The sequence below is a fragment of the Notamacropus eugenii genome, chromosome 7 (assembly GCF_028372415.1).
Source record: "Notamacropus eugenii isolate mMacEug1 chromosome 7, mMacEug1.pri_v2, whole genome shotgun sequence".
NCBI classification, from domain to species: Eukaryota; Metazoa; Chordata; class Mammalia; order Diprotodontia; family Macropodidae; genus Notamacropus; species Notamacropus eugenii.
The window spans coordinates 93,990,097-94,134,275 of NC_092878.1; the positions used below are offsets into that span (position 1 = coordinate 93,990,097).

The following is a 144,179-nucleotide window of genomic DNA, read 5'->3' on the forward strand; positions in this document are numbered from 1 at the left end:
CTTGAGAATCTCCAAGATCCTTTCAGGGGGTCCACAAAGTGAAAAAGATTTTCATAATAATATTTAAATTATTTGCCTATTAAAAATACTTCCCTCTTTTCCCAACTACATTATCTGTGAGGCTAGATTTTCTTCAACCAAAAAAATATATTACAACAGACTGGATGCAGAAACAGATATTAGAATTCAGCTATCTTAAACTAAACATTAAAGAGATGGGGGAAGGGAAAACAATGTCATTGTTTTTATTTTTTGAGGTTGTTTTTCATAAAATACTATGTTAAAATGGGCTTATTAAAATAAATTAATAAATGGCTTACAAAATAATCCATTTTAATTTCTAATGACAATAATATCCCATATAAATCAAAGTTCTTCAAGACCTTCAATGAGAAAATAAAGTAATCTTGAGACCAAAAGGTTTGAGAACTACTGATCTAGATTTTTTTAAAGAACTAATTAGTATCTCAGGAACCATCCTGGCTCTCAACCATGTCCTTCTTTTAGCTTTCCTGGAATTAGATTGGCCCTAGGAATCTAGAGTTAAGGAGGTGGAGATGGAACACCTACTTGGCTCTCTTCTGGTCCTGTTCTACCTTTTCAGTATATGTAAGCCAGCTAAAACCTTCCTGGGGCACTGCCTAAAACATTCTCCATCAATAGACACAAGAATTTTGGTTTGAAGTCACCTTACTTAATCTGGGAGACAGCAAAAGGTTAGCAACTCTTAGAAGGAAAAAGCCACCTGATCACCTATTTGGTAGGCTCCTATTATGTGCCATCAAAATCTGTCTAAGTGAGGCACCCAATTAGTTGCCCCATTTAGAAGACTACAGCAAGGTGAATCAGATCTGGGTTAGGGAGTGGGTGACATCAGATTTTTTTGCATCTCATTTTAGCTGCTGGAAACATCCAACTACTGAATCAAACTTTCTTTAAAGAGGTTTTTAGAAAGGCAAAATTGGGTTCATTATCTTCAAGGATTTCATTTTCTGTGTGAATGATAGCTCTTGGGCAGTAGTCTTCTATTAGATGGGTACCCAACAACCCTGTGAATTTTTCCTAGGTGACTGAAGGCACCAGAACCATGAATGCAATTTATTCTTCAAAGAAAATGAAAAACTCCCTACTTTGAAGGAGTATTGAGTATTGAATATGCAAAGGTGGTTAAAGAACATAGAAAACCAGGGTCAAGATGCCTGCCTATGACATAAGTACTATAGTACTCTGTGGATAGAAGAGACTTAAAGTGACTGATGCAATCTGGGTTAGAACTTGAAAGCCTAAGGTTTTCTGAGTGCTACAGATGAAGAAAAGGAGCAGGATATGCAAAGCTGTCAGGAATCATAACACATTTTGAGTGGAACAACTGACCCATTCCCATCTAGGATGACCACATTCACATCTATATTAAGCATCCCTCCTTTGAACTGGAGAGACAGACACTGGAGGAGGAAGAGAAAAAGGAGTTGAGTAGTTGAAGAGATGATATTTAGAAACAAGTTAGTCATGAGGGAGGGAGAGAAAGAGACAGACAGACAAAGAGAGATAGACAGAAAGAGAATGTAAAAACCATCTTTACTACCAGAGGTGTAATGGAAGCAGATCTGATAAGGGATTTGTGGCCACTGGATAGGGCAAATTGTGGAGAAAAGCTACCACATTCAGCAGAAGACAGCAAAATGTGCATCGGCATTGAATTCCAAGCCTGTTACTTAGTAACCAGTGGGAACTTTTCAAAGTTGCTTAAGAAGCTCATAGATACAGATACCAGATGGTCCAAATCATCATTTTACAGATGAGGAAACAGCTGGAGGGCAGGGGGTTAAGTCACTTGCCCAGTTTCACAAAGGTAGTAAGCACCAAAGGTTATAGTTGAACCCAGGTGCTCTTTGACTTCAGAGTCAAAGCACCTTTCACAACACACTGCTTCAGGACTAGTCTCCCTATCTGTGAAATTAAAGGTGGTAAATGGTTTCTAGAGGCTCTCATAGCTCTAAAACTATAAGCAAAAGAGAGTACAACTCAGATAACTTGATAATAGTTCAGGGTGTGCTTATATTGGCTTTGCTTTCTTATAGGAAATTTTAAAAGTTGTGTTAGGATGAGAGTATATACCATAGCACAAATATTTATTTATTGGCTTATTGGAATCAAATTGAGTTACATCTTGCATTTTCTCCAACAATCCTTCAATTCTGAATTTTTATTTTAGGTTTAATTTATTTTAATTAGAACATACTAAATAAGAAAAACAGGCCCAAACATATTAAAAAGTCTCTTTGGTCTTATTTAGGGATAGAAAGGGAGTATTTTGACATTTATGGTGCTAAAAGGCAACAAAGAAGAAAAAATATAACAATTTGAAGTGGATTTATTATTTCTAGATCTGATTTCCCTATATGCAGTCTCTGCCTGTTATTCATATCACAGGAAATGAATTTTAATTACAGAAATAAGCCAGGAACAACAGCCAATGCATAGTATAGAGAGGTCACAAGTTCAGACCATCTGACCAATTTTTTTTGTGCAGAGTTCATGCATTAGAACTACAAACTACTTCCTTTTCCTTTATTACAGAAGCAAATAGTTGATCACAGCAGCTTTAACTTCCATTATACCCACTTTGAATGTGGCAATTATTTTCCCCTTCAAATGAGCATGCATTTTCTAAACACTGAATTATAGCATTCCTCTCCTTGCTGACCCTGAGTTGTATAAGGAAGCATTTATCAACCGGCACTGTAGAAAAATGGTTTTCTAAATCTGTCTAGACTCTGCTTGGTGGAAGAGAGCATATTAACCACAAATCAACCAGGCACACTTTTTTTTTTTGGTAGCCTTCACTAGCTTTTTTTTTTTTAAGTTTCTATCACAAAGCTAGAAAAGTATGCTCAATAGTGCTTGAGTAACAAACAGTTGATAATACAGGCAAGAGTAAAAAAAAAAAAAAAAAGAAAAATTAAACCTTTCCTTTATAGCTTTTAAAAAAGTTTCTAAGAAGCTTCATTATTTTTTGACATAGGTAAAGGCAGCGTACCACATGAAGGATAAAAAATATATCTTAATCTACTTTCACAATTAGTTTCTGATTAAGATATATTTATGTCACCCAATAGTTGTTTTATTCAAGTAAATAGTTAATTAAAATATCAGTTACTAGATGAATCTAATTAAGTTCTCAGCTCTTAATCTAATTGATTGATATCAGACCCTAAAGCATATTAAAAAGAAAATCAAAGATTAAAAAAAACCTCAAATATTAAAAGTCTAAGACATATTTAGCATTTTCTGAAACCCAGAGAAAAATTACTATATTTAATGTTAATTTCTCAAAAACTGTTTCTTTAACAGAAAAAATAAGATCATTCTCTCGCTTTCTCCCTCTCCTCCCTTCCTCCTTTAACATACGTACACACATAACTACACATATGTCAGCTCCAATATTTTAACTTCCATGGATGACAACAGAAATAAGCCACAAGATTCTTAACCTGGAGTCCATGAAGGCTTAATTTTTTTTCCAAAATAACTGGTTTCCTTTTTAATTCTATATATTTTATTTTGGGCACTTTAAAGCATTATTCCAAGGAGTCCAAAGGCTTCACTAGACTGCCAAAAGGATCAATGGCCCCCAAAACGTTAAGAAACCTTGTTATAGACAAAAGAAAGAAACTGAGAGCTAAGGAGGATGAAAGAATCAGCCTGGATTGGTTTCTTCTCACATCTCGTCTTGATTATCAACCTCCCACATAGTTGCTGAACTATATATTTGGAAAGCACAGGTCTGACCACATCCCTATTTAAGAAACAGCAGTCACTCAGTATTAGTCCCAGCGTAGGATACAAATTCCTTTGTTTGGTATTTAACGCCTGTCACAATCTGGTTTTGGCCCACTTTTCCAGGATGATTACATATTACTCCTCATCATATGATCGACGCTGCAGCCAAAATGACCTATTTGCTGATCCCAGTACATGACATTCCATCTCTCACTCATGCCTGGAATGCTTTCCCTCTTCATCAGCCATCCTTTCAGAACTCAAGAATCTGCTAATCATGTACAACCTCTTTCAAGGAAACTCTCCTGACTCCCTCAGTCTTTAGTGGCAATCCCCATATATGTATGTACATACAAACATACATACGTATATATATATATCTGTAAATATGTATCCCCATCCCCCCTTTCCTCTTTTGGTCCATTTTTAGATTGCTATCCTCTTTGTTTGGGTTTGAAATATTTTCTTTGGTTTTCATGTAACTCTTATAGGTTTAATGGGACAGATATTCTGATTCTGTCAATGTTATCAATGGTATTTCATTACCATCTTTCTCCCTCCCCTTCCACATTCTTTAGTGTTTTTTTTTCTTTTTTTGTATATGATTTATTATTATTGGAATATAAAATTCTTTAAATATTGACAAATTAACACAGATTTCAAATGAATGTGGTCATTGATTTGGGAGGTCACTCCAATGCTGCATTTCATAGTGCGTGGCTGCATGTCCCTCTTTTAGGCAGGGAGGTGGTACAGTGGGCGGTGCTGGGCCAGGAATGAGGAATATCTGAGTTCATATCCTGACACAGACATTTACTAGCCCTGCGAAGGTCATTTAACTTCTGTTCGCCTCGGTTTTCTCATCTTCAAAAGCACCTACCTGTCTCATTACCTTCCAGAGTTGCTGAGCATACAATAATATTTGAAAATGCTTTGCAAACCTTAAAGTATACATGCTAGCTATCAATATTACAGTGACTCACCTGCAACCTTTCCCCAAATTTCAATGAAAAGAGTCCACTCAAGGTGCTTCCTTTAATACTATACCTTAAAAAAAAAAAAAAACAAAAAAAAACTACTCTCCAAATCTTTTGTTACCCCACTTTTAATACAGCAATTAAAATCTGAAAACAATTACACCAAGTAATTACTGAAGCAAAGAAAGGAAGGGCATTCAGGAATGATAATGATATAGAACTGAGATTATTTAGTTTAGCAAGAGAGTCACAGATTGCTGCTTGCCATTTGTGATTAAAAAAAACAACACACCAAACACAAGAAAACTGGTTCTGAGTGAGTCTTAGGTATCATAGTGAGAACTAGGATGCTCACATTGGGAGCAGAAACCACGCCCTGTCCACCTAAGAGCTGAAGTCTTTAAACTGATTTAGGACAAGTAAGCATCAAGGATATTCCCTACATTTTGAATGCTAATGAATTTGCAAATAAGTGTTAAGGTTTACAAAGTCAGAAAGATGTTCTGGTTAGACTAGATTAAGATTCACAAACATCTAATTTGTGGTCTAAACACTGTCAAGAGTCCTTCTGGGAATATTCAGATACTTTGTATCCTATCTTCAGAAGGACATTTAACTATGAAGTGTTTTTCAGTGGCCCAGGTGTAAGGTGTAATTAATCCTATATGGCAAGCAATGCTAAGAATTATTTTAACAAGAAATGAGCCACTAGTGTGTCCCTATGATCTACTCATCAAATTTATAGCCTGCTGAGCGTCTTCTAGGCTATATTATGTTAGCAGTAAAATCAGACAGAAGGGAGAAAAACCACACACCCAGCACATCATCACACACACACACACGTGAGCGCATGCACGTGTGCACTCACACATACACACCTGCGCACTTAAAAATAGCTAGTATTTGTACAAATCTTTAAGGTTTGTAAAGGACTTTGCATGTATTATTTCATATGACTGGCAAAACTGATTTAAGTGGAAATGTTATTAGAACCCAGTCCAAATCCCCCAGTCTTATAAATGGGTTAGGTTTAAGCAGCATAGACACTGAAACTATCAACCCTAGACGTGGATCTGTGGTTTCATTAGCATAGGGAATTCCTAGGTAATGTGAATCCCTTTACCCATGCAGAATCTCACATAGTCTACAACTTAGTCTTAGAGAACTGCCAAGAACACAGAGAGATTGAGGGATTTGCCCAAGCTCACAGAGCCTTAATGTAGCAGAGATAGGAAGGACTCAGACCAAAGCCTTGCTGGTTTCAAGGTTAACACTCTATCTACCAGGCTTTGTGGCCTCCCTGCTATGAGGAAAGCATGTTGTAAAATGGAAAGTGGCATATAAACATGAACTGTTATTATTTTTATAGAAAAGAGGGAAACTTAACATTGCTTTGAAAGATGTTCTTTAAGGCACCTTTTGCACAAACTCAAATGTGTTGCACATCACAGGAGCCATTCAGGGTTGGTTACAATATATGACTCCTGGTAAGTGTGAAGTTGTGGCATTTTTCTATGGCTGGCCTCCATACCCAAATTTTCAGTTGTCTACACAAACCTGGAAACCATAAACTTCTCACTCTAAATCTACAAAACAGTAAAAGTTAATACACTATAAGAAAACTGAGCCACTTCATAACTGGTAATTTGGATTAATAACTTCTAAATTACCACTGAGTATGAACTTGAAGGATTCCAGAATATTGCTCAGGAGAGTACACATATAACAGGCAAGACAAAGGATCTCTACAGTCAGTGTCCTATGCCTTCTGGTGGTGGTACTGGGCATGGGGAGGTGGGGGTGGAAGAAGCGAACCCACAAGGAATGGGGAGATTCAATCACAGATCATGTATCCCAAATTAAAACACTTTCAACATGGAATACTGCTATTAGAAATGCAGCAAGTTGGTAAAAGATAATGAAACATGGTCTGAGAACCCTGCCTATCTACCACAAGGGCTCCTTCAGATGGACACAGAGCAAGTTAATCAATAAAGCTGCTCATCAGCACACTGCCCACATTTTCCATTACACACACAAAAGCATCTCGAGTATTAGGAGAAAAGCAGAAATGGAAGGGAAATGAGATGCTGTGCTGAAATCTTCACTTTCCAAGTTGCCAGAAGGCAGATGCTAAAGCTAGATATGAGAGAGCAATAATCAGTGATAAAGGATAAATCACTGTAACATGCAAAATTCAATCATGACTAATCATGCTTTGCCTCATTTTGTCTCAACTAAAATACTTGGAGGTTTCAAAGGGAATGACACATACAGAGACATTTGTGGGATTTTTTTTTAAGGGGGTGGCAAGAAGCTTCCTTAAAAAAACAATTTGATGGTAATAGTATGAACACTCATAGAATTAAAGATTTAGAACTGAGAGACATTAGAGCAGGGGTTCCTAATGCTTTTTTCAAATGGATGCTCTCAGCAGTCTAGTCAAGTCTATAACTCCCTTCACAGAATAATGTTTTTAAATGCATAAGATAAAAATATTTAGGATTACAGTAGAAGCCAATTAATTACAATAGTTACCTATCATTTTCTTTTTCTCTGTTCATGGATTTCAGGCTAATAACTCCTTCGCTAGAGGCCATCTAATCCTTATTTTATAAAGGGGGGAGAAACTGAGACTCGGATAAGTTAAGGGATTTGTTCAAAGTCACAGCAGAACTGAGATCTGAACCCAAGTCTTCTGACTCCAAAGACAATGATCATCTCTCAACTGTATCACATTGCCTCTCAATGTATTAACTTCACTAAATTCAGGAAGAAAAAAATTCCAATATCATATAAGCCATATGTATCTTCTCACATTCTGAGAAAGCAAGAGAGTTTAAAGCAGCATTTTGATATGGTAAACAAAATTCAAATGGAGAACGTGGAGAGTGCCATGTCAGCACAAATTTACTCTGACGCTCATACTGACACAAAGGAATGTATGTGGTACAGAGCAGGAACATGTTCAAAAGTGGCAACTAGTGAACCTTTACAGCCTTTGTTTCTTCCTCCATCTTTTAAATATAGATGTTGACAGAAGAGAAGAATTAAATACAGTCTACTTTTTCTTCAATTGGCTGACTTTGCAGAGGATGATAAATCATGAAATGAAACTGAGAAAATCCTGGAAGTTTGTTGCAGGCGGCACCTGGAACAAGAGAAAGAGAGAGAGACAAAGACGTGTCGGTGGATATTAATTATGTTTATTTTAAAATAATGAATATAGAAGCCTAGATCTAGAGCTAGAAGAGACCTTACATATCATCTAATTTAACCCCTTCATCTTACAGATGAGTTAATTGAGGACCAAGGAGGTTGTGACTCACCCAAGGTCATATGGGCAGTAAAAACACAGGAATCAGAATCTGAATGTAGGTCCTGTCATCTAATTTAACCCCTTCATCTTACAGATGAGTTAATTGAGGACCAAGGAGGTTGTGACTCACCCAAGGTCATATGGGCAGTAAAAACACAGGAATCAGAATCTGAATGTAGGTCCTGTAACTTCAGAACCAATACTCTTTCTCTAATACTATAATGCATTAACCAATATGCTGTTTATTCATCTGGGGCTTTTCAATCTCAAGATTCAATTTTTTATACTCTGACTCTGTCCAAGACTTACCAAAGCACTGAAGTTATCTGCTTAGTCCTAATCCTAAAGACTGAGGACCAAAGTGACAACTGAGCTCTCCCTATTAGCTTTAGGATACTCACTGGATACTTACTGTATACATCTGCTTTTATTATCTTACCTAATACCTTTAACCAAAAAAGAGATGGAAACAAGGTCATTAATTCTAGTGAAACAGGTAATGTTATTCTTATAGGACAGAGGATCATTTTCCATCCTCCATCGTTTCCTCAGAGCATGGGCATCTGGTCCTTTGTTAACTGACTACTTTCATTTCACTAGCTTAGCTCCCCCCTTGGCTCTCTTTCCTTCCAATCACTCCTCCTTCTTCTGTTCTACTACCTGGACTCAGATTCCCTGTCATTATCACTGCTTGAATAAAAGCCCTTAAAATGAGAGAAACTGTTCCTAGCTTTATCCAACAAATCAATTTTAAATTAATCTATAATTACTTAATTATCATTGTTATATCCTATTAAATTCATCTTTGGGACTTCTAAGAAGCTTTTGACTTAATGAAGAAATTCAATGAGACTGATATTTTCTACTTCAAGTCCCTCTTTTCTGATTTATATTTAATATTTATCTTAATGCTTGGAAAGGAAAAACAAATTCCTCAAATTCAAGTTTTTCAAATAAGAGAACTGTGGGAAGGAAAAGATCAAAGAAGTACAATAAGCAGTCTAAGTTAATATGACACATTGATTAGTAAGTTGTATTTTTTAGTGATCTAAAAATTCACTAATGAGCATCAGCACAGTGGTTGATCTCAAAGTGCTTTGAAGTGGTGATAGGTTTATAAAGAAGGCAGATGAAGCAAAAGACATTTATATAGTAAAATGCAAAAATAATTCTATCTGTTCTTAAGCTTTTTATTCTTATTAGAAATAATAAAAGGACAGCCTCATGCACCCTCAAGACCTAAGTAAGACCCCTTAGGAAGCTGTGACATTTAGAGGAATGGTGGAAAATGAAGAAGGAAAGAAACTCTATCTAAATCAGCCTACTTTTTAATAGAATAGACAAAAGTAAGAAGTAAAAATATGGGACATAAGTAAGAGGATGGAGCTTGTGGCCAAAACCAGGCAGAATAACAATGTAGTCTTCTAAGGTCTAGCTTACTAGTATACTTGTAAGGCTGATATGTAGGTATCCTTTGGATACTTAAGGTAATCTATTACATCACTAACAAATATTTACTGAACATAAAAGGTGCTATGTATATTTTATATCCTGTACAAAGCTAACAAAATTAATGCAACTTAATGTTAAGTGTATCATCACAAAATTCTGTAAACACATTTAACCAACATAACTCACCATAATTTCCAGTTGTATTGGCACATATAACAGCCCCAAAGAACTCAGGATAATATTTCTGTATTCTGGAAATAACTTTCTGGCATGCTAGAGTTGGATCATCTCCTTTTCTCATATATTCTACTGCTTGGTAGCTGATAAAAAAAAAAAAGTTGACAAGGTCTAGAACAAGAATTCTTAACTTTCTTATCAGGAAGTCTTTCGACAGGCTGATGAAACTTGAAACTCTTCTTGGAATAATGTATTTAAATACACAAAATAAAATGCATAGGATTACAAAGGAAACAAAGGTTAGTGAAAATAGAGATCCAATTGTTTTGCCCATTCCAGTTCACAGACCCCTCTGATACTGGTCCAAAGATCTCTAGGTTAAGAATCCCTGGCTTTCAATCTGGATAAATTTTAATACATCAGGACCACAGATAGAGTTAGCTAACACCATGAGTTAGGATCATTTAGGGCTGGAATGAACACAAGAGGACATCTAATACAACATTCTCTGTCTTACATCTGAGGAAACTGCCCAATATCACACAGTTAATATTAGAAGTAGAATTCAAACCCAAGTCCTTTGACTCTAGATCCAACAATCTTTCCAGTATACCACTGTTTCAATAAATCATGCACTTAAAATTGGTATATCTGAAATTATACAGGCTGCTTTAAAACTTATCATATCAGTAGAATGAACGCAATCATACAAGTAAATAAGTTGGTTCAGTTAAAAAATCAGCTTTGATGTAATAACCATCTTTCCAACTAATCTACCAATTAATTTTAAATAAAAGACAAATGAATTCTTTTTGTTATAGCTGAATAACTGTGTCAGCTAGGTCGCTACAGCAAGAAGTCATAAAGCGTGGAGATCCCATTTAAAAGAAAAATGCTGTTATAGTCTAAGTGCAAAATGCCTTTAGTGTGCACAATGTCCAGTCATAATGACCAGCTTTCAGCAATTACTCGTATACAATGACTGCATTTCCCCCTTCTGCGATCAATAATCACTGTCTTTTCACTGACTGGCTGAGTGACCTTGGGCAAATTACTTAAAGAGTACTTAAGTTTCCTCATCTGTAAATTAGGGAAAATGTTACCCTACCCCAGGAGGACAAGTCATAAATACTTATGATGACAATAATGGTCATTAATAGAAATACAAGCTAGTAAGTCTATGGAGCCAGGGGCAAAACAACCCTGCACAGACAGTTCAAAGGCAAGTTCACAAATGTCTGTGCAGGCATATTCAGTTCAGAAAACATCCCAATATGATGCATGTAAAAAAAAAAAAAAATCAGGTAACGATAGTGATGCTAACTAATGATAACTCTAACTTAAGCATGGTACGAAGAAGCAGCATACCTGGGTAAAAAGCGCATCATGATGTCACCATCTCCAGTGGCAGCAGCCCCTCCAGCTGTGCTATCAGCATAAGAGCCAGCTCCTGCTATTGGAGAATCCCCAACGCGACTTTTAAAAAGGAAGCAAGTAATTATTACAAGAGAAAAAGCTAGAATGTGCATTTTTATCAATTCAATAGAGTCTGTCCAATAAAAGAAGATATTCTATTGAGCAAGATATGGTAACCTATTAGGTCTTCTCCCTAAAGAAAATACAAACCCCACAATTATTGTTATAGGTACAACACTGGTTTTAAAGACTGTTCTTTAGACCAGATTTTTATACATACTAATTGGAGAGGAATTTGATACTAGATAGCTATAAGTACCTGCTTTGCACTTGTCATCTAGACCAGTGGTGTCAAATGTCTGCATACTGACTTAGAAAACCACAAATTAATATTATTGATATTGTACTGTATTTTTATTTATTTTGTTGAATATATCCCAATTTTATTTTAATCTGACTTCAGAACTTGGGGCTTGACACCTCTGATTTATACCACTGCCAAGACCCTAACTTAAGGCTTCATCATCTCACAGTGGAGGATTTCAATATCCTCCTATACTCTACTTTCTTCCTCTAGTCTCTTTCAGCTTCAATCAACCCTGCTAGATTATTCTGCTAAACCACTGGTTTCCATCATGCCACTGTTCAAAAACTTCAGTGCTGGCCCACTGCCTAAGATAAATTTCAAACTTCTGTGAAGAGCTTTCAAGACCTTCATAACCTCATGCTAACCTATTTTTCTAGCTTTACTTCTTATAGTTTCTTATGCACAACAGGTTCTCCCAGAACCCCTCTGCTCTACCAATAGGTCCTAAGAATAAACCTTATAAATTTCAGCCTGACTCTGCACATGCTGTTCTTGTGAAAATCCTTCCTTGTTCTTGCCACTAACTCTTAATCATCATTCAAAATCTATATCAAGGGTAACAAGTAAGGCCTGGCTACAAGTAAGGTCTATCTGCTATGAACTCCATCAGCAATTTAATGTCAATAATGCTTATCTGGCATTTATTACATGCTGTCAACCACAATTACACATCAACTCCTTCACTTGTACAAAGTTCACTGACAAGACAGGAAGTGGTATCTGGAGTCTGTCCCACAAGAGGAAAGATGTAGGAAGTAATGTGATGTACATAGCTGATAAATGAAGCCCTCTTGAGAAGGTCTTGCAGACAACAGCTGTGGGAAGTGTGTGTTTGTGCACTGGCAATGAGGAGGGCTCACCATGTGAGCATCACCAATATCCCCAAAGGCAGCAGGGTTAACTAGCGTAATACCACAAAAAGGCCAAAAGAGCCTACAACAAATAAAGTCGCACTCCAGTGTCCTTAGGATGGCAAACAGGAATTTTGCCCTAGCATCAGAGCCACCAATAAAAATGACAGGAGCTGAATAATTTTACTTCCAAGGGATAATGAGAATTTTGTATGGACCTATAAAGTGCTTGGAAAACACATACATGCACTTGGAAAAAATAAAGCTCTTGGAAAGAGAGGGAATGCATTTAAAGAGGGTTGGCTTAAAAAAAAACAAAAACATTTATCTGAAATCTTACAAATATGAACAAGAGGGCTTTAGCCTGAAAAAGGAGGGGAAAAGCAGGGGAGGATAGACAAAAACAAACCTGCCAATATAGCTCTTCCAAGCTATATGGCAAGGAGAATACTAAGTAGGAAGAAATTTGGATTCACAAGAAACAATACCTAAGAGCATAAAAACTGATGATCTCAGATGCTTATACACAAATGTATGAAAAAGGATAATAAACAAGATGAACTAGAACTCCTAATGTAAGGAAGTAAATTCACCTGAAGAGGTGCCACTGAGACATAGTAGAGGTGGTATGGTATATAGTGAAGGTGGTATGGAGTATAGCTATAGAGGAGTATACTCCCTTCCAAAGGCACAGAAATGGTGGAATAACATTGCATATGAAGAAAATCAGGCACTGGAGGGAGAAATGTAAAGTAGAGAGCTTTGGAGTGAGATTCAATGGAAGAAGAAACAGGAACAAATTATTATGAGTATACTGGACCTGGAAAAAAATAGGCCTGTAACCTAGGAAACAGACCACACACTTAGTACACAGACAGGCAAGAGATGGTACTGGAGGAGCTCAATTCTCTGAACATCTATCTGCTGGAGCCTTCTCCCTGCTGCAGGTAGAATCCCCCAAAGATTTTCAACTTCACCAGGTTAGGGAATTCCTAGTATGGGAGCCTCCTTCCCTACTGGGGCCTATATCTGGATAAACAGAACCAGACAGTTAAGAGATTTGCCCAGGATCACCCAGTTAGTATGTGTTAGAGGTAGGGTTCCAATCCAGCATGGCATTTGATCCACTACATCACACTGCCTCTATGTGAAAAGCAGAGCAGATGATAAATTATTCTGCACCCTGGGGTAAGTCACTTAACCACTCAGATCCATTTCCTCATCTATAAAATAAGGGAGCTGAACAGATGGCCCTCAAGATCTCTTCTGACCTCATGCTTCTTTTTCTTCCCCCCTTAAGACCCAGCACAGAGCCTTCACATAGCAGGTGCCCAATAAATATTTTCCATTGATCAAACACTGACCCAGGTATTTTGAACTTTGCGCCATTTGTAGATGTGCCAGCAGCAATATGTCCTGTCTTAGCAATTACAACCATGCCTAGGAATTTAAAAAAAAAAAACCACAACAGGATCAGTAGGTACCAAATCAAAAAGATTTCTGAAATACAATTAAATGAGGGTAATAAAATTAATCAAACTTCTAGAACACCAAGATGCTTTCAGACAAGATAAACGGACAGAAAAGCAAAATGGGGAATCATGAAAATACCATTCATAATATTTAATATAAAGTCAATGAACCAGAGGATTCTGACCTTTTGACTTTTAATGATTCATTTTCATAATTTACCTTTTGGCCAGAAGGGCACCAAACCATCCCTTATTTTCCTCCTAAAAATGGGCAATCACCCTTCAAAACCTGCCTACAAAGTAACATAAAGGAAAATCACTGAGGCAGACTGATGGTAATTTTCTAACCACAACCTCAGGAAAAAAATAATGTACACAAATTTGGCTTAGCAATGCAAAGAAACCAAGAATTGAACTGAAAATCAAAAATGGATTGTTAAGCTTGCACTTGAATATTCATTAGCTGTTAAGCGTGCTGGATGCCACTTAGTGTCCTGGAAAAGATAATTCACCAACTGGCAAGCAGATGCCAAGGGAAAGAGGTCCACTCTTCCTTGGGAGTTAACAGGAGAAGTTTATTCCTAGACTGTATTTTTCTTTTAAATTGTTACAAAAGTATCAGGATCCTGGAACATTAATAGTCATGGATAAATTAAGAGATAAACAAATGCAATTTAAAAAGTTCTAACTCCTTAAGTTTGAAAAATTCATAAAAGGAAAATTACCAATAGTATCATGACTGTGAATATTTATTTTCGCAGAGTTGTGAAGGTGCTGTTTTAGGACTCTTTTAGGTTTATACGGTCCACAGAACTTTGATGCATCTGGTATAACATTCTGTAAATAATATTACAAATATAATTTTTTTGTAAGTATGCTTTATCCAAAATCACCTACTTAAAACACCAACTCTAACCTAACAACAATCATAGCCAACTATAACAGAACAAGAGGAATCTGGTATAGTGCAAGGTGGTAATTGAAGCAGTCAGGAGGCAGGGTCACCAGGAAAACCTGAGTTCAAATCCAGCTTCAGATACTTATTAGCTGCATGACCCTGGGTAGTCACTTAACCTGTTTGCTTCAGTTTCTTCATGTGTAAAATGGGTATAACAGAACCTACAACACTTAGCTGTAAGAATTGAATGAGAAGGTATAAATAAAGGCATTTGAAAAACCTTCAATCACAATATAAATGCTGATTATGTTTAACTGGATAGTTTCATGATTATTCTGCTACCTGTAGAATTGGTTACACATATATTTTAACTTAACTTACTATAACTAGATTATATTCTTTAGAATAGCTATCAATCTCTCTCACCTACACTATGAGATTCTCAATAATGAAACATCAAGCATGTAGTTTGTGATTAAATTTGGGAATTTCATTATTTACTATAGTTGGAATAAGGTTCCTGGATTTTTTATAAAGGAAAACAAACTCATCATTTACTAAACTAAGCTTATCAGAATTTATTTTCAAAGGAATTTCTAAAACTTATACCTCACCTTGTCCCCGCCCCTTTCTCCAGTCTGGACGGGTGATTTTATCAGGAGAGGGAATTTCTGATGAGAAAACTCTCCTAATCAATGCAGAGTAAGACTATAAATTGCCCAACAGCTGTCTGAGGCACTGAGAAAGTAAGGCCTGGGGGTTATCAGAGTGGAATTTGAACCCAGGTCTTCCTGACTGATACAGGTTCTCTATTCAGATCAACTCTTAAATATTCTAGTAGGTAGGCCTACGTATGTACACACATATATGTACACATACATGTATGCATGTATGCACACATAAACATATAAACATGCAGATGCGCATATATGTATATATACAGGCATTCATATATATATATATATATATATATATATATACGCACACATATATATGGAGTGTGTTATATATGTATATCTGTGTATGTAAGGGGGGGGAGAGACAGCACCTGTGTATATCTTACAAAAATTCTAGAAAATGCTTAAAACCTAGAAATGAGGGTTACATCGATAAAATTTTCTCTCAAGGAAAGTTCCATTTAAAAGTCAATGTTGAAAGTACATATTTCTTCATTCAAGGCAGCAGAGAACCTGATGCTTACCTATATCTATGTCAAACATATACACTGACAGATATTTCTGATGCTTCATATATGGAATATGAACACATTTTCAGGTGCCAGGCTTACAATTCCACTCTAGCTATTCTAATGATGCTGATGGCGGGATAAGGGTAGAACAAAGAGCCAAAAGGAGAACTAAGCACTTCTTGGGATGGGGAGAAACTAATTCTTGGTGACAAAGTTAGACCAATGCAATGGTAAAGAGGGAACTAATATAATAAATGTGCAGTATGAGCTAGCAATCAAGTCACTAGCATCTGATGGTAGCAATCTCTAGCAAGATGCAGTTACGCTTCAAAGCACATAAAACTACCTATACTTTCAGGCACAAAAACCACCCTGATGGCAAACTATCAAATGATTCTCAGATGCAGATATAGAAAAATTTTTAAAGTTATTCAAATAATTCATATTTTAAACCCCAAGTCATCCAATAATGTAAGACAATTAGCATTCAATGACAAAACATACATACTTTCCAGAAATTTGGCTGACATTTATGATTCAGCCACTCCAAATACAGAAAACGAGAAGTGTTGGTAGATAATTCCTCGTTTGCAAATCCCATACTTTCGGCAAAATGGGTAGCTAAAGAGATGAAGATAAAAACAAAAGAATAGTAACCATAAAGGTGATGATAACTAGTACTTATATAGCATGCTAAAGTTTGCAAAACACTTTACATATTACACGTATATATGTATTATGTAAAATTGCTGTAACAATTAACAAATTATTTGACATTTGATAAAAGACAGCAAAAAAAATCATATTTCCCCAAAACAGCCAAACGTTTAACTTGTAAAACAACTGCATATTAAAAGTGGAATTACTAAAGGAAGACTTTGTAAGGAAATTATAGTGAATTATGAATTTATGTAGAAAAAAATTTCTGCTGCACCTGAAGATAATAAGGATGGGAAGGAGGTACATAAACCTTCCTGATTGCAAGCTGCTCCCACTCACCCCTACCAAACAAACTACAAAAGCATTTCTTTGTTCACCAATTAGACCTTTCATCTCTAGTTGTTAAAGGCATCTGTGTCAGTGGTAGGGAGTATAAAGATGGAAAAAATGACAGTCCCTACTCTTGGGTAACAACATGGAAAATATGATGCATGTACAAATAAAGTGAACACAAGGTACAGAGTGTGAGCGACAAAGGAAAACAGGAGAGGGTTATCATTTTTAACTGGGAGACAGAGGAGAATGGGATCAGGAAATTATAGAGAGGAGCTATCTATCCTGGGTTTTGAAGGAAAAGAATCATTTAAGTAATAATAACAACAGTTAACAATTACATAGTATCTAAGATTTACAAAGGGCTTCACTTCTATTATCTCATTACAAAAATCTAGTTTAGGAAGGCACTACTTTGATTCAACTTTTACAGAAGGGAAAATGAGGGTGAGACTAAATGACTTGCCTAGGGTGACACAGCTACTGAAGCAGAATTTGAATTCTGGTCCTCCTGAACAGCTAGGTGGTAAAGCCGATAGAGGGCCAGGCCTGGAGTCAGGAAGACTCATCTCTGTGAGTTCAAATCCAGGCTAAGATCCAGGCTAGCTGTGTGACCCTGGCCAAGTCACTTAACCCTGTTGCCTCAGTTTCCTCATCTGTAAAATGAGCTGGAGAAGGAAATGGTAAACCACTCCAGTATCTTTGCCAAGAAAACCCCAGATGGGGTCATGCAACTGAAAAAAATGACTGAACAACAATCTTCCTGACTCCTAGACCAGTACTCTTATTAAGTTATGCTACCTTACTATGGGGTAGAGACAGAAAAAGTTACCCAGTAGCAGTAGGGGCCCACAGGTTAGTAACATAAGAAAAATTGAAGGTGGGTGAAAACAGTGTACTTTGTCCAGTAACTGTCAGCTGTCTGGGGCAGGAACAGAGAAATCGAGTTGTAAGGGTTTACTTCAGTCTGGGAATTCACAGGTTGGAACCTGATGTCTACTAAATTTCTGGCTAGTGAAATCACACCCTTCTCTCTTCCCCCAACCCCCAATTCCTTTGCAAAGGTAGGAGGTTCACAAGCCTGGAACATAGCATGTATTGTTTTAACAAGTTTTTGTTTTGTTTTTGGTAGGGATGTATAGGAGAGTTTTGCTGATTTTTTTTTTCTTCTTGTTAGTGTGTTGTTGGAGCTTAAAGGATGTAGTTTTAGGCTCAAGGAAATTTTAGGTAGTTTGAAGAGGATAATTTTAGGCTCAAGGTAAAGGAGTACTTTACACAGCAGGGAGTCAACTATTGAGCTTGTGATCTAATTATGATGTTTAAGGTATTGACTACATTTTTCATTTAATGTTCTTGGACATAATGAATGCTACCTTTGGGAATTAAAAGAAACAAAGAGTAATCAACATAAAATCCTCATGCAATGAGGAAGAATAAATCTTAACTACTTTTACTGTGGTTTCCAAGCTAAGGAAAAGTACAGATACACCCACCAAGTATTCAAAGGCTTCTGCAGTTTTAATACCAGACAGTTTTTAAATGTTTATTAACTTAGAAAAAAGTATACTATCTTAATAGCATAAAAATATGTGATAAAGGTAATGATTCTCATTTACACATAAGTAAAGCTTTCTTTAAATGTCATTGCTTTTTTTAAAAAGACTAAATTATAAATCAAATCACATAAATGCAAATGACTAAGCTCTGATTCCTCAGCAGCACATTTTTTCAGAATATTTTAATAGAATTAGAAATACAGTACCTGATTCTCCCACCAAAAGTGTGTGTTTTGTATGTTCCATTACTTTTCTTGCCACACCGATAGCATTTTTAATTCGTCTGAGATCTGCTACTGCCCCTACTTTCATAGTGTTACTAAAGAAAAATTTGCAAGAAAGTCAGTCTTAAGGTTCACAAATACATGTGGTGAATGTATAGGCAAGCAACTGACAAGGTTTTTATTCTGAGATTTCCTAAACTTTTCTGACTGGTTTCCCTGGGAAAGGGCATATTTTTTGTGGATCATTTAAAGTTTTGTTTTTTGCAGAATTTAACTTGGACAATAATTTTCAGAATCTGTGCCCCTTTCCACTAAATCAGATCAACTACTTAGGAAAATATTTAAAAGTCCCAAACTTTTAAATAATTTATTTCCTTTAATAGTTATAGGAAATAATTCTTATTTTCTAATTCTGACCTACTCCCTTCCCTCTAGTATATGCCCCATCTCAAACCTAAAAGCCTTATTGAATAACTTATCTATTAAGCACTTACTGTGTATAAAGTACTGTGCTAATCATTGGGGATACAAAGAGAAAGAGGATAGTCCTTGTTTTCAAAGGGCTCACATTGTAATAATAATAAAAAATTCTATTCCTGCCTGGCCTCTTTTAAAATTGTTTACTATAATGACCACCACAACAGAAAGTAAACAGAGAAAGACTAGAAATCTGATTCACAGAGAGCTCAATGGTTACTTCAGAGGACCCTACCTGGGGTAGACAGACATGCAGAAGGAGAACTACATTTTTCAGATTTAGAAGCACACATCACATCTGGAGCTGAAAGTGATTTGAAAGGTCATTTAATCCACCTCTTCATTTCACATATGAAGATTGTGAAACCCAGGCAGGTTAAGGGATTTACCTGAGGTCACAAAGGTGGTAGCAGAGGTGAAACTGGAACCCAAGACCTTTGACTGAAGAACCAGTGGCCAGTATGTTGACTTGTTTGACTACATTTATTTGTTAGAAGGAATGGTTCCATGGGGGAGGAGGGAAGGGGATAGGGGACAAGCAACAAGGATGAAAAAAAGAAAAGTTTATCAATAAAATTTTAAAAGAAAGTTAGAAACTGTAAGTAAGAAGTTGCTAAGACCAGAGGGTTGAAAGATTTAAGAAAAGCAAGTGGAAGACAATTAGGAAGGGAAAGCCACTTTTAAGTAGTCTTGGATCCTTCCTGCTCCCAGATTCAAACAAAATGGCTTATTTCCATGGAATAATCATTATTAACAAGGCACAGTGATTGACTGATACTTGGAAAAGCTAAGGGTGGTCAACAACAAATTACTGGTTCACAGATTTCTAGAGGTGGAGGACACATGAGTGATCACTGTTCATCAGAAGATCCATTCTGGTCTTACATTTCTTCCCTAAAAATCCTTCTCTTTCTACCTGTTTTCAAAGCATAAGAGCCCTCAATATGATGTCAAGCTTTACCATAAAGGACCACTCTGACTCATATCCTTACCCGTCCATAATCATGGAATCCAATGTTGTTTCTCCACATTCATCAGGATTTCCACCAAAGCCTACACTGCCATCACACTGATTTGCCTCACACCAAGCACACCCCTTTTCAACTGCATCTAATGCAGAACCTCCAGCCTGTAGATTTTGCCATGCTGTGAAACAAAACACAATGATTTCAGTGTTGCTACGTGCATGAATCAAATGTCTGGAACTTCTGAGGAATTCATCAAAATGTTACTACAGAGTTTTTCAACAAAGTTGCCACCCTAGACTCCTCAATCTCTACAACCTTGTGCGAAATCTTATCTTTTCTATATCCACAATTTCTTTTACACTTCTACTCATAGAGCCACCACTATGGCTTACTGGGACAACTGAAATAGTCTCCTTGTTTGTTTGCCTCAAGTCTCTACCCACTCTAATCCATCCTTCACCCAGCTGCCAAAATGAATCTCCTAAATTGATTACATCTGGGATAAAATATTTGGCTTTTATATTTGGCACTAAAAATTCATTACAGCCTGGTCCCTCCCTATCTTTCCAGTCATTCCCCTCCCCATAGCCTTCCTCACACAGGATACTCTGTCTTCCATCCCTGGGCCTTTGTACTGTTTCTACTCTCATTCTTAGAATGCCCTCCAACTTCACCTCTATCTCCTAGGATCTCTGCCTTTGTCTTTGCCTTTTCTATGTATCCTCAGTGCCAAGCCTAGTCCCTGACACATAAGTAAGTCCTCAATAAATTCTTGCTGTTTGATGATGTTACATGGATACTTTTTAGAAGTCACTGAGGAAACCTATGGGCAGGGAACTGTTTCATACTTTGTATCTCCAGCACAATCTTGCACACAGTAGGCTCATCAAAGACTTGAGCTGTCAATCCAAAAATCTAACCAATTGTCTACTTCCTTCTCTGGTTGCTCCTTGTGATACACTCTGTCCTGAGACCTGGGATTACGGAAAAGGAAGAAACTGAGGAGAGCTATTCTCTATTCTCTTGTTTTTTAAAGAGAAAACTGAGACTAGCTATACAAAGGTAGTTTAGATGGAGAACCATTAAAATTATGGCCCAGTGGATTTCTATTATAATAGAAGTATAAAACAAGGCATAGAGAAAGAGAATTTACAATTGTGTATTTCCTAACTTAAGATGAAATGCATCTTTGAATAGAATATACTTCCTTTATTAAAGCAAAACCTACAGTAAGTCCCCTAAGGTTAAACAAAAAGGGCTACCCCATAGGCAAATATATACATGTATTAGATTCCTGGTTCAGAAATAAAGCTTGGAACAGAATAGTAACAGAATAGCTTGAAATGTCAAAGCCCATGAGTTGTATGATTCCAACCCTCCTCTAACTCTCTGTAACCTTTTCTTAAATCACAAATTCTCAGCTGACTCCATGCCTTTACTAGTAAAAGTGAAATATCTGGGAGGCTAGATAACACTCTTGGTGAATATTGGATTTCAAACACCACTACTGCACATAGCGAATAACAAGTAGTCTACCTATTTCAACAATCTTTGATTTCATGTGTGCAGGAACCTGCACAGATCATAACCTGGGTCCCATATTTTCTAGTATTTTTTTAAAAAAGTAGCTGGGGCTACAAACAAACCCAAATGAAACAAGAACACCCATCATTTACAATCCAGTGCAAATGGAATTTCAGATAGGTTGGTCCTTGAAGGATAGGACACTCATTGTCTGGCTTTGCTTCCCAGCTCGGGAATACTTTGCACAACTGGGGAGTGGCCAAAGTTGCCCTTAAGAATCCAGGGTCATAGCTGCCCACGACCATAAAGATCAAGGCTGTTGTTGTGTTTGTCCTGAGTTTTTGAAGGAACAGCAGGACATCAGAGAAATGATGACTGCCTTGCACTTGACTTTGTTTTGAGTTAGGGAGGGCTGTGCAAGGTCACTAGACTGACTTTCTCCTCCTGAACCATCTGGATCCAGTGACCAGATATTCATCAGGATGAGTGGAGATGGTCCATGATGCCGTGGAGCACCTTGGCTTTTTATGACTAAGGCCTATTCAGGTACCCACTTAGAGTGAGGTAATGCCAAGGAAAACTTTACTGGAGAGATGTTTGCTAAAAAGGCCTTTGCCCAAAGACAGTACCTCAGAGAGTCAGGAAAACTTCAAAGCACATTCATATCTCTATTTTATAATAGTGGTGCCGACATCAACCCAAAAGAACTCATTTCTACTTTGAGTCCAAAGATTTTTTCTTCTCTCTTGCCTAAACCAATGATTTATTTCTATGCCCCTCAAGTTACCTTGACTTCTCAGACACAAAGAATCTGAGATACAATACACGCAGAACAAGGTCTAGTGGAGAGAGACAAGCCAGCAACGCGAGGGCCTCATGCTGGCCTCTTGACTCAGGTGTTCAGGGATTAGCAAAAGCCAGAGAAGCCAGAGAGCACATGCCCCAGTGGGAAAAGAGCTGAATTTGGAGTCCAAGGATTTGCAACTTTTCCTATGTACTCTTGTTCTTCAACAAGTCATTGTCTCTGGACTTCTGGTTCCTATCTGTAAAATTATGGGGTTGGGCTGGCTGTGCTCTGGGCGTCCCTCCTGACTTCTAGGTCAATGCTGCTCCTATGTTCTTGCTTCTAATTGCACCAGCAGCTCCCATACAATTGAAAAACTGCTGAATTTGGGGGTGGGAGGGGGTGAAGCCAGAGGATGCGTAGGGCTAGTTTCTTACCTCTGGGACTTTCAGCAAGTCACTTAACACATCTCTCAGCCTCAGTTTCTTATCTGCAAAATGAGGGGGTTGGGCTGGATGATCTCTGGGGCCACTTTTAACCAGGTCCAAACTGCAGCAGCAGCAGCAGCAGCAGCTCCCATCCTGGCCAGATTAATTCATTCCCAAACTCCTGGGATTCCGTGTCCTATTGCACTTAACGCTGTGGCCTTCCATGACAACCCCCTAGCGGCCTGCCTCAGCTTCCTGACCGTAAAAGGAGGGGGTCGGGCTGAGGCCAACTGGGACCTTCGCCGGTAGCAGCGCTGCCCTCCATCCCGGACTCCATCCCCTTTCCTGGTCCTAGTCCTGGGGTGCAATAGGAAAGACGCCTCTGAAAGCGCGGCGCGCCGGGTGAGACTCTGCCTGCTCCCAGCTAGGAGGCCACAGGAACGAGGTCACGTGGGGAGTCAAGGTCAACGCCGCCCCCGCCCTCTCCACCCCACCCCCATCCCAGGCCCGCACCTGCTACGGTGGCACCCCTAAAAGGCCAAGTGTTGACGACGAGGGGCAGCAGGCCGGGGCTGCCCAAGCTGCGCCCTGCCAGCAGTAGCAGCAGCGAGAGCTGCCGGAAGCCGCGCAGGCGCACTGACCCCGACCCCATCGCGCTCCTTCTTCCCGCGGACCGGCGCGAGCGAACTCGGACCCGGACCCAAAAGGGCCACAGCACGATGGGGCGGTGAACCCTCTCCGCCAATAGAGGAGAGGGGGCGTGGCTTAGCCATCTCTTCCTCTTGGCCACTCCTCTCCCCTCCCCGCGGGAACTCCTGACTCCTCCCACTCCAGTTCTCTCGGACCAATGGACTTCCGGGAGAAGTTCCGCCTCCTGGGTGTAGGGAAATCCCGCGAGAAGTAGAACTCCCGCCTCACTGAGGGTTTAGGGAGGCGTGGGAGAATTTCAGTTGTGGAAGACTGGGTTCCGAGGCAGTTTCCTTTTTTATACGGTTAGAGTAAACTTTGGGCAACGTGAGCGTGGCATAGACTCGGTGGCGAATCAAGCGGGGTAGTTAACTAACCCCAAGGCCTGCAACTTGGCACAGTCCTTTCCCCTTACTTCGTGGTTAGGCCGCTGCTCAACCCCCCCCCAGCCCCACCCCACCCCCCCGGCCCCCCAGGGGGTATTTCTCTTCTGTGAAATTCAACAATTGCCCTGCTCTTCTCAGCGCGGTGGAGCTTGGGAGCCCCCAGTCTCAGCGCTAGGCACTGGGGCACAAAAAAAGGGAGAAAAACAGCTCCTGCTGTCCAGTAGCTTCCACCGTAATTTTTATCAACAGGTGAAATGCCTACAAGGATAAGGAAACAGCAGAAATTTAGGGATAATGACAAATAATACAGCTCCGTGGTGCCCCGAGGTGAGTGAAGCAGTTTGCCCAGGGTATACGCTGATGTTTCTGGCAAGACGACGCCTTTTACAGCTTGTATTTCTTCTGGCTAACATTTGTGTTCACAGAACAAGGCTTAGCGTTTGGTGTTGACTCCAAAGTCCAAAACTGTAGGGGGTCTTAAATGAGTTTTGTGTCGTGAACCCCTTGGACAGTTGGGCATCTTCTTAGAATTCTCAATAAGGTTTTAAACCAATTAGAGACATACCTCATTTTATCGGTCTTTGCTTCATTGCACTTCACAGACATTTCGTTTTTTTTTATAAATTGGAAGTTTGTGGCAACCCTGCCCCCAGCAAGTCTGTTGGAGACATTTTTTTCTGATAGCATGTGTTCACATCCTGTCTCTTGTTTCACATTCTGGGTTTTCTTGAAATATTTCAAACTTTTTCATTTTTATTTTAACTGTTATGATGAACTGTGATCAGTGACCTTTAATGTAATTGTTTTGGGGAACCAGGAACCATGCCTCTATAAGATAGTGAACTTACTTGATAAATGCTATATGTGTTCTGACTGCTCCACCAGCCTGGCTGTTCCCCCCTCTCTTCCTCAACTTGGATCTCCCCATTTTCTGAAACACAACAATACTGAAATTGGGACACTTAACAATGGTACGATGTCCTCTAAGAATTCAAGTGAAAGGAAGTGTCAATTGATGGGACAAACTTCATTTCTGTCTCATTTTAAGGAATTGCCACAGTCAACTCAACCTTCAGCAACTCTCACCCTGATCAGCTAGCCGTCATCAACCTGGAGGCCAGACTTTCCACCAGCAAAAAGATTATGATGGGTGTGTGTGTGTGTGTGTGTGTGTGTGTGTGTGTGTGTATGTGTGTAATGCCAGTCACAGCAGCACACCTGAGGACTGCTGCTGTGAATGATTTTCAAGGGTCTAATCACATAGTATAATAAATTCTCTGTTCAGTAACAAACTGAACATTGTTCAACAAAGCAAAGCTTGACGTTCATAGCAACATCCTTAAGTAAAACGTATCATTCAATCAATATGTATCACATGGCAATAGCAACATCCAAGTCCTTTTTCAAAATACCACATCATCCAGCCCTGGGTCACAGTAAAAACAATGTCCTTAGTATCAAGTGTCCAAGCAAAGTCCTCTTTCATCTTAACTCGAGGTTGACTTCTAAGTCCCATGGCTCTTCCTCTATGGGCTCACCTTAATCCTGGGTTTACATGCCGGCAGCTCCCTGCTCCTGGTCCATGTCTCAGCTCATGGGGACTGCTCCACTCTGCAGCTTCTGTCTCTGGGAAAACAAAGCTCAGCAGGGCAACAACAATCCTAATACACATCACCAGCAACATTATCTCAATTAACTTATAAAGATCAATAGACAGGACTTCTGTCTGAGAAATCAACACAGATCAACAGACGGCTTCCTCCTGGCTCTCAGAGGTCTTCCTCTCAGCTCTCTTCTTCCCAAAGCTGGCTCACCCCTTCAAGGCTAGCTTTCTTCACGTCTGCTTCTCTCTGCTCTGACTCTCTTTATATACAGTTTTGCCCAGCATCTGATTGGCAAGAACCCACATGTATCTGATTAGTTAGTGGCCACTTGCCTTGTCTGATTGGTTAAAACTTTCTCTATAATACGTACATACATACATATATGTATGTGTGTGTACACACACACACACACACACACACACACACACACTGTTTCTAGTTAAATCAATCAGAGGCACTTGATTGTCTAAAACAAAAACATCAAAAGATCCTACTTTGCTTGCCATTGTAAAGGCTCAGATGATGGTGTAAAGGCAGGCAAAATAGGATTTTTTTGCTGTTTTTCTGGATTGAGTTTTATTGAATCTTGCCTTTGATTGAGTCAATCAAGGATCTTTGATTGGAAGCAGTATATATATATTATGTTGTTTAGAGGGAGGAGAGAGTAGAGAGAGAAGCAGAACTGAGAGAGAAAATCAGGTGGGAAAAGGCTAGGGGAACCTGCTTGTGGGGAGGCCCAACAGAAAGAATGTTTGTGATGTCAAGAGCCCTGCCTGTTGGCCTGTGTTGATTTCTCAGACAGAAGCCCTTCCTGTTGATCTTTATGAGTGAATTGAGATGATGGCACTGGTAGTATGGATAAATATTGTTATAGCCCTATTAAGCTTTGTTTTCCCAGAAGCAGAAACTGTGAGCAGGAGGCCTTGGAGCCTGCTATCAGGCAGAAGCAGGAAGAGTTTGAAGTGGAACAGTCCCCATGAGCTGAGACAGGGAACAGGAGCAGAGAGCTGACTGCTGGTAAACCCAGGTAAGAGCTAGGAGTAGTTGACCCATGGAGGAGGAACCATAGGGTTTGGGAGTTAGCCTCAAGTCAACATGAGAGAGGACTTTACTTGGACACTGTGTATTGATTAAGGAGACTGTTCTCACTGTGACCTAGGGATGGATAGTGTGGTATTTTCTGCTGTCCCTTAGGGATACATTGCCCAAGGGAAGAACCTACCCTGACTTTGGGATGCAATGATACATGCTACGTGCCACATGACATTCTGAGTGTTATGAGACACAGATACATATTAGATGTTATGTTTTGCTTAAGGATGTTGCTATGAATGTCATGCTTTATTAAAGAATGTTTAGTTTATTGCTGAATAAATATAGAGTTCATTATACTATGCCATTAGATCCTTAAAATCATTCACAGCACCAATCCTCAAGTGTGCTGCTGTGATTTGGCATTACAGATGGTTAGCATTTTTTAGCCCAAAGTATTTTTAATTAAGTTATATACATTTTAAGATATAATACTATTGCACACTTAACAGATTATGGTGTAGTATAAGCATAACTTTTATGTGCACTGGGAAACTTTATGTGACTCACTTTTTTGTGGTATTAATTTTATTGTGGTGGCCTGGGACTGAACCTGTGATATCTCCGAGGTATGACTATTTATTGAAATATAGTTGTCCATCCTCTGTCTATATCCATCTCTATCTATCCTTCTATCTATTTACCTATCTATTCATCTGTCACCTACCTATCTATTCATCTCTCCTATCATCTTTCTATCCAATCAGCTATCCATCCATCCATCTGTCATCTATCTACTTATCTATCTAATTCACCTACCCAAGTTAAGAATCCTTACTTTTAAGCACTAGGTGAGTGAAGGAGGAGTGAAGGAATTGGAAATGACACTTAAGTCAACTTCAGATTCTGTAAGGTAGAGGTGAGGAAGGGGTAAATTCTAGAAAGAGAAGATAGCTAATATAAAATCACTAACACTGGAGGCAGAAGATGCAATATTTTATAAGGAGAAAGGAGGCTAGTTTTACCTGTAACTGAGAGTGCGTGTTGGCAAGTATTACGTGTGAAATGAGACTGAAAAAGCTGTTGGGAGTCAGATTGTGAATGACTTTAAGTACCAGGCTGAGGATTTTGTATTCTATCCTATCCACAAAAAGGACCTACTGAAGATTTTTGAGCAGGTAAATGGTGTGGTCAAATCTATGTTTTACTACTATGTATTCTTAGAGATGTGTCTCTGGTACTCTTTCACACAAGGTGTTGAGGCACAACCTTCCATATGGCAGGTACTTAATATTTGATCTTGATATAACTCACACCAGTGGAATCTTGGATCCAACTAAGTATTATTATTTCAAGATGTATTGCAACCCATGACTTACCATTGGTCAAAATGTTATTGCAGCCTTAGGTAAAATGGTAATTGTGCTTTACCCCTGTGGTTACTGGAATCAAAAACCTTCTATGGTTACTGAGCACAGGTGAAATGTGGTTTCGTACAACTAGTTTCACTTTGAATGAGATTTCCTGGGTGTCTCAGTAGTTCATCTCAGTTATTGTTTCTGTGATGAATTTGAGAATTTGGATGTTTAAGAATTGTACAGCTCTATGTGGAAAGTCATATTCTGTCAGAATAGCAAACTTGTGAATTGGGAGGGTGAATACACAGGGAGTTCTAAGTGAGAAAAGAAGACTGTCTAGCCAGGCAAATCAGTTTAATCAACCCTGGTGATCAATAGAGTGATAGATACCACAGCCAATTCTCTTTCACCTCCATTCTCAGCTTTGTGAAGAAAGGAAAGGCTTGAATGAATTGTTTAAAGTGATGTGTCTAAAATAACCCCTTGCAAGCTTCTATCTAGTTTTTCTAGGCACATGAAGAGAGCAACTTGACAATGGAAGATATTGCACTGACATAAAAGACTTGTGTATATGTTTTGCCCTGGGAGGAAGAAGAATCTAAACTATAGAAATATAGCTCTAGTTCCATTGGCAATTTTCTACTTCACCCTAACTTTCTCAAAAATCCTTTCTATATGTCCCAAGATAGTGCGTCAAGGGTACAAACTTAACTATTGTTGACTTTGACTTTTCTTGGGGTTATGTTTGAAGTTGAGCAATAATTTTGCTTTTGCAATCCCTGAAATGACCACAGGGCTGAAGGAAGGTTAGCTTCATATTAAAACAAAGCAGAAAAATATATCAAATTTTACTGAATACCTACTAATTAATTGTAATACCTCACATTTATATAGTACTTAATTTTCTGAGACTTGACTTCATTCTCTCTATTAAGGGATAATAATAGTCATACTACCTAGCTCAGGGAGTAATATGAGGAATGGACTTAGTAAATCTTTAAGTCATAGGAAGCTGGTGGCACTCAGGAGACAAGAAGACTTGGATTCAAATTTGGTCTCAGACACTAGCTGTGTAACCCTGGGCAAGTCACTTAAAATTCCTCTACCTCATTATCATCTTCTACAAAATGGGGATAATAATAGCACCTACCTTACTGAGTTATTGAAAGGCTCAAGTGGGAGAATATTTGTAAAAAGCACTTAGCAGTGACTGACACATGGTAGACTCTATATAAATGTCCTTCCTCTTTCTCACATATAGTAAGTGTCAGAACTGTTATAGACACCCAGACCTCCTAATCCAAATCTTTAACTGTGTGATTATTTGATAGTTACCATATTCCCACTGACAGATGGGTTTTTGGTGGGGTGGGGGCCCAGAAGCTTACTTGATGGAAAAAGGAAATCAATTTGGAATTTTAAATTTTCATGGAAAACAAGAAATGGCTATATTTTACCTTCAATGTTATCACTTAGAATGACCTTGACTATATATTAAATGGAAAAAATGGAAATGTCTCAGTAACTCTCTGTTCCTATCTTAGAGTATTTGTTGGATCTAGGATTTCATCAGTGTGGATATTCCCTGTGCCAATGTAGATCTTAACTTTTCCATACTTCATACTGTGTAGTTTTTATAATACCTTTTACAGATTCTATGCTGGAGACCTTTGTCCTATTCTTTCACTATATTGGGCTGACAGTGTACTGTCTCTTAGGCTGCCCACCTGTTGTTCCTTTTCTCACTATGTCAAGATGGGATGATAGATCATCAATCTAGAGCACTGGCAGGGGACTCAGAAGCTATCTAGTCTGATCCTCTCTTTTTATAGTTTAGTAAAATGAGGTCGAGTTCTCTTCCTTTGCTGGTCAAAAATATCTTTGAAAATTCATTTTTTACCGTTTTAGTGACTACTTAAAATTTAGTGCCTGGCTAAAATACATTTAAAAAGATGACTTGTCACTGACTTTTCATGCTTCTCAAAAGTTGTATTCTCAAGACTGACCAAGAAAGGACACTAGGACACATTATCTGAAACGGCTCCTAGTATGAGGTCCAAATTCAGTCCTCCTGTTTCGGGGCTAGCCGTGCAACTCCCTCCCTTTGCTTTAAACTTCATGTCTTTCAATTTATCAGTCTCAGAAGGATGAAGAGTTGAGTTGATCCTGATAGGATTGGAAACTGTGGTCCCACAGAGGATTTGAAGCTGTGGTTCCAGGGAGTCTAGGTATTTCAAATCTGAGGCTTAAAAAACAAAGCTATCCCCTCCGGCTTTTGCACTGATGCTGTGAAATCCATTTGAGAAACACGTCGGTGTTTTGCTCCTTGTTCAAAGCTGGAAGCGTGACTTGGCATTGAAATAATAATTTGCTTTAAAAAAATGTACCAGAAAACTATTTCCTGGGTTATCTAAATGCAGCTCATTATTTGTTTGATTGACATTTGATGCTTCAGGAATCATAAACTGTAAATGATGGTTTCTGCTGGTGTTGGAGAACCGTGTACACTAATGGTTTCAGATTTGAATAAGAGTTTATATTAATGGAGAAACATTTGATTTTACTGCTTTATTGTACTTTTTTTGAATATAATTAGAGTCATTTTACAGAAGGTGGTGTCATATTATATGCCATTAATAAAACTTAAATAGAAAAAAGAGGACATTCCCTTCCTTCCTCTAATAATTATTCAAGTTCATGCCCAGGAAAAAAAATGATCGTAGCAGATGGCAGATGATGAAAGCCCACTTTCTTGATTCCCTAACTCTTAAAAGTAATTATTGTGTCCTATAAAGAATGGAATCTTACAGTAATATGCTGGCCTATTGGGCTGTTTTGTCTCAAAACAAGTTATGTGTAATATATTTCCCATTTGTAATAGTAATACTGCCCCACTGCAGTAATAAAGTTGTCATACCAAGCATGCAATAAACCACTTTACATTGTTGGTTCTGCTTTTTTTTATTACAACTGTTTGTAACTTTCGGATGTCTTCATAGACGTGATCCATTGCAATAATAAAGTTGTGGGGGAACAGAAGGAACCTGCTGTTTTTTCTTATATATCATGTAGAGGGAGTGATGGAAAGAGTTTGGTTTTGCAACTAGAAGACTCACATATTTAATGCTGAAGAGCAGCATTCAAAACAAGTTTCATAATCATTATATGTGCTAATGGTCTATGAAGTACTCCTTTTAAATAAGACCAAGATGAGTAAGTATGTCAATATACCAAAAATTTGTGATTTTGTTACTGTGGGAACTCTTTCTACCAGGGCTGGGTCTCTCCGACTCTCCCACCCCAACCCCAAAATGGCATCTTAGAAAATTAATTCCCTGAGGCTAAATGAATTTATGATGCTCACACAATAATGTTAGTGATTGGAACCCAGCATCTAATAAATCAGAGGTCCTGTCTACTGTTAAGTTGCTTGCTGTCAATTGGGTATTATGATTTTAAATGCAAAAACATTTTCATTATGAACAAATTATGCTTGATATGTAATTGTTCAAATATGGTATCCTATAGGTTCATCAATTTAGAATTGGAAACAAACTTAGAGATCATTTAGTCCCATATCCTCATTTTATAAATGAGAAAACTGAAGTCCAAAGAGAATGACTTTACTAAGGTCATACAGGGAATATCTTGGCAGAACTAGGAACTAATCTTGGGTTCCTGGACTCCAAATTCATTACTCTGTTTCCCACTGCTTCATGTTGCCTCCACGTGCCAATACTTTGTTTAAAAATGGAATAGAAGAGTTTTCCCTGTTTGTCCCATGTGACTATTATTGTATCTCAAATACTTCATTTACTTTTTTTCAAAGTATTTCTATATATTATGCATAGTTTACACCCCTTCTGCTAACATTTATTCCTTTTTTTTTCCTTTTAGAAAAGAACTACCTCATATGCTTTGAAATATTTCATTTGATTTTTTTTCCCCAGGTGTTACAATAAAGCAAGTGGCGGAAATAGATTTTGGAGTATCCATCTGGTTGTTAACACCTTGGTTTCTATTAACACTGCTCCTTTAGAGTAAAAACTTTCACAATGTCAGTTTAAGGTGGGTTCTCATTGATAATCATTTTGAAAACCCAACGGAGAATTATTTTTCTAAGTTGATACTATTTTTCCTTACATTATAAAATACACAAAGCAACTATGTTTAAGGGTTTCTGTTTCCTTTTTAAAATTATTTTTTGGAGAGAAAAATCAGAAAATTCTTGACATAACTTGTGTAGTTCTGAGACATGGGTGGTGAGAGAAAACCAAAATCAGAAGTTCTGGGCCTTTAAAAAGTATAAAAAGAGTTGAGGGAGTCAGTAATTTGCAATGATATCAGTGAAAAAAAAAAACCCACTGAAAATAGCATGGATCTTTTTGCCCTTGTGTTTTTTAATAATTCCTGCCGAGCTTTAGTTGCCGTGGACCGGCAAGGCAAGTTTGTAATTAAACTCACAGAGAGAGTTAGGAGCTGTTTGGTACATCTTAGTTAAAAACAAAGACAGACATGTATCAGCCCAATAGAGGCCCAGTTCATAACTAGTCCTGCAAATCATTAGCTTCATCATCTTAAAGAAATCCCTTCATTTTTGTGGGCCTTGGTTTCCTTATCTCTAAAGTGAGGCATCAGATTAGGTGGTCTTTAAGATTTCTTTTGGCTTCAAATCCTGTGGTCCCATGGTTCCTCTCCTGTATGCAGCTATAGGATACAGGACTTGGCATCAGGAAGACGAGTTCAAATCCTACCTTAAGCACTTACTAGCTGGGAAACTCATTTCAGCCTCAGTTTCCTCTTCTATAAAATGAGGATGTTGGACTCACTGGTTTCCAGGGTTGGTTCTAAATCTAAATCTATGATTCCCCAAGAATACTCCAAGCCTAACTGAGGAAATAAGACATGAAAACATGAAAAGTTAATGAAATATGTAATTTACAAATAGCAATTCAGTAAATGTAGGAAATGTGTCGAAGCAACATACTAATTAGGTGGATGATAGAAATTTCTAGATCTGAGTAAAAGTATGTATGTGTCTATTACATATATACTCATGCACACACACACACACACACATAGACACACATGCAGATACACTTGTTCAGTCTTCTTTGACTGATCGATCACATTTGGGGTTTTATTGAGAAAGATACTGGAACACTTTGCCATTTCCTTTTCCAGATCATTTTACATATGAGAAAACTGAGTCAAACAGGGTTAAGTGACTTGTCTAGGGTCATACATCTAGTTTCTGAGACCATTTGTAAGGGACCCTGGAAGCCCCTGAGTCCAAACACCTCACTCATTATAGATAAGGAAACTGAGACTGAGAAAGGTAAGTGAATTTCTCAGCTACTAAGTGCCAGAGACAAGATTTGAATTCAGGTCTTCCTGACTCCAAATACCCATGCACACATCCATAATTATATTCATTTATCAGGTGGTCTCAGAAGCCCATATAAAGAAGGAAACATTAACAGAATCAAAGAATCTGAGTTAAAAGGGATTTAGGATCAGTCAGTAAGCATTTATTAAGTACTTATTTTGTGCCAGACACTGTGCTAAATGCTGGGGATATAAAGACAAAAGGCAGTTCCTGCCCTCCAAACTCTTACAGTCCAAGGCAGGAAATTATGCAAATAAAACAAGTTATATACAGGATAAATAGGAAATTATCAAGAGAGGGAAGGAGCTGGAATTAAGAAGGACTGGGAAAGATTTCCTATAGAAAGTGAGATTTTGGCTGAGATGTGAAGGAAGCTAGAGAAGCCAGGAGACAGAGATGAGGAGGGAGAACATTTTAGGCCTGGGGGTCAGCCAGAGAAAAAGCCCAGAGTCCAAAGATGGAGTGTCTCATTTGGTGAACAACAAGGAGGCCAATGTCACTGAATCAAAGAGAATATGGAGGGGTGTAAGGAATAAGACTAAAAGGAGGAGGGAAAGATGGCTAGGTTATAAAGGGCTTTGAATGCCAAATAGAATTGTGTATTTGATCTTCAAGGTGTTAGGGAAACAATGGAATTTTATTGAGTGTATGTGGGTGGGAGAGTCAGACCTGCCCTTTTGGAAAATCACTTTGGCAGCTTAATGAACACTGGACAGGAGTAGGGAGAGATTTATATCAGGCAGACCAACCAGAAGGTAGGAAGAAAATCAAGAGAGTAATATCCCTAAAAACCTAGGAAAAATTCAAAAGAAGAGGGTGAGTGATAGTGTCGGAGACTGTAGAAGAGTTTAGAAGAATGAGGATTGAGAACAGGCTGTTGGATGGGGCAGTTATGCTATCTTTGATGTTTTTGGAGATTGCAGTTTTGATTGAATGGTGAGGTGAGAAGTCAGACAGTATAGAGTGAAGAAAAGAAAGAGGACTGGGAGCGGAGGAGCCTATTTGAGATAGTCTTCTCAAGGAGTTTAGCCTCAAAGGACATAAAAGATATGGAACAGTAGCAGGAATGGAAGGGCCAAGTGACACAGAGAGGACAGAAGCAGCCTATAGACAGGGAGAGATTGAAGTTAAGCGGGGGAGTGGAAATGATAGAAGGGCTCACCTCTTCAGGTGAGATGGGTGAAGTAGGACAGTGCAGAAGACATCTGAGAAATGTGAGGAGAGGAGATGAGGAAGCACTTGGTGAATGGCCTCTATTGTTTTTAAATACAAAGCAGGGTATTCAGCACAGAGGGTTGGGGAGGGGATACCAAGTAAGGTTTGAAAAAGGATCTAAAAAAGGGTTAGAAGAACCACAGTATACTGTTGTGAGAGGGAGGTGTAGAAGGATTGCTTAGCAGCAATAAAGGTCCAGTTGAGGTTGTTGCAAAAAAATTTGTAGTGGATCCAATTAAAAATGGTTTTTCACCAGCATAAATAACTAAATCAGGCTGGGAGGGAAACAGCAACAGTTACTATTGAAAGTAACTCTTAAGCCAAGAGGATTCAGAAAACAACCTTTAAGTGGAGCTTGGGTAGGGGTCTAGTGTGGTACAATCTATGGGCTGCAGGGTGCAGTAGGTTTAAGGTTTTGGGAAATGAAAGGAAGGGAAAGGAAAGGAAGGGAAGGGAAGGGAAGGATGTAGCCAGTAAACCCCAAGTTAACTGGGCATCCTCTGAATATCCAAATTTACCTTCCTTTGGATAGGAGAAGAAAGGGGAGGGGGAGACACATATCATGCCATCAGAGAAATGATGACATCTTCAGCAGTATATGTGTAATAGCAAAAGTGGTGGATTGTGAGAGTCATCCAAGCATAAGACTTGGCAGGATGCAATTGAAAATATGCAGAAGGGGACAGGGCCTCAAGAGAAGTCCAGCTGGTATCTGAACATGAATCCCTTAGAGTGAGGTTTTTCACTTGGCTAAACATAGCAACAAAGTCAAGATGTTTTGCTGCTGATATATATATATATATATATATATATATATATGTGTGTGTGTGTGTGTATATATTTGTATATGTGTGTATATATTTGCATCTAAGGCCACATGGGCAGAAGAAAATGACCCTTACTCCTTCCCTTGATTTCTGTTTTACCTCAAATTCATCTGTTTATCAGACTAGTCACAAGATTGGGAATATATAATCCCAAGTCAGGTAGTTGTTTGGATCAAGGGACTAGGTACATTTCAGAGCTAAACACAGAACATATGAAAAAAAAGACTCAGCCCTAGCTTGGACAGCTAGGTGGCTGAGTGTATAGAGTGCTGGGTTTGGTATCAGGAAGACTCTTCGTGAGTTCAAACCAGGTCTTAAACACTTAGCTGTATAACCATGGATAAGTCCTTTTAACCCTGTTTGCCTTAGTTCCTCATCTACAAAATGAGCTGGAGAAGAAAATGGCAAACCACTCCAGTATCTTTGCCACGGAAACCCCAAGTGTGGTCATAAAGAATAGGACATGACTGAAAATTACTGAGCAACAACAGAAGTCCTATCATTGGGGCACTTCATTTGACTGGTGATTCTATGGATGTGGAGACCCATAGCCTATAACTGTAACTAAAAAGCTCTCAACCTATCATTAAAGAGAGGCTTGCTAGTCACTGGCAACTAGAGGCGTGAGGAAAGAATTCCTGTGGGAATATGAACTGAATTTTGAAGGAATCTAGGGGTTGTAAAAGGCAGAGTTGAAAAGGGCATACATTCCACTAAATTCCAGGAATGGGAATCAGCTTTTGCAAAGGCATGGAGGTGGAAGATGGAACAAAGAGATGAAGGAGAAGAATGTGGGTGGAATATAGTCTAAAAGGAACACTGAATTACAATGGAACTAGATTGTAAAGAGCTTTAAATGAAAAACTGAGGAAAGTTTACAAATTTTATTTTATCCTAGGAGCAGTAGGGAGATAGTGAAAACCCTTGAGCAGGAGAAAGAGTTGGACAGACCCGTGATTTAGAAAGACTGTGTTAGCAACTGAGTAGTAGATGGATTAGGAAAGGAAGAAACTTGAACCTGGGAGTTTAATTGAGTTTAAGTGAGAGGTGGCAAGGATTTCTCTTTGGTAGGGGAGTGAAAGAAAAAAAAAGTGACAGATTGGAGAGATGCTGAGAAAGCAGAATTAATAAGATTTGGCAACTGATTAGGTTTGGGAGGTGGAAGAAGATAGGGAAGGAAGCAAGGATGACTCAGAGGTTATTCACTTTAGTAATTGGGAAAATAATGGTGTCTTAGAAAAGGGGTATTTGGAGGAGAAGCAGATTTGAGGAGAGTTCTGTTTTGGGTATGTTGAGATTGAACTGGTGTTGCACAAGAACTGAGGAAAAAACAAGAATGGTAAATGTACTGATTAATCCCCCTCCTCTCTTCTTTTAAAAAATCCTTTCATGCCTTCAGAAAAAAACAAAACAAAACACATCAACCAAGATTAGCAAATTCATTAGCTATGGCAGTATTCAAGAGGAAAACACCTTAATAAAGAAAATAAGAGATGCATATTTTCAAATACTCTTTAACAGTTTTCATGAAACTTTCAAGTTGTTCTGACTACTTTTCCCATTTGTGAACCATAGTAAATAGTAACTAGCAACTAAAGACAATTCCTTCTGCACCTGCTTTTTATTCAGATCTCTCAGATTTTTGCCTCCAACACAAGTATCAATAGTTTCAAATCTCATCCCACTAGTCCATATCTCGCTACTGACACCATTATGGTTAGGTTACTGCTTAGGGTCATTTCTTTCAAGGGTCAATTGAAATGCCACATCCTCTAGGAAGCTTTTTTCCTGATGCCTTCTCAATCCCTCTGTCCCACCCCACCCTCTAGGTGACACTCCTCAAATTTTCCTAAAGCCTTTTTGGCTCTTTCCTTTAATTTTGTCACATTTTACCTGTCTTTTCTTCCCAGAAGAATTCTGAGGTAAGGATCTATGTCAAAGTTTTCCGTAGTTCTAGCATCTTATACTATTTATAGTAGATGCTTAGTAATTGTTCCATTTAATGAAGAATTACAAGCAGTTAGTGTAAGTCATTTATTCAAAAAGTTTGAGTATGAAATAGAGATAAATAGGCATAAAGAGAAAATAAGGGCAAAGAGAAAGGTTTTTACATGTAGGGGAAATATTTCCATCCTTTAAGGCAGAGGGTAAGAAATTGGTGAAGTTATTTACTAGGTCTTGGACATTGACAAAACACAAAACTAAATACATTTGTTTAGGAGATTTTTGATGTCTCTTAGAGTTCTAACATCTTTTGATTTTGTGATAAATAACTAGAGGGAATAATTTGGGGAGTTACATCTGAATTGTCCCATAAGATAGATTTAGAATGGAGGGAACATTTAGGTTATTTAGTCCCATCTCTTTATTTTACAAATGAAGAAACTGTGGTATAGATAAGTTAAAAGACTTGTTCAAGTCCATATAGGTATGAAACAATGGAACTCCCTGCTCTTTCCACAGAATTATTTATTTAGCTGTTATCCCCTACCTATAAGTTTTATGAGGGCAGGAATCCCATCTTAGCCTCAGTCTTATCACTATGGCATGCACTACAGTGTCTTGCTCATAATAAGAATGAAAAAGAAATGAATAATTTCATATCTTCTCAATCGTAATAGAGCACTGGATTTGGAGTCTGAAGACCTTTGTTTCTTTCTTAGCTTTGACCCTTTCCAAATCTGGGACTGTTGCCAAGTTACTTTACTCCTTGACTTCCTCATGTATAAAGTGATGAAATCTAAGTTTCCTTCTGGATGACATTCTATGATTTGACTTTTCCCACAATATGACACTGTCTCCAAAGAACAGATTTTCTGTGACGCATTGAGGTATCATGTAGTTTGTTCAGTGTTGGATGAACAGTTTTGAGAGAATCCATCAAATGGTGCAGTTAGGAAGTCACTATTATTTATTTTAGTTATTAAAGCATTGCACACCAGAAAAACCATCTGTCATTAGAATATGGAAAATGTTTCATGTCAGAAGAAATATTTGGGAACATTTTCTTTGAGAAATTGCCCTATGTGGTGTTGTGTAATAAATCCTGATTTTTTTTGGGCAAAGATTCATTTTGTTTTTGTTGATCATAATGTCAGTCAGAGTGTTTGGTAACTCAGCAGGAAAATGAGAAACAACATGCTAAAGCTATTGAAGAACTTCTCTAGCTGCTTTTTACCAAAAGCCTTTTAATTTCCTGCTGGTAGCCTGCAAAATCTATTAATTATCCTATTTTAAAAAATACCTCAACTTCAAAATAGAAACGATGTGCTTATTTTCATATAAAGGAAAACCTATCACTGTGATTGCCCTGAAGAACCATTATGGACTGATAGACATACAATATGAATGACACTGGAATGCTTCCATGCAGTAGTAAGCTGCTATTTCCAGCCAAGAATGATCAGCATAAATAGACGGAATGTGAATCCATAGTTGAAGCCATGCATTTACCAACTAGAGGAACTCAGCCATCTAGTTTTCAGAATCTGTGCTAACTGAGCACATTTTTTTATATTACATAATTTTATCATTTAAATATTGTCATTCAAATATGAAGACCAGCTGTGCATTTCAGGACACAGCTGTTGGGCTGAGGTGCTGATAAGCCATCTGGTGCTTGGTTCTTGGTGGTTAAAATCCAGCGAGGGATTTAACTCCATATCCAGCTGTGATAACATCAATTGAGGGGTGCATATTATTTTTCTAAAATAACTCCTTTGGGGAGTATTTTTTTGAAATAAATTTTAACAAGAGGAGACAGTGATTGGTTTAACATTTTCAATTATAGAATACGCCAAAACAAAAGAAAATTTCTCTGGCCATTTCATTTCCCATATATGAAATGAAGAGTTAAAAATAAATAAAGTTTTTTCAGGCTTCTTCAAACTTCAGGGATTTTCCAAACCTCTTATGCCACCACCCCATAAAAAAAAATTAGGTGATATTCAAAGGCCATCTCTACAGCAGGTGTGGTAATTGATGAGATTTCCAGAGTCACAACACATGTATTAATAGTTAGGAGATGGCAACAACACATTTCATTATAATCTGGATTTTTCTATTTCCTTTAAAAATTCTAAATACTTTTTAAAAGATAGTAGGTGCTCATGATACTCACATGAGTGTGAGATAGCTCATGTGTGAGTGACTTCATTCTTCCTCTTTTCATAGTCTTGGAATCTCAGTAGCCAAAGGGATCTTGAGAGGTCATCCTCCTGCTTCCTGGCCATCTTCTAGATGGATATAAATCCATCTGACTTTCAAAGAGCTACAAATAAGTAGATTTCTTCCTTTACTGATTCCAGTATTTAACAACCTTCACTGTCCAGAAATCCTCATAAAGAATCCATCAAACATTGGTCATGCACCTTCTATTTACAAGGTACTGTGGTGGGCTCTGGTAAGGATAGGCTGATGAAAAACAAACGTACAGAGTGTACACTTTTAAGTTTCATTTGCATTTTTAATATTTTGTCCATCACTTTCTCAGATCTAGACAATCAACAAAACAATCACTTAAGCCCTGATATATAGCATTTGCCACTTTCTGAGGTATAAAAAATGAAAATTTGACAGTAAGTAATTAGACAATCCAGTTCACTCCAGCATATCTCTCACTGTGGGGTCTAGAATACTTTAGAAAACAATTCAGTCTTTGTCCTCAAGGAGTTTACAGCCCAGTAGGCAGATGAGATATACAACCAACTATAAGACATATAATTCAGAAAATTCTCAAGTGTACTGATGAGGTCTGAGAGGTCTCAGAGATTCAAAGGAACTATTGCCAAAAGGGGCCATCTGGTCCAACTCTTTCATTTTGTAGATGAAAAAGTGGAGGCCCCAAGAGACTGAGTGACTTGCCCAAAGTCTCAGAGGTAATAAGAACCAGAGACATGATTTGAACCCACTTCTTCTGACTTTAGAGCCACTGAGCTTCCTACTATACCACACTGTTTCTCCTTTCAGTGAGTTATGTGACTCAGGGAAGGTTTTGTGAAAGAGCCACCTTCCATGAGGTCCTTGAGTTGAATCTTGAAGTATTATGTTAAGGAATGGAAAGCAGGGCTGGGGGGGGGGGGGGGCGGTGAGGAGGTGGGGAGACCCACCATTCTAGGAATTGGAGGTGGTGTATGCAAAGACACTGAAGTTGAAAGTTGAAGACGGCAGTATGAGATTGGTGAAGAGGTAGTCATGCAATTAGCTGAAGCACATGGTACATGAAGCAGATTGGTATGAAATAGGATAGAAAAGGTAGGAGGCAAATTGTAGAGGGCTTTGAATGCTGGACTGTGGAGCTCATATTTTAAAAGCAATGGTGAGTGCCTTAGAAATTTCTGATTCCTTTAGCATCGCTACAAAGAACTGATTATAGAGGGGGAGATAATGGAGGCAGAGAGATTAGTTAAAAGGCTATTATAATATTCCAGGTGATAGGTGAAAAGGTTGTTTCTAGAATAGCCAAGTGGCTGACATTTAACCAGATTGGTTGATCTTTTATCCCAGGACCCAGGGGCAGGGCCACTACTAAAAATGCAATGTACAATAGCTAGTTTCTTTTTTAAGCCTTGATTGTGGTAATAATAGTGCTAACAGCTATCATTTATAATCACTTTAAAGTTTATAAAGCTCTTTACACATATTATTTTATTTGATCCTATACAACAATCCTATAAAGGAAGGTACTATCATTATGCCATTTTACAGATCAGGAAACTAATAACCTTAGTGGCAGTGGAGAAAACACAATTTAAGATAACCTTAGGATAAATGAATGCTTTTTAAATCTGTAAATTGGTCAGTGTCAGCATAGAATGGTTTCTTAGTCACTCTTCATAAATGTATTATTAATAGCTAACATTTATATAGCACTTTAAGGTTTGCAAAGCATTTCACATATGTCATTTCGTGTGATCCTCACATCAACTCTGTGAGGAAAGTACTATTTTTGTCCCCATTTCATAGATGAGGAGCTGGAGACAGGGTGTGTGTGTGGGGGGAAGGTATTAAATGATTTGCCTAGGGTGATACAACTCATATATGTCTGAAGCAGGATTCACTCAATTTTCATGTACAGAACTCTATACACTGTACCACCCAGCTGTTTTTGTTTGAGTCTTAGTCTCTGTCAGGGAGAAAGGAAAAGAAGTGCTCTATTCATTTTCCTTTCCTTCTTCTAATTCAGAAGAAAATAAAAACATGAGCCTAAAATCTACACACACCTAAATTCTGCATAAAATATCTGTGTCTTCCAGGAGTGGTATCAAAGCAACCAAGTCACCATGGAGCATGGAAGACCAGGGCTAGCTGGGACAGAAATAAAGATGGAAGTACAGGAGAGAGGTTCATTTAAGGGGGAGAACACTATAGAGTAATAAGGGTAGAGTATAGAACTCATCTTTCAGGAGACTAGATTATGTGTGCTCAGGCCAAAATCCATGTGTTATTTAAAATCCACAATGATTCCAAATTCACATAACCTGTATTTTATTATTTTAATGTCTCTGCTTTATTAATACTATTCTTTTGGTTTATTTTTATTTCCTATTTTTTTTCCTATTCTGAATACTTTCCTAGATGAATTTCTAAGAAAAAAACAAAGAACATCTTTTTTTCCAATTTAGGATAATTGTTAGAAAATTTATGGACTAGGGAGTGGGGCTGTGATTTCATTGATGTAGTGAACTTCTGGAATACCAACTACTACTAATACCACTGAATAACTTCTAGTCTTAGAGAATTGTCAAGAGCACCAAGAGTTCATGTAGTCAGTACATGCCATTATCAGAATTTGAACCCAGAGCTACCTGCTTTGGAAGCCAGCACTCTATCTACTGAGCCACAGCTGCCAGCATATAGATTAAAGAATTTTAGAAAAGTAAAAACAAAAAAATCTTCCAGTGGTTCCTTTGTTTTCTTCTTCTTGTTATTAACATAAATGGCTAGTTCCTAAGTTTTATTTTATCATTATATAATTGCACACCCATTTATTTATAAAATTGTATATTTTATCCATATATCCATGCATTAATATATAATATTTAATTCATATGAATAATTTGCAAATTTAAATAATCACCCTAAAACATTTTTAAAAAAACAAAAAATATGAGCTATTTGACAAGACTGATGAATCTAGAATGAAATTCATATAAGTGATTTTCATCATTTGAAATATAAATTTGATGGGTAAGTCTTGACCTCCATGGACTTCTGTTTTCTCATCTGTAAAATGAGAGGGTTGCACTAGATGACCTCTAAGGTCCCTTGCAGCTTTAAATCTATGATTCTATGATTCTAAATCTCTAAATGACAGCATCTTGTCTAAGAACTTATGGAATAATGGTAAACACATCATTCTTTGCAACAAGAGCAGAAAATGATATAGTGTTTATCAGAGAAAGGAAAAAAATTCTTGGGAGATTGAGAGTCCAATTAACTTAAACACTAATTAACTCCAACTTTTTTTCTGAGATATTGTTCTTTACTGAAGAGAGGTAGGAATCTTGAAGATTAGTAACCTTTTCTAGTGCCTGGAATGGACATAGATATGTGCCTGTTATTATAGGGGGAAAATACCAGGTAAAAAGGGGGATGTGGGAATTTTGTGGTGCTGGTGCATGTGGCTTGAGATAATCTAAAACACAGCATAGAAATTCTATAAGGCTGCCTGTTCTCTGCAATGTGAAGAGGAATCCCAGCTCCCTCCTTGCCACGTTGTAGACATGAGACTTGAATTTCATTTCCGTAGTGTTGTGGGAAGCTTATCATGGAGGGACTGTGCTGTGTCAATTCTGCTCCTGTCCCTAACTTATATTTCAAAAAATAATGTAAATAAACTGGAAAGGCTCCAATGAAGAAAAGTTAAATGAGTAAATGGAAAAGTAAATAAATATATGAAGGAATGAATGAAAGAAGAAATACTGTGAAGTAGTAATTACATTGAAGTGAGGTAGCTAGAAGTAGGAAGCTGAAGTAACTGAAATTATTTAGCTTTAATGGATGACGTAATAGTTTAAAATATGTTAGTTTATTATACAGTTCATTAATGGTTTAAATAGTTTAAAATATGTGAACACAAATACACTGGATTGGGAGTATGGGTATCTATTTGGTCCTCAACCACTCTCAATATGCTAACTATGTTAGCAAGGTTTGTGATTTCAAGGAATGCCTTTGGAAGAGACACACCCAATTTAAGCTGCCTACAGGATTTTTCACGTTTTATGAATCACATGTATATACTTAGTGTACAGATTATGCTCATAAGTGTATATGATATCATTTAGGAGGATACAAGAAAGTATATACATTGTTTGGTCTACATCATTGTTACCTGATGAGTTCCCAACTTGATTTGTCCTTTCCCCAGGGGAAATAGTATCTGAAATTTGATTAGTTCCCTTTGAAGGCCATCTCCATCCAGATAATTTATAATAGCTAGACCATGGGATAGCCCAGAGATATTAGAGGCCATGTGATTTTGTGCTGAGGTAGGGAAAGGGAGCTGATGATGCCACTTAGGAATGCACTGGCCTAGGGTAAAGCAGATAAGGCTAAGCACATGAGTTGGTAGAATTCCTTTGAAGTCTAGGGCAATACTCATGGATATTCATCAGTCATTCCCAGTTGTCTTTATCTGCATGTCTTCCTTCCCTCTTGTGCTAAGGGGCTAATCTAATCAACCTCTATCGTTGCACATTTTGTCTAATGATTGACAGAGGCTGGGGTGTGCTGGTAAATGTTTAACAACCAGCTTGGGGGTGGGGGGGTATACATGATGGACTTTAAAGTTTAATCTGCATTTATTAACATTTTCTCCATCACTTTCTTAAATCTAGACAATCAGCAAAACAATAAATCCAGTCCTAATTGCTCATGCTGAAAATTGGCTTTTTCTAGCACATGCTCCTATTACAAATGCAGCCTCTGAGATTCCATCCAAGTACACAGCATAGTTTCTTACATGAAATGCTCCTACAAAAAAAATACCAAACCAAAACATAAAACCAAATTAACATAACACCTCTAGCTATCTCCACCTGCAGATTCCTCTCATCTACTGTGAATTAGCTAGTTTAAACATTAAAAAAAAAAACACCTTAAATTCAATTTCATAACCTAAGCATTTTGAACCATTACTAGATAATTTCTAAGATCTCCTCCAAAATCAGGTCTGATGATCTTTAAACATTTAAATTCATGAATAATGCTGGAGGAAGCTATCTCCTTTTCTCAAAATCAGAAGAGAAAGAAATGAATTTGCATCATGGGATAAGAGATTTAGTTTAGACATAAAGAGCTTTATATTTAGGATTTTAGGATGTCAGGGTACCTTGAAGTATACCTAGCCAGACTTTCTATTATTCTTATTTTTTTTTAACAGATAAGGAAACTTAGACCTAGAGTTGAGAAATAATTTGCCCAAGGAAACTTAAGTCGCTTTTTAGTGCTGCTGACCAAAATCCAGTTCTTATACTTCCGCCATGATACTGTAATACAACTGGGAGTGTGCTGGAGTTAGCCCAAAAGGGCTCAAGAAAGCTGATTGTTAAATTTTAAGTATAAGCATTTATACCTCAGAGAATGGCAAATGCTGCATATCAAACTTGATGGATGACTTTGTTGATTGTCTAGAAGACTTAAGAAAATGATGGAGAAAGTATCTGTTAATAGTGTAGTGTATCATTCAAACATTTTTTCCCCCGGAGATTTTTGTTTGTTAATACCATCATATCCCTGGATGCTACCCTAGTTCAAAGGACAGAAATGCCTTAAAATACCTAGGTAGATTTCCTCATGGTCACTCTACTAAACGATGTAACTGTCCATATCAGAAGTGAATCTAAAGTCACTTCCTAATATGATTTTGTGGGCCACAGGGATCAGACTAGCTCTTAGGAACACACCATGTTTGACTGGTCATGAGCATGGCCTGAATGTAGCAGTAGTCACATAAATGAAGGATTGCTGAAGATGATTATATGAGAGACACATAGCAATAAAATTGAAAAGGTCTTCGCTCCATTCACTTATTCTCTCAGGGCCACAGGTTCTAAGAGAGTTATTTTCTTAGAATATAAAGTATTAAAGAGTTACTAATTTACACTGGTAGGAAAGGTTGACTAACCTGGAGTTCCTTACATAAATAAAATCACAAATGTCACCCAAACCCAAACAAAGTAGAACTGAGAGAAGCATAATTTAAAGGATAAAGAAGCAGACTTGTAGTCAAGTCCTACATTTTACACATACTTGCTGTGTGATCCTGGGCAAGTCACTTATCTTTTCAGTACTTTCCTCTTTCTTCTCTTCTCCCCATCTCCCCATTTTAATTTGCATCAGTGTGGGGAATTTCCATAGCTGGTATTCCCCAGACTGATGGAATTACAGGCCCAGACCAAAACCAAAAAAAAAAAAAAATAGAATTATTCAACTTTATCCTGTGGGAGATGAATCCTTGACTTTTATTCATAATAAAATTGCATTCTTCCTACAAGAGCTGATATAACCTCAGTTAAATTCTAATCAACCCCAATTTTGAAACAAAAGGATGCTTCTTAAAGGTTGAAAAACAGCAAAGTATTTAATTTAGTTTAAGGAATAAAATTCAGACAAAAGTCCTTTTAGGAAGGTTGTAGATATTAATGTTTTAAGTATAATCTTAGAAGAGGAATTTAAATTCCTCCCAGAACATTAGTTTTTTGAAGGACAAAAAGTTTGTTTAAGAAAAAACTAAAACAATCTTCCTATTTGGGCTAATTCAATAAGAATTTTTATAATTTATGCATTTTTTTGTTTTTATATCATCTTCCTTTTCCAAATATTTTTCTATACTTTTCCCCACAGAGAGCTGTTCCCTGTAGCAAAGAATTGAAAAGAAAGGAGAAAAAAATTGGTTCAGTAAAACTAATAAACACACTGATAACCAGTCTATTCATATTTCCCATATCCCATTATATCCTATATCCCACTTGTTGAAAGAAGGGAAGGAGATGAATTTTCTCCTCTTTGGGGGTTTAAGTTTGGTCATTTTTTTTCAATAAACATTTATTAAGCACCTACCATGTGCCCAGATACTGCATTTAGGTGCTGTGGTTTAGGAAAAGAAAGACGTCACTTCTTTCAAGGCAAACAGCAAAATTGAATACCCTGAGAATCTTGCCATATTTTTAGCCCAAAGAAAGCTTTTATGAAGCATTGAATCTCTTTAGACAGATTGATCCTTCTTATAACCACATCAAACCCACTAAGAACTCCTAATCCCCATCAAGAAGATCTCCTTCAGGCTGTGAAATTTGGAGTAGAGCCTCATGGTCTCGCCTGAAAATTTTATTGGCGATTGAGATTTCCTAATAAGCAGTGTGTAGCTAGAAGTGAATATTCTGAATTAGTGATCTGTAAGAGTTTTAGAGGAGGAAAGTCAGTATTATTTGAAGAACTATCTATTTTTGGAGGAACATGTTCATGCTGAAAAGGTTATCATGTAAGCATTCCTAATTTCTATTTAGAATTCCTCCTAACACACTGCACAGAACAGACAGCCTAGCAGTACTATACAAGTCTTAGCTGAGGGCCATGTTGAGGATTCTACCCCTGAAAAAGCTGAGAGAGTCAAGAAATCTGGATTTTATTCTTGACTGTGCTACCACCTCACCTTTGGGAAGTTCCTCATACACCTCTCTCCATTGCCTACCTCCTGACATTATTACTGGTGACCCCCATGCCTGGAACTCTCTCTCCCTATTTATCTCCTCTTCCAGGTTTCCTTCAAGTCTCACTTAAGTTCCATTTTGTAAGAAGACTTTTCCAGTCCTCCTTAAATTTTCGGCCTTCATTCTGAGATTATTTCCAGTTCTCTTCTCTGTGTGTCCCCCCCTCTCCGACTGTCATCTCTATCTCTCTCTTTTTCTCTCTGTGTTTCTCTATCTTTCTCTCATTCATACATGTTTTCATATTTTCTCCCCCATTAGACTGTGAACTCACTGAATGTATGGACCGTCTTTTGCCCCTTTTTTGTATCCCTAAGGTTTAGCACAATACCTGGCACACAGTAAGTGCTAATAAGTACTTGTTGATAATCTTTCTGGACTTCACTGTTCTCTGCTGTACAATAAGAGAGCCATGACAGATATCCCTTCTACCTTAAAGCTTTTTATGTAAGTGCCATTCTATCAATTCATCTTGAGTAAAGGGAGGACCCAGGAGCCTGAGCTTGTCAGACTTAGGGCCTTGCAGCTCGAGGAGCCTTGAATCTAGCGTGAGACCTCTGCATGCTGACATGCCACTGGCTAAGTCCTACCTCCTATTCAGTCTAACACGAAGAGAAAAAAAAGACACTGACAGTCTCAGAGAGAAAATGTTTTCTTTCACTGAGAGAAACTAGGAAAGACCAAGAAAGGAAAATAGAGTAAAGTAACTCAAGAACAGACTGAGAGGAAAGTTTTGCTTGTGGAAGTTCCTGGTTAGGCAAATCAGAATGGGGTGGGAATGAAAGAAGAGAGTACTGAAAAGATAAGTGACTTGCCCAGGGTCACACAGCAGGTATGTATAAAATGTAAGATGACTACAAGTCTGCTTCTTTATCCTTTAAACTATGCTTCTCTCAGTTCTACTTCATGTGGGTTTGGGGTCAGATTTGTGGTTTTATTTGTGTAAGGAGCTCCGGGTTAACCTTTCCTACCTGAACAAATTAGTAACTGTTCAATACTTTATATTCTACGAAAATAACTCTTTTAGAGAGTTTTTGCTCTGCTGAGGTAAGGAAATTTTGTTGCAAGAAATATGAATTTGTTCCCTTTGTGAGACATCGTGTAAAATCATGTCAAATCATGTAAAAGAAGTGTTAGCAGTGAGGGGAGGGGAAAAGCGAGAAGGTAGGAAAGCCACATGTTTTAACATGAGATCAGACATAATCAGTAGATTAACAAGCATCTCTTATTGAATCCTTTCCATCTTAGTAGCATCTGCTGGAGCTTTCTCTTCATAGGAATAGCCTTTGCAAGCCCAGCCAGCAATACATGTGCGCCATAGTGAGGTTTCAGATCCCCTGATTATAAGTGTAGGGCTTTCCACTTACATATAATTTTAGTTCATTTTTTCCCCCAAAAGATGTCAGGTAACAATAGTTACTAAATCATATTTTTCATTGAAAGATCAAAGTTCTGTTATATTATATATGTGCCTGGCCCAGAGGGAAAATTAAAATTAAACCCTGCCATTTTGGATTGATGTGATTCTGTTTAGATAATTAGCAATATTTAAAAATGTGGAAATCATGTGGAGCATCTTAGAAATAACATCTCTAGTGGGAAGATTTTTAAAGGGTTAATTGTAGTTATTAGAACCCTCTAGCAAACATTTTTGTAGTAAAGTATTTTGTTGCCTGCCAAATTTTCTCTTCTATATTAAATATTATTTGAATGTCTCTACAGTGACAGAAATATATCTAGAAGAAGAAAATAACCACAGACCAGTTGTCAACCATGATTGCATGACCTTAATTTTCATTACTTTGCATTTTTATCTTTTATTGAAGGAGCAGCCTATCAACAGTGCCATGCAAACAGCATGATGTAATTAGGAATTAATCTGTGTAAGAATTGGCAGTCAAGTAGCATATGCTGCTGTCTGACACATTGCAAACAAGTTCTAATGGTAGAAAATTAGGTTGAACACTTTGCCTATATAAGTAATAAATTTCTCATTCCAGAAAGCCAAATGGAATGTTTAGAATAAGATTTGACTACATCACATGTTAGAATATGCTTATGGACAGAATTTACTTAAATTTAGAAAGAGAACCTGGCATAGAAAAAGAAATATGGATCAAATTATCAGTTCAATTTTGAATTCAAATCCTTTAAATGCAAGGGTGATATTGCCTCCCCCCCCCCCCCAACACAGGGCCATAAAAAGTACTGGGAATACCATTGACCCTGAGTTAACAAGTTAACAGAATGATACGATCATAGAGTATCAGTGTTAAAAGGGGATTAGGAGGCAATCTAGTCCAACTTGTCCCTGAACAAGAATTATTTCTACAACAAAACTGCCCATGAGGGAGAACCCACTCCCTCCTGAAACAGCCTATTCAGTTATTTTGTCTTCCAGCCAGATATAGTATACTAGCTATTTATGATCAACTTATATTAGGACCCCAGGGAATCTAGTTGGAGATTAGTATTCCTTGGTATCATAGATGTGTATTATTTCATTTTGGGGAGTTAATTGCCACGGGAAAACTCCTAGATATTGAAATTCTGCCATAGGGGTAGATGAACAATTCCTTGGTAGACTGCACTCTGTTTTGTTTGTTGACAACTTCTCACAAGAGCCTTGTTCTGTAGGTTCTCAAAAAGTTGTTGAATGAATTAGTATAAAGGTTTATGAGTTTGGCAAAGGCTTATTAAGGAGAAAATGACAGAAGATTATGAATTATGTTTTATTTTAGAATTTTCATCTGGGATCTGGGATTGGGAGCCAAGATTTAGGAAGTGGGATTTGAGTTCTAAAGATCTTTTACACCTCTTACCTGTGATTTCTAATCTTGGAGAGTTGCTTGCAGTACTGAGAAGTTAAGTGACTTGACAATGGTCATATAGCCAGTATGTGTGAAAGGTAGAGTTTGGACCCAAAGTCTTCCTTTCTCCAAGTCCTTACATTCACTTCTCCATAGTTCCTTCCTCTTTCATTATTTCAGATCCCAGGCAAAAGTTGAACAAGGTTTCATCAGTTATTATTGACTGAATTTTAGAAAGTATTTGGGAATCAGGTTTTTAAAAAAAATTTTTGAATACATTGGAAAGGGATTTAGTAAAATTAGATAAATATTAAGTGCCTGCTATGGGCAAGATACTGGAGAGAAAAAGGTGAAAAATTATTTAATCCCTTCTCTACTTCAGAAGTGTTAAACATGCTCCCTGGGGGTTGCATGCTGCCCAGAGCAATCTGGAGAATGGCCTGAACCAGATTAAAATGTAGTTCCTATGTGATTTTAATATTTTGATGTATTAATGAAAAAGAAATATATTAGCATGTGTGGTTTTCTAACTCAGTATGTGGCCCACAGGGATCATTATATATGGTTTAGTGACCCCTATTTCTATTTGAGTTGGACATCACTGCTCTACTTCACTTTATACTTGTAGACCCAACCTTTCTGATACGTATTTCTTATTTCTAGAGATTGTTTTGCTTTTGTTTTTGGTAGTTTGGTTTAGGTCAGCATTATGGTTCTTTCGTAACTTCCTTTATGAATAAGATTGGCAGTCTGTTTTTGTGATGACTTTTCTAGTGGTTTACATTTCACTTGGAACACATTAGTTAATCTGTTGACCTTTTAAAATGTTCATCTAACAACTGAAGAGCAATCGATGCACTTATAAGTGAGGAGTCATTTCCTATAAGGACACTTTTTTCCATATTGCCCTCTAGCCTCTGTTCTGACAGAAGGCTGTTGAATTATTTCCATAATTCCCATCTTACTTCAGAAGACTGTGCCCTAGCTCCACTTATTGGATGAACTTGAGAATCCCTTGATGATTCTAAGTTATATAGCACACTTACATTTATACTTGTGCCATGGTCTATATTGTCCTCTTTACTATTTACTTTATTAGAAGCCCTTTACAACCTGGCCCCTTCCTACCTTTCCTGTGTTCTTACACTTTACTCCCCTCTACCTACTCTTCTCTCCTGAGACACTTGCCTTTTTCACCTGCCTCACATAGTCCCTTATACTCTATTTCCAGCTCTGTGCCTTTTTCACTGGCTTTCCTGCTATCTGGAATTCTTTCCCTTCTTATCTCCACCTCCTGGTATCCTTGTCTTCCTTTAAGATTCAGCTAAAATCATGCCTTTCCTGTTTCTTCTACTTCTCTCCTTACTTTCCTTCTAACATTATCTCTAATTTACACCGTACATATCTTGTATGCTCATGTTATTGTTCAGTTTTGTCTGATTCTGTGTGATCCCATTTGGGGTTTTCTTGGCAAAAATCCTAGCGTGGCTTGCCATTTCCTATTCCAGCTTATTTTACAGATGGGGGAACTGGGGCAAACAGGGTTAAATGACTTGCCCAGGGTCACGTAGCTAGTAAGTGTCTGAGGCCAGATTTGAACTCATGAAGATGAGTCTTACTGACCCTCGGCCTGGAACTCTATCCACTGTTAGACATCTAACTTAGATAACTGCTCAAGTCATTAATTAGACTGTAACTTGACTTTCTTTTTATCTCTGGTGCTTAGCACAATGCTTAGTACATAGTAAGTAAGCCAGTCAATGAACATTTATTAAGTACCTGCTATGTGTCAGGAACGGTGCTAGGGATACAAGCAAAAGACAGTCCCTGCTCTCAAGGAACTTGCTATCTAATCTGGGAAACAACAGGCAAACAATGTACACAAAGTCAATACAGATATTTACAAAATCTTTACAAAGTCTATAATTGCTTAATAAATGCTTGTTGAGTGGCAGTAAAAATGCTCTAGTGTGTGGCTGATACAAAGGAGCTTCATAAATCATTTCTTAATTGAGTGGTTGAATGTCTTGTATGGTTAATAACAATTATAAATGGCTTAAATACGTGTCTTTGGAACTGAGATGCCAGAAGAGAGTTTGGGCGAGAGAGAGGGATATTGTTTAATGCTCTACTTGTCTCCAGGGTTCTCTCCACTTGAAATGCTCCACTCCCATTCGTCCTTCATCTTTATTTGCTGATATTCTACTCCTCCCAAATCAAGTATCTTCAAACTTTCCCTCATTCTTCCAATCTCATACTGAGCTTTTCCTCTTTGGAAATGCCTCAGCACTTTGTATTCTATCGCTGGTGTTACTCATTGGAATCCATAGCTACTGTCTTGGCAGACTGAACTCTCTTGTATTTATTCTAGTTCAGACAATACTGATGGCTTGACCTCTGTGCTGCTTACTATGGGTAGCTAGGTGACAAAGAGGACAGAGCACTGGATCCACAGTTAGGAAGAACTAATTTAAAATCCTCCCTCAGATACTTGCTGCTGTGTTACCCTGGAAAAGTCACTTAATCTCTGACTTAGTTTCTTCATCAGTAAAATGGGATTCATAATAGCATTTACCTCCCAGGGTTATAAAGATAAAATGAGCGAACATTTGTAAAGCTTTATTTTTCCCCTCACATCTTAAAAGTCCTATATGATGCTCTTTGTTATTATTATGCCATCTGGGTAGCCTGGGGTAAGACATTTAACTTCCCTGAACTCAGTTTTGTCCTTTGTAACACTGGGGATTGGGCTAGATGGCTCTGAGGTCCCTTTCAACTCTAGACCCATGATCCTATTTACAACATGTGATATATAATACCTTTGCAATTGGTCCCTTTTCCTCCCTGGTCTCAGTTTCCTCATCTATAAAATTAGATAACTTCTGAGGTACCTTTCAGTTCTGTGATCTGTCTAGTTAATATTGAAGTGAATAATGTTTGATGTGTTTGGCTGATGTTCATCAAATAGATAATGCATAATACCAAAAGAATCACGAATTAGATATTATTAGAATGTTGATACTGGGTCTGGGTCTCAGGTCTAAGATTCAAGATATGGACTATGAAGTTTAAAGTGTTTGGATCTCATGCTGACTCCACATATGCAGATGAAGTTTAATGGAACCCATAATCATGGAGGATTAAAGACAAGGTCAATTTAGAGAATAAAATGTTATCTTTTTCAAAACAGTAAATTAAAGCTTTTCGAATGGCAAAGGAGAGGTAGACACAAGCTCAAGGATTAATCAGGATAATGATGTTTGACTATATAAATTATCCATTAGGCTTTCAAATGGATACAATCCTATATTACAGTGAAACCAGAAAGAAAGACTTCAGTCTTGTGTCAGAGTAATGTAATGGAAAAAGCATTGTACTTGGAGGAGTGATAGACTAAATTGCTAAATTACTTCTGACCAGTATGACTTTGGCCAACTCACTTGATGGTTCTGGGTCTCAGGTTCTTTATTCACAAAATGAGGGGGGTTGAATTCAATGACCATTAAGGTCCCTTCTCACATCAGTTCTGTGATTCTCTGTGTGTAATAACATAGTCAGCTATGTGCAAAAAGCTGATAGAGAGCAAAATCATTTATGAAACCCTTTATTGAGAAGAGAGGAGGATGGGAAGAACGTTCTTATCGACTTAGTCAACTCTTTCTCTTAGGAAGATAAAAAAGGGTAAAGTGCCAAAGCATATTAGTTTACCTCTCTACAGTTTTTTACCATGGTATTACTATGAATCAGAGCAAGACAAATCATGGAATCCTAGATCCAAATCTTGAAAGGATTTCAGAAACCATTATTGCATTCCCTTCATTTTAGAAGTTGTCTCTTAACTCTTTCCATGTTCTTTCTATACTCTTTCTGTGATACCAAACTGCTTCTATAGTGTCTTAAACTTGAAAAGAACCTTACAAAACATTTAGTTCAACACTGACCAACCTGTACTTCTTGGGGAGCTGTAGAGGCAAGAAGTCAGAGAACCCATGCTCTCAGCAAATATCAGTATTTTGATCTTTCTGTAGTTCCAACTAAATATTTTGACCCAGTTCATTGACAAGATCAAACATACCTTCCGTAGAATGAATAGATAACGTACCTCACACATATAAATGTGTTTGTGTTTAGAAAATACATATCATTTAAAAACACTACTAAGTTCATAGTAGTTTCTTGGTCCCATATTTTCTTGATCAAAAGTCATAAATAATGATTACTATCATGTGGTAGCCCTTGATACTTTTGGATATTTAAAAAGAAGTTATACACAACAAATTGAGGGGCAACTGAACTAATCCATTTTCATCACTTTGTAAATGAAAAACTGGGGTCCAGAGAGATATAATGGCTATCAACAATCTTACATAGTCAGACCAAAAATCCAATGAGGAACAGAAATTCTGTAGAGAATGAGTTTCTCTTCATTTACACCTGGGCTTCTTGGATAGCATTTTAGCTGTCATAGCAATGATTTCTTGACAGTATCTGTTAATAAGAAGTTTAAGGTAAAGTTTACAATTTGCATTTTGTAAAGCTTACAAAAAGATGGTTTGAGTGATAATTATACATACACACACACACACACACACACACACACACATAAGGATTTGAATAGTTCTGAATTGTAGGCATCTCATTCACTAAGCAAATATTTATGGAAGACCAGCTGCTAGACACATTTCCTATATCAATATAAATAAGACAGCCCTTGATCTCAAAGATTCAGTTGAATTTTGTGAATCCATTATTAAGTTATTATAGCAAATAAGGGCAACACTGTATTATATGCATTGGACCTTAAAAAAGACTTTATTGGTGCATTTAACACACATACACACATACAAATACATATGTGTGGACATACACACAAACACAGACAGACATGCCCATTGACTTCGTCACATACTTTCCTAACCATAGAGTGAGGTGGAGGACAAAGGAGAACAATTAACCAAAACAAATGATGCAATAGTCACGTCTAAAAGCATATGCCATATTCCACATCCAGAGTTCTCTATCTCTTCTCCCCAAGGAAGGAATTTATGCTTTGCCTCCCTTTGCAATTTTGTCAGAGAGGACACAAATACATACAATAAATGACAGGGTGTGCTAAATGCTGTAAAAGTGGTATAAAGTAACTGTTGTAGGAGAATTGGGATAATTTTCAACTTGGAGTGATCAGAGAGAGCTTCTTAGAGGAACTGGAACTTAAGATGAGCATTGAAGGATGAGTAGGATTTTCATAATAGGAATTGGTGTGGCGAGGGAAGTACTTTGGGTGGAGGAAGCAGTTCAAGCAGTGGTGGAATTGGAATATTGGAAGGCCTGTTCAGAGAATGGTCTTTATTATATTTTGGCTGTAGCATGAGACCACATGTAAGTTTAGGGTCATTAAAAACACTATACAATTTCCCACATGCAATCCAGCCCATTTCCCTCTTCCTGTCCACTTCTGGAGCTGGTTTATTGTCCATCTGTATTGTCTATCTAATTATAGGCAGGGGGAAAAGGGTATAGAGAGACCGCATTAAATGTAGAGTTTCTAAAAAGTAGCAATTTTACTGCTGAAAATTTTAACAGATTCAATATTAAGTGAACATAAAGCACCAAAATAGCATTTCAGTAATAATTCTGTGTTAAGTAAACTGCATTAGATATCAGTCTTATGGAAAAGTGGTGATTTGATACCATAGTGATATCTACATAGAATAAATGTATAGAACATATGCTTGACAGGGAAAATCATGCCAGTTGTAAAATATTGTGCAAGCTTGATCTCCAAGGTCATGAAACAAGTAATGAGGAATTTAAGCTCCAATTAAACAACTAAGGAGAAAATAAATTTTTCTTTTGAGGGAAAAGAGGATGACCTTTAAGAAATGAATTTGAACCTATCTTATATATAGTTGTTCTCTAAATAGGTCACTTCTCCTTTTAGCTATGTGGATATCCATGTTGATAAAGCTTCATATGTTTGTATATATATGTATGTATATAAGATATACATGTGTACACATGTGCTTACATATATGCATGTGTTTGTGTATGCTTATGTGTTTATGTACATGTATTCTTATATACCTAAATGTTACATATGTGATATATTTAATCTATAATATTAAAATGAAAATTTTGCTGATCTGATCATATATATTTTAAATTTAAAATTTCATAGTAGTTTAATAATAATAACTAGCATTTCTATTGCATTTAAGATTTACAAAATGCTTCACAAATATTATTTCATTGGATCTTCACAACAACCCTGGATGGTAGGTTCTATTATTATTCCATTTTACGGAGAAAGAAACTGAGACTGACAAAGATTGAGTGACTTACCCAGGGCAACATAGTAAGTATCTGAGGTTGAATTCAGGTCTTTCGCCCTCCAGGTTCAGTGCTGTACCCTGCATGCCATTATTAATTTATTTCATTACTTTAAGGACCTAGGATTTTGTGAGTGTAGATGCCTATTCCACCAATGAAAATGCAAACTACCACACTTTAGAAGAATATTACAGTTGTAGGGGGACAAAAAGTCACCTGGTGGCCAACCTTTTGGTAAACCTTCCCAAACTTAGCTAGGAGCATTCTTGGGAGGCAAACGTTATCATAAAGAAAATAATTTTTATTTAATGCCTTTATGCCCATGACTGTTTATTAGAAATGTACTTAAAACATTTTGGTACATCCCCAAATGATTAAAGAGCATCAGGTTTTTTGCAGAGCACCCAAATTAAAATTATCAATTTGATTATGATAATAAACAACATAATATTGCTTCAACATTAACTTTTTCACACAGTTTTAGGAAATATACGTTAAATTTAAGTAAGGAAAAATTATGTCATTAGTGCTATAAATGCTTTTAAGCTTATTTTTCTAGGGGAACATATTGATTCATTGGATAATTTTGTCAAAATTTCAAAATGTATGCTTCTTTAATAAAATCAATGAAAAGCACCTATTATATTCAAACCATGTGTTCAGGCTAAAAGGTAATGTGACACTGGATTTCATGAATCCATCCTAGGAACTCTAATATCCTTCTGTGCCATGCAAGGGCTTAGATGTCTCTGTACAATATTAAGCTGTCTATGGAGGATCAAATTGACTTTGCTGGTCTGGGTTACTGTCTAGAGCTTGTTATCCAATTTAGCTCCCTTACTTCTCTTGCAAAGCATCCTGGTAAAGAGAAATAAGATAGACACCCTTTTGATTTTATTTTATCACTTTTCAGTGATATGGCTATGGATGTGGTTGAGATTTACAGGAAGAAATAGATAATAAGATCCAAGAATAGAATGAGGACAGAATTGTAGAGTTGAGCTAGCTATTAAAGAGAACATATTTCTCTATTGGCTTAGAGAAGGACAATTGCTTCTTATGCCATGTGATGTCTAGCTTTGGAGGCCTTAAAACTTCCTGGAATATAACACAGATGACACAAGGAACAATGCTTAACAAAGCTCTTAAAGGAGCGAGACAGGAGATTTTCATCTCTTCCAGTAACCCAGAGCTAAATGGTATCATTTTTTTTTATCTGTGCATGATCTACCGTAGGTGTAAACTTTAATTGACATCTGTTCTTTGTAAATTGCATTCAGTGTGTGGTAGAAAACCCTCATATAATAATCAGTTTAGAAGCGGAGTGAATTTGAACGCAGGGTCACAGAACAGGAATAAAACTTTAATTCATGCTTTTATTAGAGCTGGCTTAGATTACTTTAATTCCCCACCTGTAGGTGTCATTCATCTCTTCTCATTGGAAAAAAGAAAAGGGTAGCATGTTCATATCCATGACCACTGTGGTTTTTTTTAAGTATGCATAGTCTCCTCAACAAATGTGTCTACTTGGAGATTTTGGTTCTGGCTGCCAGTTAGGAAGCGGATTGAAATCAGAGGTCCTGGTGATCTGTTTTGTGAAACACTGCATGAATCCAAATGAGTTTTAGGTTCCCTATTGTCCCAGCCCAATTTTGTTCTACTGTAAAAATGTTGGGCTTTTATTTGTTCAGAGCTACCATTATAAATCACCAAGCCCCACAGCATTTTTTCATGCAACTTTGAATTGTGTTTTGTCAGTGGAGAGTCAGAATATCAGTCCTGTCATTGACTTCAGGTCAAGGCTAAAGTGGCTTGTTTAATTTGCTTTCTTTCAATATCAGCTCTCTCTTTGTCAGGATGTAGCTTAAACAGCTTTTCTGGACTTCTTTTTAAACTACATAAGAGCCTCAATATTTTGTTATCTGGATTCTAAATTCTAAAACGCTAAATTTAGATACAGCCCCTAGTTTTAAGTAGCTGCTTCTTGTAAAAACAAGTTCTGTAGATGATATAGACTTTGAGGATACTATGTTTGTATGTATGTATATAGATACATTATCTGTTTATATATCCTCTCTGTATATGTGTGCTATATACATTGATAAATACATGCACACATGTGTATATATACATTCTTAAAGTTAAATTTATTGTTGTAAATATTTTAATAGGATTCATGCATTATTTTCTAAACCACTGTTTTTAGAATTAGTAAACTTTATTTATTTTATCTATATTGCCATTATGAGTGTAACTTTCACAGTAGAACCTAGGAATAATGATGATAACACCAATAGCAATAATTTATACTTAGAGAGTATTTTAAGGTTTACATAACATTCTCCCCACAACTCTGTATGTCATAGATAGTATATATTTTATTATCCTCACTTTAACAGATGAAGCTAAAGCAAGGGTAGGTTAAGTTATTTTTCAGTAATTGTAGGAAGTGAGATTTGAATCTAGGTCTTCTGACTCCAGGAACAGAATTAAACAAACAACAAAAAGAAGTTTTATAGATAATGCCTTTTTATTTTTCTACCAGTAATTTTTGGTATAGAATTATTTACATAATAAGATTGTACTTAATAGGATATCTTATATCTACTTGCGCAATATAGTTTTCAAAGTATTTTCTTTTTTGTGTGTGTGGCTTTTTTATTTTTTTTTCTTTTTCTTTCTTTCTTTATTTAACTTATAACATTCATTTTCACAAAATTTTGGGTTCTAAATTTTCTTCCCTTATGTCCCCTCCCCCCACCCCAAAACACCGAACGTTCTAATTGCCCCTCTCTGCCAATCTGTCCTCTCTTCTGTCATCCCTCTCTGCCTGTCTCCATCTTTTCTTTTGTCCTGTAGGGCCACATAACTTTCTATACCCCTTTACCTGTATTTCTTATTTCCTAGTGGCAACAACAGTATTTGACAGTTGTTCCTAAAACTTTGAGTTTCAACTTCTCTTCCTCCCTCCCTCCCCACCCCTTCCCTTTGGAAGGCAAGCAATTCAATATAGGCCAAGTCTGTGTAGTTTTGCAAATGACTTCCATAATAGTAGTGTTGTGTAAGAACTAATTATATTTCCCTCCATCCTATCCTGTCCCCCATTACTTCTGTTCTCTCTTTTGATCCTGTCCCTCCCCATGAGTGTTAACCTCAAATTGCTCCCTCCTCCCCATGCCCTCCCTTCCATCATCCCTCCCCCCCCCCCCCGCTTATCCCCTTGTCCCCCACCTTCCTGTATTGTAAGATAGGTTTTCATACCAAAATGAGTGTGCATTTTATTCCTTCCTTTAGTGGAATGTGATTAGAGTAAACTTCATGTTTTTCTCTCATCTCCCCTCTTTATCCCTCCACTAACGAGTCTTTTGCTTGCCTCTTTTATGAGAGATAATTTGCCCCATTCTGTTTCTCCCTTTCTCCTCCCAACGTATTTCTCTCTCACTGCTTGATTTCATTTTTTAAAGATATGATCCCATCCTCTTCAATTCACTCTGTGCACTCTGTCTCTATGTGTGTGTGAGTGTGCGTGTGCATGTGTGTGTGTGTGTGTAATCCCACCCAGTACCCAGATACTGAATAGTTTCAAGAGTTACAAATATTGTCTTTCCATGTAGGAATGTAAACAGTTCAACTTTAGTAAAGTCCCTTATGACTTCTCTTTGCTATTTACTTTTTCATGCTTCTCTTCATTCTTGTGTTTGAAAGTCAAATTTTCTTTTCAGCTCTGGTCTTTTCATCAAGAATGCTTGAAAGTCCTCTATTTCATTGAAAGACCAATTTTTCCCCTGAAGTATTATAGTCAGTTTTGCTGGGTAGGTGATTCTAGGTTTAGTCCTAGTTCCTTTGACTTCTGGAATATCCTGTTCCATGCCTTTCGATCCCTTAATGTGGAAGCTGCTAGATCTTGTGTTATCCTGATTGTATTTCCACAATACTTGAATTGTTTCTTTCTAGCTACTTGCAATATTTTCTCCTTGACCTGGGAACTCTGGAATTTGGCCACAATGTTCCTAGGAGTTTCTCTTTTTGGATCTCTTTCAGGCAGTGATCTGTGGATTCCTTGAATACTTATTTTGCCCTCTGGTTCTAGAATCTCAGGGCAGTTTTCCTTGACAATTTCATGAAAGATGATGTCTAGGCTCTTTTTCTCATCATGGCTTTCAGGTAGGCCCATAATTTTTAAATTGTCTCTTCTGGATCTATTTTCCAGGTCAGTTGTTTTTCCAATGAGATATTTCACATTATCTTCCATTTTTTCATTCTTTTGATTTTGTTTTGTGATTTCTTGGTTTTTCATAAAGTCATTAGCCTCCATCTGTTCCATTCTAATTTTGAAAAAAACTATTTTCTTCAGTGAGCTTTTGAACCTCCTTTTCCATTTGGCTAATTCTGCTTTTGAAAGCATTCTTCTCCTCATTGGCTTTTTGAACCTCTTTTGCCAATTGAGTTAGCCTATTTTTCAAGGTGTTATTTTCTTCAGCATTTTTTGGGGTCTCCTTTAGCAGGGTGTTTACTTGTTTTTCATGCTTTGCTTGCATGTCACTCATTTCTCTTCCCAGTTTTTCCTCCACCTCTCTAACTTGATTTTCAAAATCCTTTTTGAGCTCTTCCATGGCCTGAGCCCATTGGGTGGGCTGGGATACAGAAGCCTTGACTTCTGTGTCTTTGCCTGATGGTAAGAATTGTTCTTCCTCATCAGAAAGGAAGGGAGGAAATGCCTGTTCACCAAGAAAGTAACCTTCTATAGTCTTATTTTTTTTCCCTTTTCTAGGCATTTTCCCAGCCAGTGACTTGACTTCTGAGTGTCCTCTCCACCCCCACCTCGCCTTCAGATCTGCCCAGCCAGCACTTGGGGTCTGAGATTCAAATGCTGCTTCCCAGCCTCAGGGCTTTTGGTGGGGGCGGGGCTGCTATTCAGTGTGAGATCAAGTTCAGGTGCTCAGGTAGGGGCAGGGCTGCCTCACAGGGCTCAGTTCCCTCAGGAGGTTTATGCAGAGACCTTCAACAATGGATCACAGCTCCTGCCTTCTTGGGGAGCCCTGGTCTGCTCCTGCCTCCGCTGCTGACTCCCAAGGGGGCCTGAGTTATGGGGGTACTCCATACACCCCTCTCAACCCACTGAAGGGACCCTCTCACCAACCCTTGTCACCTGTGCATGGAGGGACCCATGCGGCTGCTGGAGATCCCGTCCCTGAAGCCTGCTCGGATCCGCTCCTTTTGGTACTGCTCCGCAGAGGCAGGGTTGGGCTCTGCTCCGGGTCTGGGGAGCGAGGGACCTTTTGCGAGAGGTTTTCAGGCTCTCTGGAGCAGAAATCTCCTCTGCTCCATTGTTCTGTGGCTTTTGCTGCTCCAGAATTCTCCGGTGGTTCTCTTTTTACAGATATTTTATGGGCAGTGGCTTCGGAGGTAGAGTATGTGTGTCTTTCTACTCCGCCATCTTGGCTCTGCCCCCCTCAAAGTATTTTCACATGCATTATCTCTTTGTATCCTCATGACAACCCTGTGAGATATGCAGGTAGATATTAATAACTCCATCTTTTTTTTTAACTAGTGAAGAAATTTAGGATTTCATCAGAATAGTAGAATGCCCTGCCCAATCATACAACCAGTAAGTGATATAACTGGGATTAGAATTTAGAACTTCTGACTCCTAGCTCCACTATATCATGTTATCTTTCAACTTCAGTCTCAATTCAAAAGCAAGTGCAGTGAGATGCAATAAATATGCAATATATATTTATAAATATATATATATATATACACACATATATGTATTTATCATCTCTAAGTGGAAATATTGGGTACAGTCTTTATTTGATTTTGGAGTTAAGTTGCATAATTCTGTTTCCTTTTGCATTTCCTTCTACCTATCCTCTTTCAGAATACTTCTTTCACCTTTTCATGTACTGAAATGGGAATTTATATTCCATCTAAATGCATATACTGGACTGATATTTTATCCTATGTGGTTATTCTCTCCCTTTTTATGTTGGTACTGCTGGCATTTGTTAGACTTCAAAGACCATTGAATATCAGGAATACCCTTTTCAAGGGACAGATTATGCTATTAGTGACTGACATTTAACCCACCCTTAGTCACACTGAACATTTAACATTCCTTGGTTATGCAGTTCCAGGGCATGAAAGTTATTATTCATAGCAAGCATGATATTTGGTGATTATATTCAATATTTCATTTGGGGCATAGCTTTCCTTCTTTGTAGGCATTTGGGTTAATGGTTGACATCTAACCTTTCTTTTACTTAGCTTAAAAATGTCCTTCTCAACTTTTTGTGCCTTATTAAGTAAATGGTTGCAGGAATAGACCCATAGTAGAGAAGTTAACACTGTCTGCATAAGGGGCAAGTAGTAAAGAAAGCTTGTAACTATATTCAATTCATTTCAATTCAATCAACATTTCTTAAATTTATTATGTGCTAGATTTGAGATAAGACAAAACACTGCCTCATTTAGCTTACAGTCTAATAGCAGGAGATGACCATGATTAGTTGTATCTGACTCTTCATCACCCCATTTGGGTTTTCTTGGCAAGGATACTGGAGTGGTTTTCCATTTCCTTCTCCAGCTAATTTTACAGATGAGGAAACTGAGGCAAACACAATTAAGTGACTTGCTCAGGGTCACATATCCTGTAAGTGTCTGAGGCTGGATTTGAAGTCTAGTATTCCTCACTCCAGGCCCAGCACTTTATCCATCATGCCACCTAGCTGCCCCAATGACATGTATAGTAGTAATGTACATTTTAATTGTGGTTATTGTAGTCCCTATTCAGGAAAGCAATGGAATATTAAATACTTTTAGGCATCCAGTTCACAATATTATAGAAGAAAGTTTTATTAAAAGAAGGAATTGGAAACAAAGCAGAAACCCATGAATGAAACACCTTCAGTCTCAAAGATATATGCTTAAATCTTTTAGGTTGAATAGTTCCAAATGTGGGAGAAGTTCCTTCTGACAGTTATTGGTGGCTCAAATAAGAAATGACTGAGGATAAAAAGGTTTGGGCTTTTTAGCATTTAGATTTATTAAGTAATGCATGCCAGTTGCCTAACAAATGGGGACCAAACCCCTTCCTCAGCTCAGAGAAGGGAGAGACAGATTTTTATACATTAAAAGCAACTAATCAAATAAGACCAGTCAGTTAAAAGGAAACAATACAACATTAAGTAATCTGATTTCCAACTGGATGAAAGATTAAGGAGTTTCCAAGTTGGGAGGGGTGTAATAAACAGATGAAATTCCCTGGAATCAGAAAGGGAGGTGTCGCACTCTCTCAGTGTGTCTGTAAACAATCAAAGGAACTTGGAAACAATAATTAATTGATCAGTGTGGAGCCACTTTTCACATAAGACATACGGGTTGCTTGAGTTGTATAACTGTGAGAAAGCTTGCATCAGTCTTTCGATCTGACTGGATTTCTGGTCAGCATAACTTACGCCCTTAGTTAAAAGTCTCTAAACAACAAGTGGGGTGGTCCATTTTCTCAGTCATGAAGGGCTAGGTTCAAACAATGTAATATGGTTTTCTTCCAATTTCCACAATTAAATGAAGTTTTCTCACAGGACAGAAGTTGGACTAGACCCATAATTGAATAGAAAGGGAACTGAGCTAGATCCAGAATTGAGTCACAAGATGGAGTCAGTGTAGTTTTACTCAGTTCTCACCATTAACCACTTGCAGCTCCCATCCCTTCATTTCCCTCAATCTACTCACAGTGTACTACTCCCTCAAAATATATTCTGTGCTGGTTCACTGGTTCTTGCTACTAAAAGGAGATAGGGTAGATACAGTTCTATTTTTGTCTCTCCGTCTTTTCAGCTTCTTAATATTCCTCATGGCTCCACAGGACATCCACATAATCTTCTAGTTTTTCATACTGGGTGAGAATGAGGCTCTATATTTGTCCCATTTTACTTTTATTTTTTTAAATTATTTAATATTTCATTTTCTTTCAATTACATGTAAAAACAATTTTAGCATTTTTTTTCAAAATTTGAGTCCTAAATTCTCTCTCTCCCTTTCCTACATGTATAGACGTGCAAAACGCAATTCCATTTAAGTCATTCTTTGAAAGAAACCAGACAAAAAGAACCCCAGAAAAATAAAGAAAAGGTATGTTTGATCTGCATTCAGACTGTACTAGTTCTTTCTCTGTAGATTGATAGTACCTTTTGTCAAAAGTACTACAAAATTGTCCTGGATCATTGTATTGCTGAGAATAGCCAAGTTCTTCATAGCATATCATCATACACTATTGTTGTTACTATGTACAATGGTGTCTTAGTTCTGCTCATTTCACTTTGCATCTGTTCATGTAAATCTTTCCATGTTTTTCTAAGATCATTCTGAGCATCATTTTTTAAAGCACAATAGTATTCCATCACAATCATATACAACAACTTGTTTAGCCATTCTCCACTTGATGGGCATCCCCTCAACTTCCAATTCTGCCACCACTAAAAAAGCTGCTATTTTTGTATACATAGGTCCTTTCTCTTTTTGTTTTATTATCTCTTTGAGATACAGACATAGTAGTGGTATTTCTTGGTCAAAGGGTATGCATGGTTTTATGACCCTTTGGACATAGTTCCAAATTGCTCTCCTGAACAGCTGAATCAGTGTACAACTTCACCAATAGTACATAAGTTTTAATTTTAATTAAAATTTGTTTTTAAATTTTGCTACATCCCCTCCAACATTTGTCATTTTTCCTTGTCTGTCATATTATCTGGGTCATATTGGGTGTGAGGTAATAGCTCAGAATTGTTTTAATTTGCATTTCTTTCATCAATAGTGATTTAGAGCATTTTTTCATGTGACTACAAATAGCTATTCTGGAAACTGTTCATATCCCTTGATTATTTGTCAGTTGATGAATGGCACTTATTTCTTATAAATTTGACTCAGTTTTGAGAAATGAACTCTTCAGAGAAAATCACTGTTAAGATTTTTTTCACAGTAATGATTACCATCTATGTATTTCCCTCCTGAAAAGACCTTAGCCTGAAAGGTCAAGAGTATTTCATTGCATCCTGGGTCATCTCCAGTCATCCTGATGAATATGTGGTCACTGGATCCAGATGGCTCAGGAGGAGAAAGTGAAGCTGGTGACCTTGCACAGCCCTCCCTCACTCAAGTCAAACTGAACTGCAAATCATGTCATCATTTCCCTGATGTCATGATTTCCCTGATGTCATGGTTCTCTTCGAAAACAAAGGACAAACACAATCTGTGAGTAGACCAAGCTGCCTGAATGGGGACCCAGCTAGTTGAGTAACTCAGCTCTCCCTCTCTCTCTATTTCTCCTTTTCCTCTCCAAAGGGAGATAAATTTCCAGTTGCCTTAGGGTTTATTGCCTAGCTTCCTTCCTTCCTTCCTTCCTTCCTTCCTTCCTTCCTTCCTTCCTTCCTTCCTTCCTTCCTTCCTTCCTTCCTTCTTTCCTTCCTTCTTTCCTTCCTTCCTTCCTTCCCTCCCTTCCCCCATTTCACTCTGAACCTTATACATTTGGCCACCATGGGTCCCTGGACTCCTCCCAGCTTGATTTTTTGGTTTGCCTCTTTTGTTTTCATTAAAGGGGTCAGCCCTTAACTCACTTCTTAAAGAGGTGAGGCCTATTCTCTGAATGGGCATCACCTCACTTTGTCAGTACCTGAAAAGGCCTTAGTCTAAAAGGGCAAGGGTTTCCTATTGCCTCCTGGGACATCTCCAGTCATACTGATAAATATCTGTTCCTTGGATGTAGATGACTCAGGAAGGGAAAGTGAGACTGGTGACCTTGCACAGCCCTCCCTCACTCAAACCAAAGTCAACTGCAAGTCACGTCATCATTTCCCTGATGTCATGGTCATCTTTGAATATGAAGGACATACACAACAATAGTAATTTTTCCCCCCTGTTTATCCTACTTTCTTCTTTTACCCTGTCCATTCTCAAAAACTGTTTTGCTTCTGATTTTTACCTCCCCCAAACTGCCCTTTCTTCTATCAACTCCCCCTGTCCTTTGCCCCCCATCTTCTTTTCCTACTTTCCTGTATAGTAAGATAGATTTCTACACCAACTAAGTATGTATATTATTCCCTCTTTGAGCCAATTCCAATGAGAGTAAGATTTATGTACTTCCCTTCTCACTTCCCTGATTTCTCCCTCCATTTTAAAATCTTTTTCAAGTCTCTTTTATGCCAGATAATTTTTCCCATTCTTCCTCTCCCTTTCCTCTTCTTCCATTGCATTCTTTTTTCTCATCCTTTAATTTAATTTATTTTAAAAGATAATCATACCATCACATTCAACTCATACCTCTGCTTTCTGTCTGTATATACTCCTAACTGCCCTAATGATAAGACAATTTTAGGAGTTATAAATATCATTTTCCAATGTAGGAATATAAACAGTTTAACCTTATCAAATCCCTTATAATTTCTCTTTCCTGTTTATCTTTTCATGCTTCTTTTGCATCTTCTATTTGAGAATCAAATTTTCTGTTCAGCGCTGGTCTTTTCATCAGAAATGCTTGAAAGTTCACTATTTCATTGAATGATCATTTTTCCCACTGAAGAATTATACTCAGTTTTGTTATGTAGGTAATTCTTGCTTCTAATCTTAGCTCTTTTACCTTCTAGAATATCATATTCTAAACTTTCTGATCTTTTAATGCAGAAGCTACTAAATCTTGTGTTATCCTGACCATGACTTCAAAATATGTGAATTGTTTCTTTTTGTCCACTTGCAGATCACTCCTTGATCTGGGAGGTCTGGAATTGGCTTTACCATTCCTGGGCATTTTCCTTTTGAGATCTCTTTCAGTAGGTGAATTCTTTCAATTTCTATCTTACCCTTTGCTCTTAGAATATCAGGGGCATTTTCCTTGATAATTTCTTGAAAGATGATACCTCTATGTTTGATGATGACTTTCAGGTAATCCAATAATTCTTAAATTTTCTCTCCTGGGTCTGTTTTCCAAGTTAGTTGTTTTTCTGATGAAATATTTAACATTTTCTTCTGGTTTTTTTTATTCTTTTGATTTTGTTTGATTGTTTCTTGATGTCTCATAAAGTCATTAGCTTTCACTTACCCAGTTCTAATTTTTAAGTAGTTATTTTCTTCAGCAAATTTTTATACCTCCTTTTCCATTTGGCCAATTCTACTTTTTAAGGAGTTCTTGTATATATTTTTCCATTAGACAAATTCTGCTTTTCAACGCATGCTTCTCTTCATTGGATTTATGTGCCTCTTTTACCATTTTGTCTATTCTATTTTTAAGGTGTTATTTTCTTCAGTAATTTTTTGTGCCTCCTTTACCAAACTGTTGACTCTTTTGATGATTTTCTTGCATCACTCTCATTTCTTTTCCCAGTTTTCCTCTATTGTTCTTATTTGATTATAAAAATCCTTTTTGAGCTCTCCCATGGCCTGAGTCCAATTCATAGTTTTCTTTAAGGCTTTGCATGCAGGAATTTTGACTTTGTTGTCTTCTGAATGTGTGCTTTGATATTCCTTGTAACCATAGTAACTTTCTGTGATCAGATTTTTTTTTTTTTATCATTTACTCATTTTCCAGCCTATTTCTTGACTTTTAATTCTACGCTAAAGTGAGACTCTGCTTCCCAAGTGTAGGGGGCACTGTCCCAAGCTTCAGTTGTTTTGTGCAGTTGTTTTCAGAGGTAATTCTGGGGACCTGTAAATTTTTGGCTTTTCCAAAGTGCTATGATTTAGGAAGAGGAGTGTTTGCTTCTCTTCTATGCTGTACACTGGTTTCTGAGTGAACAAAAGTACTCTTTCTAACCCTGGAACTGTAACCAGGGTCCTTGTTCCCCTTCAGCCACAAGTTCCACTGTTCTAATACTTTTCCTCATACTGGGACTAAGACCCAGAACTGCGATCCAGATCCAAGTATAGACAATGGAGCAGTCTTGCCCCTGCTGTCAGCAGAGGAGCCCCTGGAAATCTCCTTCTGATCCATTGTCTGATCCCCTTACTGTCTGTGGGCTGACAGAGCTGGAAACTGCCACTACCGCCACTGATTCAGTTGCTCCAGGCTTGTTCCTGGTTTCCTAGGGCCCAGTCTGCCCTGTTGTCCTGTGCTGTTGTGTCCTGTGCTGGACTGTACTTCTCTGTTACTCTGTTGCAATAGACTTTTCCTGTTAACCTTTTAAGTTGTGTTGGGATGGAAAATTGTTTCACTTCATCTTTTTGTGTGTTCTGCCACTCTAGAATTTGTTGAGAGTCATTATTTAAAAAAACAAACCAAACCAAACTAAACCAAAAACCTAGTATCAGTTTTTTGTACAAAATGAAAATTAATTGATATTACTAGAGCCTTGGTGAGCAACAAAGAGACACATGTATAGATCACTGTTTTCTGTATACAAAGATTATGCTTCAGATAGTGTTATCCTTGTGTGTAAGTTGCACTGAAAAGCTCAATGCATTTTCAGCACTACCTTCTTCCTTGTGCAGACATGAGGACTGCTCTTTGGTTTGTTTATGTGACTTCTATTTGCAGTCTGGTGACATATTCAGCTGCACCCTGTTCACTTCTCAGATTGACAGAGGCATTTCCTCAAATAGAACCATGCATGGCCTCTTTGATCAATGTACCACAGACTGTCAGTGTTGTTTTCTGAGCATTCTGCTTCTGAGCACTTTTTCTGAGTCTCTGTTTTGGTGCAAGTCTTCACATGATTGAAGGTAGGCACCCTCCCTAACTCCCTGATTGATTTCAGACCTGTTGGTTACATGCAGCCTTGTTTAGCACATCTGCTGAGAACATTTTAACCTAAGTGTGACCAGTGCATGTTACAGTTTCTTGGAGTCATAGGTGAGAGATGGATGGTGGATAGATACCAAAGGTGGATGACAGGCCCAGAAAAAAGGCTTTTAACCAGCCCTCACAATAGCAATGCTCCAGTGGCTATGAAGGTTGCTGAAACAGATGCTGTGGATTTCTCAGAGCTTGGTTAGATGCCAAAGATGTCAGGATCATTCATTGCATCCAGGGCCATCACCGAACATCTTGACTTTTTTCTTTTCTTTGGACTTTGATGACTCTGGAAGACAGAGTGAGACTGATGACTTTGTGCAACTATGCCTCACTTAAATCCAATTCATGTGCAAGTCAAGATGTCACCCCATGATATCACTGATTCTCTTAGAAATCTTAGGACTGTCAACAATGTTATGCTGTTACCACAGTTTTTAAACGGTATTACATTTATTTGTGTACATTTCAATTGTAACTTTCTTGGGAATTGAGATGGTGTCATTTTTTCTATCTTTATCTCTCTATCACCAAGCAGAGTACATTGTATGTAGTAGATGTTTAATACGCATTTATGGAATTGCTATGTTTCACATTACTCAGCCAGAATTACTAATTTGAGAGGTGAAAGGGAAACAGCAGCCATGTAGTCCAATCTGTACTGAAAAGGAATCATTACTGTAACATAACCCAATAAATGGTGGTTCAGTCTTTGTTTGAAGACTTTCAAGGAGGGGGAAACAAACTCCTTTCCATGTGACCCACTTCACTATTGGATAGCTCTGATCATTAGGAAGTGTTTCTTGATCATACTAAGTTAATTTCATTGTCGCTTTTACTTAGTATCACTGGTTATGCCCTCCTGGGCCAAACAGAGCCCATCTGATCCCTCCGCTATGTCAAAGAGTTCCAAATACTTGAAGACCTCTTAATTTTCCTGGCTTCTCTCAGTATTGAGCTCAGATCTCACTTTCTGCAGAATATCTTTCCTAGTCTCCTCAGCTGTCAGATGACCTTCACCTACCCTGTCTATATCTTGTGTACATCTAGTAGATTAAGAGTGTTTTTTGTTGTTAATTTGCCCTTCTTTGTATCCTCAGAAGTTACCTTTTACCTTTCAAGGTCTCATAAGTTCCTATACCAAAGGAAAGAGAACAGGAGGGGTCTGATCTTAGAACCAGACTTGCCTAAGAGCCACAGAGCTCACTGGCCAGTCTAGGGAATCCTTTAGAGCTCAGAGAGTTGTCAGAGAGGAGAAGCTTGTGGGGATTGCCTTTTTAGCATTTCCATGAAGCCAATTAAAAGTGTCCTCATGGCAGACAAGAAGCAGTCAAAGGATAACTGTGGCTATTCTAAAATGGAGGAGAAAGGTCTAAAAACAGAGTTCAAATCCTGCCTTAGATACTTACTGGCTGTGTGACCTCTGGATAAGTCATTTAATCTCTCTCAGTCTCAGAATTCAATGGTCTTCAAGATCTCTTCTAAGCCTAAAATGATGATCTTATGAATAGCTACTACCAGTTTGTATGCTTGTCATGTTTCAGGAACCACCACAGTGCCTGGGAATGAAAACATGATGCTATTCTAATGCATCAAAAAACCTAGAAAATCCAAAAGAATCAGCACACAGCTGGTGTCTAATAAATATTTGTAAAATGAGTTGGAATGGAACATCTCCTGGTTTTCCTCCCTTTTCGTTTTACGTTTTAATTCATTTTTAATTTTAATTTAAAATTTTTTTTGTGTTTTTTTCTGTTTACTATATTATACTTTGTATCAGATTTCTTTGATGAAGGTTTTGTATTCAAGATATATAAACAATTAATGTATAAAGGCATACTTGTGTGTATATATATGTACAAAAAAACCCCACAAAAAAACCATTCCTCAATAGATAAATGGTCAAAGGATATTAGCAAAGTTATCAGGTAGGAGCCTAGAAGTAGAATCTTTGGGTTTTTGACAACATTGCAAATTTCTTTCCAAAATGGTTCTACTAATTCACAGCCCTACCAACAATGCATTAGTATGCCTATCTTACCACAACCCCTCCAACATTTACTATTCTCATCTTTTGTAATTTTTGTCAATTTGGGGCATGTGAGGTGAAAACTCAAGGTTATTTGATTTGCTTTCTTTCATATAGTTATTTGTTTTATATTCTATAGTTGCGTTTATTTAAGTGTATCCTGTTAAATGTTTAAATCAGCTTCTCTCCTACCCCCAAAAAATGTAGGCAAGAAACACTTTTAAATTTAATTTACATTATTACCATTTTATTCTATCACTTTTTAAAGTCTAGATGATCAACAAAACAATAAATTAAGCCCTGTTTTGGAACATTTGCTGATTTCTGAGATATAAATCTTACCACTAAACATTTAACAATGACTCTCCAGGTTGGTTTCTAGTACAGCCTGCCTCTATCTGTTTTTTGATTAATAATACATCTTCTACCCATAGCTGTGAAAAGTACATAAATCTACTTCTCTTCTAATTTTTTTTATAGTATGATCTTTAATATTAAAGTCATACATCCATTGAAGATGTTGTTGGCTTTTTATTGATGTTCAAATTTATGTAGTTCAAATTTACTGCAAAAGGTTCCCTGGTTTTTCTCAACTATAGCTTTTTTGGGTGGGGGATAAGATTTGAGGACTTCAGTGTTTGGAACCCAAAAAGTTTTCAGTGAGAAATAGGTCAGAAAACACAAATGATAAACACTGTATTCTGATCATCGGAGAGTTCTCTAAAGCACAATCTTAATGCTTGTAAATAGAATCCACCTATGAGATGGAAGCTTGCCTCTTTGTAAAGGAATTTGACCTCAAGGTCCCTCCTAATGAGAACTTGATCTAGTGGAGGGCTTACTGAGGCACAGGGTAGAGGAAAGAGGGAAGGGATGGATTCTTAAGCATGTTTGGAGACATTTTTTTAAAAGATCCTGCAAAATTGAACCAAATTGAGTTGGTTGTATTTGAAGGACTCTCTGATCTGTTCCCTCACTGAGTTGCTCATCCAATGGTGAAAAAAGCTGTAGAAAATGCCCTAGATAATTTTGTCCAGAGAAAGACAGCATGGGGCAGTGGAAAGAGTCATGGACTTGGGTTTCAAGAGGCAGGAGGGTGGGAAGAGTCTTTCAGGCTTAGGGATGGGTTGTTATGAACAAGTGAACAGATATAAGGTTTGTGGGATCATAGCTCCAGGGCTGAGAGCTCTAAATTTATAATTCCATTATAATGGAATTTTTTCCATTTTCAGATAATTAAAATTCTCTAAGAAGAAGGAAGTAGGCACAAAGTATAGCTGGTGCAGGGGCCTCTTGACTGATGTCAGTAACAAAGAATCCAAAAAATTCCCAAATCATGCACCTTTAGACAAAGATATTCTGTTTGTTCACCCCTGCCTTTCAGCCCTGACATTGAACTGGACAAGAACTGTTTTGAAAATAAACGTGCAAGATAATGCTAGGATGAAATAGCTCATATTATCTGGTGTGAAGAAAATAGATGTATAAGGTCACACGTGTGCTTGTGATGCAGAAAGGAAGAAAAAAAAATCGACCACAATAATTTAAGTTCAGGGGGTCCTGGCAGATTCTTGAAACTGAAGCTTCTAGGTAACTTTTTCCTTTGTAGACCACTATGTCCTTGAAAAGTTAATTTTTTTTTTTTAATCTCTGGTTACAGGAGGCTTAGCATAACGATGGAAGTTGAAAGCTTCCCAGGTAAAGATCCTTCAAAGAAGAAATGACTGGTGATAGGGATGGATAAAAGTCAACAGTTTATACCAGTCAATTGCTTTTAAGATTTTCATCAAATGCATCCCTGCAGTTGAAACTTACCAGAGAAGCTTCCCAACTGAGTTAAAAAATCATAAAACATCGACAATGTTGTCTTTGTTTCTCTGTAGCTTTCAGATGTTGGAAGATAGCAACTGAACTGTATATCAACTTACTTTTTTTCCCCACCTTGTTTTTGAAAAAAAAAAAATTTACCCTAAGGTATAGCACAACAGCCATGCCTTAAGCAAAAAGTTTTTTAGGTTTTATCAGCTAGAAAAAAAATATTACTTTGTTGGTGATATGCTTACATCTTTTTCTATATTTTACAGACAAAGGACAATGCCATTTGCTTATAAAACATTATTTTAAAATGCAGATATAAATTTCATTGTGACTTTTATTTGTAATCAAAATTTTGGTTCCAAAGCTGCCTTTGGAAAATGCTTTGTGCATGTTAGCCATTGTGAGATTATTGAAGCTATCTTAATTGCTAAACCCAGTGTCCTTTTTTCATTCTCATTCTACTTACCCTTTCTATAGCTTTTGCTGACCAACCCTTTCTTCTGAGTAAATATTTTCTTTTCCCTTGACTTCTGAGATACTGTTCTCCTCTACTTTTCATCCTTGTTGGATCATCATCTATGTCCCACGACCTAATTTTTGGCATACCAGATCTCTGTCCTGTACTCCCTTCTGGTTATCTCAGCAATTTCCATTGAATCATCTCAGTAAAGATGATTTCCAAATCTTTACATCTGTCTTCTCCCCTCTCGAACTTCAATCCTATACTCCCAACCTTTGTTGGATATCTTACTTGGAAATTCCAAAGGCATCTTGAATTCAATAAGTCTAAAATGAAACTCATTGTATCTCTTCCAAATTCCATCACTTAGAATAATTTTTCTGTTTCTCTTGAGGACCCCATCATTCTTTCAGTCACCTAGGATCACAAACTTGAATTTATACTTGATCCTTCATCCTCAGTATCCAATCACTTGCCAAATCTTGTTGATTCTACCTCAGCAGCAGCTCTCAATCTCTCATATTCATCTTCTTCTTCCCTCTCAGATTTTCCCTATCCCCTCCACCCCTCAGTTTGGGCCCACACCACTTACCACATTTATGGACTATTGCAGTAGCCTCCTAATTCCTCTCCCTGCCTACAGTCTTTACACTTTCCAATCTATTCTCTACACATCTGCAAAATTCATGTTTTCACAGCACAGTTCTGACCACGTTGCTCCTCTTCTCAAGAAACTTCCTTGTTTCCCCATCGACAATATGATAACACAAACTCCTCTCTTAGTTAATGAAAGCCCTTCACAATCTGGCACCAGGTCTTCTTTTCATACTTGTTTTTTAAAATATTATTTGCCCTCATATTCTCTACAATCTAAAACGTTGGTTTAAGTGACTTGACCAAGTTCATGTCCCCTGCATATGTCAAAGGCAGGGTTTGAATTTAATTCTTAGTGGGGCAAGCTCTGTCCTCTATGTACTCATCCCAACTGCCTCATCTCTACTTCTGTATCTATATATACATTTACACACACACACACACACACACACACACACACACACACACACACAGACACACAGACTGGTAGTCACTCAAAACTGTTCTAAGAACTTTCTTGACAGTAATCTTGTGAGATTTATTTCTATTTTTTAAAGAAACTAAGATTTTAAAGTATTTTGCCTATGGACCCACAGCTAGGAGATTTCTAAGCTGAGATTTGAGTCTGATTTTCCTGACTTTTGACCCTAAAGGGTTAGAGTTCACTCTATCATTTTCTACATTTATACTATGTAGTCTCAGGGTTGGTTCACAGAAATAATTTTTTCAAAACCTCCAACTCTTGATCTATAATAAATATACTTTGAAAAGATCATACTTTTCATAATTTTTAAAAAGGAAGTATTGAATTTATTTTATGTAAAATAGATACTATTGAATCAGATTCATGTTGCTCCTCCACTGACTCTGCTTATGCAGGTAGGGGGAAGAGAATCACACAGTACCAGAGTTCAGACATTCCAGGTGCTTAGGAACCAGCAAGAACTGTGGGAATGGGAGTTGAGTAAAGTAAGGTTTATTCAGCACATACTTATTACCAGAATGTTAGGGCAGGGAAAAAGGATATTATCAGGATGGATCATCCTCGGGTGAAAAGTGGAGTCAGAGATTTGGGGATTTATGTAGTGTCTAAAAGGGGGTGTGATCCCTTCTTTCATAGACGTTTAGGCAAGGGTTTAAGGCATGGACAAACCTGTTACCAAGTCAGTCACACAGAGGCAGAAGTAGACAGGATATTGGTTGATGATCATAGGCACAGGGGTTTGATTCCTGATATGCTGATTAGGCAACCCTAAGGTGATGGAAAGGATGCCTGTAGTGAGGGGGCTGGGTTCTCCTGGTGACCATAAAGGGTACCCCAGAGTAAGTGGGCCACTTATATCTGTTCTAAAGAAAGAATAGCCCCTCTAAGGCTGTGAATGAACATAACATCATCACTTAGCTCCACATCACCTCTTTATCCCATCCACACAGACACCTAAAGGTGCAAAATGAAAGATTGGGCCATGTGAGGGGCAGGCTTGACATCATCACCCTATTAATTCAGCTCTGATGTTGGGATGAAATGAGGTAATTATAAATCATTGAACAGTTAACCAAAAGAAGTTTACTTAGTTCTAATATAGCAAGGATACAGCCACTTTTTACTTCTATAGACGCAATCCTCCTTGGTCTCCATGTGGAAGAGAGCAGAATATGGTGACTCAGGTGGTCTTCAGACACCCACTAAATTGGAGGGACCCCAACCTGACACAGGTGAAACCTGTAGATGACCAGGCAACCTCCTTAACAGAACCAGAGGCCACCAGGAAACTGTTTCAAGGGAGCTGTAGCTGGAGTTTTGTCCTACCCTAGGGCTAATAAAGTCTTACCTTAGACTGTGAGGTCCTTGAGAACAAGGACTGTGTTGTGTTTTGTTTTGTTTTTTTGTTTTTTTAATTTTATTAATATTCTCAATGCTTACATAGCAGTTGCTTAATAAATGTTCACTGGTTGAGTTTTTTTTTTTCCTAACATATTGGAGGGGAGAGGAAGAAACAATGGGCCTGTCACATAGGATATAGCTAGTGAATCCTACTTCTGAAGTAATACAGTATATAATTAATATGATGTGACAGGACATGACATGACATAATATAATATAACATAACATAATATGATGTAACATAATGTAATGTAATATAATATGTATAATATGTAGTTCTTATTTTTTAAGATGCAACATGGTGGTTAGGGTGATTCACTAGGAATTGCAAAGTACTAGGTTTAAATCCTGCTTTCAAGGATATTATGTATGTGTTGGCAAGCAAATCACCACTTATCTGAGCCTTAGTTTCCCCAGATGTAAAATGAAGATAATAATATCTGAAGTTCCTATCTCACAGGAATATTAGGAGACTCAAATGAGCATGTGAAGCCCTTAAGTTTTAAAGGGTCCCATTCATGTACTGGATTATTATCAGCCTCAGACATTCTCCAATTATGAACAAGTAAGAGGGAGAACCTCATGGGGTGCTATACCCTTAGGACTATGTAGAAAAAAATCTCCTTTCAGGAAGAAATAAATGAAGAGAGCTCATTGTTCCTTATGAAATATCTTCATAACACAAGCCATAATACTGAGCTGATGAGCATGAATAAATCTATATTCTAGATGTCTTGCTGATAAGTATGGGAAGCTGTACTAGTCTTGCTTAGGATTAGTTACTCTGTTAATAAATAAGTTCTGGCTTTAATGTACTTTGACCATCTTTCTGTTGAATCTTTTGCTATTGGCTACCTTTTTTTCTTTAAGAATTAACAGCATAATGTAGAGCAGGTACTCCTGGGTACACCCACCAGATTGAAATATAATTGGAAAATAGTTAACAAAATAATTAAAAACACAACAACACATGGATAACATTAATATATAGTTTTCTAAGTCAAAGGCACCTGCAGGGATCCTTCTGTATGCATTAATGGTACCTCATTTTGTTTGAGACTAACACCACTGGTGCAGTGAATAGAAAGCTGACCATGAGATCTACAAGACCAGGATTTCAGTCCTGTGTCTGACACATACAAACAGTGTGACTCTGGGCAAGTGATGTCATCTCTCTGTGCTCTGGACAGCTAAGAGAGAGATTTTAAAATTGATTCTGATCAGCTGCAGAACTGATAATTCCCTGATAACTCCCTGATAACAGATGATAACTCCCTAGATCATTGATATCATAACTCTAGGCCTAAAAATTAAAATGGACAGCTGTGAAAGAGTTACTGTTTTAAGACTTACTAAGGCTAACTGTCTGTACTGTTGTATTTGAATTCCAACTTGGTTAATTATATTTTACCTCTTTTAAATCCTTCTGGATAATATGCAGGGTGTCCCAAATGTCTTAGTACATCTTGGAAGCTATTAAGACTTAAAACTACCCCTCTAAAGTTGAGTCATCCCACCTTAGTTATAGGTTTTATTTTTGAAAATTTGATGTTATTTAAAAAATATTCTTAACAATAAACTTAAGCATAAAACACGAACATCTTAGTATACAAAGAAGAAAAACTAGTATTGTATTTGAAATTATCAATCTCTGATGATATAGTTTGGTTTTTGAAAGTATGTATTAAATTTAATACTGAAACAATAAAATTCTCCCATATAATTGTGTCCCTTTCGAAATTTCTTTTGTGTTCTTCTGTACATTTTTAAAAGTTTCATTTGGGTTCTTCTTCTATCTCTTCTGCTAGCTACCAGTTCACCACTCTCTATACTCACTGACATAACACCTCTCTAATAACAAGTATGCATAGTGAAGACACATAAAGAGGCAAAATATAACTAGTTCCTTAATAGCTTAAAACTACACTAAAAACTTTTGTGACATCTTATATAATATCTACAAGAATTCGAAAGAGACAAAATATAATTAACCCAGTGGGAATCTGGCCGGACAGCTAGGCCCAGTGAATCTTTACTGCCCATTATTATTTTTAGGATGAAACCTGTGGAGCTACCTGGGAAGAAACTCTCTACTGAAGACAATTCTGAGCCTTAATAACTTAAGACTTTATTAAGACTTTTGAGATACCCTGTAATTCTCCCCTACTCTACCCAACTGGGTATTAGGCTAGGTGATATTAAATAGCTGCTTTACTCTACTGCTTAAAAGTAGCCAAATTTTAAGAAGGGAAAGAGCAATACCTTCCTGCTGGTTTCTATATAATTTTTTAAAAAATTACAGCTACTATGAAAAACTGTTATATTTATTATGCCTTCTTTTACAGTTCCAATAAATCTCTGATAAGTAGATTGCCAGGTGTTTACAATTACACCATAACAGCAGAATAAATACTGAATTTAATTTTTTTTCCAATTTATGAAAGTACCAGACTAATCAAAGTACTTGACTGCTGCTCCAAGGTTCAATATCAGTTTCCACATACAATTTTGCCCTTCCACTTTACCTTTGATTTACCGCTCTCCTGCCAACACAAAGGACCCAGGTTTCTCTGGAGCAGAGATCACATTTGTGGAGACTAGCATAATTACTCCTTGGCAAGAAATACAGACTCACCAAGGTTCAAGTTGGGACCATCAATCCTATTACACTTTATTCTGTGGAAATGAAATTAGTGCTTGTACTTCCCTTCAGTAACTATGGTGACCAAGTGATTATCTCACTTCTCAACAACCTTTTATCCATTAGTAGATGTCTATCATGCCTTAAAGCTTTCACTTCTCTATTATGGAGTCTGCATTCAATAACAAACCAATCTCTTGAGAATTATTTTTAATTTTTTAAGAATAAATTTTATTGATAGCATTTTTGTTCATCATCGTGCAATAGACATCATAATATGCATATTATATTATAATAGATATAATATGATAGAGCAGAGAAAGCCCTAACCTCTCTGCTTTGAACCAGTCTTGCATTTCCAATTGTCTATCAAATGTCTTGATCTGAACGTCCTAGAAACATCTTATTTTCAACATGTCCAGAACTGAACAATCCCTCTCCTCTTCCTAACTTCCTTATTGCTGCTAATAAGTATTACTTATTATGGCATCACCATCTTCCTGGTCAACGAGGTTGACAATCTAGTTTTTTGACAGGCCAAAAAGATATAATCTTCTAAATTTGAACCCTCTGAGGTAGAAGTTCACTAATTCTACCCTAGTTACAGCTATAGTTTTATTTTAGAAAATTTGATTGATTTTTAAAATATTTTAAAACATGAACTTTAATCTCATAGTTGTTCCTTTATGCCTACCTCTCTTTATCCAAATTCAGCAGTCATTTCTTATGGCACCATTATATTCCATTACATTCATATACCATGATTTGTTCTGCCAATCCCCAACTGATGGGCACTCACTTTGTTTCCAGTTTCTGACATCCTTGGTTTTACATAAAGTTAATTGGGAGCTAGGTGGTACAGTGGATAGTGTGCTGGGCTTGGAGTCAGGAAGACCCTAGTTCAGATTCTGCATTAGATATTTCCAAGCTTAGTGTTCCTAGGCAAGTCATTTAACCTCTGTTTGTCTCAGTTTCCTCATAGGGATAATAACACCTCCCTTGCAGGGCTGTTCTGAGGATCAAATGAGATTTGCAAAGCACTTAACCTATGTGCTGGCACATAGTAGTCTCTTTTAAAAATTTTTAAATTTTATTTTGTTAAATATTTCCCAATTAACTGTAAAAAAAAAAAAAGTAGATTCAGTTTTGAAACAATTGAGTTGCAAATACTTCTCCTTCTTTTCCCCACCCCCTGCCATCCCCATTGAGGAGAAAAGCAGTATGATATTGATTATATATGTGAAGTCATGCAAAACATATTTCCAAATTATCCATGATCCAAAAGAAAACACACCCCCACACCAAAGGAAAATAAGGAAAGTTAAAAGAAGTGTGCTTCAATCTGTACTCAGAGTTTATCAGTTCTCTCTGGAGGTGGACAGCATTTTTCATCATGGATCCTTTGGGATTGTCTTGAATCATTGTCTTCATCAGAGTAGCTAAGGCTTTCACAGCTGATCATTCTTAAAATATCATATAGTAGACTCTTAATAAATGTCTTCCTTTTCCCTTTCCCCTTCCTACTGCAATCTTTTTTTTTTTTTTTTTTTTGAGGAAATGGCTCAAGGACATTCTTACACAGAAATCTCTCCCAGAGTCAGTTTTGACCACAACAATCTAAGATGGGCAAGTTTCTTTGATCAAAGTCTTTGGACTAATTTACCTCTCTTTAACCACACCCCAGGTTCTCTGTAACTTGTCATCAGGAAACTTCATGCTCAGGTATCTGGTTAGTGGGAAATAAAGTACTGTGTGGAAACCCTGATTGTACTGACAGGTTGCATGTAGGTTCTGAATTTTTTTTTTTGGGGGGGGGGGTCTGTTTCAATTATCTTTTATATAGGGATTTCCTTGTGAAAGAACTTTCTCCCCAGTTCAGAACAGCAACTGCTCAGGAAATGTTTGTGCCAGTAAGGTTGCAAATACAGATGAGCAAATGACACATATTATACTTTGCTTACTCACCAAATTTAGTTGTTGAAATAGCTGAATGTGGTACCTAATATAGTATCTTGCATGTAATAAGTGCTTAATCAATATTTGTTGCATCAAGACACATGGGACTGATATCTATAGTTTCAACTAATATCAGTGCTAAAAGAGAGCTATTTCTTAGTCTTGGTGGAAACATATTCGTGCAGCTCTAATTTTCACTGCTTGCTAAAACCACAATATCAACAGCTACATTGAAACCCAGAGCTAAATACTTCTCTGGATGCTATGCACCGAGACCCTTCAATAAGTCTTCATTCTCCAGACCCTTAGTCTGGGTTACATTCCATCAGAACTCATTCGCCTCTTCAGAAAACTCTTGCTGTCATCTTTCACCAATCATACCGAGGATGATTTTCATCTTTTTCTATGACTGCAGCATTATGACTTATATTATTCTTTCCTACTTTATAAGCAATCACTGTCTATTATTTTAACAACTATATTATTGATCTCAGATTCATCTTCTCAACCTTCTAGACTTTGAAAATTTCCATTGTTAATTCGCACTGGCCATGAATTAGGAGGACCACACCCTGTACCTTATCTTTTGACAGTTCCATATTATCTCTGAGATGTTTAATTTGACACTGCTCTCTGACCAAAAACTCTTTACCTGACAACCCTTCTACTCCTCCACATCAGGAGTCTTCTAACTCACTCTTCTTCCTAATAGCAAGTGTGAACTAGTGGAAAAAGCACTGGGTTTGGTGTCAGAAGGCTTGAGTTTCACTGGCTATTATTACTTAAAATCATAATGGAAATTTCTCTGAAAAAGATCAGATTTATCATGTTTGTAGTAGTATATAGCATAATAGAGCTATTATTCTTACATTGAAACTAATCCATATGAACATTAAATAGAAAATATCCCACCAAGAATTATTTTCTACAATGCATATCCCACTTGTTTCTATCAAAATAGTTGGCAAATTATGGTCAGTCAGCAAAAAAGAAAGAAAAAGAAAAAACTATCATGAAGAGATCACTAGAGGTTTTTAGGAACAAAGGGAAATAGAAAAATGGTACAATGAAGACACAGTATCAGAAACATCTGAAGATTTGAAATAATCAGCTCGGGCTTCAGCAGTCAAGGATCCAGAGAACAAAGCTCTTGAATTTACTGTAGTTTGCTACTAAGGATTCATGCTGTCACTACATAAAACAATAGAATAATGAAAAGCAGTACAATTGAAGAAGGACCAATTTGAAGTCTGTTAGAACATTCTGGCTATCAATGACAGTAGATAAAGGACTTTTCCTCCATACGTCTTATGTTAAAGTCCTTTTAAGACTTTTTTTTTGATAGACCAGTAAATTATTATGGTGAGTTTAAGAATTTTCATTTTATTTCTAGGCACTACTCTGCTAATTGTAATTAATGAATGTGGTTTCTGGTTGGAATGCCCTGAATGAAAAGAACCCCAGCAAATCACAAAATGTTAAAGGCACTCTCACATATCCTTTGATTCACAGCCATGGTCTAAACCATAGGACCTGTAAAGTGCCCTGGGAAAAGATGTCAGACATTAAGTCAAATGGGTCATGCATGTGAGTTCTATAACTTATCAAGTGAGTCCTAAAGGAACACAGAAGCTAAGGCAGAGAGAAAGTGAGCTTATTCAGCAGGAATATTACATTAACTAGGGTGTTCTTATAGATGAAGTTTATAGAGCACAAAATGGTATATTACCGATTAAGCTTAAGTAACTCCCATATGGTCATACCATCAATATTTATAAAACAGAAGGAAATTAGTTGATGTGACTCTGTACAGGTATGATATTTCAGCTACATATTGCAACTCCCAAATTAATGAACTGTAGTTGCTTATTTTAGATTAAGATGACCTAGATTGGTAGAGACTTGGTGAATGATTGGCAGTCAGATTGGCATCCACAGTGTTAGGTTTGGAGCTGGGAAGACCAGGGTTGGAATTCTACCTTAGACATTTACTAATTGTGTGACCCTGGTAAGTCAATTCACTTCTCTGAGTTTCAGTGCCTTTATGTATAAAATGGAGATAATAGCAGTAGTATAATCTCACAGGGTCATTTGAAGATAAGAGGAGATAATGTACATAAAAACATTTTCCAGTCTTAAAAGTACTATAGAAATGTGATGCTGATGCTGAAGAGGATGATGATGAGAATGAGGATGAAGACAAGCTGCACCAGTAGTAGTAACAGTAGTGGTGGTAGTAGTGGTAGTAGTATTTTGGGTAAAGAATAAGAAAAAAACTAAAAATATTTCTGAAGTTTCCAGTCTGGGTAGGTAGGAAATGATGACACTTTTGTCAAAATTATAGGAAAATAAGAAAGGTAAACTGTTTTTGGGGGGAGGGATCTGATGAGTTCCCATTTGACATGTTGATTTTGAGGTACTGGTTGGGTACCTATGTAGAGTTAGTTAGAAATATAGTGCTAGGGATTACAGTAGAGGCCAAGGAGGGAGATACATTTTTTATTTTTATTGTTTTATTTTTTAACATTTATTTGTTTTTAATTTTCAACATTCACTTCCATAAGTTTTAAAATTCCTCTCCCCCTTGCCTCCCTGATGGCATGCAATATGATATGGCTCTACACATACATTCCTTTGAAACACATTTTCATATTTTTCATGTTACATAGAAAAATTATAATGGATGGGAGAGAATTTGAGAAAGAAAAAACAAAACAAATAAAGAAAATAGTCTGCTTCTCTCTGTATTCTGACTCCATAGTTCTTTATCTAGATGTGGGTGGCATTTACTATCATGAGTCCTTTGGATAAGAAAGGAGATATAGATATGTTATGGAGTCATGTGGATAGATTTCATCTGGAGAGAAGTGATAATTGAAGCCATGAGAGTAGTTAAGATCTTTGAGAGGGGCTAGTAGAGAAAACTGGAGGGAGTAGGTTACTGTGGGAATCAAGTAAAAAAATGTGCATAAGGAATTTTGTAACCTTAAAATTGCCTTAAAAATTTTTCACTGTTCCTACCAATCTTTTTTCATCTACATCTCTCTCTCATTTTGATTACTGCAATATGAGGAAGAAAGAAAAGTAGCTAGCTGGGGAGACAAAGAAGGAATTGTAAGAGAGGTAGTAGAATAATCAGTTCCGTGTATACTGGGGAAGTCAAAAGAGGAGATATTTATAAAAAGAAAAAGCTGATTAGCAGATACTAGAGAGAGATCAAGATGTCATCAATTCAATTCACTTCAGTTCAATTGAAGAAGCATTTATTAGTTTCCTAAAAAGTGATAAGACAAAACTGGAATGTTCCCTGCTGTCAAGGCATTTATTGTCTCCTTGTTGGGGATGACATATATACAGAGAAGCATATGCAACATATGTACGTAGTAAGCACAAAATAATTTTAGAGACTGGAGAACCCACCAACAATTGGGATTTTTAGAAATGACATAATGGTGACATTTTAATTGATTCTTGAAGGGAGTTAGGGATTCTAGGAAATGCAGCTGAGGAATAAGAACATTCTAGGCATGAGGAGCAGGCAGGACTTAGAATGTCATGCATGGAGAACAAAGAATAGGCTGGTTTCTCTGCAACATAGAGTATGCAGTAGGGAGTAATAAGAAATAAGTCTAGAAAGAAAGATAGACTGGAATCATATTGTGAAGAACTTTAAATCTTTTTTTTTAAATTTTTTTAAAAATTTATTTATTTAACTTTTAACATTCATTTTCACAAAATTTTGCGTTCCAAATTTTCTCCCCATTTGTCCCCTCCCCCCACCCCAAAACACCGAGCATTCTAATTGCCCCTGTCACCAATCTGCCCTCTCTTCTATCATCCCTCCCTTCCCTTGTCCTTATCTTATCTTTTGTCCTGTAGGGCCAGATAACTTTCTATACCCCTTTACCTGTATTTCTTATTTCCTAGTAGCAAGAACAGTACTCAACAGTTGTTCCTAAAACTTTGAGTTCCAACTTCTCTTCCTCCCTCCCTCCCCACCCCTTCTCTTTGGAAGGCAAGCAATTCAATATAGGCCATATCTGTGTAGTTTTGCAAATGACTTCCATAATAGTCATGTTGTGTAAGACTACCTATATTTCCCTCCATCCTATCCTGCCCCCCATTACTTCTATTCTCTCTTTTGATCCTGTCCCTCCCCATGAGTGTCGACCTCAAGTTGCTCCCTCCTCCCCATGCCCTCCCTGCCATCATCCCCCCCACCCTGCTTATGCCCTTCTCCCCCACTTTCCTGTATTGTAAGATAGGTTTTCATACCAAAATGAGTGTGCATTTTATTTCTTGCTTTAGTGGAATGTGATAAGAGTAAACTTCATGTTTTTCTCTCACCTCCCCTCTTTATCCCTCCACTATTAAGTCTTGTGCTTGCCTCTTTTATGAGAGATAATTTGCCCCATTCCATTTCCCCCTTTCTCCTCCCAATATATTTCTCTCTCATTCCTTAATTACATTTTTTGAAGATATGATCCCATCCTGTTCAATTCACTCTGTGCTCTTTGTCTCTGTGTGTGCGTGTGTATGTGCATGTGCGTGTGTGTATGTGTGTAACCCCATCAACTACCCAGATACTGAAAAGTTTCAAGAGTTACAAATATTTTCTTTCCATGTAGGAATATAAACAAATCAACTTTAGTAAGTCCCTTATGACTTCTTTTCATGCTTCTCTTCATTCTTGTGTTTGAAAGTCAAATTTTCTTTTCAGCTCTGGTCTTTTCATCAAGAATGCTTGAAAGTCTCCAATTTCATTGAAAGACCATTTTTCCCCGTGAAGTATTATAGTCAGTTTTGCTGGGTAGGTGATTCTTGGTTTTAGTCCTAGTTCCTTTGACTTCTGGAATATCCTATTCCACGCCCTTCGATCCCTTAATGTAGAATCTGCTAGATCTTGTGCTATCCTGATTGTATTTCCACAATATTTGAATTGTTTCTTTCTAGCTGCTTGCAATATTTTCTCCTTGACCAGGGAACTCTGGAACTTGGCCACAATATTCCTAGGAGTTTCTCTTTTTGGATCTCTTTCAGGCGGTGATCTATGGATTCCTTGAATACTTATTTTGCCCTCTGGTTCTAGAATCTCAGGGCAGTTTTCCTTGATAATTTCATGAAAGATGATGTCTAGGCTCTTTTTCTCATCATGGCTTTCAGGTAGTCCCATAATTTTTAAATTATCTCTCCTGGATCTGTTTTCCAGGTTAGTTGTTTTTCCAATGAGATATTTCACATTATCTTCCATTTTTTCACTCTTTTGGTTTTGTTTTGTGATTTCTTGGTTTCTCATAAAGTCATTAGCCTCCATCTGTTCCATTCTAATTTTGAAAGAACTATTTTCTTCAGTGAGCTTTTGAACCTCCTTTTCCATTTGGCTAATTCTGCTTTTGAAAGCATTCTTTTCCTCATTGGCTTTTTGAACCTCTTTTGCCAATTGAGTTAGCCTATTTTTCAAGGTGTTATTTTCTTCGGTATTTTTTTGGGTCTCCTTTAGCAAGGCGTTGACCTGCTTTTCATGCTATTTTTTGCATCTCTCTCATTTCTCTTCCCAGTTTTTCCTCCGCCTCTCTAACTTGATTTTCAAAATCCTTTTTGAGCTCTTCCATGGCCTGAGCCCATTGAATATTTATTCTGGATGTGTGGGATACAGAAGCCTTGACTTCTGTGTCTTTCCCTGATGGTAAGCATTGTTCTTCCTCATCAGAAAGGAAGGGAGGAGATATCTGTTCACCAAGAAAGTAACCTTCCATGGTCTTATTTTTTTTCCCTTTTCTGGGCATTTCCCCAGCCAGTGACTTGACTTCTGAGCTTCCTCTTCACACCCACCTCACCTCCAGATCCACCCAGCCAGTGCTTGGGGTCTGAGATTCAGATGCTGCTTTCCAGCCTCAGGGCTTTTGGCAGGGGTGGGGCTGCTATTCAGTGTGAGATTAAGTTCAGGTGCTTGGGTGGAGGCAGGGACACCACACAGGGCTCAGTTTCCTCAGGGGGTTTATGTAGAGACCTTCAATAATGGATCTGAGCTCCTGCCTGCTTTGGGAACCCTTGTCCTCTGCTGCCTCTGCTGCTGCCTCCCAAGGGGGCCTGAGTTATGGGGACACCCCGCTTCCCTCCTGGCAAGCCAAAAAGACTCTCTCACTCACCCCCGGTGCCTGTGGGTGGAGGGACCAGCACGGCCTCTCGAAATTCTGTCCCTGAAGCCTGCTGGGATCTGCTCCTCTCAGTGCCGTGTGGCCAAGGCAGGGCTGGGCTCCGCTCTGGGTCCAGTGCGTGATGGACCTTTGTTGTCTGTTTTTCAGGGCTCTCTGGAATAGAAATCTCCTCCACTCTGTGTTCTGTGGCTTCTGCTGCTCCAGAATTTGTTGGGAGTTCTTCTTTCCAGATATTTTATGGGCTGTGGGTTCGGAGCTAGCATATGTGTATCTTTCTACTCTGCCATCTTGGCTCCTCAAGAACTTTAAATCTTAAACAACAATGGTTTATTTTATCCTGGAGGCAAGAGAAGGTCTCTTAAATTTCTTAAGCAGGGGAATGAAGTATCTTATGTTGTGGGAACATTAATTTGGCAGCTGCATGGAGGATAGATTAGAGAGAGGAGAGACCTGAGTCAGGGAGACCAGGAATAAAGTTATGGCAGTAGTCTGAGTGAAAGGTGATGAGAGTCTGAAGTCACTGGGTATCTGTGTGACTAGGAGAAAGGGAGACACTTTGTGAAGGTAGAATAAATGAGACATGGCAACTGATTAGATGTAGAAAAGAACAGAGAATGGAAACTTTAGAGTGATAACAAATATATTAATTAGGGTGTCTGGAAAGATGGTGGATCCTTTGACAGAAAGAGAAAAATTGATAAAATTGTTGTTCAGTCATTTTTGACTCTTTGTGGCCCCATCTGGGGTGTTCTTGGCAAAGATACTGTAGTGGTTTGCCCTTTCCTTCTGCAGTTCACTTTATAAATGAAGAGCTGAGATGGACAGGGTTAAGTGACATGCTCAAGGTCACACAGCTAGGGTCTGAGGCCACATTTAAGTCTTCCTGATTCCAAGCCTACTGCTCTATCTGCTGTAACTCCTTTTAGATAGAGAAGGGTTATTATTAGTTTTTGGTGGGTGAGTTCTCTTTATTTTTTCTTATTTAGTATTTTAGTTTTTTCCTAATGATATGTAAAAACAATTTTAACATTTTTTTTTCACATTTTGAGTTCCAAATTCTCTGCCTCCTTTCCCTCTCCTTCCCATTGAGAAGGCACATAATTTGACATAGGTTATACATGCATAGTTATGCAAAACATGTTTCCATGTAAGTCATTCTGTGAAAGAAAACACAGACAAAAACAAACCCAAGAAAAATTTAAAAAGAAAAGACATAAGACATTTTCTTTAAACATGTTGAGTAGGATGTCTTCTTTGAGGATCTCCTTTAGACTCAGATAATTGCTAGCTGGCCCTTTTAACAGATGCAAGATACTCCAATATAAAGAGCTAAATGAAAAGGCCTAAGTGAAAGTTAGTCTGTCCACTGTGCTTAAATAGCATGCTTTAGAATATGGAGGTGAGCGTGTGTGTGTGTGTGTGTGTGTGTGTGTGTGTGTTGCCTGTGTAGATCATGAATGTTCACAATCTTCTAAATGACACTCACAGGGAGGCATGAATAGCTCTGGAATCTGGTCCATTCCTATCCAAGGGAAAATTTGAATTCTGCCTGGAAGGAAGCAGGAAATTGGACTCACTGCTGGTCCCTCTGCTGTCCTCAAAGAGGTGGTACCAGTCTAAAATTATATCTACCCTCCTATATTGTTAGTCTGGAGGAAATGATTTCATTATTAAGTTCTAGATACTTTCCTGATCACTGTCCCTTAAAAAGGAAGGGATGAATGAAACACATATCTGAAAGCTTGACTCCTTTTATCACCAATATTGAATGCATACAAATCATCACAACTAGTGACTAGCAAATAAACCCTCTTATCCAAGCAGAAAGCAAACAGAAATCAGACAAGTTTGGTAGATTAGATAACAAACAACACACAGAGTGAATGAGCTTTCCTTCTGGAAGTGAGATGTATCAGCTTGACTGAGAGTCACTGACCTTACCCCCTGGGAAAATATTCAAATTCTTTAGGGAGGCAAGTATGAAATCTGGGACATATTTGGGGGCTGATTTTCTTTTATACATATACCTTCAAAGTCTCTTCAATTTCTACATTTCTCTTTGAAGAGGGTCTAAAATCAAGTATGTGCTCTCTCAAAGCTAGAAGCAAAAAGGAGTGTTCTCCCAAGCTCCATCCCCCTTCTTCCCCAAACCTGATCCCTCATACAGGCATTCAGTATTGAATAATTGTTCTCTTTGTCAATAATGACAGTTCTGTGCAAATGCATTAGGTCTGAGCTCTGGATTTTATCAGAAATTCAGGCCATGAACAAACTTTGGGGCCTTCTTCAATGAATGAACTCATGACCACCTGTATAGGGGAGAGTTGTTCCTAAGTATAGCACAGACCTTAAGGATCAGGGTTAAATTTCAAAAGACCCATAGTCAGCCATGGATGAGTCAGATTCCTGCTCTATACCCCTTTCAGTTTTCATTTTCTCGACAATACCGAAGAAACATCCTAAAGCATAGATCTGGAAGAGGATGTTACAGATAATACCTCACCAATCACCAGCCTGGATGTTGTGAAAAAGATCAATCTAATGCATGATGTAGATGGATCTTTTTCACATAATCTTTCATGTAGAAAGACTTTTTCCACCCAATGTAGAAGCCTTGCTGGATCCCCCCCTCTAATATTAGTCCCTTTTCTTTTTTGATTATTTCTATTTTATCCTGTGTATAGCTTGTTTGTAGTTAAATTGTTTGCATGTTGTTCTGTGAGCTCCTTGAAAGCAGGGACTTGTCTTTTGTTTCTGTATCCTGGCATTTAGAACAATGTTGGCATATACTGGGTATTTAGCAAATACTGACTGACTGGCTGACTGACTGAATTGAAATGGAGAACAGAAGCTAATTAATTCTCCTCATTTAAAAACTCTCTGAACTCAAGTAGCTCTCATTCAAATTACTTCAGTGACAGGCTCACATTTGATACCTATAGGATGTTCATGTGAAAAAGTCTAATAGACATTTGGTATTCAGGAGAGAGAAGAGTACTGGTTATATAGGGGTGGAAATACAGATGACAATTGAACCCATGGGGCTACTGAGAGCATTCAAAAAGATAATGTAGAGAAAGGGAGAGGATAAGGAAGCTATGCTGAGACAGAATCCTGGGGTATCACCTATCATATCATTGATGATGATACATTAGAAGAGACTGAGAAGGCATAATTAGACAACCAACCAATTGGTTGATCAATGAATAAACATTTATTAAGCACCTACTATGTGCCAGGCACTTGCTAAAAGCTGGTGATACAGAAGGAAGCAAAAGACATTTCTTGCCCTCCAGCACCTTCTAATCTAATGGGAGAGACAACATACAAATAACTTGGTAAGAACAAGCTATATACAGGATAAATAGGAAGTAATTTGCAGAGGAAGCTGCTGGAATTGTGGGGTCCAGAAGGCTGCCTGTAAAAAATGGGATTTTAGCTGGGAATTGAAGGAAGCGAGGGAAATCAGTAGATGGAGTATTGGAGGGAAAGCATTCCAGGAATAGGGAACAGCCAGAAAAAATGCCTGGAGCTGAGAGATGGAGTGTTTTGTTTATGGAACAGCTAGGAGGTCAGCTTCACTAGATCAAAGAGGGGAGTAAAGCACAAGAAGATCAGGGAGTTAAGTACAAGAAAACTGGGAAGGAGGAGGGGACTAGGTTATGAAGAGCTTTGAAGGCCAAGCAAAACATTTTGTATTGGTCCTGGAGGCAATACGGAGCCACTGGAGTTTATTGAGTAGGGGTGAGGTGACAGGATTGGAGCTGAATTTTAGGAAAAATCACTTTGGGGGATGAATGGAGGACAGAGAGAAGTGGTAAGAGACTTGTAGTAGGCAGATCTACCAACGGGCTATTTTAATAGTCTGGGTGTGAGGTGATGAGGGTCTGGACCAGAGTGATGTCAGTGTCAGAACTGAGAAAGGGACATATTCAAGAGATGTTGTCAAGGTGAAATCATCAAGCCTTAGAAACAAATTGGATATGGGGGAGAAGGTAGTTAGGAGTCACCCAATCTGACTGCCTAGTTCTTTCTATTCTGCCCCTTATAGGATTAGAAGCTTCTTGCTTGTTGAGGCTCTGGGAACCTCAGGATGAAGAGGGAAGAATACATACTGTAGAGTCAGATGACCTGGGTTCAAATCTTGCTCTGTTACATACTACTTTTGTTACCTTGATCAAATTACTGACTGCCTTGGGCCTGATTTCCTCATCCATCCAGTGAAAGGGTTGGGCTATATGCCCTCTGAGGTCCTTTCTTTCTCTCATGCTGTCCCCTTCATCGACTTTTGTTCTCTGCTGTCTGACTGACCCTTGTTTGGAGAGCTCACCTATTCCTTATTATTGTTTCAGAAAAGTGGAGGAGAAGGAAACACCAGTGGAACAAATAGTTTGATGTGTAGTATCCTTTTGGGTGATCTAAATGAGAAAATAAAAAAAAAAAGTTAGAAGAAAAATAGTTTATTGTTCTTTTTTTGTTTCTTTTAAAAGCAGAGTCAGAGTAAAAAGGAGACAGGCTTGTAGCATTTGTAGAAACAGCAAAAATGTATGTGATGAATACTTTCTTGAAAAAGCTCAGAGTCAGAGGATAACGCTTGTTGTCAAATGGGAATGCAAACAAAATTGATTGCATCTTGTCAGTTATGAGGCTTATAATGTATGATGGATCAGGGTTGGGACAACTTATCTCCATCATGCAGTCTGACTGCAAACTCTGAGTAATCTATATTTAAATCTTTGAGGAATCATGATACAAATATACCCTTGATTGTTACATTTTCTGCACATGCTGAGCACACATTGGATCTGTCAGGCTGAACTGTGGGCAATTGTTGATGGACAATGCAGTGCTGGAAGCCAAGACCAATGGAGCCAAGGCAGAAATTGAGAATAAAGTTCAGGGTCATGTCAAATTGACAGTCCAGAACAAAGAAAAATGTTGGAAGAAAGTCATTGGTCATTGCTGAAAGCCAGAGCAGTAAGTCTAAACTACTCAGTCAGGAGTCACTTGTTAATCAGAAGTTAGTTTGAGAAGGTTAAGGCCAAGCAGAGGTATAACTAGGGTGGGGTGCTCAGGACCTTGTCCCTGGGAGGTCAGATTTAGAGGGTGCTAACAACACTACTCGCAGTCTTTCAACATCAGAGATAAGCACAAAGTTAGAAAGAACAGTCCATTTAAGTAGGATGCTAGCATTCTCTGTGGCTGATGCAATCTAAATGAATTGCTCTTTGGCTTAACCTACCACCATGCCTTAGCTCATACCCCAACACACAAACACACATGCACACACACACACACACACATGCACACTATGAAGAATGTTCCTCGGGTTCATTTCATTCAGTTTTCCATGGGCTTTGCCTGTTTGCTGTAGGTATAAAGCCTGCTAGTTATGAATCTGAGTCAAAAGCCAGGGATGATGTAGAAAGCAGAGATTAGGGTAGAGCAGGAAATTATAGTCCTAGGTCAAAGACCATTCAGAAGCCAAGACAGCAGAAGCAGACACTCTGTGCTAGAGAAACGTTTCTTAAAAATGATACAAAACTTGTCTCAAACAGGAAATGCCACAGGAGGCACCAATGATGGGTTTTCCAATGTGTGATCATCCTGGAAAATTAAAGACTGCTGCAATAGAATGGAATACCACACAATGGCTGGTCTGACCAGGACCCTGATCACAACATAACCTGATATTACTGATATCATAATTCATGCAGCCATTTGTATGGCTTTTATCGCCCAACACTGTCAGTGCTCTGATAATTAAACCTGATGCTCTTTAAAAGAGCAGAGTGACTCAAAAGGTATGGCCAAAGCACCACCTTTGCCAACCTTGTGACATATTTCATCATCTAGACAAGTCCCTTGGTGTTCTTTGTATTCTTCTGGACTGAGAGTAGTGAGGCAGATTGGTTCAGTGTCGAAGGCTTTGCCAAGGGAACATCCAAGCAGACTGGAAATATACCAATGGGTATAAAGGGAAAGGACAACCAACCCTTATCAACATGCTGCTGTACTATGAAAAAGCCCATCCTCTGTCCTGCTTTCTCATCTGCAAGGTCACATTCTGCACAACACAAGCAACAGAATCAATTTTACAAAAGTCCTGCTTCTCCTTGCCTCCCCCCTCCCTCTCTCTCTCTCTCTCTTTCTCTCTCTTGTCTTTCTGTCTCTTTGTCTCTCTGTCTCTGTTTCTGTCTTTCTGTCTTTGTGTCTATCTGTCTGTCTCTCTATGTATTTACTGAGGAAAGGGAGACAGGTTTGGTGCACTTCTCAGAACTATAAAATACAGATGCTGCCTTCCCTCCTACCCTCACGGTTTAGCTGTGCTGCCCTCCTTGCTAACATGTATGCTAACATGCCCTCCTTGCTAATAGTATGGAGCCATCAAGTAATTTAAAAAACAAAAACATTGTTATTATAAACTTAATAGCCATTATTATAAACTTAAAAATCATTAAAAGCAATCAGATAACATAGAAAAAAGTGCAAAATCTTACCCTGAGACCCTAGTCTCAAGACAGAACCAAAATGATGTTAAACAAACAGAAAACAAGCAGGATGCTTTCGTTCTGTTGTTTTCTTAGAGGCCAGCCAGGAGTTCCACCACTTTGGACTCTGTTTTCCTTCCTTCCTTCCTTCCTTCCTTCCTTCCTTCCTCCCTTCCTTCCTTCCTTCCTTCCTTCCTTCCTTCCTTCCTTCCTTCCTTCCTTCCTTCCTTCCTTCCTTCCTTCCTCCCTCCCTCCCTTCCTTCCTCCCTTCCTCCCTCCCTTCCTCCCTCCCTCCTTTCCTGCCTTCCTTCCTCCCTTCCTCCCTCTCTGCTTTAATATATATACCCATATATATCTATATATTAAATATATATGCTACTTCTGACTCTGATGGTTTCAAAATGAATCATGTCATGTAGGTCTTTCCATATTTCCTTGTTGCTTTGTTTCTGTTAGTTTATGGCAACATGATAGGTAATTACATCAGTACACTATAATTTATTTAGCCATTCTCCAAATATTGGAAAATAAAGATCATTCCCAACTTTTTGCTACTACTAATAGAACAGCTTTGTATATTTTTGGACAGATATATGCTTTAAAATTTTTATTTTTAGGATGTTTTTGGGATAGATTTCTAGTAGAGTTTCTGAGGCAAACCATAGAACTCCATCGAATACCAAAATTGACATGCTCACCACTTTATCTTTATTTCTTATGTTCAGTATTTTTTAACTTGTTAATACTCTGCAGAAGATATTTAGATTGTTGCTGGACCTTTCTTATCTTCTATACTGCTGGAGGCCAACCAGCAAGAGCTAGACTTAATGGACTTGTGGGCCTATGCACTTAACTTAGCTGTGGACCATCTAACTTCACCACCTGCTTCAAGGAGAAGATTCCTGGCAGGGGGCTTCTTGACTCCTTGGTACAACAGTTTTCACCAGTTGTTGACTGTATGGCTATCAATGGCTCAGCTGCATCGGGAGTAGAATACTTAATAGTCTAATGAAGTCACTGCCACGCTATCCAATTATGATTTTATAACTTCTTGTATCTCTTTTCTCTTAGAACCTCCTTGTCCCCATTGTCCACAAAATAAAATTTAAAATCCTGAGTTGGACATCCAAGCTGCCCCACCTCCTGAAACTGGCTTCATCCAACCTCTCTGGCTTTATTCTATACTCTTCTCATATATGGGCAGCTGGGTGGTTGAGTGGATAGAGTACTGGGCATGCAGTCAGGAAAATCCAAGTTCAAATTTGACCTCAGACACTTACCAGCTGTGTGACCTTGGCAAATCACTAACCTTGTTTGCCTCAGTTTCCTAATCTGTAAAGTTAGCTGGAGAAGGAATCTTTGCCAAGAAAACTTCTGCAATGAGGTCATGAAGGATGGGACATGATTGAAAAAAATGATTGACCAACATATGGACAATTCTGCCATCCAATTAAGTGAAACTGCTTGCACCCTCCGTTTTCCTCCTGCACTCCATAATCTCCTTTCATTTGTTGTTTATAGAGGAAGCCATGTAGTGAAGTGGAAAGAGCAACACTGACTCTGGAGTGGGAGGACCTGAGTTCAGATCCTACCAGTGTGACCTTGGGTAAGACATTTAAACTCACTGGGCCACAATATCCTCATGCATCAAATGAGAAAGTTAGATTAGACAGCTTCTGAGGCCTCTTGTGCCTCATTTATGATTCTATACCCAGAATAGACTTGTACCCATGTCTCCTCTGAGGGCAAAAAATAACCTCCCCCCTTTCTCAACTATCCCACAGCTCTTTGTCTAGGATCCCCCATAGTTCTGTCCTTCTCCCTCATATCATATCCAGAAGTGGCTCATGAGAGCTGATTGTGAAATTTTCATGTTTTGAGCATTTACATCTTGGAAATAAGCAGAAGCTGCATATCAGGATTTGATTTATTGTTTTGTGGGTTGTCTAGAGTGATGGAGACCATGCTAATAAGGCAGACTAAACTTAAAAGTATATATTGTGTATATTTTGGGAGAGTCAGTTGTTAAACATTTGTCAGCATGCCCCTGATTCCTCTGCATTCATGTAGTTTTCCCTACTTAATTTGAAGGCTACTCAAGAGCAGTGTCTGATATGTGTTTGTATCCCTAACATTTTGCACCATGACTTGCCCACAGCAGATATTCAATAAATGTTTGTTGAACAAATAATACCTAAATTGTATTCTTACTTTTAATATAAGCCCTGAGGATAATGTTACTATAAAAAATAAACAACTTAATTGTGGTGTACAGAAATTGTTCTTCAGTTACCAATGCCATGTATGATGAGTAAATGTAGTGAAAAGAGCATTAGAATTGGAATCAAGGATTCTTAGTTCTAGGCACAGTTTTGCCATTTACTAGGTATGTGATTGTGGGCAGCCACATAGCACAGGGGATAGAGTGTCAGGTCTGGAATCAGGAAGACATGAGTTCAAATCTGGGCCCAGATACTGTCTATGTGACCTTGGACAAGTTGACACTTTTGCCTCAGTTTGCTCATCTATAAAATGAGCTGGAGAAGGGAATGCCAAACCACTACCATATCTTTACCAAGAAGACTTCAAATGGGGCCATGAAGAGTTGGACATGACTGAAAATGACTCAACTCAACCTCAAAAGCTATATGATTGTAGATAAGACACTGGCTTCTCTGAGCCATAGTTTCTTCACTTATAAAGTGGGAATTATAATAACTATAACACTTAACTCGCAGGACTATTTTGAGACCCCAAAGAAGATATTGTATGCAAAATGCTTTGTAAATTGTAAAAAGATAGATCAATGTGACCTCATTATTATTATTCAGAGTTAAAAAAATATTGTCGAAAATGTGCAAAAACTCCTAAATAAAGATATTTCATTGAATGGTTTTAAAATTCTGAGAAAAAAATAACCTCAGAAAAAGGTCTACCTGTCCATCTCACAGTCCCAATTGGAGGACCCACTGCTAAGAGAAAGGACAAACATTAGGAGGTAGCACAGTCTCAAATATTCATCTCTTTTGAGTAGGAGCCGTTCCTTGCCTTGAGGAAAACAAAGCAGTAATACACAACTCTGACATACTGCTGAGAGCCGCCCAGTCTGGATGAAGTTAAAGCCATCCCTTCTAGGTAAGGAAGATTGACATGACTGCAAATGACCACAAGAGTAATACAGAACTACTCAGGAGGTAATTAGAACCTTTACCCTTAGAATTCCTCCTCCAACCCCTCACCAAAAATGCCTGCAAGTGAAGGAAGGAAAGATAAATACATCTCTATACAAACCAGTGTTTAGATAAGTGGAACTGATCAGTAGCGATAAGTATACTCAGTTTTTCCTTGAAATACATTTTGTTTTATTTTTTTGCTTTTGACTATGGCTGTAGCAAGGACAGCTAGGTGGCGCAGTGGATAGAGTACTTGGCTTGAAGTCAGGAAGACTCATCTTTCTGAGTTCAAATCCAGTCTCAGACAGCTGTGTGACCCTGGACAGGTCACTTAAGCCTGTTTGCCTCAGTTTCCTTACCTGTAAAATGAGCTAGAGAAGGGAATGCCAAACCACTACAATATTTTTACGAAGAAAACCTCTAATGAGGTCTTGAAGATTTGGACAGGACTGAAAATAACTGAACACTATCACCAACAACATTTCTGTAGCACGGATCGGATCTGATGTCACATGGATAACAGAGTCATAACATTTTAGAGCTGAAATGTAGTGTAGAGATTCTAATTACTAGTAAGGGAATCAGCCTGAACTGATATTTACTCCTTGTATGTCCCTGTAGAAATCACTTTATTCTCATATGCAAAAGAGAAGGGTTGGATTAAATGACCTCTAAATTCCCTGTCAGTTCATTCATTATTTTAATCTAGAAGCATTTTATAGAATCTAGGCACAGGACTATAGTTACAGGAGAAATGGCATTGTGTGTCATGTGACTCAAACATTTGGCCTGTGTATAAAAAGCATGAGTGTGTCTTAGATGTCACAGGTGAGAGAATCTGGACTTTGAATCTGAAAATCTGAGGTCAGTTTCAGATCTTTCACTTACTTGACTGTATGGCAGCCCCTAGGAATCACAGTATATTTTTATCTTTAAAATAGAAATAGAAATGCCTTTCTAGTGGAAAGAACACTAGATTAAGAGTCTGGACATGTGGGATCAAGCCTGGATCCAATAGTTACTAGATTTGTGATTATGGTAAAGTCATTTTATTTCTTTGTAGTTCAGTGTTCTCATCTAGAAAATGGGAAAATAAATTTGCACTGTCTACCCTCACAAATTAGTGTGAGGAATGTGTTTTGTAATCCATAACACACAACATAAAAATTATTATTACATGGTACAATGGAAAGAGAGTTGGCCTTGCAGTCAAGAAAACCTTAGATCAAATCCAGCTTCTGATGTATGCTTGGTGTTTGCTGTGTGATCTTGGTTAAGTCTTTTGAACTCTCAGTGCCCCAGGAAACTGACTTAAGACTGTTAGCTTCAGGTCTTCATTAATAGAGAGAGTTTTTTCGATGAAATCACAGGTGTAGACCACTTCCAAAAATATATGCATATGTGTGTGTGTGTATACTACTGATATTGATATCTGTATTTATGATTTCTCTACATAAATATATATATGTAAATAGGTCAGATTATATATGTATATGTATACACACATATATACATATGTGCACACACAAATATATATTATATACACATCTGTGGTTGTCATTGTTGTCCATTCTGGAAGAGGACCAAAATGACGTCACTATATTAGATGGCTGATGTTTTTTGTTCCTGCATAAACTGGATTTAAGTGAGACAGAGTTGCACAAAGTCTTCAGCCTCATTCTCTCTTCCAGTGTCATCACAGTCTGTTGAGTCCACAGAGTCATGATGACTGGTGATGGCTCAAAATGCAGCGGATGACCTTGGTTCTTTGATGTCTAATGAAGCTGTAAGCACTCAATGGTGCCTATCTCAACTGCCTTCATGGCTGTTGGAACAAATTGTTTTCACCCTCCCATTCTACTGGGGAAGCTTTCATATGCTTAGGGTAGACACTCTCCACTCACTGATGAGTTGGAGACACCTCAGTTCCTCTCAACCTGGTTTAGCCCATCTGCCTAAACAGGTTACTGGAGTGTGGCTCCTGTTCATGCTACAGCTTCTTGGAGCCACAGGTGAGAGCTAGGTGGATCAGGTGGTCACCAAAGGTGGAAAGCAGCCATGGAAAGGGCTCAACAGTACCCCAACATATATTTATTTATGTATATACACACACAAATATAGGCACACTCATACATAACTCATATATACACACATATATGTATACACACACAAACGCATACACATTTGACCTGTTATAAATAATGTATCTTCTAAGTTATCCACTACTGGTATTTGACTTCGGGACTTATGCTGTCCAAAACAGGCATCACGAGTCACCTGGTGACAACTGCCTCTTACATGCAGGCAGAATAAGAACAGGGAATTCATCTCAGTAAGGATGCAGAGCTTCCCCCCGCCCCTTATCTTTTCATAGAATATAAACTCCTTAAAGGGAGAAATTGTTTTACTCTTTCACTTTTTATATTTGTATCCCCTAGTACCTAGTACATAATAAAAATAATATCTAGTATATACATATACAAACGTGTATAAACATGTGTATGTATACATATAATATATAATTTTTTTTGTTTTAATTGATTAATTTATTTATTTAACTTTTAACATTCATTTTAACAAAATTTTGGGCTCCAAATTTTCTCCCCTTTTGTCCCCTCCCCCCACCCCAAAGCATCGAGCATTCTAATTGCCCCTATCACCAGTCGGCTCTCTCTTCTATCATCCCTCTCTGCCTGTCTCCATCCTTTCTTTTGTCCTGTAGGGCCACATAACTTTCTATACCCCTTTACCTGTATTTCTTATTCCCTAGTGGCAAGAACAGTACTCAACAGTTGTTCCTAAAACTTTGAGTTCCAACTTCTCTTCCTCCCTCCCTCCCCACCCCTTCCCTTTGGAAGGCAAGCAATTCAATATAGGCCATATCTGTGTAGTTTTGCAAATGACTTCCATAATAGTTGTGTTGTATAAGACTAACTATATTTCCCTCCATCCTATCCTGCCCCCCATTACTTCTATTCTCTCTTTTGATCCTGTCCCTCCCCATGAGTGTCGACCTCAAGTTGCTCCCTCCTCCCCATGCCCTCCCTGCCATCATCCCCCCCACCCTGCTTATGCCCTTCTCCCCCACTTTCCTGTATTGTAAGATAGGTTTTCATACCAAAATGAGTGTGCATTTTATTCCTTCCTTTAGTGGAATGTGATGAGAGTGAACTTCATGTTTTTCTCTCACCTCCCCTCTTTATCCCTCCACTAATAAGTCTTTTGCTTGCCTCTTTTATGAGAGATAATTTGCCCCATTCCATTTCCCCCTTTCTCCTCCCAATATATTTCTTTCTCACTGCTTGATTTCATTTTTTTAAGATATGATCCCATCCTCTTCAATTCACTCTGTGCACTCTGTCTCTATGTGTGTGTGAGTGTGCGTGTGCATGTGTGTGTGTGTGTAATCCCACCCAGTACCCAGATACTGAATAGTTTCAAGAGTCACAAATATTGTTTTTCCATGTAGGAATGTAAACAGTTCAACTTTTATAAGTCCCTTATGACTTCTCTTTGCTGTTTACCTTTTCATGCTTCTCTTCATTCTTGTGTTTGAAAGTCAAATTTTCTTTTCAGCTCTGGTCTTTTCATCAAGAATGCTTGAAAGTCCTTTATTTCATTGAAAGACCAATTTTTCCCCTGAAGTATTATAGTCAGTTTTGCTGGGTAGGTGATTCTTGGTTCTAGTCCTAGTTCCTTTGATGTCTGGAATATCCTATTCCATGCCCTTCGATCCCTTAATGTAGAAGCTGCCAGATCTTGTGTTATCCTGATTGTATTTCCACAATACTTGAATTGTCTCTTTCTAGCTGCTTGCAATATTTTCTCCTTGACCTGGGAACTCTGGAATTTGGCCACAATGTTCCTAGGAGTTTCTCTTTTTGGATCTCTTTCAGGCAGTGATCTGTGGATTCCTTGAATACTTATTTTGCCCTCTGGTTCTAGAATCTCAGGGCAGTTTTCCTTGATAATTCATGAAAGATGATGTCTAGGCTCTTTTTCTCATCATGGCTTTCAGATAGGCCCATAATTTTTAAATTGTCTCTCCTGGATCTGTTTTCCAGGTTAGTTGTTTTTCCAATGAGATATTTCACATTATCTTCCATTTTTTCACTCTTTTGGTTTTGTTTTGTGATTTCTTGGTTTCTCATAAAGTCATTAGCCTCCATCTGTTCCATTCTAATTTTGAAAGAACTATTTTCTTCAGTGAGCTTTTGAACCTCCTTTTCCATTTGGCTAATTCTGCTTTTGAAAGCATTCTTCTCCTCATTGGCTTTTGGAACCTCTTCTGCCAATTGAGTTAGCCTATTTTTCAAGGTGTTATTTTCTTCAGTATTTTTTGGGGTCTCCTTTAGCAGGGTGTTTACTTGTTTTTCATGCTTTGCTTGCATGTCTTTCATTTCTATTCCCAGTTTTTCCTCCATCTCTCTAACTTGATTTTCAAAATCCTTTTTGAGCTCTTCCATGGCCTGAGCCCATTGAGTGGGCTGGGATACAGAAGCCTTGACTTCTGTGTCTTTCCCTGATGGTAAGCCTTGTTCTTCCTCATCAGAAAGGAAGGGAGGAGATACCTGTTCACCAAGAAAGTAACCTTCTATAGTCTTATTTTTTTTTCCCTTTTCTGGGCATTTTTCCAGCCAGTGACTTGACTTCTGAATATTCTCTTCACACCCACTTGGCCTCCAGGTCCTCCCAGCCAGCACTTGGGGTCTGAGATTCAAATGCTGCTTCCCAGCCTCAGGGCTTTTGGCGGGGGAGGGGCTGCTATTCAGTGTGAAATTAAATTCAGGTGCTCAGGTGGGGGCAGGGCCGCCTCATGGGCTCATTTCCCTCAGGGGGTTTATGCAGAGACCTTCAACAATGGATGCAGGCTCCTGCCTGCTTGGCGAGCCCTGGTCTGCTCCTTCCTCTGCTGCTACCTCCCGAGCGGGCCTGAGTTATGGGGGCACCCCACTCCCCTCTCGACCCACCAAAGAGACCCTCTCACCAACCCTTGTCACCTGTGGGTGGAGGGACCCACGAGGCTGCTGGAGATTCCGTCCCTGAAGCTTGCTCAGATCTGCTCCTGTTGTTGCCACGGGGCCAAGGCAGGGCTGGGCTGGGCTCCCGGACAGCAGTGCAAGGACCTTTTGCGAGAGGTTTTCAAGGCTCTCTGAAACAGAAATCTCCTCTGCTCCATTGTTTTGTGGCTTCTGCTGCTCCAGAATTTGTTGGGAGTTCTTCTTTACAGGTATTTTATGGGCTGTGGGTTCGGAGCTAGCATATGTGTGTCTTTCTACTCTGCCATCTTGGCTCCGCCCCCATGTCACATTCTTAATAGGGGATTGGAATGCTGGAAAGGATTGTAGTTTGAGAAGAGCAGGGTCAAGGCATCTCAGACTATTAGGGGGAAGAAATTTTATGGATTCAGGTGACTGAGTCCTTTACCTGGAGCTCCCCAGCACCCTCTCTACATGCCCCAACCCCCTCCTCCCCAATCCCAACTTCAGGCTTGGCTCTTTGGAGCATTTTCAGCCCAGCTATAATATATAATTTGATGTTTTGCAAAGTACTTTACAAATAATATCTCATTTGATCTTTACAACAACTCTATGAAGTAGGTCCTATTATCCCCATTTTTACAGATGAAGAAACTGGGATTGAAAGAGATTAATGACTTGTTCTGGGTCATATAGAAAACATCTGAGGCAAGATTTGAACTCAGGCCTTACTGGCTCTAAAACTAAGTCTATCCACCGAAATTACCCTGATAGGGAGTTAATAAATGCTTATTGGCTGATGCTGATTCAGTTATGGAGACCAGATTTTTAATGAAAATTCTGACCTTGACTCTCCTCTTTTGATATAGTTGTGCAAGAAAGAGGACACTTTCTCTAGCATCCTCTTCTCTTTTTGATCCAAATCAGTCCCACCAGGAATGCTTCATATGCTGTTCATGGTGATACCCCATTCTTAACTACTTAAAGGAGGTACCTGACTCTTGTGGAAAGCAATGGACAAGTGGTATACATGTCAGTTCTTGAGGCTATCTGTGTCCCTGTTCTGCTACCCCAGTATTCCACAGACTGATTGCATTCTATTTCATAATGCAAATAAGATGGTTAATTATTTAAATCTTACTTCTTTATTTTTACAAAAGATGTTCTTTGTAACACTGGCTCTCTGCTGGGGAAAGAGAGGAAGCATATCCATCTTGGTCATTCCTTTCAACTAGTAGATATGTCTCACAAAACTTATATGTCCCCAAACTTTCCCCATTATCCCGAACATTCCACTTCTGCCACTTTTAAAAAATATTAACATGTGCTCTGAGGCTGGAAGTGTCCCTTTAGCCTCTTCTTAATGTTGAATCTTGATGTCTGGGGAGGTTTTAACATTTATTTTTAAATTTATTTTTTATTTGACATGATCACAATTAGCCTTGGAGCAGCTGTCCCCTCCATGCTTAGGAGCTGAGGCTCCCTCACAGCTATCTCTGCCTAATGACCACATTTCTATAGAATGCAGAAACTAATGGTTTTTCTTCCTTTTTTGATTAACTAAGATTCTCTGAGTTGCTTTATCATCCTGGCTGTCTCACATCCTAAAGCGGTTTGCTACATTAAGTTTAGACAGAAAAATCTATTTCATCCCTCTCCTTTATGGAGGAGCACAGTTTAGGACCATTTCTCACCTCACACCAACAAATGAAATTCTACTTTCAAATATGTGACCATTTGCTGGTTCCTCTGTCTCTCACCCCCCACCCCTATATGGGTGAATATCTTTCTTTGTCAGAAAAGAAGTGGGAGGCACAAGTGACAGTTACCTTCTTTCTCAAATAGTGGCATTGCCCAAAGCTGTCAGTTTTCACAGTGGCACTGAACCAGGCCTGCTTTAAGGGGCCACCTTTCATTGCTGACTCCTGCTGGTACTGACAGTTGAAGAGGCAGCAGGAGGCGAACACTTAAGTGAGGCCTCTTTCCATGTGCCCTGAGGTGTAAAATTAATAATGGAAGGAGCACATTCAGGTCCTGCAAACAACTGATGTAAGGTGTCATGTAGTGGGATGTGACCCGTTCCTAATAAGGGGACCCCAAACTATCCACAGCTATGCTGAAGCTGGTCCTAATGCTATGTTGTGTTTTACTTTAACTTGTGTTTGATATGCTTTGATACAGATGTTCAACCTCAAAGACTACTCTGGATTGGATATTTATTCCCATCTAAACTCTTGAATCTTTGACTGCTCTGAATTTGACAGACTGGGCATTTTCTTTCTTTTCTTTTGCTTCCATCTCATTGCAGATTTGCTGAGTTAACTTACAAATTCATTCAAGTAATGATTGCCCTTCTATGCTGTGAAATAACTAGATTGGTCTCAATTCCAGTGTTAAATTTTTACTTCCCAGATTATTTGGAATTACCATTAGCCCTTACTAGTAACCTCTGATCCTCATTTAATTATGGGAAGTTGAGTTTTATTGCATTCCTTTTTTGTTTGACTGGCATCTAGCTTTGTACCATCAGCTGCTTTTTATCTAATGTTTGCAATTTCTTTCATTGTAGATAGATCATGTATTCTGCCAGTTGGACTCTGGTCATACAATAGAATATAGATGAGATTCCCAAGCATCCCACTTTGCTAGTTGAATTCTCATATTCAGCTCTGGGACACATAAGAGATGTACTCTTTCTTTTTGTGGCAATGCATTTCTATTACTAGTTTTTCAGATACTTGAAAAATACCTTTAATGTGTATTTTAAATGCTGGTGTAATCTTGTATTTTCAAATGATTTATTTGTATACTTTTTAACTCTTGTTATTTTCTCTCTCCAACCCTTTCTTTTCCCTCTTCCTCACTCTTGATTACTTTTGCCTCCTTCTTCATCTATGTGGTCTCATTTTTACTTATTGTATTTATTTCAAGTAATCTAACCTCTCAGGGTTCTAAGCCAGTGGTATCAAACTCAAGTAGAATGACTCATGGATGGGTATGTAAGGATCCCTGTGGGGCGTATGTTGGCTTCACCACAGATGAACATTATCTATGATCTATTATATTTTCATATATTTGTTAAATATTTTACCTTTTAATTTGATTTAGTGCCCCCTTATCCTCACTTCCCCCAGGAGTATTTCAGGACCTGACTTTGACATGTCTGCTTTAGGCAACTCTCTAAGACTAGAGGTTGCAGAGAAGGTGTCAACTTGCATTAGCAGAGGGAGAATCCTTTCCTGGGAGTTCCCTGTGACAAGGAAGTAGCAGGTCCTGTCCCTATCCCTAGGTATCCATTGCAAGATGAGTTTTGGACGTATCTTAATTATCCATTAATGTTTTTCATTCCCCCCTACTTTTTGTTGTTGTTGCTTTGTTTTTATTCCAATGCTGTAGACCATTTAGCTCAACCCAACACTTTCTGTGGTCTTCTAAAATTTGCTTGGCTCATACTGCTGCAGTCTCTGATTCATTGTTACTTTGGTCTTAATTACAAACTTGACTTGATTTTTAGAATTGCAACTCTTGCCCTATACTAAATATTCTCAGTACCCTAACAGGCAAATAATTTTTTTCTCTCCATCACTTTTTAATAAGGATGACTTCACATTAATGCACAATGTAATCATTTAATGACTATATATATATTATATATATATATATAATGAAGTGGTTCAAAAACCCTAAAGTCTTATATAAATTCTACTTCTTATTTCCTCTTTTTACAGAAGGCTAATTGATTTTATTGATGCCTTATTTGGCAGGAACATATGAACTGATCTCTATCAACTCTTCCTTAAACACTTTGTTCCTTGACCCTTTCATAGACTAGGCTGTTTCTATGCAAGAAAACCTTCAATGATATTTGCTTGAAATCTGGGATTCTAAATCTGAGATGTGTGAACTTTCAAATATATATGTATATTAAAGTTGTATGTGCATACATATATAACTATTTCAATGTAATCAGTTTCTTTTATAATGCTGTGCATTTTTTAAAGAATTTATAAACATTTTGAAAACACATCTCTATAGGCTTCCCCAGAAAGCCAGAAGGATCATGCCATAAGAACTAGTTAAGAATCCCTGCTCTAAATTATGAGCTCCTTCCTGCTCCATCATCTTCTCACTTCTAGGACTACAGAAGAAAGTGGAGCCTGAGGGTCTGAAAACAATTCTAGGACTTTTGACTGAACTACTTCTTTTTAGATGCCTATTGTTATGAAGCTTTCTGGTAACTGGGACATTTTAGGTCAGTGCTGTTTAAAGTATACACTTCAAAAGACCTGTATGTAAGGAGGACTGCATTGCTGCCAGTACAATTTTGGGTAAATCTTTTGTCTTTCCTGAATCTTTGTTCAAATGTAAAATGAAGAAGTTTGACTATATGATCTCTGAGCAACCTGTTAGCTCTAGAATCTGTGATGCTAAGGAAAGAAAAAGGAGAAAAAGAAATGAGAAAGGAATCAGGAAAAATAAATGGTTCTAAGTAGGAAATGAATTTGAAAGAACTGAAGGTCCTTAAATAGTAATTCTTGGGTTGCTATAAAACTGCTCTCACAGCATATTTAAAATGTCCTGTTCAGTTAAACCTGTTTCATTGTTAAGATGGCACCACCCACAGTTATATACTCTAGGTTTTGTGCAAGAAAATGGAATTTTGGTGGAATAAGATACAGACAGCTACAGACAGGAGTTTCTGTCTTTTCCTACTTTAATGGCTGGGAAGAGAAATTGGAAAATAATTAGTAGGAAAAGTGATGGAAAAAAAGAAGAGCATTATGACATGTAAATTTGCATAATTTGCCAGTTACAGCAGCAACAATGATTGCATGGCTTTTAGCTACATGTTTAGAAATAATTCTTCAATATATGAGGCAGTCCAACTCTAGCAGTAGTATACCCAGTCCTTGCTTTTGAATAGATACATGTATGTGTGTTATTAATATAAACCTATATATGTATAAATATATATGTATGTACATATACACACATAAAAATAAATAAATAAATATGTATGTCTATACACACACCCACACAGTCCTGGAATTTCATTAGCATATGAAACTCCCATTAGCATTAGCAAACTCCCATCACCCAAGTAGACTTGGACTCAGGAAGACCTGAGTTCCAATCTTACTGCACTTATTAGCTTTGTAATCCAAGACAAATGACTTAGGCAAGGAATGATCATGACCAACCTGGAAACTCCCATAAAATGGAAATTCCTCCAGTGGGAGTTGAGGGGTTAAAGGGCTAGAAGCATTTTCCAAGGTCACTGAGGAATGGTGGAGAGGTCCATGAGATTCAGGAGCAAAGCCCAGAGAAGAGCGAATCAATGGAAAAGATTGGTTTTAGGCCCCATCTCCTTCCCATAAGCCCTGATTTCTCTCCCTTATCATATATCCTCTTCTTCTTCTTTCCTCACTGTAATACATTTTAAGGGATAAGTTAAAACATTTCCTGGTACCATCTAATTTTTATACATCCAGTTTGCTAGAGGGATATGATGGTATCAACAGTATATTAAAACTGAATACTTCTCACATCTTTCTCTTCCAGTTTCCTTATTGAACATTTTCACCATGATTTCTGTTCTCTGACTCTGTTTATATACTCATCTTCTCTCTCTGACCCATTCTATTCCTTCCCATTCCCCCAACCCTTTGAAATAAGAGACATAGTTGTGGTCCAGGGACAGCTTGAAGTACCATCAGATGATGAGATTAACCAGAGTGAAAAGACTTTCCTTTTACTTAATCCTTCTTATAACAATAAAACTAACCTGCATTTAATATACCTGTAATTGGCATATTGCTAATTGGTTTTGGAATAAAAACAAGCATAGAACTATTTTTTACAAATACTTGGAATATTCTTCTAATCTTCTATACCTAATGAAGTTGGGATCCCAATTTCTTTATGACTCATTCAGCTAATTCATAGTGCTTATTGTTATAGTGAATTGACTATTTGCTATTCTGAAATTCTTGCCAGAAACTTGTAAGTAAGGCTTAGTTTTTTACTCCTTTTCTCAGACTTTCCAGCCATTTCTCACATTGTATGATATTTCTTTTCTAGGTGAATCTGATCTGCAATTATTAGATTCTACTAATGCCATAATCCAAAAATTAACTGTGTTCAGTTACTGTATGTGAGAAGGGTTTTTGAAGAAATGCAACTCCATGCCTAGTAAAGTGTTAATTACTTAACCAGCTAAGCTAATTACATCTTTACCAATGTATATAGGTTTTCTTTTTCTACTAGATTTAAGGAAGGAGTCAAGATTTATTAATCTTTGTATGCCTCCCAGAATCTAGAATAATGCTTTACTTGTGATAAATGCCCAATGAATGCCTGCTAAATGAATGAATGATCTAATGAAAAAGGCTATAGTCCCTCTTCTAATTTCATCCCCTGAGTCATAGACCCTTGGACATCTCTAAGAGACTTTGAAATAACTTACTACCACATTCTATACACTTCAGGATTCCCCTTTGTAACAATGTTAGCAAATAATTACCCAAAGTCTGCTTTAGTACATTCAGTGATAAAGAATTAACTGTTTGGAAAGCCTGAAAAATACGCACATTTTAGTGGTAGCCTTCTGGAAATAATACTTGGAATTTAGCTCAGGTATTTTATACAGAGGGCAACTCTAATGGAAGAAATGTAATACCAAGTAGAAGAGAGTAGAATGGCAAATATCACTTCATTTTGACATCCATCAAATCTCTTCCTAAAAATTCTGCCTATTCCCTGGACCTACTTAGGGGATGGAGAAAGAGAAGAGTGATAATCCCTCCACAATTGCTGAAAAAAATTATATAAGAACTTCTATTCATTGGATATCAGGGGAGGCAGGATACTGCACACCTAGTGAAAAATGTGAATAAAGCATGGAGGAAAGAAAGTGCAGAGTGTGCTTATTAGGGAGACATTAATAAATCATGAAACTATGATGACAGGGTGCACTAAAATTTTATACTTCTTTCTTTTGATATTATGTGGATACCACTGGAGCACACATGTTTGTTCACACAGATTGTTCATCATTTATTCATAGCTTTTGCTACATGACTAGCCCAAATTTTATCCCCTAGTGACGTCATTCGCTGCTACCCAAGTCTTTCTTGGTAATATATTGCAACTTATTTATCCTCACAATGTGTGTCTCCATTATCCTTTATATGTAATTATTTTGTAGACTTTGGTATTATATGATCCACAGACATACAAAAACACTAGAGGAATATCAGTATTTTAAAAAATGGATCTTTCAAAAAGCATGGGACTATTAAAAACATTGTGCAATTTCCCAAATGAAATCTATCTTTTTCTTTTGTTTCTATTCAGTTTTGAGATCAGTTTATTGTCCAGCTTTAGTATCTGTGCAAGATATAGTTTAAGTATTTGATAAATGAAGCAGTTTTTTTTATTTGATAAATGAAGAGCATTGTAACTGCCTGATGGTCTCTTCTTCCAACTGCATTTTCAACAAGAGAAATTTTCCATGCACTTTGTTTTTCCTTTGTGGATAGTTAGGCTAAAGTCTTCTGAATAATTACATATTTAATGTAGGAGGCTCTGCATTTAGGAGCTTGATGAAATTTTTAAAAATGTCATATGCAAGCAGGAGCATCTGGAGGACTTTCCAGTTTATGGGTATTCCCTCTTCCAGTTGGCCTGTATGCTGGACATCTCTCATTATAGTTTTAGTTGTGGGTTTCTCCTGCACAGAATATCAGTGCAGGCTGCTTACAGTTTGATGAACTGCTTCTGTAGTTGAGATGTGTTTTTTGTGCTGGTTGTGGCAACATCTGTTCAGTGTCAGAACTGGAGTTGTTTATGGAAAGAGCTGTGAGGCAAGCAGCTGACCTCATTTCTCCTACTGACATTAGAAATAGTAACACTTCTCTAGGTAATATTATTGGACAAATATTACCAAAATATGTTACATTAATGTTTTGTGAATAATACTCTACTCTGTTCAATCTCATTTCTGTAATCTCTGTTTATTAATTGGATTTCATTGAAAGCCACTAAAAATGCCAATGATATGTCCTTAAACACAACAACTCTAGGTGGCCATTTTGTTTTGAGATGGTGAACTGAATTACAAATTAAACCTAGGATATACCCTTTTGTATTGTACCAAATTCAATTGCTCAGTCAGCACCTTAGAAGTTTAACCCAGAACAAAGAGACAGACAGATAGATAAATGCAAAATGCCAAGTGGTCAGATTGAAACAGAAACTTCATTTCCTTGGGTCAATACAGTGTTAAACATTCTACAATTCAGGTGGAGAGGGCAGCATTTGAGAAAGTGGCAGCTGAAAAATATATGCTTAACTACAATAGTAGAGATGGAAAGAAGGGCAAGAAGTTAAAGGAGAGGGGAAAAAAAGGAGAAGAAAAGGAGAAATACAAAAGAAATAGAGGGGGAGGACTACAAGCAAGGAAAAGAAGGTGGTGAAAGGAAATAGATAAGAATAACTAAGAAATGATCATCATAGATTTAGAGTTGCAAGATTCTTGGATCAACTGGTTGATATTCCTGCTCACCTGGACCAGTTGCTAAGAAAGGCAGTATACTATAGTGAAAAGATCATTGTTCCTGGGTTCAGAGAACCTGGATTCAAATCTCTCACTGGGTCTCAATTTTCCCAAGTATATTTAGGCACAGGTAGGAAATAAGTGTTTGACTTAACCAAAAGAAATAAAGAAAAAGAAAGAAAAAAATGAACTAATATCATTCTTTATATCTGGCCTCCACCATTGTTAGGACAAAACCACTCTTCCAATTCCTTGCTTCAGCCATTCCTGTGACTTTCTCTTAGTCAAAGCTTTTCACTCTCTCCTTCACACAGTTAGATAGGAGTGATGATTCTGCACCGAGTGGACAATGTAAGTTTCTTTTTCCAAAGCTTAACTGAATCTAAGGGAAGCATCTTCCTTCTTAACAAACCTCTTTTCCCCTAAAAGTACTATTATAGCTCAGTTAGGCTGTCTGAAGGAAAAGTGCAGTAACTGGTCTGCTTGCAGACATGGATTTAGTTTGCTCCACCAGGCTTTAGGAACAGTAGTGGTGCAACAGGGAGAGCCTTCTTGGCAACTCAAACACTTACTCTTCTAGTTGCCTCACATCTCCCTTTCAGGCTTGAATCTCCTGATGGAATTTGAATGCTAATCAAACACCTTAAGTTCTTTGCCCACTCCTATTATCTATTTCTCCTGATGTTTCATCTGGGTGTGGGAAACAAAACAAGGCTAACCTTTTAAAATTCCATCAGTCCCTCTTCATTCCATGGATTCTGAAGAGGCAAAAAGGTTGTTGTGTTTGTCCTTCATTTTGAAAGAGGACCATGACATCCGAGAAACGAATGACATGATTTGCAATTGACTTGGATTTGAGTGAGAGAGGGCTGTGCAAGGTGAGCAGCCTCACTTCCTCCTCTTGAGCAATGTGTTTCTATTGACCAAATATTCATCAGGATGACTGGAGATAGCCCAGGATACCATGAGACCTTGGCCTTTTAGGTTAAATAAGGCCTTTTCAAGTACTCACTTAAAGTGAGGTAATGCCCATTCAGTGAATTGGCTTCTTTTAAAAAGTAGTCAGGGAATGGCCCCTTTAAACAGAAAAGAAAAAATCAATCAATCAAGCTGGGTGGGGCAGGAACCTTAGGGTTGTTGTTTCCAAGAGAAACAGTTATTAATGACATTCACTGTAAGCCAGGAGGGGCCTAAAAGCAGCCACTCAGTAGAGCTTGGGCAGGGACCCATTGTTGTTCAATCTATGTGCTTCAGCCTGCACTGGTTCTTAGGTTTTAGGGAAGACAAGAAAGGAAGAAGGAAGGAAGGAAGGAAGGAAGGAAGGAAGGAAGGAAGGAAGGAAGGAAGGAAGGAAGGAAGGAAGGAAGGAAGGAAGAGAGGGAAGGAAGGAAGGAAGGAAGGAAGGAAGGAAGGAAGGAAGGAAGGAAGGAAGGAAGGAAGGAAAGAAGGAAGGAAGGAAAGAAACAAGGAAAGAAAAATCTAGTCAGTAACCCCCAAGTTAACTGGGCAGCTTCTAACCATCAAAATTTGCCTTCTTTTGGAGAGGAGAAGGAAGGGGAGAGGGAGAAGTTGAGAGAGATGAGCTGAGTGACCCAGCTAGCTGGGTTCCCATTCAGGCAGCTTGGTCTACTCACAGGTTGTTTGTCCTTCATTTTCGAAGAAGACCATGACATCAGAGAAATGATGACATGACTTGCATTTGACTTTGTTTTGAGTGAAGGAGAGCTGTGCAAGGTCAGCAGCCTCACTTTTTCCTCCGGAGCCACCTGGATCCACCCTGTATCAGACAGAGATATTGGGTTACATTTAAAATAAGAGGGTTGGATTACATGTCCTCCAAGATTCCTTCTGCTCCTAGATCTATGATCTTCTGATCTTTCATTTTTTAGAAGAGGAAAAGGAGACCTAGAGAGGTGAAATGATTTTCTGGGACTCCATTCAAATTATCAGAGAAGTACTCACCCCTAGATTCTCTGATTCCTATTCAAGTATACTTTCTATTATGCCTTGTCTTTAATAAGAAAGGAAGAAAGGACACTCAGAGACAAAGCATAGAAGTGTACAATGAAGAGGATAAGTGGAGGAAGAGAAGGAGAAATAAAGAGGCAGATATAACAGGTTATTTTCCTTTTCAGTATTTCTAATTACCATAATATGAGTAATAACTAAAATTTAAAGAACATTTTAAAGTTTATAGTGTACTTTATAAAATATTATTTTCATAATCATTTGGATCTGTGATCTTACCAACACAGGCATTTCTCAGCCTCCCTGTTCCCATTTCTTTCCCTTTTTTCCATAGGTCTTAGAGTTTAAAGGGACCTTAGAGAACATGGAGTCCTACTCTCCCCAGACCCTATTCTTTAGGGAAATAAACTAACACAGAGATGTTAAATGATTTGCCCAGGGTCACATAAGAAATATCTGAGGTAAAATTGGAACCAAGGTCTTCCTGACTCCAAGTCCAGGACTCCATCCATACTGTGGCCATTTCTCCCACATCTGTTTTCTTCTTTCCATTTACATGGCCCCCAATCTAGATGGGGTCTTTATCACTTCTTGGTTCAACTAGTACAAAAGATTCCTAGTTCATCCACTTGACTCATTTGTCTCTTCTCCAATGTGTTTTCCAAATAGCTGCCAAAGTGATATTCATAATGCTTAGGTTTTACCATATCACTCCCATACTCAATAAACTCCAGGGGTACCCTGTCATCTTTAGAATCTAATACAAGTTCTTTTGCTGAGCATTGAAGTCCCTTTGCAACCTAGCTCCTAACCATCCATTTTGACTTACTGCACATTACTCTGTTTCACCCATTCAGCTAAATTAGATTATTTGTGGTCCCTTATGCATGACATTCCGGAGAGTTAGGATGGACATTGGATTCCAGAAAAGTCTGTCTTCAGTTCTGGGAATATAGAATCTGGACATCACTTGTGAAAGATTCCACTGGTGCTTTACTCTCATAGGTGAGTAGTTCCAAAGATGGTGTGATTGATTTTACCCACACTAGAGGATATTTTCAGGCCCACAAAGCCTTATTCTATTTTATTTTTTCTGTTGTCACAGAAGTGTAGTCATTTGGAGAGAGCTGACAGAAGACCAGGTCTCATGGGCTCATGCTCAGTTCATTTAAACAACAACAACACACAAATAACTTTGAGAGCTCAAATAAAGTGGCACACGCTGCTGCTGGGTTCTTGGAAATTCAGTCATGGCACATGTAGCCGCAGTGCTGTTGCTGATTTCCCAAGGCACTCAAAGCTAAGCACTAGATTACTGTTAAGAGCAGGACTGAATACTGTGGGAGCATATTACTCCTCTTTAATTGTTCTTTCTGTTAAGTCAGTATATCCTATGTGATTATTCTGACTACTTCTGAGCCTTGGACAACCATACACCATTCATCATCGTCATACCAAAACAAAATCTGCAAATGATCCTGTGTCTAGTTAAGGCAGTTTCTTGGTTGCTCTTTTGTTTATGTTGCAATTTAAAATCAGTCATTAAAAAGTACCTTTTTCATGGACTTTTATTTATGTAAAAGTTTTCAGTGGAACTGACATCAAAAAGATTTGTCATTATAATATAACATTGATTTTATAATGAAAGAAACATTTAGACCAATGTTTCACAAACCAGTTTGGCCACAACTGAAATATAGTGACAGAACCTATAAAATGCTGGTGCAGAAAGCCTATGGATATAGACTATTCTTGGGATAAAAGTGATGTGGGACATTGTTGAGAAAATCAGACCTATTTTAATATCAAAAATTGTCATATGCTATAAATAATTTGTCATACACATACTTTCCTATCAGATTTTAGAGAGTAAATATAACTAGCTCTGAAATTCTCTCAGGATCCTATTAACAGTATAGCTACCATTTATACATTATAGCTACCATTTATGCTTTACAGCTACCATTTATGCAGTACATTAAGATTTGCCAGACACTTTGCAAGGATCTCATGTGATCCTCACAACAACCCTGGGAGGTGGGTAGCATTATTATTCTCATTTTATAGATGAGGAAACTGAGGCAGACAGGGCAAGTGACTTGCCCAGGATCACAGAGTTAGTAGCTAAGGCTATATTTGAACTCAGGTTTTCCAGACTCTAGGGCTACTATTCAGTCCACTGTGCTTCCTAGAAACCTAGTGTGAAAAACCAGAGTTTAATGCAACACATTTTGGGATTGGATTTTTATATCACCACTCTTCACATTTTACCTTTAAGAGCTAAACTATTTAGGAGAAACTCTTAGAGTAATCTAAGGACTGGAAATGGAATTCCATATATAATCCTTAACAAAATTTTCAACAATTGTTTTAGGTACGTGCTTTAAAATTTGCAAAGCACTTTGTAAATATTATTTTACTTGATCCTCACAACAATGTTGGGAGGTAGGTACTACTATTATCTCCATTTTATAGATAAGGAAACTGAGGCAGACAAAAATTGTGACTTGTCCATAGTTAAACAGTTAGTGTCTGAATTTGGGTTTGAATTTAGGACTTTCTAATTCAAAGTCCAGAGCTCTATCCATTGCACGATCCTTCATTTACTTAATATTACATCATAACTTAAGAGAGAGACCTCCCCCCCCCCACCGTGATTGTCTCAGGACAATTTATTTCCTTTACCTCTATAGAGATGGATTTGATTGTGCAACATGAGAGACACTGGCACAAGACTGCTTAGCATGGTGTGTCCACATCAGAAAGGGTACAATGCAGCAAAGAGGAATTGAAATAGCACAAAGGAAACATAGGATGCACAAATATCCACCCCAAATGTTCACGTGGATTTTCTGTGCCCAATCTGTGGTAGAGCATTCTGAGCTTGTATTGGTTTGATCAACCATAATCGGACACATGATGATATCATTTTGGTCCTCTGAGAGAATGAAGGACAACAACCACTTCATAACTTGATTTATGTACAGACAATATTAATTATAACTGAATGTTGTTCTGATGAAGACTTTTGGTGATTGACTAATAGTACTAAATTAGTAGCATACCTTTACTTTCTACTGGTCAAACAATATTTTTATATGTAATATTTTATTTTTCCCCAATTACATGTTAAAACATTTTTTTTAACATTTAAGAAAAGAAATTTGGGTTCCAAATTCTATCCCTATTCCAAATTCAAACCCTGTCCCTGAGATAGTAACCAATATAATATAGGTTATACATGTGCAATCATGTAAATCATTTCCATATTAGTCATTTTGTACAAGAAACTAGTCAAACAATATTAAGTATTTGTTGAACACATATACTGCATGCTCATTATGGTCTCCCTGAGCTCATGAAGCTTATGCCTCATTTGAGAAAACAAAAACTCATGAAGTAATTAAAAAGATCATTCAGGGCAGTATTGAACTAAGTGCTTAAATTGTAAAGTGCCCTTTATACCATAAGTGCTATAGATGATCAGAAAGGATGGAATTTTAATGGAAAGTATGACAGCAAAAGAAGATTTAAGCAAAGAAGGGAACTTTGAAGGGACATGGACAACAGAAGGACATTTCTGATGTTAAGGCTTCTTACATAATACCAAGAGACAGCTTTCACACTCAGTCAGTAAACATTTATTAAGCTCTTTCTATATGTCAGGCACTTTGCTAAAGAAAGGTAAAACACAATGCCTCTTTTCAAGGAATGTGCATTCTGATGGGGAGCCAAAATGCATACATCTATGGATATACAAGCTATGAAAAGTGTGAATGGGAGGCAATCTCAAAGGAAAGGTACTAGCAGGGAGGTGAATAGGAAAACAAGATTGCAGAAGGTAGAATTTCAGCTGAATCTTGAAAGAAACCAAGAGACAGAGGTGAGTAAGGAGAGTATTCTGGGCATGAGGAACAGTAAGAGAAAAGGCATGGAGTTGGGAGACGAGGGTCATTTGTAAGAAACTGTGTGAAGGCTAGTGTTGCATTCTAGTGTATATGAAGACCCTTTAAGGTGTAAGGTGTAAGAACCTTGGAAAAGTAGAAAAGAACCAGGTGTGAAGGGTTTTAAAGGATGAACTGAGGATTTTTGCGTGATCCTGGAGTAAATATGAATTTTATTGAGTAGAGAGATAACACTATCAGACAGACCTGTATTTAGGACATTATTTTGACAGGTGAGTGTCAAGCATATTTTGGAGTAAGGAAAAATGTGGTACAGGAAGACTAATCAGAAAGTTATTATAATAGTCTAAGTATGAGGTGGTAAGGGTCTCCATCAAGGTGAAAGCTAAATGAGAAGAATGAAAGATATCTACATCTATATCTATATATCTATATACACATATATACATATATACACATACACATATATACATATACATACATATATATGTGAGATGTACATGAAAGATATTGTGAAGGTATAAACACTAAGATTTGACAACTGTTTAGATAAATTAAAGAGAAGAGTCACTAGCTTATGAACCTACCAGTTGAATGTAATAGGAGAGTTGGAAAGAGGGGAGGGTTTGAGGGGAAAGTAATTAGTTCCAACTGGAATATGTTGAGTTTAATACAGGTTAAAATCCAACCAGTTGGATTTCTTGAGAATGATCACCTCTAGGTTTTTTGGTTCAGATCAAGTGTGGCTGAACAATTGAAGCCAATTTGCCAAATAATTAAGTCAGAACTTAACCTGGTAACATTAACTGAAATCTGCCTGTTATCCCAAGACTTTTAACATCAACCAAATAATGATAAAATATATGTCGTCCACCAGCTGTTTCCTCTCAAATTTTGCATATGTGTTTGGATCTTAAACCTTTCCATGGGCAGTTATGTGGCACAGCGTATCAAGCACTGGGTCTGGATTACTGGAACTAGATTCATCTTCCTGAGTTCAAACCTGTCCTCTAACCCTTACTAGCTGTGTGACTCCAGGCAAGTTATTTAACACTGTTTGCCTTAGTTTCCTCATCTATAAAATGAGTTGGAGAAGGAAATGGCAAACTACTCTAGTACTTTTGCCAAGAAAACCCATATTAACATTACAAAAAGGAAAGACAATAGTTGCTCTGGTCTCTAGAGGATGGTCAAAATGTAATCTGTTTCCATTGAAGTTGGCTAAATACTTTGTCTACCTTTTCCTGGAAAGTGGCTTTCTTTCTTCTAACATAACTTTTTTCTTCTAAAATTATAACTGCTTTGATTATATTGGCTCAGCCCCTATTTCTCGTGGGTTACAAAAGTAATATTCTTTTTTGCCTTGTTGTAATCCCCAATCCAACATATATGTTACTGCAATTTAATTTATTATAAGCAAAAGCAAAACAATTACATTCATCTATTCTTATAGCTACAGGTAAGCATCTCTACCTCCCCCCTTCTTCATCTCACACATTCCTCTGTGCTAGAAATTTCCCTAATTTTTTTTTTTAAGTTCATGTTAGAAAACTGACAAGTGTTCCCCAAGGAAAAGAATGGTGGCAGAGAAGAGACCGTCATGCTTTGTTCAATCTGATTCTACCCATTGGCTAGAATCATCACAGTTCTTGGTGATTTCTTAGTAAGCTCTGGGAGACTGACTATTGCTCTTGCATCTTTTTCCCCAGAGGCCAATCTCAGCCAAGTATTTGCCATTTCTCCCTCCTGATCATCCTCATTGCCACCCTGACTCATTCTGGAAGGTCTATCCTAAATCACAACCACTATCCTCTTATAATGTCTTCAGTTAGGAGGGGTGGATGACTAGTATGACCCCCAAGAAAGTTCTGAAAGGGATAAATGTACCAGAAACTGCCTCATCTTGCTCTATTCTCTGAAAGGATCAGATACTTTGGAAATAGAAAGAATGGCAGTGGTTGATCAGTAAGATATTTAAGGTACCACTCATTAGGGACTCATTCAAATTATTATTATTATTATTTACCAGATAGTTATGTAGTGAAAGGAAGTGTGTTGTAGAGGAAAGGGGATAGAACTTGCTCAAAAGATAATATATTTAGAATTAGAAGGAACCTTAAACCCTAGTCTTACACCCTCATTTTAAGGATGAGAAATGTTGGGATTGGAAGCTCAAATCCGTGTGGATGGTCTTGGGCGGGTAAAAGTGGGACTTCTAAATCTTAGAGTCTTACGAGGCCCTCCATGAACAGCGGGGATTCGAGAAGGTCAGACTGAGCTAGCTCGGCTAGCTCGGGTATTTCCGCCTCTCCCTGGGAGATACGTGATGGGTGGAGTCTCCCTGCCCTCGAGGTCGTCCCAGATCTGGGCACACTATTGTTATCTAACAGCACGGTATTTAGATGCAAACTATGCTGCTGGAGAGTTAAGTAGGATTGAGGAAGCCTGAAAGCTCTCTTAGCACGTGTGGAGCCAAGAGGACAGTAGGCTCCGCTCCTCTTCTTTCCTCTCTCCCCTCCCCCTCTCTCCCCGCTTGTACTTCTATTTCCAAGCCCTTAAGATCCTAGCCTCCTTAGGAAATCTCCCCCTCTTCCTCCTAAGGAAGACCCCCCTGCACTTGTAACTAGACCCTGTAATAAAGCTCAACCCTTGTTCGACTCTGGAACGTCCTTTCTCTTATATGTGCATCTGGTTTTGGCCAGCCGAAGACCTCGGAGGTGAGGTAAGAAAGACTCGGGTAGCCCACACAGGCCTCTCGGCCTGGCAGAGAAACTTTTCTAAAGTTATACAAATAGAGTCAGGAAATACCTGGATTCAAATCCTGCTTTCAGCACATATTAGTGGTGTCACCATGGACGAGGTGCTGAGCCTCACTTTTGTCATCTGTAAAAGATGGAGAATAATACCTATAATATGTATTTCAGGGGGTTGTTGTGAAGATCAAATGTGATCATGTATGTGAAAGGCTTTGTAACTGTAAAACTTCATGTAAATGTCAGCTATTGAGTTGATACTTTTTCTTTAAAAAGATTAATCTAGAAGCATTTTAAAATACCTTCAATGGGGAGACTGGAGGCAAGTAGACTAGCTTTGCACCTTTGTAACTCAAGGATGAAACTGTGATGACATGAGGGCCAAACTATCCATAAAATACTCTTTAGAATCTCAGGATAAAAACACCAAGGTTAGAAGTTGGTGTCTGGTAGACAACATATAACTTTACAATTCCAGCCTTGAATGTTTTAAATCTGTCCTCCTTCACAAGCACCAAATTTATTTTAAAGCAAAGATGGAGCAAACATATTGGAAGACATTTGGTGTCCAGAAGGGATAAATGAGAGCTCAGGTCTTAGCTACTGTATTTCATTCCCTAAGCTACTTCTCAAGACACTGTAAGCTAGCAATTGCCATCTTTTCTGATATTTAGAATGAAATATGGATAGTCCAGCTTGAAATAATATGAAATGGAGAAAATAATTTTATTAACTATAAAATGCCCCTCAATATTTTACATAGTCCTATTCAGTATAAAAATGGAAATTTGACAGTATGGTCAATAAAAGTCACATGAGCTCTGTGGCTAAATGGCTTTTAAAAATCATATATCTTACAGATTACCCATACATACATACATATAATGCATACACATGATTATAGACATATATTTAGATAATAAACACATGAATAACTATATGCATGTATGTAAGATACTAATTATATCCATAAATTCTGATTAAATATACAGTACATATATACAGATACTGTATATTTATTATACCACAATAATACATATATGCAAAGGCAATACATTTACATATTTGCATGCATACAACACATGTTCATATAACATATAGATATAAACAGATTATAATATGATTTAACAAAATATAATATATTCACGATTTCATCTATATGACTTCCTCCTCCACCTTATCATATCTCAATCTTGTTACTAGTTAGCAGATACTCTTAATGAGTTGTGGAAGGAAAAATATTACCTGGTTGCCAACATTCTGATTATGAACTTCATCACACAAAATTAACAAGGCTGGTCATCGTTTACTACCCAAAACCTTTACATATAAATCTTACTCTCTGTTTGCTGTTCAGTAAATCCCTTAAATTATTTTCTGCAATATGATGTGGGTTGGGTCACATTATTTCTAAATTCCTTTTTGACTTGAATGTTTTCAATTTCTTGTATTTTAAATTAGCTTTTTGTAAGAGAAAGTCTCTTCAGTAAGACCATAAGCTCTTTGACTATATAGACCATGAGTTTTTCTTCTTCATAGCCCACAGGAGTTCTTGTGGAAGATGGTGCACATGATACTGACTTGGGAAATATCTGTTGAATGAATTAGGTTAGTTCTCAAGTCTGTTTTCTATGCATTCTTACCCCAATGTCTGAGAGGCATCCATGCACTCTGGGGACACTCAGGAAGTGTCACTACATTTGTCCTCAATTGTAAAATTAAGGGATTACATTGTAACTTGGGGCCCTCCAAGCTTTACTTGGCAAAGAGAGATGAGTGATAGGTAGTAAACATCTGCCATTTCCCCTACACACAAAACCCAATAGTAATCTAAAAAAAAGAGTTATTCATGGGAAAGATAATATTTATTTTATTTTATTGCTTTTTGTTTTCCTCAAACTATCTTGCATTTATTTTGTGTATTTATACATAAGAATATATGTACATGTTTCTCTAGTAATAATAATGATCATTTATACAGCACTTTAAGATTTGGAAAACATTTGACAAATAATTTCATTTGATTCTCACAGCAACCCCAAGAGGTAAGTGATATTTTTATCTCCATTATACAGATAAGAAAACTGAAGCTGACAGGGGTTAAATGATTAGCCCAAGGTCACACACAGAGTGAATATTTGAGGCAGGATTTGAACTAAGATCTAATTGACTCCAGGTCTAGTACTGTCCCTTCTTAGCTACCTAACTACCACTAAGGTATGCTTCTTGAGGGCAGGAGATGGTTCATTTTTGTCTTTATATTCCCAGGTTATAGTTTAGTTCTTAGCACATAGTAAGTGCTCAATAAATGATTGATGATCAATTAATGGTAGACAATGTGATTTTCTTTAAGGCTAAGTTTCTTTCAAACTTTGCTCAGAGGCAGTATCATAGCCAATGAGCCTTATCTGAGGTGCTAATATTGCTAATTAAAAAACAAGACCTAGCACATATAATTGTATTGGTTTACATTCCAAATATATATTTCTCTATCCTAGATCACAAATTCTGTTAAGACACAAACCTTAATTATCTCTGTATTTTCCCTAGCATCTAATACAATACTTTGCATATAGAAGATGTTGATCATTATTATAGTTTTGGTAGTGATGATTATAGAAATTATAATCACACATATGTACATAGTGCTTGAAGCTTTATTCCCACTATAAAAATGAAGAAAACTGAAGATCATAGAAATGATGTGATTTACTTAAGATCACAAGTCACTGTCAGTTCTTGAATTTAAACTCAAGTCTTCTGGTATTTAGTATTTGAAAAACTGTCATGTGGAAGATTGATAGGATTTGTTCTCTTTATTCTCAAAGGGTTGGAGTAGGAGCAATGGGTAGAAAGTACGAGACAAATTTAAGTTTCATACAAGTGGAATGAGCTGCTTTGGGAGAAAGTAGGATCCACCATATCAGAAAGTCTTTGAGCAAAGGTGGGCTGACTGTTTGTCAAGTGATTTATAGTTAGGATTCTTTTGGGGTTTTAGGATTCTTCTTTGGGGACTGAGGGTCCTTGCAGTTATCTCTGACAAGTCTAGGGCTCTTTCCATTGTTCAATGCTGGTTATAAATGAATGAATGAAGCAATAAGGTACAGTATCAAGGTCACTGTATTCAACGTCAAACAGCCTGAGTTGAAATGCTATTGTCTTGGAGAGGACACTTTACCTCCTTGGCATTTGATTTTTTCATTGCAAAATGAGGATGGACAAAAAGATTTCTAAGTTTCCTACCAGTTCTCAATTCTATCATCCTACGAAGGCATAAACACATGAATTAACAAGTGAATAAGTCAAATAATATAATTAAGTTTCTTTCAAACTTTGCTCAGAGGCAGTATCATAGCCAATGAGCCTTATCTGAGGTGCTAATATTGCTAATTAAAAAACACCCTTACACCACACTTACACCAAAAATTCATTGGTACTTGAAGTACAGAAGGCCATTGCAATTCATAAAACTTTACTGCTAATATTTGGGCTGTGTGTGTGTGTGTGTGTGTGTGTGTGTGTGTGTGTGTGTATACACATACATATATACAAAGGAGGCAGCATAGTGGGTAGAGAACTGTCTTTGAAATTGGAACCTGCTGGCTGGGTGATGCTGGACAAGTTATTTAACTTTTCATTTTCTTCAGGCAATTCCATAAGTCTAGAAGTTGCAAAGCAGGTGCTGGTGGAACTGGAAGTTTCCTGGACTGATGAAATCAAAGACTTTATGAAAAATATGTAAATGCATACATCTTTCTCCTCTTCCTCCTCCTCCTCTTCTTCTTCCTCCTCTTCTTCCTCTTCATCCTTTTTCTTTCTTTTTCCTCTTCTTCTTCTCCTTCTTCCTCTTCTTCCTCTTCTTCCTTTTCTTCTTCTTCTCTTTCACACACACACCTCATATATTGATCTATCAATCTTGTTAGAAAAGGTGAGATTTCATCTGGAACTTAAAAGAAACCATGGAAGTTAGAAGATGGGATAAAGAAGGGGAACATTCCAAGCATGGAGGGCAATCAGAGAAAATACCTAGGGACAATATTTGGAGCTTCTTGTTGAGGGAGCAGCAAGGAGGTCGACGTCCCTGGATAAAAGAGTATGTATGGTATAAAAAGACTTAATTGGAAAAATGGAAGGTGGAAAAGTGGAAGTAATGAAGGACTTTGAAGATTAACAGAATTTTGTATTTGATTCTGGAAGTAATAGGTATCTACTAAGGTTTATGGAAGTGAGGAAGGAGGTATAAGATGGACAGAAGAGTTCTATAAGAAAATTATATTGGTGGCGGAATGGAGGATGAACTTGAGTGGAGTGATACCTGTGGCAGGTACAGTAACCATAAGGCTACTGCAATAGTCTAGGCATGAGGAGAGGAGAACCTGTTGAACTATAGTAGGGGCAATATAAAAGAGAAGGGTGTATATTTGAAGTGAAATTGATAAGCTTTAGCAACAGATTTAACATGGAAGGTAATAGATGATGAAGAGTCAAAGATAACAGCAAGGCTGTAGTCCTAGGAAACAATTTTTTTTGATCACTACAACTCTCAAAGGTCATCTCCTGATGTCCAGGTATACAGCCAAGATGGCAGAGTAGACAAGCATTCAGCTAAGCTCTTCCAATATTCTATTCCAAACCACTTTAATATAATGCCTCAAAAGAATTCTGGAGTGGCAGAGCCAACAACAGATCAGAATGAGACATCCTTCCACCCCAAGACCATGTAAGAGCATGTAAGAAATTGGAAAGAGAGATCCATGGTGTGGGGGAGGAGGCTGATCTGGAACCCATGTGAATGAAACATGATTGGTGGAATTGGATGGTGGTAACAGAAGTAGTAGCAGATCTGTGAGGTCTCAAGCTAGAAATGGTAAGAAGACCTGACAACTGGTCAGAAAGAGATTACAGGGGGCCTCTGTGTTAGCCATCAGACACAGGACCAGATGCTGCTTGAAAACTCTACTACCTATACCTATTTTGGTTCTTGGTTAAGGTCAGAGAGGAGCACTTTCAATCAAGAGGGAGTGGGAGCATTGAGGAGCAACAATTTTGGCAACTCTATTGTTTTTATCCACTTCTGTGTCATAATTCAAGGGCAGAGAGGAGCACTTTCAGGCAAGAGAGAATGGAAAACTTGAGAGGCAATAGCACTTTTGGTGCCAAGGGATCAGAAGAACAGTATTTCTTCGAGTTCCAAGAGAGGGAAGACCCTAAGGAGCAGTATTGATTGTAATTCCAAGGGATAAAGGATCTTTCCTGGATAAGGGTCAGAGTACACACCAAGAGAACAACGACCACACTTTACGCACACTTTACCCCACAACATACTGCTTTAGAAGCACTGAAAATTTCCAAATCTATGGAACTTACTCTGAGATAAGCAGTGTGAAAGAGTCTGAAGCTTGAGAGTCTCTCAAAACCCCACCTCTGTTCCACACTGAAAACAGTCCAACATTAACATAAAGTTCCATATCAAGAAATAGGGTGAAAAAATGAGCAAACTACAAAAAAAGGACCTGATCATAAATAGTTACTGGGGTGACAGGAAAGATCAAGACACAAACTCAGAAGAAAAGCAATGCAGTCAAAACAGCTACAAGCAAAACCTCCAAGAGAAAAAAAAAATCTGAATCAGTCACAAGCCCAACAAGAATACTTAGATGAACTAAAAAATGATTTTCAAAACCAAATAAGAGTGGTAGAGAAAATAAGTAAAGAAATGAAAGCAAAGGAAGAAAATTATGAAAATACATGTGAAAACGATAAAAGAGGCACAAAAACTACGGAAGAAAATAACACCTTAAAAACAGAACTGCTTAAGGGGAAAAGAGTTATAAATATTTACTGAAGAAAGTGACTCCTTAAAAATTAGAACTTGGCAAGTGGAAGTTAATTACTCCATGAGACACCAACCAACAATAAAACAAAGTCAAAACAATGAAAAAAAAATAGATGAAAATGTGAAAAATCTCATTGGAAAAACAACTGACCTGGAAAATAGATCAGGGAGAGATAATTTAAGAATTATTGGATTACCTGAAGGCCATGATAAAGTGTAGATATTATATTTCAAGAAATTATCAAGAAAAATTTCCCTGATATCCTAGAACCAGAGGGTAAAATAGAAATTGAAAGAATCTATTGATCACCTCCTAAAAGAGATCTCAAAATGAAAACTCAGATATTGTAGCCAAAGTCTAGAGCTCCCAGATCAAAGAGAAAATACTTTAAAAAACCAGAAAGAAATCATTCAAATACTATGGAGCCACAGTAAAGACCATTCAAGATTTAGCAACTTCCACATTAAAAAATTGGTATATGATATTCTGGAAGGCAAAAGAGTTGATATTACAATCAAGAATAATCTCCTCAACAAAACAAAGCATAGTCCTTCAGGGGGAAAAATGGATATTTAATGAAATAGAGGACTATAAAAGCATTCCTGATGAAAAGACCAGACCTGAATAGAAAATTTGACCAATGAACTCAAGAGAAGCATAAATAGGTAAACATGAAAGAGAAATCATAAAGAATGCAATAGGGTTAAACTATTTACCTCTCATTATGGGAAGATGATACCTGTATCTTTTAAGAATTACATTATTAGGGCAGTTAGAAGAAGTCTACATAGAAAGAAGGTATGGGAGTGAGTTGATTATGTTGAGATGATGTAAAAAAATGGATAGGTGAGAAAAGAGGGATGCCCTGGGAGAAGGAGGGAGGGAGAGGAAGAATGGGGAAAATTAGGTCACATAAAAGAGGCATTCAAGAAAGAGCTTTAATAGTGGTGAGGTGGAGATGGGCAGCACTTGAACCACACTCACATATAAGCTGACTCAAACAGGGAATTACACACACACACACACACACACACACACACACACACACACACATACTTATATATACATATATGCCCAATTGATAATAGAAATCTGTCTTACCCTACAGGGAAATAAGAGAGGAAAAGGATAAGAAAAAGGAAGAAGGGTGACAAAATTGAGAATAGATAAGAGAAGGAAGTAGTCAAAAGTGAAAAAAAAAGGACTTTAGAAAGGTTAAAAAGAGAGAGAGAAGGATAAAAAAGAAGAAAATAGAATGGAGGGGAATGTGAATGGGATGAATTCACTCATAAAATGGAAGCAGATTGTAGAATAGATTATAATACAATAAGTAACATACTTGAAAAGAAGAACACACACAGAGTTAAAATAAGGGGCTGGAGCAGAATCTATTATACTTTGGCTCAAGTTAAAAAGGCAGGGGTAGAGATCATGAGCTCAGACAAAGCAAAAGTAAAAATAGACCTAATTAAAATGGATAAGCAGGAAAATGACATCTTGCTAAAAGGAACCATTGACAATGAAGTAATATCATTACTAAACATATGTACCAAATTGCATAGCATTCAAATTCTTAAAGAAAAACTCAAATGAATTACAGGAGGAAATAGACAATAACACTATACCAGAACCATAAATTTCCACTCTCTAGAGCTAGTTAAATGTAACCATAAAATAAATGAGAAATAAGTCAAAGACATGAATAGAATCTTAGAAAAGTTAGATATTAGGCAGAGCCAAGATGGTGGAGTAGAAGCAGGGACCTGCTAGATTGCTCTCCTCAAACCTCTCAAAAGGTCTGTAGAAGATGCCTTTGAACAAATTCTAGAGAAATAGAAACCACAAAATGACAGACTGAAGCAAATTCCAGCCCAAGACAATCTGGAAGATCAACAGGAAGGGTCTCTCCTACTGGGCTGTGAGTACAGTACAGTTTGGGCTGGGTCACACCAACATGGGCAGAGCAGGCCTTAGGGGACTGAATTGCTGGTGGCTACTGTGGTTTCCAAACTTCTCAACCCACAAACACCAAAGATAGCTTTGAAGGTCAGTGGAAAGGGTCTCTCACCTGGTTGAGAAAGGAGTGTGGTCTGGCCCCAGCTCTAGCTCTGGCCCTGATCCCAGCCCTGGGTTCCAGTTCCAGGATAGTGGCAGCCACTGCTGAAGTTGTGGCTGCTTCTGGAGCCTTCCACTTAACAAAGAGTTCAAAAGTCAAGTAATTGGCTGGGAAAATAAGCAAACATGGGAAAAAGAAACAGATGATAGATTCTTACTTTCTCTGTGAATAGTTATTTTCTTAATTCATTGGTGACAAGGAAAATCAAAACATATAACCAGAAGAAGACAACAAATTCAAAACTCCTGCATCAAAAGAAGAATATGGATTTCTCTCAGGTCATGAAAAAGCTCAAAGAGGATTTTGAAAATCAAGTAAGAGAAGTAGAGGAAAAATTGGGAAGAGAAATGAGAGTGACACAAGAAAATAATGAAGAATGAGTCAACAACTTGTAAAGGAAACCCTCCAAAATACTGAAGAAAATAACATCTTCAAAAATAAACTAATCCAAATGGCAGAAGAGATGCAAAAAGCCAATAAAAATAAGAATTCCTTAAAAAGCAGAATGGGCCAATTGGAAAAAGAAGTCCAAAAGCTCACTGAAGAAAATAATTCCTTAAAAATTATAATGGAGCAAATGGAAGCTAATTACTTTATGAGAAATCAAGAAATTCTAAAACAAAACCAAAAGAATGAAAAAATAGACAAGGTAAAGTATCTCATTGGAAAAACAACTGACCTGAAAAATAAATCCAGGAGAGATAATTTAAAAATTATTGGACTGCCTGAAAGCCATGATAAAAAAAAAAAAAAGAGCCTAGACATCATCTTTCAAGAAATTATCAAGGAAAACTGCCATGAGATTCTAGAACCAGAGGGTAAAATAGAAATGGAAAGAGTTCAGTGATCACCTCCTGAAAGAGATCACAAAAGGAAAACTCCTAAGAATATTGTAGCCAAATTCCAGAATTCCCAGGGCAAGGAGAAAATATTACAAGCAGCCAGAAAGAAACAATTCAAGTATTGTGGAAACACAATCAGGATAACACAAGATTTAGCAGCTTCTCCACTAAGGGATCAGAGGACTTGGAATATGGAAGGTCAAAGGAGCCAGGATTAAGACCAAGAACCACCTACTCAGCAAAACTAAGTATAATACTTCAGAGAAAAAAATGGAACTTTAATGAAATAAAGGACTTCCAAACATTCTTGTTGAAAAGATCAGAGATGAATAGACAATCTGACTTTCAAATACAAGAATTAAAAGGCATGAAAAGGTAAACAGGAAAGAAAAACCATAAGGGACTCATTAGAGTTGAGAGACTTACATTCCTACACAAAAAGACAATAATTGTAAGTCATGAGACATTTCATCCATATGTGGAACCATCAATTACAAGAAATGGAGAAGTTTTGAATGCTGTGGATAAATTCATTTACCTTGCTAGTGTATTTTCCAGGGATGTACACATTGACAATGAGGTTGATGCATGCATTAACAGTGTTAGCTCAGTGTTTGGGATGCTCCAAAGAAAAGTTTGGGAGAGAAGAGGTGTTAGACTGACTACCAAACTGAAGGTCTACAGAGCCATTGTACTGACTTCATTGTTGTATGCCTGTGAAACATGAACAGCCTACCAGTGCCATGCCAGGAAACTGAATCGCTTCCATTTGAACTGTTTTAGGAAGATTCTGAGGATCACCTGGAAGGATAAGGTACCAGATACTGAAGTCCTTGCTTGAGCAGAACTGCCAAGAATTCAAGCTATGCTTCAGAGAGTGCAACTCTGATGGGCTGGCCACGTTGTTTGAATGCAAAAATATACATGGGGCAGGTGATCACATGGTGGTCGGAAGATGAATACAAGTACAATCTCAAAGTCTCTCTCAAGAACTTTGGATTTTACTGTGCAACATGGGAGACCCTGGCACAGGACCACTCAGCATGACTTGCCTACGTCAGAAAGGGTACTGTGCTCTATGAGTAAAGCAGAATGGAAACAATACAAAGTAAATGTAGGATGCACAGATTTGGAGTATCCACCCCCAAAATTCATATGGACTATCTGTGCCCAACCTGTGGTACAGCATTCTGAGCTCATATTGGTCTGATCAGCCACAGTCAGATACACTGAAACTTCACTTTATCATGGTAAAGTCATTTTGTTCCTCTTCAAAAACAAAGGATAACAATCTCTCTCTCTCTCTCTCTCTCTCTCTCTCTCTCTCTCTCTCTCTCTATATATATATATATATATATATATACATATATATATATATATTTCGATTATGTATATATACACACATATATATAGGTCTGTTTTATATATATATGCATATGTATATATACATGTATATATGTGTATATGTATGTATATATGCACATACATACACATACATATAAACAGAGAGGCTCAGAGAGAGACATAGACACAGAGAGAGACACCGAGAGACAGAGGGCACAGGGTGAGGTGAATATGAAAGGATGATATCTAAAAAAGAATATTAAATGTTGAGAGGAATGTACTAGGAGAAAGAGAAAAGGAGAGGCAGAATTTAGTAAATCATCTCATATAAAAGAGGCAAGAAAGAGTTTTTGCAATGAAAGGGAAGAAAGGGAAGATGAGACAGAATAAGTGAGCCTATACTGGATTTGGCTTCAGGAAGGAATAACATACACACTCAATTGGTATGGAAATTTATTTTAACCCACCAGAAAGTATGGAGGAAGGGAATAAGAAAGTGGAAATGATAGAAGGTATGGCAGATTGAGGGAAGGCGTAACCAGAAGCAAACACTTTGGTAGAGGGACACATCAAATGACGGAATAGAATAAATGGAGGGTGGGACAGGATAGAAGGAAATATAGTTAGTCTTTCACAACATAACTGTTATGAAAGTGTTTTACATGACTATACATTTGTAACCTATATCAAATTTCTTACCTTCTCAATGAAGGTGCATGGAGAAGGGGGAAAGGAAGAGAATGTGGAAAAGAAAGCTTTAAAAATGAATGCTAAAAATTGTTTTTACATGCAATTAAGAAATAAGATATATAGGCAATGGGGTATATAAATCTATCTTGCCCTACAGGAAAATAGAAGGGAAGGGGATAGGGGAAGTGATAGAAGGGAGAGTAGATTGGAAAAATGGGTAATCAGAATACATGCTGTCCTGGGGTGGGGGAAGGGAGAGAGACGGGGAGATAATTCCAAATTCAAAATTTTGTTGAAGTGAATGTTGAAAACTGAAAATAAGTTAAAAAAAGAAAAAAGTTAGATATTATATACCTCTGGAGAAAAATGAATGTAAATACAACTCAACTGTAAATGACACTATAAGAATTGACCATTTATTAGGGCACAGAAACTTCACAATGAAATGTAGAGAAGCAGAATTTTTAAATACACACTTTTCAGACAATAATGTAATAAAAATGGTATTTAATAAAAGGTTATTGAAGCATAGATTAAAAGGTAATTGGAAACTAAGCAATCTAATTTTAAAGAATGAGTGAATCAAAGAACAAATTATAGAAACAATCAATAATTTCATCAAAGAAAATTATAACAATGAGATAGTCAAAGCAGTACTTAGGGGGAAAATTTATATCTCTAAATGTGTATATTAATAAAACAGAGAAAGAAGAAATCAATGAATTTGGCATACAACTAAAAAAACTAGAAAAAAATAGCCCAATTAAACAATGTAGTGGAAATTTCAAAAAATCAAAGGAGAGACAAATAAAATTGAAAAAAAAATAATTGTAATAATAAATAAAAGGAGCTCACTTTAGGAAAAAAATAAAATACATAAACCATTGGCTAAATAAAAAAAGAAAACCAAATTACTAGTGTCAAAAATGAAAAAGGTGAATGTACCACTAGTGCAGATGAAATTAAAACAACTTTGAGGAGTTACACCCAATTATTTAACAGTATAACTGACAGCCTAAGTAACATGGATGAATATTTACAAAAATATAAATTTCCCAGATCAGTAAAAGAGGAAATTTTTTGTTATTCAGTTGTTTCAGTCATGTCTGACTTTTTGTGATCACATTTCTGGTTTTCTTGGCCCAAATACTGGAGTAATTTGCCATTTCCTTCTCCAGCTCATTTTACAGATAAGGAAACTGAGGCATACAAGGTTAAATGACTTGCCCAGAATCACACAGCTAATAAGTGTCTAAGGCTAGACTTGAACTCAGGTTTTCCTGATTCTGGGCCTGGCTGTTCATCTCCTGTGCTACCTAGCAGCCAAAAGAGCAAAATAAAATAGAATAAAAAGCCTTAAATAAAAAAAAAAAAAAAGGAAATAAAAAGAACATCAAAAAGTAAAAATCACCTGAACCAAATAGATTTACAAGTGAATTCTATCAAACATTTAAGACACATTTAATTTCGATACTATGTGAACTATTTGAAGAAAAAGGTAAAAAATAAAAAAAAAAGGAGTCCTATGAAATTACTTTCATGCACAAATATGGTTGGGATGCCTAAGCCAGGGAGAGTAAAAACAGAAAAAGAAGGCCATAGCCCAATTTCCTTAATGAATATTGATGGAAAAATTTGAAATAAAATACTAGCTAGGAGATTACAGTACTATATTATAGAGATCATATGCTACAACCTGGAGGGATTTATACCAGAAATACAGGGCTGGTTCAATATTGTAAAAATCTCAGCATAATTGACCCTACCAATTGCAAAACAATGAAAATTATATGATTATATCAACAGATGCAGAAAAAAACTTTTGACAAATTTTAACACCCATTCCTATTTAAAAAAAGCATAGGAACCAATGGAGCCTATCTTAAAATATTTTTTGTTCTTGTTCAGTCATTTTCAATCATATCCAACTCTTCATGATCCCTTTTGGGTTTTTTTTTGGCAAAGATACAGAAATTTCTTTTTGCCATTTCCAACTCATTTTACAAGTGAGGAAACAGGATTAGGTGGGTTGTTGAGGGTCAAGCAATTAGACCAGATTTGGAATCTGGAACACAAATCTTCCTGACTTGAGACCTGGAAATCTATTCTCTGCATCATGTGGCTGCCCTCTGTGATAAACTAGTATATATCTAAAATCAAGAGAAAGCCTTATTGATAATGGAGATAAACTTGAAGTATCCAGATAAGATCTGGAGTAAAGCAAGGATCTCCATTATCACCATTATTATTCAGTATTGTACTGGAAATGCTAGCTATAGTAGTAAGACAAGAAAAAGAAATTGAAAGAATAAAAATAGGCAATAATGAAACAAAACCATCACACTTTGCTGATGATATGAAATACTTAAAGAACTCTAGGAAATCAACCAAAAAACTAGTTAAAAAATTAACTACTTTGGTAAAATTGCCCGATATAAAATAAATCCACATAAATCATTTTTCATTTCTATATACTACCAACAAAACCCAACAGGAAGAGATAGAAAGAAAAATTTCATTTAAAATAACTGTAAACAGAATAAAGTCCTTAGGAGTCTATCTGTCAAGGGGAACCGCTGAACCCAGGGATTCTATGAACATGATTACAAAACACTTTAGACACAAATCTGTCCTTATACAGATCTAAAGAATTGGAGAAATATTAATTGCTCATGGGTAGACAATTGTACCTAATTGTACAATTCATAAATAAAATAAAATGAATATGACAATTGTACCTAAGTTAATTTACTTATTCAGTGCCATACCAATAAAGCTACCAAAGAATTATTTTACAGAGCTAGAAAAAAATCATAGCAAAATTGGTCTGGAACAACAAAAGGTCAAGAATATTAAGGGAATAAATTTTTTTAAAAATGTGAAGCAAGGCAGCCTTGCAGTTCTCAGATTTTAAGCTATATTACAAAGTGGTAATCATGAAAACAATCTGGTACTGGCTAAGAAATAGAGGAGTCTATCAGTGGAATAGATTAGATATACAATTAATAGTGGTAAATAACCATAGTGATCTAAGTGTTTGATAAACTCGAGATTCAAGCTTTTGGGGTAAGAGCTCAACATTTGACTAAGATTGCTGGGAAAACTGGAAAACAGTTTGGCACAAACTACATGTAGATGAACATCATATATGACTTAGGCATAAAGGTGATATCATAGGCAAATTAGGCATGGAATATTTTACCTGTCAAATCTATGGATAATGGAAGAATTTATTTTAAAGCAAGAGATAGAGGGTTTTATAGGAAATAAAATAATTTTGATTACATGAAATTAAAAAGCTTTTACACAAACAAAACCAATGTGGTCAAATTAGAAAGAAAGCAGGAACCTGGGAAAAAATTTGTGGCATGTTTCTCTGATGAGGCCTCATTTCTCAAATATATAGGGAACTGAGTCAATTTTATAAAAATAAGAGCCATTCCCCAGTTGAAAAATATTCAAACAATTTTCAGAGGAAGAAATTGAAACTGTCAATAGTCATATGAAAAAATACTCTAAATTACTACTGATTAGAGAAATGTAAATTAAAATAACTCTGAGATACCACCTCAGACCTATCAGATTGGCTAATATGACAGAAAAGAAAAATGATAAATTTTGGGAGGGATGGTGGAAAAATTGGAACACTTTTGCAATGTTGAGTGGAGCTGTGAATAGGTCCAGCCACTCTAGAGAACAATTTGGAACTATGCCCAAAGGGCTATAAAATTGTGTATACCCTTTAACTCATCAAAATCACTACTAGGTCTATTTCCCAAAGAGATCAAAGAAAAGAGAAAAAGACAAATTTGTAAAAAATAATATTTATGGCAGCTCTTTGTGTGGTGGCAAAGAATTGGTTATTGAGGGGATGCCCATCAGTTGGGGAATGTCTGAACAAGCTGTGGTATATGATGGTGATAAAATTCTCCTGTGCTATAGGGAATGATGAACAAGATGATTTCAGAAAATCCTAGGAAGACTTGTATGATCCCATGCAAAGTGAAGTGAGCAGAACCAGGAGAACATTGTATGTAGTAACAACAATATTGTAAGAATAATCTGTGATCAAGACAATGATGTAAGACAATTTCAGAGGACATATGATATAAAATGCTATCCACCTCCAGAGAGAGAACTGATAAATTCTGAATGCAGTTTGAAGCATCCCTTAAAAACAAAACAAAACAAAACAAAAAAAACCCTTTATTTTCTTGTGTTTTCTTTTGCAACAGGACTAATGGAAATATTTTGCATGACCTCATATATAATCAGATCAAAGTACTTGCCTTCTCAAAAAGAGGGAGGGGAGGAGGAGGAAGGAAGAAGAGATAGAACTCAAAATTTTAAAAAATGGTCACTAAAATGCTTTACATGTGATTGCACAGTATTTAACAAAATAAAAATTATTTAAAAAATAGTCAGTCCTGAAGTTAACAAGGGGTGTTCTTTGTATAGGTAGATGATATATCCAGACTGATAATACATATGTGCACTAGTAGAATACCCACATGTCCTCTGGATCCCATTTATACCAAAGATCTAAATTATTTATCTGTCCATCATGGTTATCTATCTCTTTATTAAGAGAAGAACAAAAGCCCATTAGTACTATATTTGCCAGAGAAAAATGTCATGTACATATATCATAAAAATTACTAGTGCTCTGCCACCCCTCTGTACAGATACTCCAATGGGTCTTGAACCTTCCCATGGAGCTAATGAGGCAGGCTTACTCTGTGTCTTGGGTCTGATGAATCGACTGGCTTCAGTGGAATATTTACCTTTTTATTATCTGTGTTCCCCTCCTAAATGATCTCTGCAATGCCCAGGACATGCTTTTAAAAGATATTTCTGTGATTTCAGATTATTGCACTGCTGGCCCTGACATGTTTCCCAAAGAGGGTCACAGAATGAACAACCTTTGCGCATTTGGAACACCTAATAAGTTATAATATGCTAATGAGTTTTAATACGGTTTAGGATTGTGTTTATAATCTCATACTTTATTGTAAATGTCAAAAGAATTCGAATCTTCATTTATCCCCAGTAGTGGAAAATTAATAAAGACCTTAGGAGCTATTATTGCAGATAGCTATTTCTGTACAGACAAAGGATGCTTTTCTTATTTGACTTGTAGAATGAAAGCCAGAAATTCAGACAATTGCCAGGATTGTCATTTGAGTATGATTTTTTTGTGTGTGTTTCCCCAGGAACAAATGAATTTCCTAATTATATCTTATTTTATAATTGCCTTTTAGTTTTGATACATCAAATTCAAATTAGAAGAAACCTTAGAAATTGTTTCATCTTACCCCCTGATTTTACAAATGAGGAAACTGAGATATGTAAAGAAGTGACTTATCCAAGGTTTCACAGCTAATCAGGGATGGAACTGAGTTTAGACTCTTGTCTCTTGGTTTCCACTTTACTACACTTTTCATTATGCCTACTAGTTGTCATAGAAACGGGAAGGACCTTTATAATATCTTATATTTTTAAATCACAATTGTAGAACAAAATGAAGAGAAGACATTATGGATCTCTTTTGTTGTTGTTTAAGAACAAAAGGACTTCCAAATAAGGCAGATGCCCAATTTCTTGCCATCACCTGTTCTCAGGGTACCTAGCCTCATAAACTTTTAAGATATTTCAGATTTTACCTTTGAGTTAGATGACCACAAATCCACATATAGAACCAAGATGGATCTCACAATTCAATGTAGCTCTATCAAAATGAGGATATATATATATATATATACATATATATATATATATTTTTAAATATATATTTAAACCAGATTTCAATGGATCTATCTTTCATATGACCACTAGGAGGCAGCATAATCAAACGATTCAACCATTTCTTTCAGTTCTCCATCATTCTATTTTCAAGAACTTGGCAAGGAAAGAGGCCATCAGAGGGGAAGAAAATGCTTGACTTGTCAAAATTATTTAACCTGAAAAATACATTAACACGCCATCATATCACCCCTGTGTTGTATCACCCCATCCCATCAGTCTAATTTGCTTCCTGTGGATTCTTAAAAGGATTCTTCTGAATTTATAGTGAATGGAAAAGCGGGGCTTTAAGTTGTAAATAAAAGAAGCCCATTTTCTGATGGCTTATCCTATCTCACTGGACACATCTTTGAGATACTGGCATTAAAGAATCTAGTTCAAGTCAATCAGCATCTCCCATTGTAGGAAAAAAAAAGACCTGAAGCTTGCCTGGAGTAAGCCACTTTTGGGGATTAACTTGGCATGGAGGAAAACGACTTTGGAGTCAGATTACTAGACTTTCAGTCTCACCTCCAGGACTGGATATCTATGCAGCTGTATTGAAGTCACTTCTCTCCTGGCCTCAGTTTTAAAATCTCCTGTATTAGGGCTTCGGACTGGATGACCTTTAAGACCATTTGAGCTTTAATGTTCTGGTGGTAAGAGAACATTGGAAATTTTCAGTGGCGTGATACTAATGGAAAGTTATTTATGAATCTCTGCAGTCAATCTATATGAAAAAGATTATCTCACATACATCAAAATACCTAATTCTGTCAGGTACAAACCAGCTGCACTACATGAATTGCTTTGACCAGTCTTATTCATTATCTCGTCTCAAATCATATTCATAGTCTTTCTAGAGTGGTGAGACTTTCCATGGGTAGCTCTTTGTTGGTGTAGCCCTTGAGAAACCAGGGTCACCTCAAAAAGGAATACTATTTTTGTGGTAGGAATTGAATGTCATTAGATAGAAAATATGACAATGTTCTTAGGGACTTTGGTAATTTAACTTGTTTACTTATCCTGATTGTTTTTTAAGCAAATTTTATGGTGTAGTGAATAGGTCCTTTTACTTGGAATCATGAGAACCTGGGTTCAAATCCTGATTCATGTAGTTATTAATTATGTGACTCTGGGAAAGTCTTTTAAACTCTCAGTCTCAGTTTTCTTCTCTATAAAATGAGTTGGATTTCTAAAGCTATGATCTTATGAACTTCTTTTGGGGAACACACAAGTGATCACTATGGGGGAACAAAAGGTATTGCTTGGATTTGACATATAGCTTCTCCTATTACATTCTCTGAATGTGGTGTTTAAGATTGGGCCACTGGTATCACAGGTATTAAGGGACCCTATAGAGTCTTTTTGACTAGACGAGACATAGGAATCTTCTTCACTTCTCCTAAACCTATGGAGAGATAACAAAGGAATTGTTCTGTGGGTATATAGCTTATCAGTTCCTTATCCTGCAGAAGAAAAAGTGGGCTTAATAGATTTCATTCTCACAATTCCAGTGGAAATAGCACTGACTTTGTAACTAGACAACCCAGCCTCAAATTCCCAACTACCTGGTCAGCATTCCAATCTGTTGGTCCCATAGATGTTTAAAACTCAAATATCTGAAACTCAAATCATTCTCTTCCCTCTGTACCCCAGCCCTCTCCTCTTCCTAATGTCCCAGTACAGTTGAGAGTACTAACATCCTCCCAGACACCCAGACTCCCACTCTGTGCCATCCTCAATTGCTTACTCTCATGCCTTATATCTAATCACTTGACAAGTGGTCATTTTTGCCTTTGTATTGTCTCTTAAAATCTCTTTCTTTCCTGTGATGCTGCCACTACCATGGTGCAAGACTAGACTACAGTTGGACTTCCTGCCTATAATCTCTTCTCACTCTAATCCATCCTTCACTCAGCTGTCAAAATGATCTTCCCCTAAAGCATGCCTCTCCTCTAGTCAATAAACTGAAATGTCTCTCTATTACCTCCAGGATCAACTATAAAACTTTTTGTTTGGTTTTAAAAGCCCAATGGTGCTTTCCCCCACCATTCCCAGGCTTCTTACACCTTACTTCCCTCTAGGTATTTTGCAATCCAGTGACACCAGTCCCCTTGCTGTTTCTTATACACGATATTGCAACTTCCCTACTTTGAGTATTGTTACTGGCTTTCTGCCATGCTTGGAACACTCTCCCTTGTCATCTCGGCCTCCTTGTCTCTCTGCTACTTTAAGTCTTAGCTAAAGTCCCACTTTTTGCAGGAAGCCTTTTCCAGTCTGCCTTAATCTTAATGCCTTCCCTCTGAGACTACCCCTTCTTGATTCTCTCTATGTCTTGTTACACACAGTTTGCATTTTAAAACTCAGTAAGGGGTTCAGATATATTATTTTCTTTGATCCTCACAAAACCTCCAAATAGCTGGTATTATAATCGCCATTTTAAATATGAGGAAATTTAAGTAGAAAAAGACTTCTTTCCAGGGCCATCGAGCTAGAAATGGTTGGAGGCAGGATTTGAACTCTGTCCTACCTGATTCCAGGTCCTGTACTCTATCCTTTATTGGGTGAAGTAAGAAGATTAATACACTTAAGACCATCTCCTCCCCCCAACCTTAATCAATTAAGTATACAAGAAAATTATACATTTTAGAACTTCATTTTATCTATATAGCGATGGTGTCTCCATTTAGAGTATTCACATCCTTCTTACAAAAAGAAATAGAAAAATCAATGAAAACATCAACAAGTAAAGTAAGTCAGGTGCTTCAAAGAGGAAATAGAAAATCAATGAAAACATCAAGGAAAGTAAGTTTTGCGATAACATTTATATAAGACACTACTATTTGAGAGAAAGAGAACATGACACAAAATCAGCATCCAAAGAAAATGCTGTGGTGTAGTAGCTTCTTCTGTAACTCCCATCCCCCAATTTAATGTAGCCACTACTCTCTCCCAGAGTTACAATAATAATGGTATTCATGCTACTTACTACTAATGTTAAATAACAATTTCTGTAGTAATTCAAAATTTACCTATTTGTGCTTTTATATAAAGTCTAGAACTATAACTACAACAGAGTCATTGGAACTTTGCCTTACGGTGTTAATTGCATTCCCAGCTCCATGCCCCTTTCCATGTGGTTGCCACACATGCTTACCTGCATAACCCTCCACATACATACACATAGGAGATGGTGTCATCTGTCCTCAAAGAAGCAGTATTTCATGCCTTTTCTTCTTTATGTTATTTGGGGAATTTCCCCAGGCACAAAAGTTAGCTATGGTTCTGATAGACCTTGTGAGGTGGGCCTCGTAATTACTGTTATTATTTTCATTTTGCAGAAGAGGAAACTTATGATTGCAGAGGGGCAATGATTTGCCCATAGTTATACAGCTAGTAAGTGTTAAGGAAAAGACATGAACACAGGTCTTCTTAGGCCACTTGCCATCATAGGATCCCAGATTTAGAGCTGGAAGACACACTAGAGGTCATTAAGGCTAACTATTTTATTTTATAGATGAGGAACTGAGGCATAGTGACTTCCTCAGGGTTATATACCTAATGTCTCAGGTGGGTTTTGAAATCTAGGTCTTCTTGACTATAAGTCCAGTGCCCTATCCATTCTATCCACCTTCACCTATAAGCCCTATCCATTCTATCCACCTATCACCTATAATATGTTGTCTATACTATTGCATTATGCTATTTACCATTCTGAGCAGCTAAGTGGCACAGAGGATAGAGTGTCAGGCTTAAAGCCAGGAAGATATAAGTTCAAATCTAGTTTTAAACACTTACTAGCTATGTGATCCTGGGCAAGTCATTTAACCCTGTATGCCTCAGTTTCCTTATTGGTAAAATGAGCTGGAGAAGGAAATGGCAAACCACTCTAATATCTTTGCCAAGAAAACCTCAAATGGGGTCACAAAGAGTCGGACAAGATTGAATCAACTGAACAACAATAACAACTTACCATTTTGGATGAGTTGAATGAAAATAAACAAAAATGAAAGCTTACTCACCATGGTCTATACATATAAACTTCACAAAAGCAATTGAGATTTAGCTTATATCTAGATATAAAAATAAGTGAGAGATCTTAATTTAATCTGTATGGTGACTCCACTAAACTTTCCATGCACCCTTTGAGCCAAGGTCATTTGGTTTATTTTTATTTGGTGAAAAAAAAAGGGGGGGGGGAACTGGGGAGGCTTAGGGTGAAATATTGTGTGAACATATTCACAAAGGGTCTGAAATTTCACCAGTGCATTGAACCGTGAGCATTCTCACTGTTCTCTGAGGCAAATAGAGATTCAATGACTTATCAAGGGTCAAACAATAAATGTGGGAAAAGGATTTGAACCCAGTACTCCTGAGTCCAGATCAAGCCCTCTATCTGCTTTGCCATGTTACCTGTTAGTAGCACGATATGTTGGAATAAACATGTTTCTTATTGTAGTATTCAGCCATAGTACATTTTTTGTTGACAAATATCCAGAAATATCACTGATTTCCTCTTCTTTAAAATAAAAGGGTTTGATTAGATGGCTTGCAAAGTCCATTCCATTCTAGATCTAGGATCCATCTCTCTGTTACTGGGAACTCCATTGACCAAAAGTTACCCTGGATCTATTTTGTCCCCATGCATGGAGATACAGTATTAATGTTATCCCTATAACTATACATTCTGAAAGGCTTTCAAGAGCTTTAATTTCCCTAGAGAAGGAGATTTACTGCCTTTATAGAAGAAGGCTTAAATATTGGAATGGGATCCTAAATTCTTTTAAACATTCTTTCAGTGAATATATATTATTATTCTGTTGCAACGTGTTTGTAATCAACGTTAGATTGAAATGTTTTCCACAGGTACTAGGCTTAGGGATCAGTAAGCAGCTCAAGTTAAAGAGTAATGCTGCTTAGTAATAATCTCACATTTACACAGAGCTGCTTAGTTACAAAGCCCATAGATGATCTCAATGATCCACCTACCAACCTTGTGAGGGGTGTAGGGTAGGTAATAGCACCCCTAAAAACAAGAGAGGGAGCATCAGGGAGGCTCAGGGACTTCTCTAAGATCAAATAGCCAGGATTAGGCTGGCGGCATGATTACTTGGAGGAAGGTCTTCTGATGCTGACTCTACCACTCTTTTTTTTTTCCTTCACATTTCTTTTATTTTTAATTTATAGAATAAAACAAGCATTTCTCTAACACATTACAATAAAAAAGATGCACCTGAAACTGCAAATCTATTGTGTACAACTTACTATTCCTTTTAAATATACAATAAAGTTTTCATGTAAATTTCTCTTTTTTTCCCCGTTTTTTCCCCTTCTCTATAACTCAGTATGAAGTTATTAAAAGCGAAAACAAAAACCACCACAGTCATTGGCTAACTTCTATAGATCATGATTGCAGCAATCTTTCAGTCTTGGTCTACAACATGTAGAGCTCCGTTTATAAAGCAATATGGAAAGTGTACCTGGACCAACTTATAATTGTGAGATATACTGACAATGCCTTCTCTTTTTATTTAATTATTTTTAAAAGATCTTGCAATTTAAAATTTAAAATAAAATAATAGCAGAATGGGGAAAATAATTAATGATATGTAGAAAATAAGATCTAAAGCTGTTTGAGTTCAATTTAGATCAACAAACTGTTGTTTTGTCCTTACTCCTTGAAGAGGACTATGACATCATAGAGGTGATGGTGTGACATGCGAGCAATTGGATTTAAGTGAGGGAGGGCTATGCAAAGTCACCAGCCTCACTTTCTCCTCCAGAGCCATCTGAGACCAGTGGCTATGGCCCTGGATGCAGTGAGAAGCCTTGGCCTTTTTAAGCTAAAGTCTTTCACAGGTCCCAGATTGAACAAGGCAATGCCCATTCAATGATTAAGGCTAAGTAAGAAAAGAGGCAGAGACTGGACTCTATTTCCTAGTTAAAAAAAGAAACTATTTGAGAGGGAAGACCCTCAGGGTTTCTGGCCAAAATAGAAACAATTGCTATTTTTATTCACCGTGAGTCAATCAGGACCCAAACAATAACTAAATGGGGCTTGGCCTGGGACCTATTATTGACCAATCAATGAGAGCCAAAATGGTCTGGGTTTAAGGCAAGGTCTTTAAGAAAAAAAAATGTAGCCTATAAACCCCAAGAATCTTGTGAGGTTTTATTGATCGAAATTTATACTCCTTGGGCAGAGTACCAGCAGGTAAGGGGATGATATCCAATGTGGACAGTAGAAAGTGAAGGGAAAGGAAAGGGAGGGAAAGAAAGAAAAAGGAAGAAAGAAAGGAGAGAGAGAGAAAGAAAGAAAACTGTTGCCCAACTGAGCAGTTCCAGTGAGACAGCACCTACTACTACTCACAGAGTTATTATTTGACCGTAGTTCTTGAAGAAGACCCTGACATCAGGAAGGTGATGTCATGACATGTAAGTGAATTGCATTTAAGGGAGGGAGGGCTGTGCAAAGTCAACCAGCCTCACTTTCTCCTCCAGAGCCATCTGGGGCCAGTAGCCAATTCAACAAGTATTTATTTGGTGACTACCATGAATCAGTCAACCAAAACACATTTATTAAGTGCCTACTGTGTACAAGGCACAATGCTTGGGTGGGAATGGAAAGACAAAGCATTATCTGCTCTCAAGGAGATTGTATTTTAGTAGGGGAGAAAGCACATATATATATTTTAATAATAGAAAATATTTATAAAATAAGAGCAAACTAGTTTGGAAAGAGGGCTACTAGTGTCTAAGGAGATCAGGAAAGGCCCCACATAGCAGGTAAATCTTGAATTTTGAATGGAGCTAGAAATTCGCAGTGACAAACGGTGGAGTTCAAAGTTTTGTGTTAGCATGCTGGACAAACAAAGTTTTTGTTTTTGATGACATTATTTCCACATGATGTTTGATGAAACAAGAGTTTGGAACATGATTGGATTGGCTCAGAAGAGTAGGTTCAAAGTGTTTCAGAATGAAGACAATAATTGATAGGGGATCTACTCATAGTAAGTCTTGGAATTCAGAGGAAGTAAATTGAGTCTAGTGTAGAGCATGAAAGGGGTCAGTGGAGTCATAGTATTTGAGCAGTTTCAACAATATAAGGAAAAAGTACTTTCTGGAGTTTACAAAAATGTTAAAAAGATGTTAAAGAAGAGATTCTTCCTAAAAATCATAAATTGCCTCCATATTGTCCCAACTTTGCTTACGTTGTCTTGGGATAGTTCCTTTGTATTTGTATTTGTTTTAAATAATTCAGTGCTTCTAATGTTGTAATCAAATTGCTTAAATAGGTTGGTGCCCCATCATGAACAGTGAGTGCAGTTAGCTCCTCAAATATTTTCCAAATAGATTAGTGGACTTTTGAATCAGAGAGAAGAGGAAAATGTTTCTAATTTAGACCAAAACCTATATTATGTACTCTGTAATCCTGGAGAATTTCATTTTGTTTTGTATGCTAAGCTGTGAAATTAGAGGACAGTGATGATATGCATCTAACTCAGTATAAAAGCCTGTAAAATTTAGTCTGTAAATTAAAATAGCATGATACAAGAGATCATAATCAGCATTTTATGTTCCCAGAATGTCTTGCCTATACCATTTTAGTTAAGAATGTAGGATAATGCCAATATCATTCACTTTTGTGGTACTTAGAATACTAAGTTACCATATTTTTTAGAGTGACTAAAGAAAATCCCTAATACTTTCATAAAAGGCTTAGATTTTTTTTTAAAATTCCTAGTAGAATATAATAACAGGCTTCCCTTTGTACTGTGACTGATAGAATCATGCTTAAATTCTTATTGAAAGAAAAAAGTACAGCAGTTTCTATTTGGTGTAGAGTTTAATAGCTAATAGCATGCATAATTTCATGAAAATAAATATGAAAATTGACTTTTTAAAAAAGTTATTTTTGACTTGCTCTTCTTTAAAAATCTGTGAGGTTCCTCTCACCCAATTTTCTTTCCTATCTACTTTTGCTTTTGCATATAAAGTGGTTGCATTCCATCAATATATATCCAAGGGACTACCATGACCTTTCGATCTGCAATATTGGAGGAATCTAGGGAAATATATGCTATGTACATTTAATAACAGCACTACAGTGACTTAGTGAACATCTCTGTACTGTGTATTATGAAAATATAGCATTGGGACCACAGTTGGAAAGTTCACATTCACAACTACTGCTGTGGATGTATTCTTTCCCATATCTGATTCACTCCATTATGTTTAGTCATTTTCAGTCCTGTCCAACTCTTTGTGATCCCTTTTTGGGGTTTTGGTGGCAAAGATAATGGAGTAGTTTGCCATTTTCTTCTCCAGTTCATTTTACAGATGAGGAAAGTAAGGCAAACAAAGTTAAGTGACTTGCCAAAGTTCACTCAGCTAGTAAGATTCTGAAGTCAGATTTGAACTTCCTGACTTCAGGCCTAGCTCTTTACTCCTTTATAGGCAAGGTTTAATTCTATGTTGTGGGATTTAGAGACCTTTAGACACTTTTACTGTGTCTTGTGTTAGTGTGTATATGAGTGTATATATGTATTTGTGTGTTTACATGTCACTATTCTTCTTGCAAGAAGAATGATGACCCTATCCAAGAGTTGTAAAATAATGAACAGTATTTCAGAGATAGCACAAACATGTTCCTTTTAGTCAGTTAATGTTTCTCTAGAGTTTTTATTTTGCTTGAACGAAGATCCTTCATGACACAAACTTTCCCCAACCCCATGTGGTCTTAAAAAAATCAAGAAAATTTTTTTTTCTTCCTTCATTTCTACATTTGATAACCATATTCCTACAGAGGCTTCTAGGTGGCCTCATGGATAGTGTTGGATATGGAATTAAGAAGAGTTTATTTCAAATCCTGCCTCAGATAGTAAGTAGCTATATGACTCTAGTCAAATAACAAATGAGATGGATAGACAGTAGTATGGAAAAAAATGAACATGAACTTGGAGAGACTTTGAGCAATAGAGGAGGACGAGAGAGTGGAATGTGACTGAACAACCGAACTACTTTTAATATCTTAACTTTTCCCAGCCTCAGTTTCCTCATTTGTAAAATGGTTTTAATAATAGCATCTACCTCACAGAATTATTGTGAGGATCAAGTGAGATAACATAAAAAGGTTTGCAAACCTTAAAAAATGTATAAATGTTATAAAAATTTATAAATTATATAAAGTTATAAGATAACTTTATAAATGTTAACT

The 144,179-nt window shown here is 37.5% G+C and overlaps 1 protein-coding gene and 2 long non-coding RNA genes across 3 annotated transcripts in view; 2 read left to right on the forward strand and 1 right to left on the reverse strand.

The window, feature by feature from the left end:
- Window positions 1-7,652: 7,652 nt before the first annotated feature.
- AGA (aspartylglucosaminidase) lies at window positions 7,653-23,608 on the reverse strand. Its single transcript, XM_072623325.1, has 9 exons — window positions 23,369-23,608; window positions 20,144-20,297; window positions 18,657-18,769; window positions 16,410-16,522; window positions 14,540-14,651; window positions 13,707-13,782; window positions 11,077-11,184; window positions 9,718-9,851; window positions 7,653-7,911 (listed from the first exon to the last, which is right to left on the reverse strand). The coding sequence occupies exons 1-9, from the start codon at window positions 23,505-23,507 to the stop codon at window positions 7,811-7,813; spliced, it is 1,050 nt and encodes a 349-aa protein (XP_072479426.1). The 5' UTR covers window positions 23,508-23,608; the 3' UTR covers window positions 7,653-7,810.
- Window positions 23,609-24,033: 425 nt separating this feature from the next.
- On the forward strand, window positions 24,034-96,149 carry LOC140513570 (uncharacterized). Its single transcript, XR_011970234.1, has 3 exons — window positions 24,034-24,255; window positions 94,536-94,620; window positions 96,049-96,149. It is a non-coding gene; the product is annotated as an uncharacterized lncRNA (long non-coding RNA).
- A 44,601-nt stretch (window positions 96,150-140,750) lies between these two features.
- LOC140513216 (uncharacterized) overlaps window positions 140,751-144,179 on the forward strand; it is a 19,054-nt gene continuing 15,625 nt past the window's right edge. Inside the window, exon 1 of the long non-coding RNA XR_011970116.1 lies at window positions 140,751-141,397. This is a non-coding gene — a long non-coding RNA (uncharacterized lncRNA). The remainder of the gene's footprint in view (window positions 141,398-144,179) is intronic.

What these genes read in the sequence shown, in the direction of transcription:
- AGA (XM_072623325.1), bottom strand. Translation starts at nt 23,507, where the DNA reads ATGGGGTCGGGGTCAGTGCGCCTGCGCGGCTTCCGGCAGCTCTCGCTG. An exon ending in GTCAGCCAAATTTCTGGAAA is followed by an intron (nt 14,652 to 16,409) that starts GTATGTATGTTT and finishes TATTATTTACAG; the next exon opens with AATGTTATACCAGATGCATC. An exon ending in CAATACAACTGGAAATTATG is followed by an intron (nt 7,912 to 9,717) that starts GTGAGTTATGTT and finishes CTCTTGTTCCAG; the next exon opens with GTGCCGCCTGCAACAAACTT.